Here is a 120,092-nt window from a genome sequence, read left to right on the forward strand (position 1 = left end):
TCAACCATTTCTTTTGATTTTGTTGTTGTTTGACTAAATATAAGAATGAACTCTAAAATTGGAAATGTGGAATCTCCCCATGAAATAAATCATGAGGTCAAAAATCATAGACTTAGAGCTGAAAAGAACTTTAAAGACAATGTAGTTCAACTCCCTAATTTTCATAGGGAGGAAATCAAGGCTCAGAGAGGTTTGACTTACCTGGTTTTTGAACCCAGCTCCTCTAAATCCAAATCCAGAACCCTAATCAAACTATCTATGTTTTTGCTAACTGCTAATTTGCTAATTTTTTTGTTAATGAAGTATTATATACAAGGTGTCCCAAAAATCTTAGTACTTTTAAGCTTTAATGACTTGCTACTGCACTAAGATTTTTGGAACACTCTGTTTATATGTTTCATTCATTGAAACAATAACAAAAAAGAATATCGTCTCTTAAGCTTAGTAGCTACAAGAGGATATACCTGAAAATACTATAGAAAGAAGTAAAATAAGTTCATGAAATTTAGTAAAAAGCCTATTTGTTTGTTTCTTTTCAAAATCCACCACAGTCTTTCAAAATACTACATTTCATTCCAGAAATTCCTTGTATTCCTCTCATGAAACAACTTGATCTTCTTTCCACTGTGAACCAAGGAAATGCAATTTTAGAAGTAATCTATTTGTATGCCCAAGTTTGAAGTAGCTTAGGGCACATCTGGAAGCAAAAGGATTCTCATTCCCAAAAGAAAAAGCAAACTCTTATTTTTCATCTTGGAAAAGGTCATGGTTCTGTTCTTTAGCAGAGGAAAGTGGTATTTTTTCATTTAGCAGAGCTAGGCCTGTAATGAAAAGTAATTATGAGTAAGTGGACTCCATCCACTCACCTTTGCAGCAGGGGATATAGCCCATGTTGCACTGAATATCAGCATTTTCTATTCCACCAAAACATTTAAGAACCTACATTTTTTTATTTAAAAATGTGTCCTGTGATTTCTAATTATCAAAGAGAGAAGGTCTATCATCATCTGCTAAAAAAAGGTTCTAATAATGATAAAAATTGCTTCAGTGGACAATTGAGAAGCTATTCATCATACACCTTATTGTTCCTGTGCTCCTATACTAATAGAAATTAATGTTCATTCTTGATGGACACAAGAATAGACATTTTATTAATAATAATAATATATTTGGAATATACTCATTAGAAGGTCCCCAAATCAGAGTGATTGATTTGGATCTATGTCAAAAATACAAGTTTAGAAATTAAGCTTCCCATCAACCACAGAAAATTTTTTCCCACTTTACTCTCACCCTCACTATTATCACATCTGGGTTTCTTTGAGTTGCTTTCTATATGACCAACTTAGTGATCCCTTCACTCCTCCACTCCACACACACCAAAAATATAGTGATTATAAAGTTCAAATGCCCACAGAGCATCCTGAACTGGGTTCTTGCCAAAGGATTAGCTTTTTACTGTTACCATTTCCAGTGAGAGAGAGAGAAAAAACAGAACATATTTCTTAAAAATCACAGTCCTTCCAAGCTGGAAGGCTACTAGTGTGCAATATCATATGCATTCAGATTTAACTGATTTGTTGATGGGTTTTTTGAATGTGTTTTTTTTTCCTTTTTCCTTTTTAAACTTTGTTTAAGAGATGGCTGGATTAGAAGTGGGAGAATAATATATTTAGAAATGGAGAGATAGGAATAGGGACTATACCTGTAAATTTCCTTGTCATGGGGAATTCCCTAATGAGGAAACTCCCTCCACCAAAGTAGTTCAGCACTTTCTTGGCAATTTATATTTTTAGAGAGTTGCCTAGAACACTAAGAAGTTAAGTAAGATCATTTGTGTCAGAAATGGGGTTTACACCTAGGTTTTTATGGCACTGCAGACAACTTTCTATCCATTATGTTTTCCTAAAGGTGATGTACAAACAAAAGATAAACATTCTTTTTTAAATTATGGGTTCGACCTATGCTGTGAAGATCCATTTCCCAATGCTTGGTGCCCCTTTCCCACAGCAGTGGCCACCTCCACAATTTCAACTAGACCTTCATCAAGGAAGGAATCTTACTTCCCAGACTAGGGAGTCTGAGGGGCCAGCATGCAAATAAAATCTGTGATCAGATTAGTGATTCATTTCTTGATGCTCATTTTCAGCAGGATCTTGATGCCAAAATTGCTTATGAAACAGTTGCTAAGACTGGAATGATATGACTTGCAGGTGAGATCACATCCAGAGCTGCTGCTATCATAAAGTGATGTGGTAAACAATTAAGCATGTGGGTATGATAATTCTTCTAAAGTATTTAAATACAAGATCTGCAATGTTCTGATATACTTGGAGCAATAGACAGCAGACATTGCTCAAGGGGTTCATCTAGAATACAATGAAGAATTTATTGGTCGAGGAGAACAGAAATTAATATTTGATTAAGCTGTAGAGGAAACCAAAGAGTACATGCCCCTAACTATTTATTATCTTAGTTCACAAGCTCAGCACCAAACTTGCTGCATTGTCATGCGATAGAACTTTACCTTGGTTATGAAGGGATTCCAAAATTCAAGTCACAGTAAAGTAGAGGCAAGATCATGGTGTTGTTCTCACAATCAAGGTTGACGGAATTGTGACATCTGTTCATTACAGTGAAGATGTGTGTATTCATATTGATGATATGAAGGCTGCTCTAAAGGAAAAGGTAATCTGTTGTTCATACAAAATACTTGGATGCAGCTATAATTTACCATCTGCAACCTAGTTAAAGATTAATCATTGGTGGACATCATTGGATAGAAAATCATTTACCTATGGTACCTGGGGAATTCGGGGGGGGGGGGGGGGGGGGGGGGGGGGGGGGGGGGGGGGGGGGGGCGGAGGGAGAGTGCTAGAAAAAGATTATGCTAAAGTGGACCATTCAGCTGCTTATGCTGCTCTTTTGGTCACAAAACCCCTAATAAAAAGTGGTCCATGTAGAGTAGGTAATGAGAAAACAAAATTATCATTCTTTGCAGATGACATGATGGTATATTTAGAGAATCCTAGACAATCAACTAAAATACTACTAGAAACAATTAACAAATTTACCTAAGTTGCAGCTTATAAAATAAACACACATAAGTCATCTATGTTGTGTTTCCATGTTAACAACAAAGGCTAGTAGCAAGAGATAGAGAAATCCTATTTAAAATAACTACAGATAATATAAAATATTTGGAAGTCTACCTGCCAAAACAAAGCCAAGAATTATATGAACATAATTACAAAACAATTTCCACACAAATAAAGTTAGATCTATAAACAATGGGAAAAATATCAAGTGCCTAAATAGCTTGATATATATCAAGCTAATATAGTACAAATCAAGCTAATATAATAAAAACAATAATTTTCCCTAATCTACTTGGTGCCATACCAATCAAACCATCAAAAAATTACTTTGAAGATCTAAAAAAAAAGTAGCAAAATTCATCTGGAAAAACAAAAGTTCAAGAATTTCAAGGGAATTAGTGGGGAAAAAAAATACAAAGAAAGATAGATTTGCTGTACCAGAACTAAAACTATATTATAAAGTGGCCATCATCAAAACTATTTGGTATTGCCTAAGAAATAGAATAGTGGATCAGTTGATTCAAATGACACAATAGTCAATGATTATAGTAAACTAGTGTTTGATAAACTCAAAGACTTTAGATTCTGGAATAAGAAGTCATTTTTTGTCAAAAAATATATCTGGGAAAACTGGAAAATAGTATGGAAGAAACTAGGCATTGAGCAACACCCTATGCCAAGAGAAGGTGAAAATGTGTTCATGATTCAGACATAAAGAATGATACTATAAATAAATTAGGAGAACAAGGGATAGTCTACCTCTCAGATCCATGGGGAAGGGAGGAATTTATGGCCACAGAAGAAGTAGAGAACATTATGAAATGCAAAATGGGTAATTTTGATTATATTAAATTAAAAAGAGTTTGTACAAACAAAACCAATGCAGTTGGGATTAGAAAGGAAGCAGAAAGCTAGGGAGAGATATTTACATCCAGTGTTTCTTTAAAAAAAAAAAAAGCCTCATTTCTAAAATATATAGAGAATTGACTCAAATTTGTAAAAATACAAGCTATTCCCCAGTTTATAAATGGTCAAAGAAGATGAACAGACAAAAAAATTAAAGTTACTTCTAGCCATATGAAAAAATGTTCTAAATCACTATTGAGCAGAGAAAGGCAAATTAAGACAACTCTCAGATTGGCTGACATGAAAAAATAATGAGAAATGTTGGAGGGGATGTGGGAAAACCAGGACACTAACACATTGTTGGTGTAGTTTTGAATTGATCCAACCATTTTGGAGAGCAATTTGGAACTATGCCCAAAAGGGGCATATCTTTTGATCCAGCAGTGTCTCTGTATCCCAGAGATCATAAAAAAGGGGAGAGGACCTACAGATACAAAAATGTTTGTAGCAGCCCTTTTTGTAGTGGCAAGGAACTGAATATCCATAAAATGGGGGATGCCTGAATAAATTATAGTATAGGAATGTAATGGAATATTGTTCTATAAGAAATGACCTACAAGATGATTTTAGAAAGGTCTGGAGAGACTTGCATGAGTTGATGCTAAGTGAAGTAAATAGTAAAGAGAACCTGCACATAGCAACAAGAAGATTATGTAATGATCAACTGTGATGGACTTAACTCTTTTCAACAATGAGGTGATTCAGGCCAATTCCAATGGATTAGTGATGGAGAGAGCCATCTGCATCCAGAAAGAGGACTGTGGAGACTGAATATGGATCACAATATAACATTTTCATATAATTTTTATTGTGGCTAGCTTGCTTTTTTCTCTCATTTTTTTTTTCCTTTTTGATCTGATTTTTCTTGTGCAGCATAAGTGTGTTTAGAAGAATTGCACATGTTTAATCTACATTGGATTACTTGCCATCTAGCAGAGGGGGGTGGAAGGGAGAGAGAAAATTTTGAAATACAAGGTTTTGTAAGGATGAATGTTGAAAACTATCTTTGCATGTATTTTGAAAATAAAAGACTTACTTAAAAAAAAAAAAAAGATTATATGATATTCAACCATGATAGACTTAGTTCTTTTCAACAATGAGGTGATTCAAGACAATTCCAATACACTTGTGATGAAAAGAGCCATCTTTATCTAGAGAAAGAACTATGGAGACTGAAAGTGGATTGAACCATAGTATTTTTCCCTTTCTGTTGTTTGCTTGGGTTTTTTCCTCATGTTTTTTTTTTCTTTCACCTTTTGATCTAATTTTCATTGCACAGCATGATGAATATGGAAATATATTTGGAAAAATTGTACATGGTTAATCATTATTGGGTTGCTTGCTATTTATGGAAGGGGTTTCGGGAGAGGGAGAAAAATTTGGAACACAAGGTTTTGCAAAGATGAATTTTGAAAACTATATTTGTATATATTTAGAAAAATAAAAATCTATTTAAAAAATAAAAGTGATCCATGTCACAAGGTACTAGTTCAGGTTTCTTATGCACTTCTCAGAAGCGCAAGAAAGAACTACTAGATATTTTCAAAGAACTTTGAACTCTGATCTATGGTTATTATCAGAGATGTATATCCTAAGAAGCCAATTTATCAAAGGGCTGAAGTCTACAGCCACTTTAGTAAGGATTGCTTCCAAAGAGAAGTGCCCAGAAAGCTTAAATCTTGAAAGTATTAAGCTTGCTAGCAAAAATTGCAAAGAAGCCTTCAAACTTTGAGAGAATGGGTTCTTCTCCCTGAATTTCTGTCCTCTTTTAACTCTTAAACATCTGCAGTCACTCTTGTTCAGTGACCTGAATTTTAGTTTTTATGGAGACTCTTACTGGGTTATACTACTATTCTGTTATACTATATGGTTCTCTCTCTGGTGTTTTACTCACCGATACAATGGTTAGTGAGTGTAGGTGATAGATGTAACTGACTAGAGGTGAACAAATAGAACAGTCTAGTAAATGATCCTTTAAGATTGAACCTTTGTGTCCTACCATCTAACCCCAAATTCTTAACTGTATTGCCTTTTCCATTAAATGCTGAAAAATATCCTTGTAACATGTACATCAAGAACTAGTAGTTCCATTTATAGCCTCCGTCCAACAATACTGCCACCATGCCAACATGATTTTAGCTCTTGAGCTCTATTACGAATGTGAAGCCTTCTCTCATCCTCCCTGTATCCCAATTCACTTTTAATTCTATAGCATTTTTATCAAAAAGTAATTCCTTCATGAAATGACACATTCCAGGGTTGATGCTCTTAATAACCATTTCTAAAATAGCACCAAATCTTAAAACCTCTACACTTAGCTCTCTTTTGTAAATTGTACAAAAAAATTCTTAAAACCTCTACACTCAGCTCTCTTTTGTAGATTGTACATAAAAAAACCCAATAGTCCTATGTAGACTATCCAAACCTCACCAATTCCTGTTGTGCCAAAGTTCCCTTTTTAATGTCATGACCCAGTTTCTCCAATTGTCCTATTTAGTTATTTTGGAAGGTTACAACCTTTCCCTCTTAATGTTTGATGAGATAAAGGTCTACCTCAGTTGCTCTGCCCCAAAACCCCAGGCTATAATCATTTCCTCTTAAATGGTTGATGAGATGAAGGTTTTATATCTTTAGGTTATAGACAATCCTTCTTAATGTTTGACAGGATAAAGGTTTATCCATTTTAAATGTCATTAGAATAGCAGTAACTTCCCTCCATTGTGTCATCCTAGGGGCCTCCCACACCATTAGGTTATCCCCACCTAGGTACTTCGTCTATTATGTCACTGTTCTTGTTATACTATAAAAAAGCATGCTGTCCCAGTACTCAGGGTTGGATTCTTTGAGATGACAGTCTCATCCAGCCCTAGGACCAAGATCCATCTGGTCCCAGTATCTCTCTCCACTTAATAAACTATTGAATTGGTCTCTAACCTCTGTCTTGCTCAGTTTCTTTGGCAGTACAAAAAGAAGTCTGTCTTTCCTGTTATCCTTTTCTCAAGCTCTCTAGAATTGTTCTCTGTTCTATACTTGGTCCCTGACAAATTCTCCCTTGGTCTGTCATGTTTCCACCTCAGTTTCTCTGGCACTACGGCTCAAGGAGCCCAGAGGCTATAGAATATGAATACTGTCTAGAGTTAGGTGAGGAGCTATTGAATGGACAACACACCCCTTCCTATCACACCTCTACTTCGCTACCCTGCCCTCAATATTGCTGGCCCTCCCAGGAGGTTTTCACTGAGGCAAACCCATCACATCATATTTCTTTGGGGGAAGGGTGAGAAGGAAGGGGGGACAGTTCAAATTCCTGGGAATTATTGACCAGTTGAGAGCTAGGAGCTCTGGAGGACTCGTCTGTAGTAGGGACGTCACATAGACGAAATCCTGTATTTTGGCAAATGGCTCTGAGGGGGCCTTTGCGGTACCTTCCTAGAGATGTCTAAGTCAGCTTCCCTCCTTCATCCCTAGAGATTCTCCTTTAAGCTGTCTTTTAATGCAAAGACCAACACTGGGCTTGAGAAAAATGCCTCAATCTCAAAACCTGAACTCCAAATAGATTAGCTGAATTTCAATCTCTCTCTCCACCCACCAACTCTCTATACAAGTCCATCCTATAAAGTGCTTTTTTTTCTTTTAAATCCTGGGACTGATTAACACTTGTGTCCTCAGGCAAATGAGCCAAAACACATCCAGTACACTTGTTTCTAAATTTTTAAAGCTGAAAAACTCAACCTAATGAAACCTAGGACCCACCCACCTCCTCAACTTTTTCTGGGTTTCTTCACCCGAAAAAGAACTGTTTCTTCCATTCTGCTGCTTACACCTGTTGGTTTCCCCTTAACTCTCTAACCTGAGACTCTCAGCTCTTTTCTTCTCAGGGCAACTTCGGTCTCCTGAAAAAAACATTCAGAGTGGAAGCACCTTCTTAATACAAACTCTCCCAGACCTTCTGTAGGTGTAGGCCTGTAGGTGTGTGAAGAGGAGATCCTACAGGAAAGTCTCTTGGAAACATTAGTGGAGAGTTAGAAAAAAAGAGTGAGTATCATAGGAATTGGGAACAGGATACTTGTTAGCAAGTTCCCAGGAGGCAACTCTTTACTAGATCAGGATAGTGAGGAGGAAGGAAAAGTGGGAAGATTTTAAATTGAGCTTTGAAGGAGGCCACAGATTCTAAGTATAAGCAAGAATGATGTACATTCCAGGCACAGGCTGATCTAGCATGGATTGGTTGGGATCTTCATCACTGGAAGAAGCATTTATATAGATGAGATCATAGATCATTTGCATATTTGAAAACAAATCTGAACAATATTCACTAAAAATACACATATTACAAGCTAAGTGGTTAAAATTATCCAAATCTTAAAATGTTCAAAAACATTAGCTATTAATGTTCCATCATTTTCAGCATAATATTTGAAAATTTTGTCATGGGGGAAAATCTGTGTAAAGATATTGCTGTTCATATTGTTGAAGTCTAGATTTGAGGTACCTAAATGAAATTAGGATTTAATTGAGGTCTAGTGGCAGTTTTGGGGTACAGGAAGTCGAGCAAAGCTCCCCTGCAAGTTTCTTGGATTCGGTGCAAGGATACGGCAGTAAATGAGGTCTAGTAGCAGCGTGAGTCCCCAATAAAAGCATTTATTGGTCAGAGAGGTAGACTGATAAAAGAGGTTTATTATTGGGTTTGGAAGTAAGGATCTAGGTGAAGGTTAGAAATAAGGAGGGCACTGGACAGTGGGTTCAGTGGACAGAGGATCCTCACATGGCTAGCATGTTTGGAATCTCTGCCAAAGAGGGGGTCCCAGCGTCTCCTTTTTATAATGGGAGATTTAGCTCGAGGGGCTTTTGGGTATAGCCCCAAATTTGGCTCAGATCCGGATGGGGCTGGGACAGGTCTGGATCTTCTATTGAAATTCAAAGGGACCAGGATTTGTGAATCAAAGGGTAATTACATTAACTAGAGGGGTTTGGGAATCAAAGATAGGAATCTTTCCCACATCAATATCATTTAATAAAGGTTTTAAAATGAAAAAAATTGAGTGTGCCTTTTCCCACAAGAATATTATTTCTCTCTTATCAGAGATAAGAGATTTTTGGATAAATTTTCCTGTCTGGCCCAGTCTTTCATCTTTAGTAGAAATACTACTTAGGGAGAAGAAAGTCATGATAATTACTCTCCATGATTACATATCACAGCTCATCAATTCCAATTCCCTATTACACACAAAAAGACAACTAAAGTCAGAATAAACACAACAACCAAGGTTGAATCCAGAGGTCTTCTGACCTGAAAGAAAATGGTCTTTTATGGGGGCCTTAAAAAAAAAAAGGTGAAGAAAATGGCAAACAATTCTAGTATATTAGCCAAGAAAACTCCAAATGTAGTCACAAAGAGTCAGATATAACTAATTCAACACAAAGCACAAAAAAGGGGATATAATCAGAAAACCAAAGGCTCCCTATCCTATATGTCCATAAAGCTACTCAGAGAACTCTCTGAGTGTTTGGTCAATTTAATTTAGTGTTTTAAAATACTCTTTAACATTCCAAAACATGATATTTATAGACTTTTAAGATTTTTAAGCTTCTCTTAATGCTACTTCAGAAAAAAACCTAAGCAGGCTATACCTCTGGAAGTATTTTACTGCCCTCTACTGCCTTCTACAATTATAGCATGGATACTTAAAACTTGCAAAAGTCATTAAAGGTTAAACATAGAATAAATCAGCCTTAAAATTCGTTTTATAGATAAGGAAACTGAGGCTCAAACAACATGAAATAACTTAAATTTTTATTAAAGAATATTTCTCTTAAGTTCACTCATCCCCTTACTCTCTTATGTCACCCTGGTATTTCTTACTAACCTCAAACCTTTTCTTCATCGGTGACTCTTTTGCTGCCTACTCATTGATTCCTTTTGCAAACTTCGTCTCTCCCCAAAACCAAAAGTTCATCCAACCAAAGAGACAGGCAGACAGAAGAAAGTATGCTGCAATTCTATGATTCAATTCCTTCCCTAGGGAGACTAAATTCTATCCTAACCACCTGAATGATCAGAAGTAAACTAAAGGAGAGAAGGGAGTTCTAAAAGTCAGTCACTGGATTTTTTTTTTTCATCAGATTTAAAGAAGAAAAGCTTAAGTGACTTGTCCAAGTCTATTCTCAAAGTAGTATATAGTGAAGCTGAGATCTCATAATCAAAATTTCTAGATAGCTCTTTTCAAAATATACTTTCTTGCTACATTGTGTGCTGCCTTCTGGCTGTGTGAATCCAAGCACACCCCTGAGGATAACCAACGAGGAGACCTCCCTTAGATTCAGTCACATACTCTGTGGACCCCACAATCAGCATGTCCTGTTTAGCATTCTTTAAGCAAAATATTTAAAAGAAACCTGGGATGAAAAAAATTCATCTAAATATGAGCATTGTTTTTCATTCCATCAAAATTACGTGGCTACATGTAAGCTTCAAATCTTCTCTAGACTATCATACTATCATACATACAAGACATGTTTTTTTCTACAGCATAGAAAGAAAAGTGCTGTATCAGCTCTTGGACATACATTATAGGATAATGAAAACCCCCTCAGAGTCAATCTATTTTATATGCCAAATTACTTCAAAACTAAGTATAGGGAACTATACAAAATCTTTTGTTATACTAATGTTCTTGCATCAATTATTCCTGGAAACTTCAATCACTGGGGAGGGCTTTTATAAAGGGATTTTTCACAATGACTGACAGGATTTGAATTGAGTTCAATACCTGTAATAAAAAGTTGATTGCACTTGATTTACTTTCTTCTCAATCTGAATCAGAAAGGAAACATGGAAAAGTAGCAATCATTACAACATATTTATGAAACTGAAAGTAATACAATTGAAGGCCCCATCCCTCACAGACACTTCTCCACTCATTCTTCAATATCTTACCACACAGATACAAACATATTATTCCCATACTTCTTCAGTGACTCTAGAACAAAATATAAAGTATTCAACCTGACCCCTCATAACATTCCCCTTAGTTCATGATATACCCAAGTGGCCCAGTGAATAGAGTTCCAGGCCTGGAATCAAGAAGACCAACGTTATAATCTGGCCTTGGACACTATCTTTGTAAAATGAGCTGGAGAAAAAAATGTCAAATCACTCTGCCATGAAAACTCCAAATGGATTCATGAAGAGTCACACACAATTAAAACAACTAAACCAGTAGATCAGTCAGTCTTGCTCGTTGCTCTCTGTAATATGACATACCACATTCCACACTGATCACTTTGTAAGATGGCTCCCCACATTTGTAATGCATTTCCTTCTCATCTTAATCTATTAGATTCCTAGCTTCCTCCAAAGCAGAGGTTAGAAACTACCTTTATCTCTCTCTCTCTTCTTCATACCCAGGTAAATTTCTCTATTTGCAATCCCAAATTGAATAGCTGGAGGAGCCCACGGCCTAGTTCCCTCAGGACTGTCACACAACTCTGGTATACTTAAGATTTAAACTACACTCAGTTCTAATAAGAACCGATTACTGAAACTCTCTAGTAAGCTTCCTGATATCATGTAGCTATAATTCTGTAATCCTGAGCAGGTCTTCCTGATTAATTTTTTAAAGACTCCCTTTTTTTGCTACTAGTTCATGTTCCCTAACTTCCTTGCTTCACAAATATACGAGCTTTGTCGGAAAATTCTATAAATCCAGGCCTCCAGACTCAATGAAGTCATAATATACTACATCATGAGACACTGGAAGGTAAATGAAGTTATATACAACTATGTGATTTCATCCATTCCTATCCTCCTATGCCACATTTCGCACTAATACACTGTATCAGTGATATTGTGATATTGTGTATATCAATATAGTATTCAATCTACCCTAATATGTTGTTTCCATATATCATTCACCCACATTGCACCCTAAATTTGCATGATATTCCATCTCCCATCTTCTGAGTTCAAATCCTGCTTCAGACCCTCACTAGAAATGAGTGCAATTTGATTCAATTAAAACAAACAAACAAACAAAAAAACATTTATTAAGAGCCACCTATATACATTTGGGGTTTAGAGTAGGTGGGAACTGTGCTAAGTGTTAGGGATATAGATAAGAAAAAAGAAAGAGGGTCCCTGCCTTCAAGGAGTGTATAATCTAATAAAGGAAAACAGGGTATCTGAGAGTACCAGGCTGGGGACATAGTATTACAAAAGGTTGAAACCAAGCAGAATTATTAATGAAAAATGAAGAATTAGAACTTTGGTGAAGGCAGAGCCAAGATGGTAGAGAAAGGCAAGGACTCACCCCAGCTTTCTTCTAAAACCCTGCAAACAAATTTAAATTTTGCCTCAAAACAAATTCTGCCATGATAGAACCACAAAAGGATGGGATGAAACATTTTTCCATCCCAAGACAATTTAAAAGATTTACAGGAAAGATCTGTTGCACCTGAGTGAGAGTGGAACACATTTCAGTGCAAATTGTACCCCTAGCACAGGTTGTGGAAGTTACTGAATCAGTCACAGCAGTAGTGGTTTACAGACCTCTCATCCCATAGCCTGAAGGTGTCCTGAAGGAAAATTATAGGATTCTTTTTGCTGGCTCTGTGGACTGGACTCTGTTGCATTGTTCATGCTCACATTTGGATCACAGTTCTAGGTGACAATCCTAGGGTAAAGAGGAGCAGTAACCCAGAATATCTTGTGACCAGTGGAGAGCAGGGTCTTTCCTCCTAGTTTCAGGACAGTATAGAGTGCTTGTGATTGCTCACAGACCAGAGCATGGATTTAGGAGAGTAGTAAATACACTTCTCCTTAAATCACATCACCTTAGAAGAAATGAAAACTTACAAGTTCTTAAAAGTATCTTTGAAAACAGTTGCACAGAACCCCTGAAGCTTAGAACAATGCATCTTCTACCCTGGAAGCAGAGCCCAATTTAGCAAAATAGATGTAAAAAATGAGTAGACAGAAGAAACAAAATTCTAACTATAGAAAGTTACTATGGTGGCAAGGAAGATAAAAACACACTCAAATGAAAACTTCAAAATCAAAATACCTACAATCCAAAACCTCAAAAAAAAATATGAATTGACTTCAGGTCATGAAAGAGCTCAGAAAAGAATTTTTAAACTTAAGTAAGAGAGATAGAGGAAAAATTGAGAAAAGAAATCAAGAGTGATGCAAAAAAATAATAAAAAAAGGAATTAAAAGAGAAAGTAGACACAAACAAAATACGGAAGAAAATAACACTTTAAAAATACAGACTAGGCCAAATGGTAAAAAGATACAATTCAGTGAGAAGAAGAATGCCTTGAAAAGCAGAATTGGCCAAATAGAAAAAGATATGCAAAGAAAGAATTGAAGAAAATAATTCCTTAAAAAGTAGAATTGGCCAAATAGAAAAGGAAGTACTCATTGAAATAAATAATTTTAATTAATTTTTTTTATTTTTAAATAGGTTTTTATTTTTCAAAATACATCCAAAGAGAGTTTTCAACATTCACCCTTGCAAAACCTTTTGCTTCAAATTTTTCTCCTTCCCTTTCCCCTTTCCTTCTCCCCTAGACAGCAAGTAATCCAAGATAGATTAAACATGTACAATTCTTCTAAACATATTTCCACATTCATCATGCTACACAAGAAAAATCAGATCAAAAAGGTGAAAATAATGAGAAAGAAAAAAAGAAGCAAATCAAGAACAACAATAAATCCAGGTGAAAATACTATGCTATAATCCATATTCATTCTCCATAGAACTTTGTCTGGGTGCAGATGGCTTTCTCCAACACAAATCTATTGAAACTGGCCTGAATTATCTCAGTGTTGAAGAGTCAAGTCCATCACAGGTGATCACCACATAATCTTGTTTCTGTCTACAAGGTTCTCTGGGTTCTATTCACTTCATTTAAGATCAGTTCATGTGAGTCTCTCCAGGCCTTTCTGAAATCATCCTGTTGATTATTTCTTACAGAACAATAATATTCCATTACATTCATATATCATAATTTATTCAGCCATTTTCCAATTGATAGGCATGTACTCAGTTTTCAGTTTCTTGCTACCATAAACATTTTTGCACATGTGTGTTTTTTCCCTTTTTTTAATGATCTCTTTGGGATACAGATCCAGTAGAGACACTGTTGGATCAAATGATATACACAATTTTATAGCCCTTTGAGCATAGTTCCAAATTGCTCTCCAGAATGGTTGGATCAGTTCACAACTCCACCAACAATGTATTAATGTCTCAGTTTTCCTATATCACCTCCAACATTTATCATTTTCTTTTCCCATCATTTTCCAATCTGAGATGTGAAGTGGAACCTCAGAGTTATCTTAATTTGCATTTCTCTGCTCAATAATGACTTAGAGCATATTTTTTCACATGACTAGAAATGGCTTTAATTTCTTCATCTGAAAATTGATCATTTATCAATTGGAGAATGGTTTATTCTCATAAATTTGAGCCAATTCTCTAAATGTTTTTGAAATGAGATGTTAGATGTTAAATTTTTTTCTCAAGTTTTCTGCTTCCCTTCTAATTTTGGCTGCATTGGTTTTATTTGTACAAAAACTTTTATTTAATATAATCAAAATTATCCATATTGGATTTCATGATGTTCTCTAGTTCTCCTTTGGCCATAAATTCCTTCTTTCTCCATACATCTGAGAAGTAGACCATTCCTTGTTCTCCTAATTTGTTATAATATCTCCCTTTATGTCTAAATAATGAACACATTTTGATCTTATCTTAGTATATAGGGTATTAGATGTTGGTCAGATGTAAGTGTAGGCTCCAGGTATAATTTTTGCCATATTAAAAAAAATAATAATTTCTTAAAAATTAGGCCTGAGAAAGTGAAAGCTAAGGATGCTGAGTCATAAGGAAACAATACAAGAAAATCAAAAGAATGAAAAATAAAAGAAAATACAAAATATTTCACTGGAAAAAAAGTTTGGAAAATAGATCAAGGAGAAATACTTTTTAAATTATCAGACATTGACCCAAACAAGAAACTAAACATCTTCTTTCAAGAAATTATCAAGAAAAATGGTCATGACATTCTAAAACCAGAGGACAAAATAAAAATTGAAAGAATTCACTGATCATCTCCTTGAAAGTTGAATACAAAATTTAACTTTCAAATATAAAACTCAAGAAAATCATAAAAAGATAAACAGAAAAGGGAAATCATATGCTCTGACCCAGCAAAACCATTACTAATTCTGTATCTCAAAAGAAATAAAAAAACAAAAAGCAAAAGGATATATATATATATATATATATATATATATATATATAATAACAGTTCTTTTCTGGGAGCGAAGAATGGGAAACTGAGGAGATGCCCATCAACTAGGTATAAGATTATGATGAAATTCTATTGTACTCTAAGAAATGTGCAGGATGCTCTCAAAAGAAAAAAAACTGGAAAGATTTACACGAACTGATACAAAGTAAAATAAGTAGAACCACAACATTGTACACAAAAAGAACAATGATTATCATGATCAACTATGAATAAGAACAATGATCATCATGATCAACTTTGAATGACTTAGCTACTCTAAGCAGTACAATGTTTCAACATAACTGAAGGCTATATGATGAAAAATATTGCCCATCCCCAGAGAAACAGCTGATGGAATCTGAATGCAGATTGAAGCATACTTTTTTTTTAAAATAATAGCTTTTTATTTTCAAAATATATGCAAAGATAGTTTTCAAAATTCACCCTTGCAAAACTTTGTGTTCCAAATTTTTTTCTTCTCCCTTCTTCCTCTCCTTCCCCTAGACAGCAAGTAATCCAATATAGTTTAAGCATGTACAATTCTTCTATACATATTTCTACAATCATGCTGCACAAAAAAAAAAAAAAAAAAAAAAAAAAATCTAATCTAAAAAGAAAAAAAAATGAGAAAGAAAAAAGCAAGCAAATAATAACAAATTCAGGTAAAAATACTATGTTGTGATCCAAATTCAATTCCCACAGAAAAGATGCAGATGGTTCTCTCCATCACAAGTCTATTGGAATTGACCTGAATCATCTTATTGTTGAAAAGAGCCATGTCCATCAGAATTAATCATCACATAATCTTGTTGTTATAGTATACAATGAATGTTCTCTTGGTTCTACTCACTTAGCATCATTTCATGCAAGTCTTTCTAGGCCTTTTTGAAATTCCTGCTGATTGTTTCCTATACCACAACAATAATCATTACATTCATATATCATAACTTATTAAGCCATTCTCCAACTGATAAGCATCCACTCAGTTTCTAGTTCCTTGACACTACAAAAAGGGATGCTATAAGCATTTTTGCTCACCTTGATCCTTTTCCCTTTTTTATGATTTTTTTGGGATATAGCCCTAGTAGAAACACTGCTGGATCAAAGGGTATACACAGTTTGATAGTTCTTTGAGCATAACTCCAAATAGCTCTCCAGAATGGTTGGATCAGTTCACAACTTCACCAACAATGTATTAATGTGTCCCAGTTTTCCCACACCCCTCCAACATTTATCATTATTTTTTTCCTGTCATCTTAACCAATCTGAAAAGTGTGTAGTGGTACCTCAGAGTTGTCTTAATTTGCATTTCTCTGCTCAATAGTGATTTAGAGCCTTTTTTATATGAAAAAAAAATTGGTCATTTGACCAATTGGAGAATGGATTGTATTTTTATAAATTTGAGTCAGTTTTCCATATTAGAAATGAAACCTTTATCAGAACCCTTGAAAATTTTTTCCACAGTTTTTTGTTGAAGCATACTTGTTTTTTAACTTTTTCTTGTTTTTTCTTTTATCTTTATTTTCTTTTACAATATGATTAATATGGAAATGTGTTTTGGTTAACTACATACATACATATAATCTAAATCATATTACTTGTTTTCTCAATGAGGGACTCCAGAAGGAGGGAGAATATTTGGACCTCAAAATCTTAAATAGAAATATTAAAAGTTGTTTTTACATGTAATCAGGGAAAAATAAAATACTAAATATTTATTTAATGCAAAATTAGCTAAAAGGCCTAAAAGTTCTTAGCTTTCTATAAAGAAAGGCTTTGGAAGGAGTTTATTGTTCTCCCCTCACCCCCCCAGACCTTGAGTCAGAGCCTCAGCCTCATTTTAGTCTATGAAATGAAGCATTAGACTCAGGGGTCTTGAAGATACCCTTCCAAATTCAAATTTATAATCCTATAAATTTTTATTCTCAAAACTAGTTTTGAGGACTTGACCCCCAGAACTTAAAAAGAATTTGAGGGCACTAGTCCTCCTTCACAACATTATTCCCCCCCAACTCTTATGATGTTTTTTGGAGAATAGGAAGCAAATAAAGCTAGAGATAAGAACTACCCTATATATTCCAGGCAGGACCATAAATCCTAGTTCCGCACTTCTTTATCTACTTTTACTATTTACTATATTTACTCCTTTTTGTCTACCATCTCAGACCTTCTTCAAAAGAGAATATTTCTTCCATTACTCCCCACCCCACTCCCACCCCCCAAATCATAAGAGATTGAGAAACGGAACATTGTCTTTCTTACTCAAAAATTTTACTTCTATGTCGCTGCTCAACTATCTTTATTCAACAACCTCCTTTCCTTTTAGGTTGATGTCGCTGTTCAACTATCTTTATTCAACAACCTCCTTTCCTTTTAGGTTGATGTCGCTGCTCAACTATCTTTATTCAACAACCTCCTTTCCTTTTAGGTTGCTGTCGCTGCTCAACTGTCTTTATTCAACAACCTCCTTTCCTTTTAGGTTGCTGTCGCTGCTCAACTGTCTTTATTCAATAACCTCCTTTCCTTTTAGGTTGATGTCGCTGCTCAACTGTCTTTATTCAATAACCTCCTTTCCTTTTAGGTTGATGTCGCTGCTCAACTGTCTTTATCCAAAACTCTCCTTTCCTTTTAGGTTGATGCCATCTGTCCAGGGATGGACATGACTCAGGCAAATCTAGTGTTCAGAATGAGAATGAGATTGAGAGCGCAAAACGAAATCAAGACCAAAAATTGCTTTTCTACTTCAGAAAGACTCTGACCCAGAGTGACAGGATGGCTGGGCTACACAGCAAGTAATATTGGTGGGAAAATTATCTAGGAGGATGCAATATTTGGTCCCCACCAAGGTACTAACCCCTTTCCCTCCTTTGTTAGAAAATCCAAGGTTATATTTAACATGTACAGGGCTGCTTGCCATCTTGGGGAGGGGTTGGAGGGAGGGAGGGGAAAAATCGGAACAGAAGTGAGTGCAAGGGATAATGTTGTGAAAAACTACCCTGGCATGGGTTCTGTCAATAAAAAGTTATTAAATAAATAAATAAATAAAAGACTTCCATGAGTCCCAGAAGGAAGGTACAGAAAAAAAAAAATCCAAGGTTAGCCCGTTTTAAATAATAATCCATTGATTCTATGTCTCCTAGAAAACAAAAGGACTCTGGGTCTTAATCGGTGACGTAACCGGTTTAGGGCTCTGTGCCCGTAAAGCTCAGCTCCGTTCGCCTCCGCCGCAGAGAGAGCGCTGACCATTCAGTCCCCTGACCTGTCACACCTGCCCAGCTGGATGCTCAGCAGTCACTCCAGGATCTTTAAAACTCTGGCTCCCTCCCAGCTCCGGGTGAAAATGAGCTCTCCCTCTCCTAGCTCCACCCCCACCGACCTCTGAAATGGATCGGCCCTAGCAGTTCCCGTGACGTCACGCCGCTCCAGGGCCAATCAGACGAGCCGTCGGGGATATTTCAAACGGGTTGGCGGCTGTTGGTTCTGGTCGATTCAATCCTGACTTCTGGCACCGTGGACCATGGCGGAGGAAAGCGCTGTCAAGGTCTGCGTGCGAGTCCGGCCTCTCATTAGGAGGTGAGCCCGCTAAAGAGCTAGGTTTTCAGAGCAGCGTAGCGGTCGGGGCCTGGGCCTGGGCCGGGCCCGGGCCCGGGCCGGAGACAGACTCGGGGGCTGGACCCCTACACTTTCCTGTTGCTGTTCTAGCTCGGGGGGTGGGGAGGGGTGGGGAAGGGGGCTCTGAGTTTTCAGTTCTAACTTAGTGGTCCGAAAGTATGCTGCTCGTGGTTCTCCTGCAGTGTGCTCGGGTGAATGAGTATTAAAACTCACTCTTTTCCGCCCTGCCTGCAGCTGTGAGGGAGACCCCTCCTTTCCTCCACGCCCTGAGACGGACACCTATGTAGATGTGTTATATCACAGGCAAAAAAAATCTGCCTCCTGGTTTTCTTCCTATTCCACTTTATTGCTAGTTCCTTCTCTATAATGTTCTCTCCAGTTACCTTGAATACAGGGTACCGTGTTGTATCTCCAGCTCTTAGCACTCATAGTAAACACATAATTAATTCTTGTCGACTTAGTGGTTGTGTGGAAAGACTAGAAGCAGGGAGATCAATTAAGATCTAAGGCTAGGGGTCCTCAGACTTTTTAAATAGGGGGCCAGTTCACTGTCCCTCAGACTGTCGGAGGGCAGGACTATAGTAAAAACAGAAACTTTGTTTTGTGGGCCTTTAAATAAAGAAACTTCATAGCCCTGGGTGAGGGGGAGAAATGTCCTCAGCTGCAGCATCTGGCCCGCGGGCTGTAGTTTAAGGAGTTTAGGCCATGAGGTAGAGTGGATAGGACAAGAGACAGGAAGACCTAGATTCAGATCAGGTGTGAACTTGGGAAAAATCACTTGACATCTGTCTCCCTCAGCTTACTCATCTGTAAAAGGGCAATGATTACAAATATTATTTCATTTTATCCTTGTACACACTTTGGGACGTCCCAAAGTGGTTATAAGGATAAAATGAAATAATATTTGTAAAGTGCTTAGCAAACCCTTAAAAGCACTATAAAAAGAAAGAAGAAAAGAGCCAAAAATAAACTAGTGGCAAAGATGTGAAAACATTTGGTCATTCCTTAGGTGTAGTGAGTTGAGACAGAAACCCAAATTTTTTTTTTTTTTTTTAAATTTAGATGGCTAAGATGGAATAGGAAAGTTTTTAAAAGCATTGGATTTTAGAATGAATCAAATGGTAATTTCTCTATCAAAGCTCATTCTGTTTTTTTCTATGCAGTTCTTTTCCTGGAAGGGATTAAATAGAGTTCACTCCCTCCTGTCCACAACATGATTAGGAGACAGAATATGTATGCTGGGGTCGGGATGGGAGGATATTCTTCATGACAACTTTTGCTGCAGTCGCCCAAGTTAGGATTGTTACAGTAGTCCTGAGGGTCCCATGCCATCTCAAAAACAGAAAGCTTGGAAGCCCCCCTGAATCTTTCCCTTTAACAAAGAATAGTTTGAGCAAAAAGTAACTGAAACTATTTAAGCTTTTCCATACTCGGTGTCATAGCATCATAGGCCTAGAGCATGAGGGAAAAGGCAAAGTGGTAAGTGTTGTCTGGTAATGAGTGAAGAGTAGGACTACCTGCTCCACAATGCATCTTGAGGAAAGTGGAATGCAACTCATCTTTCTGTATCCCTATTGGTTGATCACACATCCCTTGGTGTGATACCATGACCCCTTCCCAATTTTGGAGACTCCCCCATTAGTCTAATCTGTCCTCTCAACCTGTGGCTGAATCTCCTTAACAAAATGTTTGCAAAATTCATATATTGTCTGCTTGGATGGGAAGAAGATAATCCGCTCCAAATATATAGATATATTTTGGATGAATATAATTGGATAGATATTTGCCTTCTTTTTTTACCCATGAATATTATTTACCCATAATTTTTGCCCATTGATCGTCAGTAGCCATGCAAACCCATGCATTCATTCTGTAAGCAATATTAAGTACCTACCATGTGCTATATGCCACAATAAGTGCTAACACAAAGGCAAAAATAAATAGTCCCTTCCTTAAAGAGCTTATAATCACAGAGAAAATAGTCATAGGTACTATACAATTTCTGTTGTACCAGCCTTTCACGTTGGTGCTGTGATTAATATCTGTAATCAGAGAGACTGGATTAAAATTCAGTGCCTATGGGACCTTAAACAAGTCATTTGATTTCTCAGCTTAAGCTTTATTGTGAGTAATTCAAATGGATTAGATTAGATGGCCTTTAAGCTCTTTTCCAGTTGTAAAGATGTGACCTTTTCTATTTAAAAATGATTATCACTGATTTCACTCATCTCCCAATCTTCTCTGTAGCATAAGATTTTTCAGAAGGAGTGTGGTATATTCAGAAAAGTCTGGTAGCTAGCATCTGTGAACTGATAGGGCAAAAAGAGAATAAGACCAGGAGAGCAATATGCACTATTACTGCAGTAATATAAACAAAAACACTTGGCTTCCCAACTTACTTTAGTTACAGTAAACTGTCTTGGTCCCAGCGAAAAGAGGAAGAAACACAGTAAGGAAAGGCTCTAGACTTTCATGTTCTAGACCTATATCATTATATGACACTGAAAATGGAAAAACTGATATACTCTCAGTTGCTTTTTGCTCAAATGATCCTTTGTTACAGGGAAGGATTCAGGGGGGCTATATATTAAAAAATGATTCTGGTGTTATCTGAAGAAATAAACCATATTTATTAATAAAGGAAAGAAGAGTAGGAACCAAGCTCAACACTTCCTGCTTATAGGACTATAGGTATTGTTATTGGACACCTCTGAACCTCGTATTTCTCATTTGGAAAAATAGAGGTAACGCCGATCCTACATACTTCATAGGGTTCATAGAATATTAGGATGCTTGATCACGATCACATCAGTAAGATTAACTTATCATCATCATCTCCCCTCCCCTCCCATTTTATAAACAAAAAAAAAAACAGATAAATAGGAATCTAGGGTCCTGACTCCAAATGCATTATTTTGTCCACTGAACTGAACTCGCTTTTCCAAAGTCCTGGGAGGGGGCAATGAAAAGATACAATGATAGAGCATCAGCCCTGGAATTGGGAGAACCTGAGTTCAAAGGCAACCCCAGACCTTTGACAATTAATAGCTGTGTGACACTTAATTCTGATTGCCTAACTCTGATTACCTCACAAGGAAAAAAAAGTCCTTTGTAAACCTTAACTCACTCTGTAAATATTAATAAAGATGAAAATTATTATATTAAATGGGGAATTTTTTTTTAGAGAACAAGATCTTGGAGATGCTACACAGCTTTACTGGAAAACTGAAAATAGACTCATTTCTCAAATCGATGGAACAAAATCCTTTAGTTTTGGTAAGATTTTTAAGCAATTTCTAAGGATTTATCATGGCTTTAAAATTTTAAACTTTGAAATGTGACAATATGTGAGTACAAATAGGTTATAGTTCACTGGAATAAAGCAAATATATAAATGTTTTTCCTCCTGGTATGACTTGGTTGCAAGCTTAAGAGGTGGGTAACAACCTTTGATTTAAATACTTGTATACTATTGTTGTTGTTCTGTGAGTAAAACTTACATTTAACCTCTTGTCTATCATTTGACTTTTCTATTTTAGTATCCATTCTTTTTTTTTTTAATAATAGCTTTTGATTTTTCAAAATACATGCAAATTTAGTTTTCAATATTCACCCTTGCAAAACCTTATAGTCCATATTTTTCTCCCTCCTTTCCCTCTCCCCCACCCCTAACAGCAAGCAATCCAATATTGGTTAAACATGTGCAATCCTTCTAAACATATTTACACATTTTTTATGCTGCACAAGAAAAATCAGATCAAAAAGGTGAAAATACTATGTTGTGATCCACATTCAGGCTTCATAATCTTTCTGGATACAGTTGGTTCTCTCTGTCACAAATCTATTGGAATATTTATCATTCATTCTTTTAAATACTTCTGGAGAAAGGAATTAAATTGGGCTGATCCCTATTGTCTACTGCCATTCCACTCATCTAACTCAGTTGGGGCTTTCAAGGAAGATTGCTTGCACTGATTACCAGAGAGCTCTGAGTTGCCATGATGATCTTTCCTCATTTCTAATTCTTGTTGACTTATTTGCTCCATTTGACATTGTTAAACCACCGTCCTGTGTATTTTACTATCTCTGGATTTTGATGACATCACTTAGTCACCCTCTATATCATCTCTCTTTGTAACCTCACCAGCTCCTGTACTGTCTCTTCTGTGCAGATGATTCCAAGATAGACATGTCTAGGCTTATCTTTCCCTGGACCTCTAGTCCCTGATTACCAATTGCTTCTGGACATTTCAACTGAACAGACATCTGATAAAACTCAACATATCCAAAACTGTACTCAATGTCTTTTCCCTAAATTTTCAACCTTTTCCAAGCTTCCCTATTTCTCTTGAAGGTATCGCCTCTTCCTTCTCTCCCAAGTTTATAAATTTGACAATATGCTGGACTCCTAACTTGCTCCTCTCTACGTCTTCCCAATATATATAATAGGTTGCCACAATTCTATCTTCACAACATCTCTTACATCCTTATACCATGCCTGGTACATAATAAGTGTTTAATAAATATAGCTTATCAATTGAGAATCAATAAAAGAAGGAAAGAGACAGAGTTGTGTGAACCATGGAGAGGATAGAAAGAAAACTTAAAATGGATGTCCTCATTTAAGAAGTAAAATCTTCTCCAGAGTAAGGAAACTTCAGAATATCCACTGGAGAGTATAATAGCCATGAATAAAATATTATAGAATGATTAATGCGTCCTGCCTTTTAGAGCCCTCAAGCTGGGATGGCAAAACATACTGTGCTTTTTAGAGCCCCCATGCTGGGGTGATTAAAATATTGAGTCTTGCTTTCTAGAGCTCCCAAGTTGGGGTTGATAAAACTTACTATGCTTTCTAGAGCCCGCACTCTGGGGTGTTGTGTGCTTTCTAGGGCCCCCATGCTGAGATGGTTAAAACATACCATTTTAGTGGAGAAGTGATGAGGCAAGACTCCCAAGGCTGGTTAAAATATGGAGTCCATTTATTCCAAATTCTTTCGCCCTTATATATCCTCATACACTTGTATAACCAAAGCAACACTGCTCATGCGCTAAGTATATACTGCACACATGGGACCACATAAACAGCTTTCTATTGTATGTCAACATAGGTTGTCATCGCTCCCTGACTTCTCAGGAAAACTGAGAGTCCTTAGGGGAGATGGAGAGCCAAACTAGACATTATTAGCAGATTCCCTCTGGGCTGAAGGGTCTTATACCTCATCCAGAGTCCCCCACTATCTGTGGCCCTCTACAGATGATAGATTTATAACTGAAAGAGCCCTTAGAAGTTTTCTAGTCCATATAAAGCCCAGAGAAATAGTAAATGGCAAAAGTAGATTTAGTAAAACCTGAGATTTTTCCATTTTCCATTCAGGAAAAACCTGGTATCTTCCCTTTCACTCAGATATCTCATAAAAATAATTTTTCCATATTTTCAAAATTGTGTTTTCATTTTTATGAGTTTCTTTTTGTGTACTTGGTATCATCCAGGCTACTTCTTTTGTCTTTATATTTTTAAATGCTCTTTGAACTTATTCTGACAGCATATCTGACACTGAACTGTTAGGGTTCAAATATGTTCCCTGGAATTAATATTAAAATCAGACCCATATGGAAACACTGGCAAATTTGCTTGACTGTCCATCTGTTGATTTTATTTAGGAATTCTCAGGGGGGCTTTGTTGGATTTTACACCAAGATTTCCGTACACCAAGTTTTTGTTTTTACTTTACAAAAGCTGAGATTTCCAGTGCCAGCAAAGCACTTTGAACATAGTTAAATCGGCTTTTTTTTTTTTTTTAAACATAGGTCAGTGGTGTGATAGCATTATTTATTTCACTTAAGGCACAGTAAAATTCAAGTGTAACAATTGCAATTCAGATTGTATAAATATCATTCAAAAAACCTAGTGTGGTTGGTTATTTTCTTTTCCAACTTATTTTCCAGATGAGTAAACTGAAGCAAACCAGGTTAAGTCCCTTGCTCGGAATAACACATTTAATTTATATCAGACCAAAGTTGAACTCAACTCTTCCTGACTCTAGAGCTGTCACTCTTATCTACTGTACCATCTTGTTGTCCGTGTGTAGTTTAATGGTTCTTTCTATATCAAGTTTGATTCCACTACCTCATATTAAAGTTGCAAATCAAGGACAGTATTTATATAACTAAACAAGTCAAGGATGATAATAATTACAACAGCTAATATTTACATAGACCTTACTATATGTTAGGCACCATGCTAAGTGCTTTACAGTTATTTTATTAAATCTTCACAATAATCTAGGATTTAAGTGCTATTTATTTTACAATTGAAGAGACCAAGGCAGACAGACATTAATGACTTGCCCAGATTTCAACAGCTAGTATCTGAGGCTGATTTTGAGCTCAAGTTTTCCTGACTCCGGGCCCAGAGCTTCATCCACTGTGCCACCCAGATCCATTTATAGGGTAAAATCATGACCAATCATTAACCAAACCCTCCCTAACTTTAGGATCATATAAAGGTGTGATGCAACTTATAGAAGATCCAGACATTTGCAAAACTGTTAGAATTATTTGAATCTATAATATTACTGGACTATTGTCTGGCATGTAACGGGTGCTTAATAAGTGTTTATTAAATTGAATTTTATTATAGTCTGTTGGCACTGTGTGTAATGGAAAAGAGGAATGGATTTGAAATAGCAGAACATCAGTTTGATTCCTGGTTCTGCCTCGTAATACCTTTATGATCTTGGGCAAATCATTCTCCTCCTCTGTAACATGAGCATGTAGACTTAAGATCCAACATTCCTCCAGTTCCTATGTCTTTGAACCTGTGGTATTGTTTTAGCTGTGATGTTAAAATATTTGATTCTACTTTTAAGCCTTTAGTTTTCTATGTTTTCAGCCATCATATAACATTGCAAGCTGGGAGTATTAAATACACTTGTGGGGGGGGGGGGGGGGGGGGGCCCAAGTGTAACCTGAACAGAATTAAGATATAATACAAAATTTATAATTTAAAAATATTTTAATATTTTTAAATATTTTAAATTATTTAAAAAACAAAATAGATAATATTTCATTGTAACTAAATCAACACGAGACCTACAGGAATCCTTATGTATGGTTTAGTGGCCTCTATTTCTTTTTGAGTTTGACATTGATTTTGTTGTAAACACTGTTGACTTACAGGGTAGCATCTATTCAATTAACTCTTACTTACTTCTCTTTAGATCGTGTGTTTCATTCCAATGAAACTACAGAAAAGGTATATGAAGAAATAGCAGTACCAATTATATGTTCTGCCATACAGGGCTACAATGGTAAGGTTTTAGTATATGCTGTCTAAACTTTGTGATTGCTTTTGATTATTTAATAATTATTTCTCAAGTTTTCTCAATTATTTCTCAAGTTTCAATAATTATTTCTCTTATTTTAAACCTTGGACATTTAGTTGAGGGTTTTGTTCCTTTTCCCAGGTACAATATTTGCATATGGACAGACTGCCTCAGGAAAAACCTATACAATGATGGGTTCAGCAGATGGTTTAGGTGTAATCCCCAAAGCAGTTAATGATATTTTCAAAAAGATTAAGGAGGTAAGTTACTTAGCTAAATTAGCAACAGATGAAGGATATAGATAGTATTAACAGAATAATAATCATCCCTCTTTATTAAACACAAAAACCATATCATAGTTTATTTCAGTTATAGCTTATCATCATTGCTGCCCTAGAATAGAAAGAGCACAGATTCACATTTTGTTTCTTCCCTGTCCTTTCCTATCTGTCTACTTGACTACACTCCTTACCATTACCTGAATAAATTCCAACAAACTCCCACTTTTCAGTGGCAAAAATAAATATGAACTTCTAATTTTCCTCTGGTGACCATTAGCTATAAAAGAGCTAAATATCAGACAACAAAAGCAGGTCTAGAAGATGAGTTTACTGAGTTAAACAAGATGGTGTGATTTGTTCAAGATCTCACAGATGGTAAATGTCTGAGGGCTGATTGGAACTCGGGTCTTCCTGACTTCTGGCTGTATAATATCATATTTCATGGCAGTAGATTTATGAAGAAAAGAATTTGCAGATTGTGATTTGACTCCATTTCTGAAATCATATTGCAATTACAAGCGTAGGTTAGCTACAGATCAACAAAAACATTCTGTGAGAATCAATTGGCTGTATGGAATTTGTAAAATTTATACTACATTTGTATGGGGGGGGTGCATACTTTGTTTTTTTGGATAGCTAGTTATTAAACATTTACTAGTACATTATTCCAAGAAGCCAAGCTTGTTATAAGTTGTGAAGTCTGTTAGCCAATAATTAAAACATGGGATATGGGTAATAATTTGATTTATTACAAGAGAAAGGCACATGCATGTAAAAACTCCTCATGCTAAGGAATTCAACCCCACAGACAGAGCTCAGGATATTTTGAGGGAACAACAAAAGGAAACATCTCAGACAGATAATCCCTTCCCAAACGGGAGTGACATGGGAAAGTAAATGAGCAGCATGAAGGAAAAAGAACTAATTCCATCCCAAAGAAAAGGAGAAAGGTAGAGAAAAGAGAGAGAAACTTGAATAAATAAGATGGTAAAAGTAGTCCTTTAGAACTGCCAAGCTATGAAAATATGATGGTGTGCCTATCTACAAAGGTTTCAATTACATAGCTTATCAGTAGCTTGACTTGGCTGCAATAGCCCTGAGAATTTAGAGTTCAATACAAAAGATCACTGTTAAGTTACTTCATCTCTGGAAAATAGGGCAACTCAAGAAAACAAGTTCAGGAAGCCCCTTAACAAATACTACATAGATATGCATCATAGAAATGACCATTAGTTGATTGTGCAGCTATTTACCTAGGGTTTAAATCTTTGAATTTGTTTTATTCCCTTTTAAATAAAGTCATAAATGTAATGTTTCTATAATATTTAAAGTTTTTGAGCATGTACCCTATAGTCTTTTATAGAAAATTGCCTATAATCCTTATGAACAGTCAGTATTTAGAGTCTCTTGCCTAAATGCTTTCTGATAGCATTTTCTTAACATTTTTTCCCCCTTTTAGATTCCTGAAAGAGAATTTCTATTACGTGTGTCCTACATGGAAATTTACAATGAAACCATAACAGATTTACTTTGTGACACCAGGAAAATGAAACCTTTAGAAATTCGGGAAGATTTCAATGTAAGTGAAAGTTGGAATTATATTTTTCACCCTTTAACATTTAACTTTACTTTATATGTCACTATTTTTTTGTCCCTCTAAAAAAGCAGTCCTTAAAAATATATGAAGTACATTTACATGAGAGCATCGTATTTGGATATATAGCTTTATATATTTGGCGAAGTTTGGATCATAGTTTGGCATAATAATTTCATTTTTCTCATCTATTCCATCATTTTAAAATGTAATGTTTACTTTCTATTTCAGTGAATTTAACATGGGTTCTGTAATCATGTGCTTATTTTTTTACCTTTTTTTTTTTTACCTTGAAAAACTTCAATGTTACACTTCTCAAATTTCCTTCTATCTTAAACTTGTTATAGAGAAATGTGTATGTAGCTGATCTTACAGAAGAAGTGGTCTCCACACCAGAACTGGCTCTGCAGTGGATCAAGAAAGGAGAGAGTAAGACTTCTTACTATATTAAAAAATAAATAAATAAAATAAGGAAAAAATTAAGGAAATTAAGCTCTTTACAATATATTTATTTTAATAAATTCAGTGCCTTATACAAGTTTTTAAATTGAATAAATTTAGTGTGGTATTTCTGATTTCACTACTTTAAGTTGAAATATGACTCATTTTGCAGGAAACAGACACTATGGGAAAACAAAAATGAATCAGAGAAGTAGTCGTTCCCATACAATTTTCAGAATGGTAGGTAGTCTTTTCTTTTTTATTTTTTTTTTTTTAATTTTCCAATTAAGACTACTTTTATTTTCTTACAAGTTGCCTTTTCTACCTAGATATTGGAAAGTAGAGAAAAGGGTGACCCTTCTAACTGTGATGGAGCTGTCATGGTGTCTCATTTGGTAAGTCTTACTTAAGAACAATTTCTTCCATACAAAGCAAAACAATAGAATTAAATTATTTCTGAAACAATTCTTTTCATTATAAATGTAACTAAAAATTTTTTAAAGGTGACTTTGTATATGAACTTATTGTAGCAGTAACATTTGAATTATCATTTCATTTCATTAACATTAAATATTCAATACCTTGATCACCTATGCATTCATATCTTTGTTATTTTGTCTTTGAGTTCCCCTTTAACTCACAAATATGGTTGAGAAGGGATAGCACCTTAAGCTCTTATCAATTGACATCTTATGAAAATTAATTGATTCACCAGCTCATAAAATGGAATGCAGAATAAGTTGAATAGACTAGTGGAGGTAAACAGTAGAAAGAAAAATGGATGGATGCTAAAAACAGATGTCACCTTCCCACCTTTACCTGGGTCTGAGTCTGACCACCCCAAATCCATGCTGTAGTTCCTTGTGGATTTTTGAGGTTTCTTCAGAAACATCATAGTTGAGAGAAGTTGATCTTAGCTATAATTTTTTCATATAAATTTCACTAAAAGAATGATTTGTAAGCACATAGGGATGCTATAGGGATAGTACATAGGGAAGTACCCCTTCCCCCAATACCCCAATGAATTTTCTTATGCAAAGATTTCAATTCCCATCTTTCTAATCATTTGGTTTTATAATCATCCTTAACACCCACATTCTGCATATCCCCATATCCAATCAAATGCTAAATTTTGTCAATTTTACCTCCATAAATATATGGATTTTGAATAATGCAAATTAGAGGTAGCCAGCGATGTAATAGAGTGAGTGCTGGGCTTGGAGTTGAGAAAATTTGAATTCAAATCCAGTCTTATACAAGATGCATATGACCTGAGGCAAGTCATAATTTATTTATAGATATATTTTATTCTCATTTGTAAATGGTAAGCTCAAGGTTAAGGATCATTTCTAGTTTATCCTTGTCTCCATAGCCATAGATGCTCAAATATTGAGATTGAACTGAATTGGACAGAAAGGTTAAGATTACCTAGTATAACCTCCTATGCAGTAGTAAGATTTATTTCTGTAGCATTAATGACAGATAATATAACCTCTGTTTAAACCCCTTTGGCAGTTCATTACTCCACAGAACAAATGATTATTGAGATTCTTCTCTGTTTTCTCCACATGCTAGCCTCTCATCTTAAATTGATTATTGGGTATTTTGTGTGTGTTTGTTTCTCTTTATTATCCCTTTAAACATTTGCTTCTGTCCTTTCTCTTTATCCCCAGGGAAATCCCTTTCCCTAAGGGAGTAGGTATCTATCTACTCCTAGAACTTTTAACTACTGAATTAATGGGGGTTCAAATAAGGCACATATGTATATGTTTTGGTAATTGTGGGAAAAGGGAGCCTAAGCCAGGAGACCCAGTTTTCCTGACCTTACCTGGGCTTTAAATTACTTGTCCAGAAGAAAATAGCATAAAGAGAGAAAGATACTGTAGAAATAAGTTGATGGAATGTCTTTTCTTTTTTTGTGTGTTTAAAATATTTTTAACTTTTTTCAAAATTCAATTTTTTTTTTTTTTACATTGAATTTGCAGAATCTGGTTGATCTTGCAGGCAGTGAAAGAGCTAGTCAGACAGGAGCTGAAGGTAAAAAAAAAATCCTTGAAATATTTTTGAATTATGTTTTTTATCCTGTTTCTTCATGTTCTCTAAGGCAATGGTATCAAAATGAAATAGAAATAGGGACCATTAAACTCTACATAATTATCCATAACAATCCCTATGGGCCACATATTCACTTAGAAAACCATATTTTAATAGTATCTATGTTCTTAGAATGTTTTTATTTTATTAAATATTTGCCGATTATATTTTAGTCTGGTTCAAACTGTTCTTGAAAGTGACGTAGGCCATAATGAGGACCACAAGTTTGACACCCCTGTTTTAAAGTTATATTCTTTCTTGTATGAATTCTGGCAGCAAGATATGATTTCTTCTCAAAGATCATATCAAAATTCTTTTAAGAAGACACTGTCAGAATCATCATGATGCTACAATGAAGCATTAGAATTGAACTTCTACAGAAACCTATTCTCATTCATTATTGTGTCATGGAGGTGGGGACTATATATTTGAAAAGGCAAATCTTAAACTCTTGCAGGCTCTACCATCATGGAAAGGTATAGTAGGATGTTTCTGACCCCAGAATGAGCCTGTTCTCTAAGGACCAAGCTAACTGTGGAGAGACTTGTCACTAGCAAGCACAACCACATCAATCCATGAAACAAAGGGTGGAGGAAAAATAACTTTTGATCCTATGTAAATTTTTTTTCATTCACTGTGATGTTGGAAATAGGTAGAAAGAAGCTTAGAATGATACTGTTGTCAAACTACCTATAAATATTGACTCTGAGTACACTTAAGATGGATATCTATAAGTGACCAATAAGAGGATAGACTACTGAAGAAACTGAACCATCTCCATGTTGATATTCTCAAAATTAAAAACCAAAAAAAAGGAAGTTACAACTAATTGAAAGAATAGCTCACATGTTGTCCTTGAAAAGACAAAGAAGATGACAAATTGGTTTCATCTTGTACCTGAAACAGTAATTGTCTCATTAAGTACTTGCTTAACTCATCTTGTAGACTTTATATTGAACATGAACAAAACCACCATGAAAATGATTAATACTTCTGCAGCAATATTAATAAAGATGAATAATAATATTAGCTATCACTTACAAATGTTATTTGATCCTGAGATAACAAATCTGGTCTTCATTTTACAACTATGGAAACTGAAGAAGCAGAGGTTAAGTGACTTGCCCAAAATCGCACAGATAGTGTCTAAGATCAGACTTGAGCTTGGGCCTTCCTAACATCAGGTCCAACTCTCTAGCCACTGTGACACCCAGCTATCTCATTAGGCACCAAGAACATTTGATATTCTTGCCAGTTAAAGATATATGGCAACAATTAGCAACCTCCACATAAAATACAAAGTTATTTGTGAAACAATTTAGTCGAAGGTGGTAGAAGATTATAGCATTGCCTTATTTCAATCAAAAGCAGTGCAGAAAAAAGTTTCTATGAAAAACTTATTGTATAATCCATTTGAGCCACATCAGCTTTAAAAAAAATTTGTAAATCAAAACTGGCCCAACTTTAATATCAAGTTAAAAGTCAAGATATAGGCTAGGAATGAAGTCAGCATGAATCACTGTAAGTCTTCTTGGTTTACCTTTTGACAACCATAAAATAATACCATAGGACAAGTCCTGGCACAAAGGAACTATCAAGGTTTTATGGTTACAAAATATTGGAAGATGAGGGGATGTCCATCAATTGAAGAATGGCTGAACAAGCAGTGTTATATGAGTGTAATGGGATAATATTATACAAGAGAAATAATGAAAAGGTAGATTTTAGAAAAACATGTACAAACTGATGCAAAGCAAAATGAGCAGAACCAGGATAAGTTTATATACAGTATCAGCAATATTGTGTGATGAGCAATTGTAATTGACTCAGCTCTTTTCAGTAAGATAGTTAGCATTGCTATCCATAACCAGATAAAAAACTTATGGGACTCTGAATACAGATCAAAGCATTTTTTTTTTCTATTTTCTTCCCCCATTTTTATCTGCTTTTTTCACAACTGTGATTAATATAAAAATATTTTATATAATAAAAGCACTATAATAAAATGCAAAACTGGAACACAAAATCTTGTAAAAAATTAATGTTAAAAAATTTTGGCATGCAGCTGGGGGAAAAATAATAAAAATAATCTGGAAAAATGATTAAACAAAAACTATCATATCTATTGTAGTGCTAGGGATGTCCAAAAGAAAAACTCAGAAGACAATGAAATCAAAGCAAGTACATGCAGAGCCTTTGCATGTAGGAGGTACAAAAACTCTTTAAAATTAAAATTGGCCAAGTAGAAGCCAATGATAGTAGGAGACCATCCAGAAACAAATCAAAAGAATGAGGGGGAAATAGAAGAAAATGAGTAATATTTCAACAACAGACCTTGAAAATAGCTCAAGGAGAAATAGTCTAATCTATTGGACTACTTGAAATTCATGATCAAATAAAGAGCCTAATCATATTTCAATAAATTAACAAGGAAAACTATCTATCCTAAAAGGGGAGGGGAGTGTAAAATAGAAGTGTAAATTTTCTACTAATCACCTGAAAAAGATGAAAACTATCAGAAATATTATGGCCAAATTCTAGAGTTCTTAGGTCAAGGAGAAAATGTTATAAGCATCTAGAAAGAAACAATTCAAATACCATGGAGTCAAGTCTTGTAACACAATTTAGGAGCTTCAATTTTAAAGGATCAGAGCACTTGGAATGTGATATTTGGAAAGATAAAGGAGCTGGGATTACAACCAAGAATAACCCACCTAGTATATTTCTTGAAGGGGAGAAAGTGTTTTTTCAATGACATAGATGATGAAAAGACCAAAGCTAAATAAAAAATGTGGCTTTCAAAGACTGAATCATAAAAAAAGATAAACAGGAAAGAGAAATCGGGTTAAACTGTTTATATACATAGATGGAAAGATAATACTTGTAACTCCTAAGAAGGAATTATTCCTTCCTAGGAAAGAATATACATACACAGGGTAGAGGGATGAGTTTGACTATGACAGGATGGTTTAAAAAAAAAAAAAAAAAGATTAAGGAGAAGAGAAATAAACTGGGAGAAAAGGGGGAGATAAAATGAGATATATTCTCATTAAAAAGGGCAAAAAGAGACAGCTAGTTGGTATAGTAGATAGAGCACGAGCCCTGACATCAGGAGTTCAAATCTGGCCTCAGACACTGAACACTTTGTGTTCAGTCACTTAATCCTAATTGCCTCAGCAAAAAAGGGGGAGGGGGAGCAAAAAGAGGAACTTTTACAAGGGGAAACAAAGATGTGAGGATGGTAGCAGGTAATTCTTCAACCTTACTCTCACATCAATAAAATGAAGAGCAAAGTAGATCAGTAAATTGAATATGCAACTAAGTTAATTAGAAAAAGAATAAATTAAGATTTTCCAATTAAGCACCAAATTAGAAATCTTGAAAATGGAAGGGGAGATTAATAAAACTGAAATAAAACCATTGAACTAATAAATAAAACTAAGAGCTGATTTCATGAGGGGCAAGATATGTGTGTGAGGAATGGGGGAATAGACAAACCTTTGGTTAAGAAATTAAATTACCAGTATCAAAAAAGAAAAGGATGAATTCACCAATGAAAAGGAAATTTTTTTAAAAAATTATTATATCTGTATTGTATATATTATATCAATTATTAGGAGCTACTTTGCCAAATTTTATGCCAATAACAATCTAAGTGACCTGGATGAATTTTTACAAAAATATAAATTGAGCAGATTAACAGAAGAGAAAATAGAATATGTAAATGAACCTGTCAGAAAAATAATGTAAACAAGCAGGACCAGGTGAACTTATGGGTTAAATCTACCCAACATTAAGAAACAGTATTATATAAACTATTTGGGAAAATAGGTAAAAGAACAACCCTTGCAAATTTCTTTTACAACACAAATATGAATTTGATATCTACACTGGGAAGAGCAAAAACATAGAAATAAAAATATAGATCACTTATAGATCGATATAAAAATTTTAAATAAAGCACCATCAAGGAGGTTATAATATGTCACAAAGTTCATATACTATGACCAAGTGGGATTATATAAGGAATACAGGGCTGTTTCAATATTAGGAAAAGTACGAGCATAATAGAGCATATCAATAAAACCATCAAAAACATATGATTATCTAAATAGATTCAGAAAAAGCTTTTGACAAAATATAATACTCATTCCTATTAAAAAGCATAAGAATAAATGGAGTTTTCTTTAAAATGACTATCAACAAGTATTATTTGTAATGGGAATAAGCCATTATTAACCATAATGATTCCCCATAAGATCTGGAGTGAAGTAAGGGTGCCACTATAGCTAATCAAAAAATTTTGGTTTCATACTATGTTTTCCTATTATTGGATAGATGAATAAATTAGCTTACTCAAAATTGACATTTATTTTAATATATACATGTAGATGTATATTATTTTTTTTTCTAATTGCAGGTGTTCGACTTAAAGAAGGCTGCAATATTAATAGGAGTTTGTTCATATTGGGACAAGTGATCAAGAAACTTAGTGATGGACAAGCTGGGTAAAATTATATCATTTCATATATTCCACTTATTAGGTTATACAGTAGTAATAATTTTGGCCTACTTATTTTGCTTGATGGAGATTAATAAAGACAGATTGCTTACTTAATTGTGTGATATGTGATATAATATTGTAAAGATAAAAGATGGTTAAATATAAATATTATACGGTTCCCGTTAATGCTTAAGAAACAATCTTTACAGGGCAGATAGGTGGCACAGTAAATAGAGCACCAGCCCTAAAGTCAGGAGGACCTGAGTTCAAATCTGCCCTCAGATACTTAATACTTCCTAACTGTGTGAACCTGGGCAAGTCACTTAGCCCCAATTGCAAAAGAAAGAAAGAAAAAATATTTTAATAAATGCCCTTTCATTGAATTTCATATAAATTATTAATTTTTTTCTTCCTCACCCCATTTCTCATTGCAAGAGGTTTCATAAACTATCGAGACAGCAAATTGACTCGAATTCTTCAGAATTCTTTGGGAGGAAATGCAAAAACTCTTATTATCTGCACTATTACTCCTGTATCTTTTGATGAAACACTTAGTACTCTGCAAGTAAGTAGATTTTTTTTTTATTGGGTTTTATTTTTTACTTTGTAAAAAGCAAAATTACTACTGGAAGTTATTTTTAGGGGGAAAAAAAGATTATCAAGATTAAGCAGTTCAGTTCAGAAAACATTTATTAAGCTCCTACTATGTAACAGGCACTATGCTCATCACTAAGGATACAAAGTCTCTGCCTTCAGGGAGCTCAGAATCTAACACACAAAAGAAGAAGGCAAAGAGTGAGGGATGGGCAGGCAGATGACTAAGTGTAAGTAGCATGTTGGTATTGTGTTCTGAGCTACGAGAGTTGATTTCATTCTTAGAGTAAAAATTTGATGTCAAGTTTACATGCTTTTCATTCAATATTGTTCAAGTGCTATGGGATTCTCTACTGTATACTAGATGTGACCACATGGAATACAAAGATTTATAAGAGATAGAATCTGGTATCTAGTGGAGAATGTAAGGCATTTCCTTTTCTAGTACAGAATATAAGGTATGTTCAAAAAACTAGAAAGTTATGTGATAAGTGGACATATGAGCATATAAAAAGTAATATATATATTGAAGAAGGAAAAAACAGGATCTGCTGGGATAGGAAATCTCTTCTGATAATGCAGTGTATTATATATATAGAATATATAAATAGACCAGTTTGTTTAGAGCTCAGAGTATATGTATATGGTACAGGGGAATCAAAGGAAAAGAGAGATAAGAAAGGTAGGTATAAGACTAGTGAGTACCCTGAATGACAGCAGAAGAGAAAAGGAGCTATCCAGAGAAAAGATTGGAGATTGTCATGGAAGCCAAGGAAACAGAAAGGTTTCTTTGGCTAGGAGTGTTACAGATAATAGAGAGGTTGTGGAGTATGCCTACTGGGGGAAAAGGCATCATTGACAGTTTCAGTAGAAGTGAGGGTGGGGCAATAATCATGTTTCAGAGAATGTATGGTAAGGAATTGAAAACTAAGAAACTGAAGTAGGGGAGGGTAAAAAGGAATGAAGCTATATGATAATAATCAAGAGGAAGGTAAGGCTTAAGTAATTCACTTAAATGATTTTATGGTTATATCACATGCAGAATAAATGTGAAGGTTTGCTAGGATTCTGCCTATTTGTGGCAGTATTTATGAATGTTTAATGGATACCAAAATGAAATGACTCTGGTGATGGTATATCAGTAAAAATCCTTTTCAATACATATTTTTCACATCATTGATTGTCAAAAGCTATTGTTACCACTTTGAGTGCTGGGGAAATTATCATAAAATTCATCTCACATTGCCAGCAAGCTTTTGGTACCTGAATGTACCACATGCCTCCTGCGTGGAGATATAATAGGAGTGGGAAAGGAAAGGAAGGTTTTGGATTTGAGATGTAGTTGTTGGTTTTTGGCAACCAATTCAATGTGCAGAGGGAAGGAAGAATCAAAGATGATTCTGAGGCAGTCAAGAGAATTAGCCTGATTAAAGGGACTAGTTTGGAGAGTATAATCATGTACATTTGATCATCACAACTGCTAAAATCAAGTAACTTAGCATTTCATTTTTAATGATTGTGTGCCTCGTGTTGATTATTTGTTACATTTCTACTAATATTTGGTTTATTTAGAGTTCCTATGTTTATATGCAGCAGTGATTATTTCTAGGATGAGACCTAACATACTTTTGTAACAGTATAAGGTCAGTTGTACATCTTTTCATACTCATCTTGAAATTAACATTTTACTTTCTAGAAAATTATTGTCAACTGATAGAGGTTATAGTTTCAGGACTGAATTGATCAAGATATATAGATATGATTATTATTAAAAGTTACTGTTTACAAAGGTACTGTTCTTTTTTTCCTAATCAGTTTGCCAGCACTGCTAAATATATGAAAAATACACCTCATGTTAATGAAGTATTGGATGATGAAGCTCTCTTGAAAAGATACCGGAAGGAAATAATAGATTTGAAAAAGCAACTAGAGGAGGTAAGTACGAACCACATAGAATATAAATTGAGTGATGATTTGTCCAAGTATAGAAAGATGCTTGATCCAGAATGAAAATAATGAAATAAACTTTAAAAATGAATCGATAAACTAAATTTACAACAAAGTATTAGATATATTGCCTTTGAGGATTTTTTCCCCAAGAGATACAATTTTGAAATTTTGGTTTTTTTTTTTTCATTTGCAAAATGCCTGATCTAAGATATTTTAATCTTAGAAAATATGGAATGATACAGAGGAAATTGGTAGTAATTATAGAAAGTGTTCCTGAAATAATAGTATCTTTTCACTGGACTTTAGTGTGTTGTGTTTTGTTTTTTTAATCTCTTCCTCTACTGATAATTATGATATATAATAATATATATGATTTTATCATAAACACTTTGTTTCATTAATATATTCAACATTCACTCATTTAAAAAATGCTTTAAGTACCAACTATATTAAGTGCTTCTGAAGAGGAAAAAGTAGGAATAATACATGATTGCTGCCTTAACAGAGTTTATTGTCTAATGGGGAATAAAATGCCAACAAAGATATCATTAATGTTGAGGACACAATTAGTTTATAGTTGTTAAACAAAACCCTAAACAAAATATCATATGAAGTCTGAGTGGAGAAAGTCCTATGCCGTAATATGAGAATTGAGAAATACTTCCTGGGATATATGATACTTGAATAGGGATATTCCAGCTTTATGGAACTCTGAGCAAAAACTTAGAAGCCAAAAGGCGTCTCTTAAGAACAGAAAAGTTCCCCAATTTAGCTGGAGCATAGATTATCTGGCAATGAGGATAGTCTTTATAAAACTGAGAAGGTAAACTGATGTGAGATGTAAAAGATCATTAAAAGAATTTAAACTTCACTAAGGAGACCAAAGGGCAGCTAGATACAGTGTATAGATTGCTGGGCATGTAGTCAATCAGATTCGTATTCTTGATTTCAAATCCAGCTTCAGACACTTAACTAGCTTTGTGATCCAGGGCAAGTCACACAAGCCCTGTTTGCCTCATTTCCTCCTTTGTAAAAAATGAGCTAGAGAAGACAATGGCAAATCACTCCAGTGTCTTTGCTAAGAAAGTCCGAAATGGAATCAGAAAGAGTTGGACACTATTGAACCAATTGAACAACAATAAAAAGTAGGTAAAAAGGAGCAGTCACTAGTGATTTTCGAGAAGTTACCAAGCATTCATTGAACTAGCATTTATTAAGTACTTGCCAAGTTTACATTTCTCTGTCATTGTCATAAATAGGTTTATTACCAAGAAAGAATATGCCAAAAAATGGTATAAAAGACAAATTAGAGGAGGACAAAATGAATCCTGGAAAATATTTTAAGAGTCTATTGCAATAGATTGGGTAGATAGCTCCAAAAAGACCTATAGCAATTGGGGTAATTGGGTTGTGAATTAGAGGGAAAACTGATAGACCACCCCACTGTGTGGTCATGGGTAGCTCTTCAGTGTCAAGAAATCCACAGTAAGGCCCTCAGTACCTTTGGTGAATTTCTGTGAAAAATGGATGGGAAGACATAAACAAGAGTCACTTCAGAAGAGAAGTCTCAGATGGATTTTTATTGGACTGAATATTTTTTTATCAGTGAGGTCACAAATCTATTGACTTATCTTTTTGTCTAATGAATTGAACCAAACCCAAAGATTTTCCTGGATGCAATTCCTTACCCCTCCTTGCAAGCCAACCATTGTATAGTCTTACACAGTGGTTCTCAAACTTTTGTTTTCAGTATCTTTATACTATTAAAAATTATCGAGGATCTCTCCAAAGAGTTTTTGTTTATCTAGATTATATTTATAGACATTTACCATATTGGAAATAAAAACTATTTTTGAATTTGTAGACCCTCTAAAAGGATTTCAGAGACCTCAGGATTCTCTAGACCATACTTTGAGAACCACTGGTCTAACATGAGAGAGCAACATTTTGACAAGAATGCTCAAAGTCCAGATTACTAGATCTATACCTACCTTGTTCTCAAATCTTCATTAAGATTTTTAAAATCATTAGTCAGACCATGAATATATCTTGTTGCTCATCCATATGCTGTGTGCACATGCACACACACACACATAAAAATTAGCTAGAAAAGCCTTCAAAAATTTCCTAGTTATTGTTCATTAAAATAGGATACACTTAAACTCACATTTGTGAATCCAATTTTACTTATGACTGAGAACATTTTACATATATATGAGAACAGCTCATATATTATCAGAATTCTTTTAGCAAACGTTCATGGTAGAATGCTCCTAATCCTTCTTTGACCCACTTGTGTACTCCTATCACTGTGCTATAAAGAACTGGGCTATTCTTTTGTATTCATCCTGATTATAGACATTTGCTTTCTATTATATATATATATATATTTTTTTTTTAATCTGAGTTTTAAAATTTTTCTCACTGAAGTCACCAAGTAGTGTGACCTCTTCTGCTCATCAACATGATTTTTGTTTAAATTGAAAATTTTATTCTTGAAATTTTCCAAATCTATTGATTGGTCTGACTTTCATGGAAAACTTTAAACTATTTGTTTCCATTTCTCGTTTCATCTATTGCTTTGTTTTTAGAAGAAAAAGAATGCCAATAGATATCCTTATCATTGAAGTCAGATTTATGATCTGTTTCCAAAATTATTTCATCTAATTTCATTTCTGGCCAGGTAATTATAGTGTAATCCACTCACAATATTTTGTTTCTCTTTTGTTTATTCTCACCCATTTGCTCTCCATGTTTCTTGCCTTGGATTTCTAAATTTTCTTACATCAATGTGTCTTATTGAGATAATGCATTACTCTACTACTTTTTTTTTTTCCTTTTTAGATAAGGTATACCTTTCAAGAACTTGATTGTAGGCAAATGTCCTATCCCAATAAAACTCAGTGATATTGAGGTAGAATTTCCATCCTTTAAGATAACTTTCAGCCTAGATGTTTATATTTTTTGAATTTTGCATATAAATATGACACCATAGGTTTTGTTGTTGTTGTTGGATCCTGTGATGTTCATTGTTAATTACTCATCCTCTCTGTTGATCTTCCAGTGTTATACCTATAAATACTCTACAATCTACAATTACTATGCCTCTATTCCTAGTTGCCTGTTGTTTGTATCCTAGAAGTTCTCATTCATCAAAATCGCTTAAATTATATTCTCTTTTTACCCAGACATGTTAGGTAACTATTAGTTATTCATGGCACTGGTATTTTGAGGGAAAATGTGTTTATTTTTACTAAATTCTTTAGAAAATTATTTTATAATTTTTATTGTATTTGAAGCACTGAAATATGTAAAATATATTCTTGTTTATATGTAAACTCTCATCCTTCTTAATTACTTTTTAGTCTTTCAAATGTAGTCTTGCTAAAAATTATAACCATCAAAATTATAATGTAAAATAAATATTTTTCAGGTTTCTTCAGAGACTCGTGTCCAAGCAATGGAGAAAGATCAATTAGCTCAACTTTTGGAAGAGAAAGACTTGCTTCAAAAAGTACAAAATGACAAGATTCAGAATTTAACACAGATGTTGGTGACCTCTTCTTCCATCACATTACAGCAGGACCTGAAGGTAAAATTGAAATAATTATTGCATGTTATTATATAATCTTTATGTTATGTTGTATCAGTATTCCATACTGATTTAATTATATTATTTTAGTGCAATTATGTTGACATAAATATATTAGTTTTCTAATATAATGTTTAGGACACATTTTATAGTAATATACTTATATTTATTTATTAAAATTTATTAAATTGCATAATTCATATCATATAGGTATATAATCATGAGTTAAATATATAAGTATGTTCACCATTTGTATAGAGAGAATACAAGAATATATAAATACATATTATGTAATATTGAATAAAATATACAATCCTACTTTCATGTGAAATTTTCTGGGTACATAAAAAGTATCTGTAGAGTATATTCAAGCAGCTCAGAATACTATTTCCTTTTCTTTTCTGGTCCAGATCTGGGAAGTTCAGGGACATGTTTGTGGTCATCCAATAATTATCTCAGAGGCAGAAGCTAGACATCTTACTCCAACACCATCCCTCAATACTCTCTCAGAGGGTGCTTGTCAAATTGGCTCTAACTAGATTAAAATGTACTGGGAAATGTTTAACTAAACAGAAATAAAAATACAACCTTCAAAATGTTAATTTGTCCATTTCTAAGTCAATATGCTACTCTCAAGGTTCAATGTTTTCTTCTAATGTGACATTGGGATAAAAAAAAATACTCAAATTATTACTCCTTCTGTCATAGATTTGTGTAGCACTTGGATAAAAACAATGTGCATGACTCCTAAACACATTACCTTGTCCTTCTCTCAACTTGTACCCCTGCTTATGCCCCAAAGTGTTTTCTTAACATATACAGGGCCGTTTTGACTAAAGTACTGGAAATTTGTTGCCAATTTTCTGGTACAATAAGCATAGCTAAGAATAATTCAAATTTATCTTGTTTCAATTGACATAGTTAAATGGCAGTTCCATCAAACATTAAGAAAATGATCATTGCAAAAACATTTAGGGGAAAAAAGCTCATCTCATTCAGAATATCACTATTGATTTTAAAGTGCTGAGTTTTGCTTATTGAAATCAGAATAATAAAACTGCTTATAAAAGTTGAAAGCATTCTCTTTGTCCTGCACTTTATCTCTGTCTGCAATTTAGGCCAAAAGAAAACGAAGAGTTACTTGGTGCCCTGGCAAAATGAATAAAATGAAAGATATTGGCTACATAGATGACTTTGATACAACAAAAGCCATTGTGCCCATGTCAATCAAGCCTACTATACCTTCCATAGTTGAAACTGATGAATGTAAGTAATATTGGTGAAACAACTTTGTTTGTGCTGTCATTCTAATTATATCAGAACTTTTTCAAAAACCAATTCAAATATACATTATATCAGTTCAGTACAGTGTTATGTACTTCATTAAGCAATATTGCTTTGTAATGAGAATCATGGTAGGATATTATGACATAACCAAAGGAACAAATGAAATTTTAAATGACAAGTAATTTGAAGCATAAATCTGGATTCTGGTTAAGCCTTATCTCAATACCAACAAAATTATTGCTATTTTGACAAGCAAAACAAGGATTTAAAACTAAGTATAATCAGTAAGGGTAGAGTTGCTTCTAGTTCTGTCTCCAGAATGTCCTCACCATATGTGCTTGCCATCAACCTCTATACATTTGAAATTAGTATTGCTGACATTTACATTGTGCTCTCTGTTATGTCATTTGTTCTTCTCAGTAATCCATATGGTAAGTACAGTTCAGTCACACTGAACAAGTGTGTTCACAAGTCTGACATGTGAGACTGACAAGAGTCTGACATGGTTTCAAACCCAGATCATCTGCTTGTCTCCACGTCCTTGACTCTTTACACCATAATGTCTCTCAATGACCACCTATTAATTAACACATTTCATTGAAACACTCATATGTACATCATGTTATCTGGGATTTCAAAATTAGTTTTTTCTATATGTTGATATACTTTTGACTCTCCTGGAGATCCACCACTTCACGTTAAATAAGGTTCTTAGTCATTCCAGGTGATGGAAGAAAGACTTGAAAGGTAAATTTTCAGAGATGACTGGCAAATTAGGCACAAGTCCAAAGTTTTAACATTATGATTTAAATTGAAAATTAAGCTACATATATTTTCAAATGTGGAAATTTTATATTTAAATTATAAAAATGCTTAGCATAATAAAATAACTGGATAGTAAGAACATAAGACACAAATGGAATTTGTCTTTTACTCTAGTTCAAAGAGCCCCAATTAATTAGCATAAAAATCTAAAAGCTAACCATCACCAATATTTTCATCCCTTCCTTTCTGCTCATAGAAATTTATAAGACAGATACTGAATAAAGTAAGGAAATAACGTATGCATAGAAGGTGCAGAAAATTGACAAAATTAATTGTTCAGTAGTTATTTTAGATGCCTTCTTGCCATCACATCACATAGAAATCATTATCTACCTTCTCTAACATACTTTCCTTCTGAATCCAACCCCTCCCATATTCATTTGAAAGATTCTATTGAATTATTTCCCTAAGATATGAGGGGGTTGATTCAGTCAGTGTTAAAGTTGTAAGAGGCATAGTTTGATTTGCTATCTAAAGTCATAATTATGTCGTATAATCCTGGGTCATCTTGAAGATGATTTGGAAAAAGAAACTATTAGAGATTTTTCATGTGGGAACTTTTTCTTTCTCTAATTTTAGCTTTATGTTCAGAATTTGATGTTTTCAGTAATACTCTTGAAACAATATCTGAATCGGAATGGAATCCAGCAACAAAGCTAAATCAGGTAAATTAAATAATATGAACAACAGCTTTATATTACTGTATTGTATTGTTTTATAAGCATATTATTGGCATGTGATTTCAAAAATCCAGCTTCTAATTAATTATTGATTATAATTTTGTTATTTGACAACCAAATCAAAGCCAATTAAATTCAGCAAGGGTAGAACTGCATGTAGACCTGTCACCTAGTGGTTCTTTAGTTTGCAAAGACCATGTGATATACTAGTTAAGCTCCCTAATTATATATCTCCCCTTCTGTCCCTTTTCTCAATTATTTCCCCTCCTCCCAAAAAAAAGGACTTTTGCTAATTAAATCTATTATCCCTGGCTTGCTATTAAGTGTAATCATTTTGACCTTTGGAAGGATTTTCAATTCTAAATCTAGAAATAGACCATTCTTTCTTGATCTATATAACACTTTTTTGAATATTCTTTACTATCAGTAACTTGGTGTAACATAGTAAATAAAGGAAAATTCTTTATTATAAGTAATGTAGATTACAGAAAGTTTTTTCTGAATTTTTGTTTTCTTGTTTGAATTTGTAAAATGTACTCATTCTAATAATAGCATGAATATATTGCCTTAAGGTTTATTAAAAAGTGCTTTATAGATAGTCTCATTTGATATTCACAAAAACTTTGTGAAGTTGGTGCTATTATTATTCTTATTTTACAGACAAGGATACTGAGGCTTATAGGTTAAATAATTTGTCTATTGCAACTTAGCCAGTAAGTTTCTGAGATAGGATTTGAACTCTCGTCTTCCTTATTAAATGTCTGGCAGTCTATCCACCATCACATGTAGCTGCTTCCATTTTTTATTACAAATGTACCTGGAAGATTGTTATAAAATTAGCTTTATTATGTTATAAATGTTAGCTTATCATCAGTTCTTCATTATTGATTGCAGTTCAAACTTGTTTGAATATGTGATCAGAATTTTATGGTAAGAAAATTAGGTTCTGCCATATGCTAGTTCATTGTAAAATAACAATTCCTTAGTAGCATTTTATGTAATCTAAGTTAGGCAGTGAAAGTAATGTAAAAGAGGAGGAAATTAGATTAAAAGGCTTGGCCATTGGAATTGTGAGTAATCATGAATAACAACATAATATAGTGAACATTATTTTCCTGATAAGTAAACTATTACCTTATTAAGTTCTCAGTTAAAAAAAAAAATATTAGATCCCTTTGAGTGTCTAAGGAAAACAGTGTCAATTTCATTTAATTGTATTAAGATATTTTATGGTACTTATCAAACAGTATTTTTCTAGATTCAAGAACAAGATTTATTGGATTCAGTTCAACTTTGTGAAACAATAATATCAGAAAAGGTAGGTTTAACAGTTTGCTTTGTAAAGTTTTATATTTTGTGTGAATTGTTTTTGAATTTTTAAGTACAACTTTACTCATTCCTCTGACAATGAGCTTCATTTAACATACCATATACATAAGAAAAGCTCTATCAGCTTCATTAACACTAAGAGCCTATTATGTTATTAGTATTAGTGCTCTAAATACAAAGATATATTAGATAACACATTCTGATTTCAAGAAACTTAGATGATTGTTAGAATTAATAGAATTTTGAATAAGCAAAAAATTTGGGATGAATAGAGATAAGTCTTAAGAAACAGTACAGATTTTCAGTAGAATAGGCAAAAGATGAAGTATTATGTTGATGTACCATTAATAGGAAGTAACTGAGGGGAAAAGTTGTGATCTCCTATATTTTATGTGATTCAAAATGCTTTAGAAATGTGTTATCCGAGTTAATATTCAGGTTTGACTGAAACATTTTGAGTGCATTGGACTACCAATATTCAAAGAATTTTATTATGATTCAGTTTATAGAATTATTATTAAACAAACTTTCATCTTTGAAACAATTCAGTTCCATAAACATTTAGTTCTTAATGATATTTTTGGGACAAAAAGCTTATAAGGTAATTTAGGAGATAGAACATCTATCTATGCAAAGTGCAAAGTACTACAAGGAAATTTGAGGAGAAGTAACAGAAGAAAAAACTTTGTGAAAGGGGTGATCTTTAAACTGAGCTTTAAAAAAAAAAAAGGAGGATTTCATCTGATGAAGATACCTTCTTTCATTCTCTTAAATACATAACCTGGACGTTATACTGGGTTCCTCATCTGCTTTATTTTACATATCTAAGCAGTTGCCAATCTTTTAATTTCTAACACTACAGCATCCCTTTCCACTGTCAACACAATAACCACCTTAAGTTTAGACCCTCATCATCTTTCACTTAAGTTATGTCAGCAATCTCCAGATTAGCCCCCCTGCTTCATGTATGTCCCTACTCATTCATCTACCTACTGCTGCCAACACTTTTTTTTTTATGCTTGATGTGACAAATAAAAACCCCAAAGACAGTTTCTGAGAAATTAATAATCAATGTTTTAATTAGACTAGCCAATAATTAATAAATTGGAGATTTCTCAGAATATTTAAGGCAAAAATATAGAGAAGCTGAAAGTTGTAAATACTTTCATAAAAGGAATGTTCTGAAAATGAAAACTAACCCTAATTGGTGGGACATTTAATGAAGAGGTGGGCTAAAAGTCTTCAGCTTCAGCCATCTCCAACAATCTAGTCAGGGGAATCCAAACTCCATCTCTCTCTAGATCATTCTGCTTGGTTTCTTTCATCATGATCTGAATCACCCTAAATTCTCATGGAGAGATACAAGGACAGGAGTTGTTCTCCTTGGGGCAAGAACCTGGCCATAGTGAATTCTATAAGTAAGAAGTAAGGTCTCCTAATTAGGTGGAGTCTGGCTCAAAACTGAGGGTTAGGGCAATCTCATCAATTAGTCATGTCTTTCAGAAACTTACAGGGACTTTACTGGACCTGTGCCCTAAATGAGAAAATAAAGGAAAAAAAACGTACATCCTAATTTAACAATTGTTGGTCAACGAAATTTCTCTCACTCCAGTTGCTAGTGCTCTTCTTTGCAAACTAACATGTATTTTATTACTTTGTATATATGTGTATGTTTATGTGTGTATTCATTAAGTTTATATTTATGCAGTATGCCTTTTGTATTAACTCTTTGTCTATCCATTTGAATGTAAGCTCATGTAAGTAGGGATTATTTTATTCTTTTTTAGACGTGTCCCCAGCACCTAGCACAGTACCTGTTTGTTGCTGTTGTTGTTCAGTCAATCAATCATTTTTGACTCTGTGACCCTATAGACCCTGCTATTAAGGGAGTTTTCTTGGCAAAGACACTGGAGTGATATACTATTTCTGACTCCAGTGGACTAAGGCAAACAGAGATTAAAATATCTTGCCCTGCCCAGGGTCATATAACTAATATCTGAGGCTAGATTTGAACTCGAGCCATCCAGACTCCATACTATCTTCTCACCTACCTAAATACTTCCCACACAATAGATTTCAAGTGTCTTGCTCAAGGTCACACAGCTAGTAAGTGTCTGAGGCTGAATTTAATTCAGGACTTGCTGACTCCTTAGAACAGGGGTTTAATATATAATTATTGACTTAGGGGTTTAATAGATAATTATAGAACATCTACATAATAAAACCACTAACATTTTTATCATAATGTTAATGTTAACCTAAAATTTTGATTTATGCTTCAGTAATTCATATTAGTGGTAGACAAAAAAACCCATTTAGAGGAATGGAAGAAATATGACAGAGCAAGAAAGGAAGTGATCCATAAAGCTAGGATTCGAGATGAAAAGCAAAATGTTAGAGTTGGAGATCTAGGTAGGAGATACAAATTAGCTTACAGTGAAACTATAGATCGTGGTAGAAGCAGGTGACAGTTATGCCTTTGTGAGATTGTCAACCCAACCCTCACTTTACAGTAAAAGTCTTAATTTTCCCCCCCATAGGAGACTGTGCAGAATGAGCTGAATTTACTGCGTGCTAACTTCGATAATCTGGTATTAGATTATGAACAACTACAAAGAAAAAAGACAGAAATGGAATTGAAATTAAATGAAAAGCTTGAGTTAGATGAATTTGTGACTCTAGAAATGCAAACTATAAAGGAACAGGAGGTAAGAAATAACAAAATATTAAATATAATGAAACATGGAGATATCTATCATTCATTGTTCTTAAAGGGAATTGAGGCACTAGTGATCTTTCTGCATATAAGGATACTATTTAAAGAATCCAGGGAAAAACAAAATTTCATATTGGTTCTTAATGTAGTAGTTCACTTTTGAGTTTTAATGTATTTTGCCAAATAACTCAAAAAGAAAACTTTTCCCATCAATATTTTAACTTGCCAAGATTTTGCTTGGAGCCTACTTGAAGTAAATTGCCCCTCTGAGTTAAATCCAACTAAAAATATCTGAATAACAGTTGTTCATATGAATAGAAACTAGTAACAAATATATTCTTTAAAAAATACATTAATTGGTATTGATATCTTCAAACTAATTTTCTTGTCTTTACAAAAACTGTTGTAATGATTTGTTGCTAATGAGCATTTAATAAGAGAAAAAGTCCTCAAACTCTTTGATATGTCCTTTATATAGCAATATTTTTAGTGCATAAAAATTGCCCAGATTGGAATATAAACTTGAAATGATAAAATATTTGAGTTTGTTATATTTTGAATATGATAAAAAAATTTTTACATCTGTGATGTATGTAGAAAGAGAAATAATGACCATTACGTTAAATAATGACATCTTTGCTGTGCATTTCATACGACAAAAACAAGCCAACATATATTCTTCCAGAATCTCTGAGGTACCATGTTATTAATTCAGGAATTTTGGGAAATGAAAAGTCAAAATACTATAGATGAATATAGAACTCAGACTTACAGTATGAGTGGCTTTTCTATTTGCTGAATTCTTCTGCTACTGTAAATGTGTGGCATCAAGTGCAAAGAGCCAAGAGGCTAGACAACCTTTACCTGTTGTTTTCCCCATTCTCCCCCCACCCCTCCAAACAAAAAAAACAAACAAGTTTTTTACAAAAGGTTTTTTTTTTTTTTTTTTTTTTTTTTTTTAATATATAAAACTTGACTTAAGAGTCAGATACATCAGTTCAAGTCCAATCTCAAACACATACAAGTAGTTTGTTTTCGGGCAAGTCCTCCAAGTACCCCAAGCAACTTTCTATAGATTAAGAATAGTGGACCATAAATTACATGATTTGTTGATCTACATTTGTGAATGGAACTTGTATACCAAGAGTTCTCTATACTGTTAAAAGCATAGATTTGGACTAAATTACTCTCTTACAAAATAACATGTATCATAAGTTTATCCAAAGAAAAGATGTTGAAATTGAAGTTAAAATCCTAGTTAACTATCATTTTTCCACTCTCCAGACAGAGTTATACTAATTTGCTACATACTATCAATATTGTGGCTTTATTAGGGGCATATCTTGCTGACTTGGGGTTTCCCCCTATAATTCAGACCTATTTAAAGACAAAACTAGGTGAAATCATTATTGTACTTTTAGCTTTTATATCCTATAATTCTTAATTAATGATGACTATTGTTTAATATTCCATAGTCTCATTGTTTCATTTTTGCTTATTCAATTGCTGTACAGATACAATTAAATAATGACATTTCCCCGCTATAGTTAGATAGTTTGTTTGTTTTTTTTTGTTTTTTTTTTTTTGTTTTTTTTTTTTTTTTGCATTGGTTTGCCATTTCCTTCTCCAACTCATTTTCCAGATGAAGAAACTAAGAGTAACAGGGCTAAGTGGCTTGCCCAGGGTCACATAGCCAGTAAGTATCTGAAGCCAGATTTGAACTCACAGAGATGATTCTTCCTGACTACAGGCCTGGAACTCTTAACTGATACATAACTGCCTGAGACAGAGACAGAATAGAGGAAGAGAAGAGAGGGAAGAAAGCTTCTTAATCTAAGCTAATACTTAAAGTATTTACTAATATTGTGTTTGCTTTAGTTTACTTGTTTGTATATTATGTGCTTAAATTATTTTTTTAAATTTTATTTTCTTGTGATTCTTTCAGAATGAATTAAATTTAAAATCACAGCTGCTCAAAGAAAAGGAAGAACAAATCAAGGAGCTACAGAAACTTTTAGAATTACAAAGGATAGAAAATATGAAAATGGACTTCTCTAGTTCAGTGGTAAAAAAAGAAAAATTAACGTATGATTGTATAGCAATAGATGTACATGATTTATCAATGAAATATAATTTCTAGGATTAGAATTTTTTTTCCTTTTTTTAAAAAAGGATTAGGATTTACTAATGCTTTACTTATTTACTAATGTTACTTTTCAGGATTAGTTTGAAAGTCAGTTTTTTACTTTGTCACTAATATATATGTAAATTTCACTTCTTTTTGAAATCAGAAAAATCTAATTTCTTTTTTGAGGCTGTGAGTGTGGAATAGGTCATATTTAATTCCCTTTACCATGCCTTATTAGACTTTTTCCACACAGGATTTTTTTAACATGACCCAGGGTACATAGATATATAAAATACATCTACAAATCAAACATTTACTGATAATAAATCATAATTTTGCAACACCCCCCTATTCATTTATAAGATACCATATGAGCTTACAAAACACAGTTTAAGAAACTGGACTCTAGATGAACAAAAGGTTAAGAATTTCCGGGGAAATAATGAAAAAATGGGAAGAAAGAGGATGTAAATAGTACTATTTCTCAATATATGCTACAAACAATATAATCTTCAAAATTATTTAGAACTAGTTTAAAAAAAATACGAGAAGTTAAATCAGAACAGATTACAGGTATACAATATATAGAAGAATTCTAACATAGCATAGGGTTTTGTAAACCTCCAAATCCCAGCTATGGGGTGAGGACATTGATCTGAGAGGTAAACTATCCTGTTCTTTGTTTACAATATCATTCTTTATGTCTAGATCATGAACCTATTTCGACCTTATCTTGGTATATGGTGTTAGGTGTGGGTCAATGCCTAGTTTCTGCCATATTCGTTTTTAATTTTCCCAGCAATTTCTGTCAAACACTAGATTGCTATAGTCATTGACCATTCTGTCCTATGAACCTAACCTATTCTACTGATCAACTACTCTGTTGTAATGTCCGGGCCAGCTTTCTAGAGGATTTCTGGACAGGCCTTGGTCTTTAGTTGAAGAAGGGATGAAGACAGGAGAGTCATCAGGAGGCTGGCCAAAGATAGAATGTCTCTCTTCCAGCCCTTAGCCCTTATATACTTTATTGTAATTACATTGTTATAGCATACTGATTATGTGTGAACTTAGAGAAGTTCACATTTCTCTAATGAAGAAGAATTACCTGACTTCTTAGGAAGGGAGGTGAAAATGCCAAAAAAAGGAGGTGATCATGAAAATTATCTCCTCTATATCTATTAAATTATCTCATCTATATCACTGAGTTAACACCTTGTTTCAAGCATATTTCTCCAGAGTTCAGATCCTCTACAAGGGAGCACTATAAAAATATTATTATGTTATATAATATAAATTATAATATAATATAATTATATGATATAAATAATACAAAATATTATTAGCACTATAAAATATTATCATTATTATTATTAAATGAGATAATGTCCATAAAACCCTTCAAAACTTTAAATTACCAAATAAATGCAATCTATTATTTTGTCAGTATATGTGCATACTTAATATCTCTTCTTCCAGGAAAATGGGGAGAAATTATATGAAGAACTAAAGCATTTAAAGCAGTCTCTTTGTGATACTGAAACTATAGCCTTAGATGCCAAGAAGGAAAACGCATTTCTTAAAAGTGAGAATCAGGAGCTGAAAGAAAATATGGTAATTGATTTTTTTTTCCATTGGCAATTACAGCATCATGGTTTAATGATCATTAATATTGTTATGACCATTGATGTTCTGTTTAATAGGAGGAACTTTTAAATAGGTGCTCACAATTAGAAAAGGAAAACCATCTGTATCAAAGTCAGTTGAAAGAAAGAAGAAATATTTCTGAAAGAAGACAGGCTGATCTAGAGAGAGAATTACAGTCTGCTTTTAATGAAATCACAAAACTGACTTCCATTATTGATGGCAAATATCCAAAAGGTATTTTTAAACTAATCATTATATTTTATGCTTTTCTTTATAAAAGGGAAATTTGTAAACAAGTATATGTTGTGTTCAACTGCTATATTAGTGATTTTTTTTTTAACTGAAAAAATATTCCACCCCATTTTTAGACTTTCATGGTATTTTAATGAAACAATTATATGACTTAACATTATGAGGTATTATGGCTTAGAGTGAGGATTATATAATGATAATATAATAATAATATAATAAATGACAATAAAATTAATGATAGTATGTAATGATCAGACAATCTAGAAAATATTGATTTCATAATTGTTGAAAAACTAAATTGTAAATAAACAACCCATGTTGAACTTTTCCTTAAAAAAATCTGATATATGGATATTATATTTCTTCTCAATGGAAAAGGGAATGGAATACAGAAAGGGAAAGATTTTGAAACAAAAAATGAAAATGAAAAATAAATATGATATTAATATGGTTGTGATGGGAAAAAATCTTTTAAATATTTTTATTTCCAAAACTCATTCCATCAAAAAAAAGTTTACTTTTAATATTTAATTCAGCAAAACCTTTTTAGATTTGCTTCTTGCAGTGGAATTGGAAAGAAAGGTTAAAGATCTCCAAAAAGACTTGGATAAAGAGATTGAAGAAAATGAAGCTTTGCGAAAAGAAATTAATGTACTGTCTGAATTGAAGTCTTTACCTACTGAACTAGAAATTCTGAGAAAAGAGGTAAACATTTCAAAAAAGGGATAATTTTTCTAAAGATTTATTTGAAGTCCTTTAACATTAGTGCTTTGACTATCAAATGAAAGCATTTGATATAATGGCTTATTATAGTAATAAGCAGGTATTAGTGAATCTAGAAATGAATGTTGCCTACACAAATGTCCATAATTTATCCTCTGGTTTTTATATATGTAGGACTGATATTGTCAGCTGATGTAGAGAAATGTTTTACTAGTACATTTAACAGATTCCTACTGAATATTATTTTCTGCATAGTTTTCAATTTTTTGTATTTAGGCTTTGTTTTAACTTTTAATTCTTCAGCTAATGGAGTTAAGGGGAGGTAAAAGGGAAATATTCCATGTAAAGTGCTATATTCTAAAATATATCTTGCTAACAGTAAACAATTCGCCAGGCTTGTAACAAAGAAACACAATTTGGGTAATGGGACTTTTTTGTTTTAATTTTTACTGGGTCCCAACATACACTGAACACTGGTGAGTTATGTGTATCTAATTTTTCTGAAATGGGTATAGTGTAATTTAATAATCCTTAATCTTATTTTAATAAGAGACTTGAAAGATCCAAAGAGATAGATTTGATAATGGCTGAAAAGGATAAACTTCTAGCTGAAGTAGTTGATAAGGACAATATACTTCAAGAACTAGTTGGTGAAATTGAGAAAACCAAAGAAGAGCTAATAGCTGTCCAATCAAATCATAAAATTACCACTCTGAAATATCAATATTTCAAACAATACCATGGAGAGTTGGAACAAATTTATTTTATTATTATGCTTGAGGAAATTGAGAAAATAAAAAAATAAAATAAACATCAAATTTTAACTATCAGAAGAAGCTCATGAAGTTGTTTTAGATTTTGATGATTTGGTTAGTGAACGAAGCATTGAGGTGAGTGGATTCTCTTCTTTTGTAAGGAATTTTGTTGCTTCCTGGTTAGGACATATGATGACCTTAGATTCTCAAAGACCATGAAAGTACTGCACAAACAATCAAGTCAACGAGATTGAAAAGGCTTCAACTATATCTCAGTAATAGAAGTATTGTTGAATAACCTAGATACATTTAAAGGCTCAACTTTAGACTAAGCCCAGAGGAATAACATTTTTTGACTCTGGTGCAACTCTTAAAGGTTATTTAAGCTGTGGAAAGATTTGTAGTCTTTGTTGATGGAGGCAGAACCTCCAGAATCAGGGATGTTAGGAGAATAAATGAATTTGAATTCATGTTGTATACTTCTACTATTTTATTGATCTCCTTCATGCTTTTTAATTCCTTTTGTAAAGCTTTCTGAAAAAACCCAACACAAAACCCTTGAACCAGAAAAACTTCTTGAAGTGAGAGAAGAACTTTGTAAGGCTCCGCAGAAATTGGAAAAGCAACTAAACAGTGGAATTTCTGGGCTGAGGACTGTAGAGATGGAGAAACAGTTACTTACTGAGGAACTTCATGAGAATCTTGAAGGAAGACCTGATACATATGAAAAAGGTGATCTAAAACAACCTCAAGAGATCTTGCAGAGCGAGAGAGACCAGTTCAGGAATGATTCTCAGGATGCCACAGACATGGTAAGAGGAAGGATTTGTTTTGCACTAAGAAATGAAATATTGGGATCTCCATTCTGTCCCAAATGGAAGCAGGTACATAAGACATAAAATTGTTTTACATTTTTCTTGTAGAAATTGTTTTTGTAATCTTTTGATAAATAACACAGGTACCCAGTAGGGACTTAGTAAAGCTTTTAAATCTCTGAAATGTTGGGAAATTATGAATACCTCCAGCATTTCCTCAAAAGAGCATGATGTTCAGGGAACCCAAAAAGAAATACTTCATGAAATTCAGGGAAAAGTTGAACACATTATTCTTGTGCATTTTTTGTCCATTTAGATAGAGAATCCTCATTTAAATTCATTAGATCAGAATTTGTTACAGGTGTTTGCTTTATTAAGTTCCTTCCTTGTGCCAAACATGGTGGTAGGTTCTGATGATATAGAGATTAAAAAAACAGAACAGTCCCTGTCCTTAAAGTCCCTGTCCATTTAACTATACTTCTATACTATGGGTCTGATGATACAGAGATTAAAAAAACAAAACAGTCCCTGCCCTTAAAGTCCCTGTCCATTTGACTATACTTCTATACTATGGGTCTGATGATACAGAGATTAAAAAAACAAAACAGTCCCTGCCCTTAAAGTCCCTGTCCATTTAACTATACTTCTATACTATGGGGTAATATCATCTTTACTTAGTCAAAATTCTTTGGGTTTTGTTTTTTTTATTTATTTTATTTTAAAAATGTGTCTTTCTGTTCTTTATAAATGACTCAGTGATTGCCCCTCATTCCTAGAATGTATTCCTTTCCTCTTAACCTCTGAAGAGGAAAATTTGGGGCCTTTAGAAAGTTTTCTTCAAAACTCAGCTCATATTTATACATTTATATGCTATCTTTTCCAGCACAGATTATAAACTCCTTAAGATAAGTATTTATTTGATATTGATAAATATTTTTAAGATCAAATTTTTCCATTGATAATGTGGATTCATCCTTTGTGAATGGTTTTGCTTATAGTAAAAATAAATGAAGCGAAATTGCATTCATTTATATAGTAGTCTGTCACTACTTGTGGCTATCAGAGAAATAAGTTCATTGATTATATCTGCTGAATATTGTTATAAGTTTACATCTGGCCAGTATAGAGTTAATATGCTTCATTTTTTTAGTATTTGACTATACAGCCAGTCACTGAGTTTACCTGGAGTTATTATGTCAATTCTTAATTTAGCCTTGGATGATAAGGACTTAGGAAACATTTTTTCTGACCAGAGCTTGCTTATGGACATTTTATAGCTGTGTCTTACTCCAGAATCGATATAACTCTAGAAAATTATGTGAACCAAAGGATTTATCACATCATATTTTTTCATTGTAATCAACTACTCTTAGCATGTAACAAATATTAAGGATAATTCTGCCTTTGTATAATATATGTGTGTATGTGAATTTGGTTTTCCCCTGTACCATCTCTTAGAGAAAGGAAGAGATTAAAATTAGTCAAATTTGTGTAAATCTCTCCTCTCCTCTTCATTTCCTACATTTCTCTTGCATGAAAATCACCATCGGTAATATGCTTTAGCCTACTTAGACCAGCCATCCATTGTTTCAGTCACCTGCAATGTTGAATATTCCATAAATGTTGATCCTAGGATTTGCATTCCCAGAAGAAAAATGGCATTTCCTTTCTTTTTTTTTTTTTTTAATAGCCTTTTATTTACAAGTTATATGTATGGGTAACTTTATAGCATTGACAATTGCCAAACCTCTTGTTCCAATTTTTCCCTCCTTCCCCCTACCCTCTCCCCCAGATGGCAGGATGGCCAGTAGATGTTAAATATATTAAAGTATAAATTAGATACACAATAAGTATACATGACCAAACCGTTTAAAAATGGCATTTCTAAAATGGAATCTTTTTTTATCAGGTATCTTATGATCATTGAAAATGCTATTCAGTTCCTCCAATGGAATTCAATCATTCTTACCCTTCTATTTAATACTGATCTGGAGTATCTGATTCTTCCACAATCCCTAGCTTAGATAGTTCTCATAAAAAGCACAAACAAAAGAAATCATTAAGTTAAATTCCCTTTCCTGGGAGATTTCATTTAAATGCTTAAACTATTTCTCTAAATATTTAGCAGAATTTGTAAGTTGGAAGCAGAATTTTTGAATAAGATTGGCCCTGTATTGGTTTTGCATTCTGTCCATAAAATATATGCTGATAAGCCTACAGAGAGATATAAAAACTAAGTCTTAATGGTATTATTGGTACTAATGGCTCCTATATTAAAATATTTAAGAAGTCTTTTTGAGTTAGGGAGTTCAAAGAATGTTTTATTTGCTGTGACTTAGCTGGTAAGGGGCAAGAAGACACCTGCAAAAAACCTCAAAAGTGTCTTTATTAGAAGCATCTAAGGTCAAAAATTTTAAATTAATTGTATAGTTGGAAAGTAAATAACAGAAAACATGAACTGTGCACTAAAACAGATTGTGACCAGTATGGCTTACTAGAGAGTACATTGTACTTAAAACTAAAAAAAAACTACTAAAGCTTCTCATTTGACACTGGAACCTTGTGCAATAACATCAAAATTTTCGATTTTAGGAGTACCATCTTTGTTACCACCTTATTGTAAGGAATTTGTTCTATAAAACATCAAGGGTATATCTATATATGTGAATAGCTCTGTGTGCCCTTGTATGTGTGGATGTGTATTCAATAATGTGAATCATTTTATATTTGTTTCTTATCAGCAGCATGCTAAATGTTACTTATAGATGAACAAACACCTTCATAATTTATTATTTTAAAAAATAGCACTTTATCATGCTAAAAATCCCTTAATGTCTTCATAGGCCATCAAGCTAAGTGAAGGACAAAATTTGGACACTCCAAGAAATCTTCTTTCTCTAACAGACTATGAAAAAGACAATGAATTACTTCAACAACAAAGACAGATTTCCTCCTTACTACAGGAAAAAAATCAACTACAACAAATGTTGGAGTATGTTACAAATGAAAAAAATCAATTGAAAACTGATCTAGAGGAAAATATTGAAATGGTAATGTTTATTTAGCGCAAAGTATGTGCTTTTCAATATCTCAAAATATGTTGTTCCTGTTTATTTTTCTTCTGAAGTATATAACAATGCATTTTGGGACAGTAGTATTTTGAACTGAGTAGAAGAAATTTATTATGAACAGTGGTTAATTGGAGACTGAGCTTTTTTTGACTCATAGGAAGTAAAGTTCCCACTTTGGAGGGAGTTTGTTGTTGTTCAGTTGTGACCCCATACAACAGCATGCCAGTAGTGTTCATGAAGTTGCCTTGACAAAGAAACAGGACAGAGTTAGCATTTTCTTCTCCAGTGATCCTTTTGTCAGGAAACAGAGTAAGTGACTCATCCAGGTCACATAGCTAGGAAGTGTCTGAGACTGCATTTGAACTCGAGTCTCCCTGACTCCAGGCCCACTTCTCAATCCACTGAGCCACCAGCTGCCTCATGGAGATGTGTTGGTTATACAATATGCAGGACAAAGGCTGGCTCTCAAGGATGAACTTTCATTTTATCTGTGCCAATAACCTGTCACATAACCTGGGCCAGCATTTCAATTCAATTCAGTTTAGTCAGTATCTGTTATTGCCTGTTATTAAAAAGTCACTGTGCTGAGGTGCTGAAGTTTTATAAAGAAAAAAGAAGAGGTCCCTTTCCCTTCTTTAGTATCTCCTTGGGGTATAAGCCCAGTAGTAGCACTGCTGGGTCAAAGGGTATGCACAGTTTGATAACTTTAGAGAGTTCAAGATGCTTCTCTAATTTGACAAGCAAGTTTGATAAATTTTGAAGTGCAGACTGAGCTCGTTCAGAAAAGAAGCCAGAAGGGCTTGAAGAATGCGCCTTTATTTCTAGATTATAAACAAAAATGAAATGTTACCTTTTTTTAATTAAAAGGGCCTATTTTTAGAATCATAAAAAAAACCTTTTTTTTAATAGAAGTAAAAAAGAACAAGGATCTAAAGAAATAAAGGAGATTTCCTGACTTGTGTCAGGACCTGAAAGACTGGAAAAATGTGGCCAGGGGAAAAAAGAGCAAAAAAGTATTCTCAATAGTTTTCCTGTGAAATTATTTGTTTTAAATTTGTCATAGGTTGTCCTATTTTTTTTCTATAGATATAATACAGGAAATGTTGATTATTATTTCATTTGGGGGATTTGTTCTAGAGTATTGAAAATCAAGAGGAATTAAGAAATATTGGAGCAGCACTTAAAAAGCAACAAGAGGCAGTCTTCAAAGAAAGGAAGAAAACTGCAGAGAAAGAAGAAGAACTTTTGAGGACTCAGGAAATGTTGGAAGACACCGAAAAGAAACTCAGTGAAAAGGTGAATTTTTTAAGAATTTTTTTCAATTAATGAAAATCTACCTTCCTTCCTTTCCACCTCTCCACCTGAAAAAGAAAAACTTGAAACAATATTAAGTGTAGTCAAGCAAAACAAATTCCTGAATTGACCATATCCAAAAAAGAATAAAGTCTCATGCTGTTGCATCCTGAGTCTATCACCTCTTTTAGGACAGAGGTAATATGTTTCATATTTCATCCTTTGGGATCATGATTTGTCATTAAAAAATAAGAACATTTCCATGTGAATAGAGCATAACAGGTTCAGTATAAAACCATAAATTCCCATTTCCCATCTTCACTTTTGTTTGATAAACTATGTAATAAAATAAAATATTACACTTCATTTTCAAAGTTCCCCTGTTTTTCCTTCCTTCTAAGTCTTCTTTCATTGATTATATGAGCATCTTTGTGTTACTCCTACTTTGATTAAAAAGGCTTCTTGCTGAGCCCTATTACAAATAGTACTTGCTGATGATTTTAGGTTTTAGATTCTTAATATTTTAAAGAAAGATTCCTTTATACTTATGTTTTCAATAAGAGCAACTGTTGTATTTTGTCAAAAGCTTTTTCTGCATCTCTTGATGTAGTCATGTGATTTTTGTTACTGATGTAATCAATTATATTAAACTATTCCATCATTTCTGGCATAAATTCCATATGACCATAATGTATAAACTTTGTAATGTATTGTTGTAATCTTAGCTAGTGTTTTAATTTAAGATTTTTGTATCCATGTTTATTCATGAAATTGGATTATAATTTTTTTTTTCCTTTTTTGGTTAGGTATCAGTATCATATTTGTTTTATAAAAGGAGATTTGTAAGGTTCTTTTGCCTGCTTTTCAAAATTATTATTTAATATTAGAATTACTTATATTTGAACGTTTGATAGGATTCACTTATATATCCATCTGTTCCTGATGCTTTTTGTTTTAGGAAACTTATTTATAATCTCTTAAGAATTTTTTTCTAAAAGAGTTTATATATTCTATTTACTCTGCTGTTAATCTAGGCAGTTTGTTTTTTGTAAATTTTCCTCCATTTCAATTTAAATGTTAAATTTATTGGCATATAACTGGGCAAAAAAACTCCTGTTAATTTTGATTTCCTTTTTATTAGTGGTATATTCACCCTTTTGATTTTTAATACTAAGATTTGGGTTTTTTCTCTTTATTATTACTGTTTTTTCACAAAACCATCTCCTAGGTTTACTTATTCAATGGTTTTCTTGTACTCAATTTCATTAGTTTCAGCTTTAATTTTGGGAAATCTCTAATTTGATGTTTAATTGGGAATTTTTAGTTTGTTCTTTTTTTTAACTTTTTAAAATGCATATTTAATTCATTTCTCTATTTTATTGATATAAGCAGTAAAAGTATGAATTTTCTTCTGATTGCTGCTCATGCTGCATCTAGTAGGTTTTCATATGTTATCTCATTGTCATTTTCTTTAATGAAATTGATTGTGTGATTTGTTCTTTAACTCACTCATTCTTTAGTTGTTTAGTCTTCAATTAGTTTTTAATCTGTATCTTCATAGTCCCTTATTGAATATAATTATTACTGTTTTGTGATGTGAAAAAGATGCATTTAATATTTCAACTTTTAATCATTTAATTATTAAGTTTTATGACTTCTATAATTATTTCTTATGGTACCTTAATAATCACATTTTTTTATCATAACTTATTTAGCCATTCCCCAATTGATGATCATCCCCTCATTTTCCAATTGCTACCACAAAAAGAACTGCTATAAATATTTTGGTCTAGATGAGTTCTTTTCTTCTTTACTTGATCTCTTTAGAATATGAGCCTAGTAGTGGTATCACTGAATGAAAAGTATGTATGTAGAATTTAATAATTTTGAGGGCACTGTCCCAAATTGCTTTCCATAATGGTTAGACCAGTTCATAAATCTGACATTCATTGTTTCCCTTAACTTTTTTTCTCCAGGTGATTTTTTTTCTAGTTTTATAAAATAATCTTTTGTTGACATGATTAGTATGTCTCTGAATAAATAAGACAATTATTTAGATAGCAAATAGTGTTTTCTTATCATATTCATATTTTTGTGTGTCTTGGCAGATATTTTATACATTCTGTAATTATTCATATTCCTTAGTTATTTTAAAGCAGACAAGGTGGGACAGCAGATAGAGTATTTAGCTAGGAGACAGGAGGATCTGAGTTCAAAACCAGCCTCTGACACTTAGTTGTTGTGTGACCCTGGGCAAGTCGCTTTTACCCAGTTTGCCACTATTTTTTCATCTGTAAAATAAACTGGAGAAATAGATGGTAAACTATTCTAGTATCTTTGCCAGGAAAATCTCAGATTTGACTGAAACAACTCAACAATTGGCCCCTGAAGTCAAGGCAACAGTAGAAACAGCTGCTTAAGATAATGATACTTGTGTTAGGTACGAGGGGAGGCAACAAAAGGCCAAGAAATTATCTCTATTCCGAAGTTTACATTCCAGTAGAAGAAAAATTTATAAGCAACTAAGTATATATAGAATAGATGGGAGGTCTGAGAAGGAAATGGAGAAGTTGAAATTTTAACACTGAAAGAAGCCAGGAAAACTAAAAGGCAGAGATGAAGAAGCAGAATATTTGTGATATGGAGCACCACCAGAGCCCAGACTCATCTAGCTGAGAAGATCTGAGTCCATAGTTTATTCAAACCAGGCCAAAAACTTAGAGAACTCAGACCCAGACATTGAATCAGATCCCTTTGGGAGCACTGAATGCTTGCAGATCCCCACCATGTCCCTGAGATTCTACAATAAAGCAATCCTTAATACCCCAAGAAAGCAGCAACAGAAGAAGGTCAGAAGTTCCTTACAGAAATGCCAGAGATAGAGAGGGAGTGTTGAAGTTACATTTCACTTTACCTCTAGTATTTTAATAAGTTCCCAAGTACTTAAATATCTGTATATTTTATATGTTTTTAAAACTATTTCTGTCAATCAGTCAATGGACATTAAAATGAAAGAGTACCTGTCCTTAACAACCTTGTATTCTATTAAAGGGAGTATTTTATTCACATAAAATCTATTGATAGGAGTGGGAGTATGAGCTCTTTTAGTTCTCTTCTGAATAATCTCCAAATAATATTTATTAAACCCTTGTTAATCCAAACATAGTAGCATAAAATGTATGTATATTCCATTACCTATTGAAAGTTTTCCTTTTCCATAGCTATTTGAAAAGGTTTTTTGAAGATATAGGCATAGCAGTTATATAAACTCAAACACTTAAACAAACTTAATGTCTAGGAATGAGAAACTAATGAAGTCTTTCCTTGTTTTTCCAACATTCTTTTCAACTTACTCAACTTCTACTTTTTCTGATCTGCTGCTCTCTGATTAAGAGTTGACTCTTTTCACTAGTTCTATTTAAAAACCATGAGTTTTATAATTGCCTTTATTTTGAAATTTTTCTTGAGAAAATAAAAGTAAAATAAGAATCTTAATGAGTAGATTTCTGTTTAAAGATCCAAGAACTTCAAGAAAAAGAAGAGCAACTGTTGAATGTTAGAAAAGAAGTCACTGAGGCTCAGGAGAAAGTGAATAAGATGGAAGAGTTAAGAGAGCAGTTAAAATCCAGAAATTCCACTCTTGAGAGAATAAAAATGGAGAACCTGGAGATGGCTCAGAAACTCCAAGCAAGTCTAGAAGAAACAACATCAATAACCAAAGAAATAAGTGAATTGAAGAAAATACAGATGGCTCTCCAGTTAGAGAAAGACCAACTTGAACAAAATATTAAAGAAGTTGTAACTAAGGTAAGTTTTTCTCCACTTGGTAAATGTGTTTTGTTTTTAATAATATTTTGACTTTACAGCACTTTAAGTTAGTGTTTCCCAGGGTTTAGCAGAATAGGCATTTTAGGCACTTAATAAATGTTTATTAATTACATCTCTGTGATTTTTAGAGGAAAAAAAGCATTTTCCATTCTAGATTGACACTTTGTTTATGAGAAACAGTAACAGTACACATACACACACACACACACACACACGTGTGTATAAGAATCTTTCCAAGATTTTCTAAGAGTTCAAATTCCTTTTAGCACCTTTTTCATTTTCACTGTTGTTATTCCATATATTCAAACTAAAAGAATATATTTTTATTTTATTCTTCAGTAGTTCACAAAAATCTCTTCATATTCTCCAAATTCATCTTTATTTCTTAAAGCACATTATTAGTAAATTATTGCCCCCCTCAAAAAGAATTGGAGTCTTGTGTATTTTTTATTTTGTCATTCCCCAATTAATGGCTATTGATTACTTATTTCTAGTTCTCTCTGCTACTAATATTTTGACATCTTATTTTTTTCTGTTTTTTACCTCCTTGAGATATCACTTGGTCAGAGTTTAGTGGTTTTCTATATCATTCAAAATCAATATTCAGAATGACTGGAACAATTCACAGTTACACAGTTTGGAAGCCACTCTTTTCACAACCCTTCAAACACTGCCATTTTTTTGTACATTAAGTATTCTTTTATGAGACTCAAGTCATTAATAATAGCTTTTTAATTTCAAAATACATAAAAAGATAGTTTGCAACATTTACGCTTGCAAAACCTTGTGTTTCAAATTTTTGTGCCTTCCCTCCACATTCCTGCCCTAGTCAGCAAGTAATATAATTTATGTTAAACGTGCAATTCTTCTATACATATTTCTGCATTTATCTTGCTGCACAAGAAAAATCAAACCAAAAATCAGATCAGGGGAAAATGAGAAAGGGAAAAAAAAAAGCAAGGAAACAATTAAAAAAAAAAAAAAGACAAAAAAAAGGTGAAAATACTATGTTGTGCTCCACATTCAGTCCCCATAGTCTTCTCTCTGAATGCAGATGGCTCTCTTCATCACAGGTGTATTGGAATTGATCTGAATCACCTTATTGTTGAAAAGAGCCACATCTATCAGAGTTGATCACAATGTTCTCTTACTTCATGTAAGTCTCTCCAGGCCTTTCTGAAAACATCCTACTGATCATTTCTTATTGAACAATAATATTCCGTAACATTCACATACCATAATTTATTCAGCCATTTCTCAAATGATGGGCATCCACTCAGTTTCTAGTTCCTTGCCACTACAAAAAGAGTTGCTATAAACATTTTTGCACATGTAGATCCTTTTCCCTTTTTTTTTTTTCTTGATGTTGTTTGGATACAGACCCAGTAGAGACACTGCTGAATCAAAGGGTAGGCTACATTTATCATTATCTTTTCCTGTTGTCTTAGCCAATCTGAGAGGTGTATACTGGTACCTCAGAATTGTCTTAATTTGAATTTCTCTGATCAAGAATGATTTAGAGCATTTTTTCATATGACTAGAAATGATTTTAATTTCTTCATCTGAAAATTGTCTGTTCATATTCTTTGACCATTTATCAATTGGAGAATGGCTTGTATTCTTATAAATTTAAATCAGTTCTCTATCAGTTTTAGAAATGAGACTTTGGATGAACTTGTGGGTATAAAATTTTTTTTCCAGTTTTCTGCTTCCATTCTAATCTATATTGGTTTTGTTTGTACAAAATCTTTTTAATTTAATAGAATCAAAATTATCCATTTTGCATTTCATGATATTCTCCAGTTATTCTTTGGCCATAAATTCCTTCTGTCTCCATATATCTGAGAAGTAGACTATTCCTGGTTCTACTAATTTTTTTACAATATCACCCTATCTAAATTATGAACCCATTTTGACCTTATCTTGATATAAGCTGTTGATTAGCGCCTAGTTTCTGCCATTTTATTTTTCCAGCAATTTTTGTCATATAGTGAGTTCTTGTCCCAAGAAGCTGGAGTCTTTGGATTTATCAAACACTGGGTTACTCTAAATCAAAACATTAGTCATATCTATCAAAATATATCTTATTCTACACTTATGGCCCTTAGCTTATCTGAAAAACTATAACAACGATCCAACATTGCAACAATCAATCAGTATCATTTTTATTTATAGTATTAATCAGAGCTCTGATCTTTCATTGTGTTTTTCTGTATAGTTCCATAATAGAGCTCCTACGTTTTTCCAAATTCCTCATATTCTTCATTTCTCATATCTTAAAAATAAAATGGTTGTATAGTATTATATAATCTTACTTGTAGCATCACAGTTTGTGCAGTCATTACCCAATCAATGAGTACCCACTTTGTTTCCAGACCTTGACTACCAAAAAAAAATAATACAGCATATGTAGTTTTTTCTATGTGCATTTTTTCCATTCAGAGTATATGCTAATAAAGAATATCATTGAATCAAAAACTATGTATAATTTATTGATATTTCTGGTATCATATTAAGTTGTTTTCCAAAATGAAAAACTAATATTTTAGAAAGAAACAGTAGTGTTTATATACAGTTATTATAAATGTTTTCTTGGTATTTCTTCTAATAATAAAGGGTCTAGAAACACAAGAAGACCTAAAAATTGCTCAACTGTGTCTGAAGGAACACCAGGAGACAATTGATAAATTGAAAGAATGCATTTCAGACCAGGCATCTCAAGGATTAAATGATCAAGGAGATTTAAAGAAAATTAATGTTGAACTACAGGAAAAGGTGAGTTGATTTGGAGTTAGGGGGTAGGGGAGGGAGGGGGCTGAGTAACTGACTAACTAGATTTGGAGTATACTGCATTTATTTTGTTGGAAAACATGAACTTTTCCTAAAGAGCTCTGTAAGCCAACTTAACATTTTTTTCTCAAAAGATTCAGGAACTTCAGGCAAAACAAGAACAAATTGTTATTGTCAGAGAGGAAGCTCAAGAAAAAATCAATGAAATGGAACAATTAAAAGAGCAATTAATATCCAAAGATTCTGCCCTGAAGAGTATAAATTTGAAAAATCAGGAGTTGATTCAGAAACTCCAAGCCAGTGTTGAAGAAAAAGCATCTATAACTGAAGAAAGAGACAAGTTGACAAAAACACTGATAGCTCTTAAAGAGGAGAGCCACCAACTGAAGCAAAACATAAGAGAATTTGAAGCTAAGGTAAATTTTATTGTCTAATAAATATGTGCTTATAAGAATTAAGACATCTTAGCATATTCTTATTGTAAATATATATTTGGATTTTTACCTCTTATACCAAAGGATCTGGGCACTGAAGAAGAATTGAAAATTGCTCAAGTGAATCTGAAGCAGCAACAAGAAACAATTGATAAATTAAAAGAATGCATTTCAGAGAAGATAGCTGAAGTGTCAGAGATTCAAGAAGCTTTAGAGAAAACTAATACTGAACTGCAGGAAAGGGTAGGTTTCTTTATTTGTGACTAGGTAACCGATGTGATTATGTATACATGCCTTAATCTTTTTTGAGTGGGTCTTTCACGATATAACTGTTTATACTAAATAAGTTTGTTTTGTTTTAATTTGAAATAAGATTCAGGAGCTTCAAGAGAAAAAGGAGCAAGTATTGACTGTCAGAGAAGAAATCACTGAGGCTCAGGAAAAACTGAATGAAGTGGAACATTTGAAGGAGAGGATAGTGATGGAAAACCTAGAGCTGGCTCAGAAACTCCAGGCAAGTCTTGAAGAAGTAACATCTGTCACTGAGGAGAGAGATAAGTTAACAAAAACACAAGAGACTCTTCACATAGAGAGGGACCAACTAAAAGAAACCATAAGAGACCTTGTAGATAAGGTAAGCATCATCTTATCTCATTTCTCATAACTATGATTTTATGAGAAACCAGAATTCCCAAAAAGAGACAGAAATATCCATATAAATTTACTATAAATATTTTTACTTAATATTTTTATTTTCCCCATTTACATGTAAAATAATTTTTCACATTTGTTTTTAAAACTTCCAGATTCTCTCCTTTACTCAATACCCGCACTGCCCTTTAGGAAGGCACATGTGAAGTTATGCAAAACATTTCCACAAAAGTCATGCTAAGAAAGAAAAGAAATCTCTTCTTATCCCTAGCCCCAAAAAAACTCTCAAGAAAAAAAAAAAAAGGATAATTAAATCTGTATTCACAAGCAAATCAGTTCTTTTTCTGGGTATGGACTGCATTTTTCATCATTAAGTCCTTCAAAATAGTTTTGGATCATTGTATTGCTTAGAATAGCAAGTTCATTCACAGCTGATCTTCTCACAACATTGCTATTACTTTGTATACAGGACATTTCATTTTGCTTGAGTTCATGGAGGACTTTCCAAGTCTGTAATATTCCATTATAATCATATATGATTTCCTTGATAATTTTTTTTTTCCTGAAACAAATGGGGTTAAGTGACTTGCCCAGTGTTACACAGCTAGGAAGTGTTAGGTGTCTGAGATCAGATTTGAACGCTTGTTCAAGCCTGACTTCAGTGCTGCTACTCTATCTACTGCACCACCTAGCTGCCCCTTTTCCTTGATAACTTCTTGAAAGATGATATCTAGGCTCCTTTTTTGATCAAGGTTTTCAGGTAGAACAATAATTTTTAAAATTACTTCTCCTAGATTCCAGGTCACTTGTTCTTCCAATAAAATATTTCACATTGTTTTCTATTTTTTTATTCTTTTGGTTTTGTTTTATAGTTTTTTGATTTTTCATAAAGTTATTAGCTTTCATTTTCTCAATTCTAATTTTCAAGGACTTATTTTACTTAGTGAGTTTTTGTACCTTCTTTCCCAAGTGGACAATTTTGCTTTTTAAGGCATTCTTCTCCTCCTTACCTTTTTTGTATTTCCTTTTGCACCATTCTCAATTCTCCTTCCAGTTTTTCCTCTCTCTTTTACTTGATTTTCAAAATCCTTTTGAGCTCTTCCATTCTTTGAAATCAGTTTTTTTTTTTTCTTGGATGTAGGAACTTCTGAGTGTGTTTTGATCTTCCTAGTCACCATAGTAAATTTCTGTGGTCAGAATCTTTTTCTATTTTCTGCTCATTCTCCTAGCCTATTATCTTGGCTTTTAACTCTGTTAAAGTAGGGCCCTATTTCCAAAGTGTACTGCCCCAAGCTATTTTCAGAGATCCTTCTAGGCATCAGAAGTGATAACTTGTGCCCTAGAACTATGAGGAGTGACCCCACTCTACTGTGGCTGTAAGTTCTAGTGTGCTGAAGCAACAGGATCTTTCCTCAGTGTAAAGATACTTCCTTTGAACTGAGATCTCCAGGAAGCTACAGCTGCCACTACCACCCATGCCCACTCCTGATTTTCTGATTTCCCAAGGCCTCTCATCCTACTGACAGACATTGGCAACTGATCTTCTAAGTCATCTTTGTTATCTTTGTGCTGAGAGGTCTAGAAACCATCATGACTGCACACTAGACTCTCGGACCTTTCAAGTTGTCTTCAGCTGGAAAATACTCCGTTTCATACTTTTGTGTGTTCTAATGCTCTAAAATTTGTTTAGCGTCATTATTTAAAGGAATTTGGAGTGGTTTGGGGGAGCTAGGTAAGCATTTATATACTATCTTGGCTCTGTCTCCTTATAAATATTTTTCTTGAATCTTCCTCTTCAATCCCAAAAGGATCTGGAAACACAAGGAAAACTAAAAATTGTTCAGATGCATCTGAAGGAGCACCAACAGACAATTGATAAATTAAAAGAATGTATTTCAGAGAAGACAACTCAAGTATCAGAGATGCAAGAAGCTTTAGCGAAAACTAATACTGAACTGAAGAAAAGGGTAGGTTTCTTTTCCCTTTTAAAAATATTTTAATTTCCCCTGTAAAATAATTTTTTACATTTAAAAAAAAAACTTTTGAGTTCCAGATTCTCTTCCTTCCTCCCCATCCCCACTATCCCAATTGAGAAAGACTTATGTAAATCTATGTAAAACATTTCCAAAAAGTCATGTTGAGGAAGAAAACAAACGTTTACCTCTTCCTTCTCTCCCAAAAAACCGATTTTAAAAAAAAAAAACTGCTTGATTATGTATTCAGACATAATCAATATGGATATCATTTTTTCATCATAGAATAGTTTTGAATCATAGTATTGCTAAGAATAGCAAAGTCATTCACAGCTGATCATCCCACAACATTGCTACTATTTTGTGCACAATATATTTCACTTTGCATAAGTTCATGGAGGACTTTCAAGGTTTTTTTTAAGAATATTCTGCTCACGAGATCAACCAAATCATTTCCAATGGAGCAGTAATGAACTGAACCAGCTATGCCCAGAAAAAGAACTCTGGGAGATGACTAAAAACCATTACATTGAATTCCCAATCCTTATATTTATGCCCACATGCATTTTTGATTTCCTTCACAAGCTAATTGTACAATATTTCAGAGTCTGATTCTTTTTGTACAGCAAAATAACGTTTTGGTCATGTATACTTATTGTGTATCTAATTTATATTTTAATGTACTTAACATCTACTGGTCATCCTGCCATCTGGGGGAGGGGGTGAGGGGTAAGAGGTGAAAAAATGGAACAAGAGGTTTGGCAATTGTTAATGCTGTAAAGTTACCCATGCATATAACCTGTAAATAAAAGGCTATTAAATTTAAAAAAAAAAAAAAAAAAAAAGAATATTCTGCTCATTTCTTTATAGAACAGTATTATTCCATCATAATCATAGGCCACAATTTATTCAGCCATTCCCCAAAGAGGCTGCTATAAATATTTGATGTATGTATTTATAAAGAGTTCTTTATTCATGACTAACTGATAAAAATTGTATATACCATTTCTTAATCTTTTTTGAGGAACCCAGTGGGCCTTTCAGGATGTAACTAAACAAATTTTTAAACAATTTTAATTTGAAATAAAATACAGGAGCTTCAGGAGAAAACAGAGCAAGTTTTTAACGTCAAAGAAGAAGTCACTGAGGCTCAGGAAAAAGTAAAGGAAGTGGAACATTTAAAGGAACAGTTAAAATTGAAAGATTATACTCTGGAAAGAATAGAGATAGAAAACATGGAGCTGACTCAGAAATTCCAGGCAATTCTTGAAAAAGCAACATCTGTCACTGAGGAGAGAGATGGATTAACAAAGGCGCAAGAGGCTCTTCACATAGAAAGGGACCAACTAAAAGAAACTATAAGAGACCTTGTAGCTAAGGTAAGCATCATCTTATCTCACTTCTAATAATTATGGTTTTGTAAGAAACCAGAATTTAAAGAAAAAAAAGTCATGTCTGTACAATCTTATTACAAATATTTTTCTTGAATCTTCTTTTCCTTTCCAACCCCAAAAGGATCTGGAAACACAAGAAAAACTAAAATTTGTGCAGATGAATCTGAAGGAATACCAAGAGACAATTGATAAACTGAAAGAATGTGTTTCAGATAAGACAGCTCAAGTGTCAGAGATGCAAGACGCTTTAGAGAAAACTAATGCTGAATTGAAGGAAAGGGTAGGTTTCTTTATTTGTGACTAGTAACTAATGTAATTATGAATATATGCCTTAATCTTTTTTGAGTAGCCCAGTGGACCTTTCAGGATATAACTGTTTATACTAAATTAGTATTTTTTTCTAAATTTGAAACAAGATTCAGGAGCTTCAAGAGAATAAGGAACAAGTGTTGAATGTCAGAGAAGAAGTCACTGAGACTCAAGAGAAAATGAAGGAAGTGGAACATTTAAAGGAGCAATTAAAATCCAAAGATTGTACTCTGGAGAGGATAGTGATGGAAAACCTAGAGCTGGCTCAGAAACTCCAGGCAAGTCTTGAAGAAGCAACATCTGTCACTGAGGAGAGAGATGAATTAACAAAGACACAAGAGGTTCTTTACATAGAGAGGGATCAACTAAAAGAAACCATAAGAGACCTTGTAGATAAGGTAAGCATCATCTTATCTCATTTCTCATGACTATGATTTTATGAGAAACCAGAATTCAAAAAAAAACAGTCATGTCTGTACAATCTTATTATAAATATTTTTTCTTTTTCCTTCCAACTTCAAAAGGATCTGGAAACACAAAAAGAACTAAAATTGCTCAAATGAATCTGAAGGAACTACCAAGAGACAATTGATAAACTGAAAGAATGTGTTTCAGATAAGACAGCTCAAGTGTCAGAGATGCAAGACGCTTTAGAGAAAACTAATGCTGAATTGAAGGAAAGGGTAGGTTTCTTTATTTGTGACTAGTAACTAATGTAATTATGAATATATGCCTTAATCTTTTTTGAGTAGCCCAGTGGACCTTTCAGGATATAACTGTTTATACTAAATTAGTATTTTTTTCTAAATTTGAAACAAGATTCAGGAGCTTCAAGAGAATAAGGAACAAGTGTTGAATGTCAGAGAAGAAGTCACTGAGACTCAAGAGAAAATGAAGGAAGTGGAACATTTAAAGGAGCAATTAAAATCCAAAGATTGTACTCTGGAGAGGATAGTGATGGAAAACCTAGAGCTAGCTCAGAAACTCCAGGCAAGTCTTGAAGAAGCAACATCTGTCACTGAGGAGAGAGATGAATTAACAAAGACACAAGAGGTTCTTTACATAGAGAGGGATCAACTAAAAGAAACCATAAGAGACCTTGTAGATAAGGTAAGCATCATCTTATCTCATTTCTCATGACTATGATTTTATGAGAAACCAGAATTCCAAAAAAGAGACAGTCATGTCTGTACAATCTTATTATAAATATTTTTCTTTTTTCCTCTCCAACTTCAAAAGGATATGGAAACACAAAAAGAACTAAAAATTGCTCAAATGAATCTGAAGGAACACCAAGAGACAATTGATAAACTAAAAGAATGTGTTTCAGAGAAGACAGCTCAAGTGTCAGAGATGCAAGACGCTTTAGAGAAAACTAATGCTGAATTGAAGGAAAGGGTAGGTTTCTTTATTTGTGACTAGTAACTAATGTAATTATGAATATATGCCTTAATCTTTTTTGAGTAGCCCAGTGGACCTTTCAGGATATAACTGTTTATACTAAATTAGTATTTTTTCTAAATTTGAAACAAGATTCAGGAGCTTCAAGAGAATAAGGAGCAAGTGTTGAATGTCAGAGAAGAAGTCACTGAGACTCAAGAGAAAATGAAGGAAGTAGAACATTTAAAGGAGCAATTAAAATCCAAAGATTGTACTCTGGAGAGGATAGTGATGGAAAACCTAGAGCTAGCTCAGAAACTCCAGGCAAGTCTTGAAGAAGCAACATCTGTCACTGAGGAGAGAGATGAATTAACAAAGACACAAGAGGTTCTTTACATAGAGAGGGATCAACTAAAAGAAACCATAAGAGACCTTGTAGATAAGGTAAGCATCATCTTATCTCATTTCTCATAACTATGATTTTATGAGAAACCAGAATTCCAAAAAAGAGACAGTCATGTCTGTACAATCTTATTATAAATATTTTTCTTTTTTCCTCTCCAACTTCAAAAGGATATAGAAACACAAAAAGAACTAAAAATTGTTCAAATGAATCTGAAGGAACACCAAGAGACAATTGATAAACTAAAAGAATGCGTTTCAGAGAAGACAGCTCAAGTGTCAGAGACTCAAGAAGCTTTAGAGAAAACTAATGCTGAATTGAAGGAAAGGGTAGGTTTCTTTCTCTTTTGTTTTTTGTTTTATAGATTTATTTAATTTTCAAATCACAGAACAAAACAAGCATTTCCATAACAGTAGTATTAAAAAAAGATGATTGTAGATGAAACCGCAAATCTCCTACAAACAAGTTGCTATTCCCTCCAAATATACAACAAAGCTACCTTGTAAATTTTTTTCCTTTTTTTCTTTCCCTTTTTCCATACTGACCTAGAGGTGACTACCATTAAACATAATATAGGTATATAATATAAAATTATTCTATACATACCTCAGTTTTTCAGTTCTTTTTCTGGATGCAGAAAGCATCTTCATATGTCCTTTAATTTTAATTTATTCATGATTATCAAAATGACTTCCTTGCTTGAAGTCATTTTAAAAACAATATTGCTGTTATTTGAATATAGTGTTTGGGTTCTGCTCATTTCATTCTTCATCATTTCGTGCAAGTCTTTCCATGAAAAGATCTTTCTGAGATCATTGAGTTCATCATTTCTCATAGTACAATAGCATTCCATCACAACCATATACACAATTTGGTCAGCCTTTCCCCAGTTGATGGGTCTACCTGTACTTTCTAGTTCTTTTCCACCACAAAGATAGCTGCAATAAACATCTCATTCGCATTCAAAGTTATAATTTCTATTTGTGAATTCCTCTCATCTCATTTTTATTATTTTTTTCTCAGATTCTCTTTTTACCCTGTCCCTGTTACTTTTATCTTCTTCCCCTATCTTTTACCCCTCCATTTTAACCATCTCTCCAAGAATCCTCACATCCCTTCTAAATTCCTGGACACAATTTTTAAAATGACAGTAAGGAGGAACTGAGGCCTAGGACAAAAAATAAACTGCTCAAAAAGAATCCAATCAATATTTTAGTATAAAAGAAGATCTGGGTTCATATTCAAGAGGAAAGGTAAAAAACAGAGACTCTAAAACATCTCATTAGACATTTACCTGGAGAAAATATCAATAAAAGAATTGTCAGACTCTGTGAAAATTATAACCAAAAAGAGAATCTGGACAAGTAATAACTAAAAATTATGAAGGAAGATAGCCCTGGAATTATAGAAAAAAGAGAATTTTTTTTTCAAAATCTACTAGAGATCCTTGGAGGGAAACTTGCAGGAATTTTATAGCCAAATTTCAAAATTACCAGGTTATGAAGTAAATACTGCAATCAACAAGAAAAAACAATTGAAATACAGCAGAAATACAGTCAGGATTTCACAAACCTCACAGCTTCTACTCTAAAAGATCCTAAGTTTTATGGCATATTTCAAAGAGTAAAAGATCTGGGATTGCCTCAAAGAATAACTTACACAGCAAAGTTAAATATAATAGCGAATGAAAAAAAGTGGACATTTGATGAACTGAAAGACTTTCAGTATTTGCAACAGAAAGATCAGAACAAACTGACAAATTATACATAAAAGATCCAGAAAAAATATTATTGTTTGTTTTTTGTTTGGCCTTTGTTCATGAATTGAATTTAAATGAGAAAGGGTTTTGCAAAATCACCAATCTCATTTTCTCCTCCACAGAACATTAAAAATTAATTGTAAGTCACTCATTAATATGAGTGTTTATAATAACACTTTCATAGGCATTTCATATACACAAAATACAAAAAATACATTAAAAACATTCATATACATAAAATAAGTATTCACATAATCATTACTAAGGTAGTTTGAAAGAAAGATTGGGGCTGAGTTGTGTGTGATGGGATAATTCTAAGAAAAGTAAAAAAATAAAAGGAACCAATTATAAAATGGTGGCATAAAAGAAAGAACTAATCTTGCTCTCTTCTGAGTTGAAGAGGAAATAGCATGAACATCTGAAAGGTCTTCTATACACATAGAGAGGTGAGAAAATTGGAGTCTGGGTGAGGATTTTAGGAGAGCAGAGGAAAAAAACAAGAGGGCAAGAGAAGGTAGTATGATGTTTTTTTGGATTTAGGGTTTTTTTGTAACTAGGTAAAAATAAGGTTGTGAATAACCTGTCTTAATTGTTTTGAGTAGCCCAGAGGGCCTTGCAGGACATAACTGTTAAAATTAATTTTTTTTTTTTTTTCCAAAACAAGATACAAGAGCTTCAGGAGGAAAAGGAGCAAGTTTTTAATGTCAGAAAAGAAGTTACTGAAGCTCGGGAAAAAATGAATGAGGTGGAACATTTGAAAGAGCAATTAAAATCCAAAAATTTTACTCTGGAAAGGATAGAGATAGAAAACCTAGAGCTGGCTCAGAAACTCCAAGCCAGTCTTGAAGAAACAGCATCAGTAACTGAGGAGAGAGATGGATTAACAAAGACACAAGAGGCTCTTCAGATAGAGAGGGACCAACTGAAAGAAACCATAAGGGACCTCCTAGCTGAGGTAAGCTTCACTGTCTAGTTAAATGTGTTCTTCTGAGTACCAAGTCTTTTTGAAAAGCCAAAGAAATGTTAGGATAATAGTATTATAAATGGATTTTCTTTTAATATTAAAGGATCAAAAAATACAAGAAGAACTAAAATTTGCTGAGATGACAATTGATAAACTAAAAGAATGCATTTCAGAGAAGACAAGTCAAGCATTAAAGAGTCAAGAAGTTTTACAGAAAAACAATTCAGAACTGCAGGAAAAGGTAGGTTTGGGTATTTTGTACCTGTTGCTTTAATATTGTAAAGCATAGTGGACCTTTCCAAAGTAAGCTTTGTGATGGTATTAAAGGAAATATGAATCTCTTTTTTTAGTTCCCTTTGACACAGTAGACAAACTATTTTTTATTTTGTAGTTACTTTGTATGGACTTCATTTCAATTTTTCCCTTAGTGATTTTTTTTTTTACTACTATATAGAAAGACTGCCAAGTTTTTGTGGTTTTACTTTGTAAACTGTTATTTTGTTTAAGCTATTGTCTCAGGTAATTTCTTTGCTGATTCCCTAGCATTCTCTAAGCAAATTAACAAATACATTCTGCCTCCTCATCTGGAAAGCTTTATCTGGTTAGATCGATACTCGACATATTTGGAAACAGAGCTCCTTTCCCCACTTAAATTCCTTTCTCCTCTATCTTCTCCAAAATAAAGTTTATCTGTTGAGACTGGTATTGTTATTTCCCAGGTTCACAAGTTTGTAGTCATTTTTTTTCTTGTTCCTCATCTTCCCTACCTTCCATATCCAGTTAGTGAACATGCTTTTGACATGCTTCCTTTGTAGCACTTAGTATACCTGTTATCTTCTCATTCTAACTACTACTATAGCTTTCTGATTGGTCTTCTTGCTTCTCCTTTCCCATTCCATTTTTTTTGAGGGCTTCCAAACTAATATCCCTAAAGACCAAATCTAGACATGCCTTACTCAAGTAATTTTCATTTTTCCAAAGTTTCATGTAACTACCTTTACGCTACATTACAGCCATCCTGGCTTATCTATTCTTCCAAAATTGATCAATCCATCTCTTACAGTGTAGATTGTTCTTAATGCCCAGAATGCATACTTTTCTCATCTCTGTTACTTTGAATCCTCAACTTACTGTAAGATATAGCTATATATCATTTCCTGTCATTAAATTTTCCTGATTCCTTATACTTTTTCATGTCCTCTTCAAATTATCTTGTATTTATCTTTGTACATGTTGTAGTACCATAATAGGAATATAAACTCGGTAAGGGCAGGGACTGTTATGCATTTCATCTTTGTATTCCCTACACCTAGTCCACTTCAACATGTAAGGTGCCTAAAAAATGTTTCTTGTATTCAATCAAACTGAACTAAGAAAGATACCCGAGTAAGACACTTGAACTCATATTCCTTATGTGCATACTTGTTAAAAAAAAAAAAATTAGTTTTTAAGTGCTATAAATATATGTAAATATAAATATATTCATTAAATGAAATAATATTCTCTCATCCATTAGCAGAATCTAGAAAAAATTAAAGGAACAAAAACATCTATCAATCCTTGATAAAGCACTAAAGAATTGCTAATAAATTGAAACATTTGGGTTAGACAAACAAGCAAACCCATTTAGAGAATGCAGATTATTAAGTATTAATAGAAAAGAGAGAGCAGTGGTGTATATCCTTTAACTTTGACATTGTGGTAGTAATAATGACCATTATGTTTAACCAGATTTTCATTGCATCTCCATGTTGACTTTATTTCTCTGTTTGCATTTTATGTGTGTGTATATTGTCTTTGGTTCTGCTTTCCCATGCTTTTCTAAATTCTTCATATTCATCATTACTTATCTCTTAGTAAGGAATACCATTATATAGGTAATTTGTTCATCAGTTCCACATTTATTGGACATATTTTTCATTTCCTGTTCTTTGTTGTCACACATTCAAGTACCTATAGGTCTTTCCTTTTTTGTTAGTACTGCTTCCCTTCTCCTGAGAGATAGCATCTCAGGAGTAGAAATATTTTTTGGCAAAGAGAATAAAGAATTCAGTAACTTTTCTTGAATAACTCCAAATTTATTTCCATGATCAACTACTTTTATTGCAATTTCATTGCATTTTTTATTTCATGACATTTATAACAATTATGGTCTAAGGCTTGTCTCTCTAGGCTTTTTCACTGATCTGCATATAATTTCAGTAACTTCAGCTGAGATCTGTTAGCATCCAGCTCCCTTTTTTCCATAGAGCATGATATTCCAAAATTTTTATTCCTCAAAATTAATATGGTTTAGCTCTACAAAGTATTCTTCTGGTAATTTGATTGTACAAAGCCTAAAATTATAATTTAGGCGATTTAAGTAATACTGTCATTTTTATTGTATTGACACAGAAATATATTTATATTTGAGGGGTTTTTGCCTCTATTGTACCCTTTTTTAGTTAGGATTTTTTTCCCCTTCCTATAATTTTAAAAGTAGTAAACTTTTTTTTGAGGATTCAAAATGAAATAATTTGTTTACTCTGCATTCAGTTTCCTTTTAGTGAACTTTCCAGTTACTGTTATAGTCATTGTGTGTGTGTGTGTGTGTGTGTGTGTGTGTGTGTGTGTACTGTTCTCTTAAACTTAGTTTGTTTTATGTTTCTCTAAATTTCTTATGTTCAGTACGTATTTATTATATACATATATATTCACATATATGACTTTTTGTATTTAGATGCAAATGATTACTGATAAATTGAAAGAGGATTTGTCAGAAAAGGAAGCTCAGATCTTCAGTATTCAAGGAGATCTAGAGAAAACAAATAATGAATTACAACAAAAGGTAATAGCTACATGTTAATTGAGGCTTACTATAAGACGTTTTCTGTGTAGAAGTATTTAAAAAATTACATTTTCACATATAGCCACGTACCATATAAATTTTTTTTAATCTATATCTCAAGATTCTAAAGCTTCAAGAAACAGAAGAGGTGCTTCTTAGTATGAGAAAGGAGGTGAATGAGACTAAACTAGAAAGACAATTGCTGTGTCAGTTAGAGGAGCAGTTAAAGAAGATGAATCACACCTTGTCCTTGGTAGAGACAGAAAAAATGGACTTGACTCAGAAACTTGATGCAAGCCTCAGTAAAATGAATACTGTCATCAAAGAAAGAGATGCCCTCCAGGAGGCAGACAAGGCTCTCCAAATGGAAATAAACCAATTGAAAGAAAGTCTAAAGAAGAGTAGAGTGGTGGTAAGCAGTGTTTTACCCTTGTTGATAAACTGTTCTTGGCTTAACACAAAGGATATGTTGTGAAGCTGTGAACCAAGACTTTCAGAAAGGAACGCAGAGTAGAATGATAATATTGTGTTCCATTCCCTTACTTCCATTTATTCCTCACAAACTTGTTAGATAGCCTGGCCAATCTCTTTTTGCAAAAGAAAAAAACTCATGCTCAGATTAAGTGAGTAGCCTAAAGTCTTAGAACTAATAAAACTTTGGGTCCTAAGACTAGAATTCAGGTTTCTCACTACTTGTCACTCACAAGTCTTGTGACTGCTTTATTTAAGTATAAAGCTCTATCAATATGCATAGTGGTAATATAATAATCAAATCAATCAATTAAGCATTTGTGAAGAACTTGCTATGCATAGAAAGTATTATCCAATTATATCATGCTGTTCAGATCCCTATTATTATGCTATGAACCTCCAAATCACTTTCCTTCCTTCCAGATTAACTCTGATATATATTTCTCTAGCCCAACATCTACCATCTTTGTGACAAATTATGTATTCATCTTAATGATTCTTCTAGCATCTTCATGTCCCAGTAAATCAGCAACCTGACCTTCCATATTCTTTATCTCCACTCTCTCTCACCTACCTATAGAAGGGCTTTATTTTACTTATAGAAGGTGATCTTCCTTGGATATTACTAAGCTCTGAATTATTCTGGGTCTTAAATGCTGAACTCTGATGTGAGAAAAAACTGATCTGAGCAATAAGGAAGAAATAAGTACATGGGTGGAAATGATGAGAACCCTAGGATGCTGAGAGGAATAGGAGGGATCAACTGTCTCCTAAAGTTTGTTAATAGAGAGGGGACAATTAGGCTGAATTTGATATGCAGCCTAGACTTGGGAAGACCAGAATTCAGAGAGTTTGGAAGAAAGACAATAAATCAATAGGCTTCCTTGGCCTAAAATCCTACAGGGGAAATAACTAAAGCAGATTTTTGAGTGTAGAGTAAAATTCTGAAGAAACTTCAAGAGGATCAAATCCTCTTAAGAGATCAATTAGAGAACCATTTTAGGAAAGATACAAACAAAAGATGGAAGGCAGAGCATAATGTGATTGTGACTTCAAGTTTTTTAAAAAATATGTCAGAATAGAAAAAATTCCAAAATGAACTGAGCTAACAGGAAAGGCTATGTTAAAGCAATGATCAAAGAATAAATGGGACTTTTGTATGGAGTTGACGAGAATAGCCTTATATTTAAAACAGTATAGTAAAAATGGCTACCCAAGAGAAGAGAGAAGACAACATTTAGTTGCTGACATTATGTAATACTTCAAGGTTTATGAATCTCATAATTTGTTCCTCACAACTCCATGAGTTAGATGTTATTATTACCTCCATTTTACAAATGAGGCTGAGAGGGGTTAAGTGTTTTGATCAGGACCACATTGCTATTAAGTATCTGAAGAGAGATTTCAACCCAGATTTTGTAACTTTTGGTTCCCCTGGTAAATCTATTCTACCATGCTGCTTCTCCAGGTCATTCACTCTGAATGAAAGTGTCCAGCCACTTCTTACCTACTTTTTCTATTAGGCCTCTTTTTCTCCCTCCTGCTTACCCTGCCCCCTACTTTTCTGCGGTTACTCTTCATTTCTTGTCTTCTATGACACTCCATGGTTTTCACTCTTATCTGGATGTTACTCAGATTCCTTTATTAGTCTTTTTTTCTCCTCCTTCCCCTTAAGTGTCTGTCTCTCCCAAGATTTGTTCTAGGCTCTCATCTCATCTCTGTGTTCATTTCCTTCATGATTTCATTCACTCCTGTAACTTTAGCTTTTATACTATTAAATTCAGATTTCTAACCCCCAAACCTCCTCTGAACTCCAGGCCTGAATTTCAGAATGCCTGTTGGACGTCTACTCAGGGATTCCCCTGGCACTTCAGACACAAAAGTTCTAATATTTAGAACCTCAGACTTGCCCGAGGTTTCTTACATCTTCCTAGGTACCCAGCTTTGAAACTTCAGAGTCATCTTTAACTCTGCCATATCTGCCATCCTCACTTGTCAAATGATTATTTGCTAGGTCCTGTCATTGTCTGTCTCTATAATATTTTGTACTTCTCTCTCACTTTTTATAGGATCTCCTCCACTCCAGACCTGGCCTTATCACTTCTCATCTGGAATGTTGAAATAATAATCCCAAAAGGCCTCCCTGTCTAATATTTCTTCTACTCTTCTGTCCATCTTTTACCTAAGTACTTGAATTTAACCTGCAAATACATCAGGAGGGGGGTAAATCAGGGAGGGAGAAAGAAAAAAAAAAAATTGGAACTCAAAAATCATGCAAAAGTGAGTGTTGAAAAAAATCTTTACATATAATTGGAAATAAAATAAAATGAATTAACTCTTTAAAAATTTAATTTAAAAAAGACTAGATTCATACCACTCCCCGTTCCACACCACACATTCTAACCAAACCAGACTACTAACTTTATTCGAATTTCCTTCTATTTCCTCCCTCCTCCTTCTATTCCCTTCTTCTTCTCTATTTAAATGTTTGCTTTGCCTTCAATTTGCTCATATCAGATACCACTCACTTCCTCCAGAAAGCCTTTTCTGATCTCATAGATTTCCTATTTCATCTGTCAAATCAGATATTTTAAAAATGCTTTTCACAGTGCCTGGCAGATAATTATTTATAGCCTGTCTACAACTATTATAAGAAATCATAGAATTTAGTTACAAGCAAATGCATGGATTTCTAACTAATTATTTCCCAAGAGCTTCAACTGTTGACAGATACTGGGAACAATCAGGTTTAATTTTTTTTTTTTTTTTTTCTGTTTTGTGAAACTCCCATGTATGTCTGTGTTCCAAAAAATGATAGTTTACAAAGTCCACATTGGATTCAATTACTGGGAGGACTTGATGAATACATGAATAAAATTTATTTTCTTGAAATTTCACCCACAGGATCAACAGAAGCCAAAGGAGGTAGTAAACATTGAAGCAAATACAGGAGAGAACATCAAACAACATTCTATTGAAAGTCTTAAAGAAAAATACTTACAGATAAACGTAAGTGTCAACAATTTAAACTACTAAGACAGTATTTTCCTTTTGAGTAACTTTAGTTTACCTCTAAAGGGGTACATACAGAAACTGAAACTATAGTCTAAGTCAGTGGATCCCTGCAACCATTTATTGTCTTAGAAAACCAAAAATTACTCCATGTTGTGTTGTTTTTGTTCAGTCATGTCCAACTCTCTTTGACCCTATTTGGGATTTTCTTGGCAAAGATACTAGAGTAGTTTCCCATTTCCTTCTCCAACTTATTTGACAGTTAAGGAACTGAGGGAAATAGGATAGTGTCTGAACCCAGATTTAAACTCAGGAAGATGAGTCACTGTGCCACAAATCTTATCTATGTTGTATTGTATTTTTATTTAAGATGACTTAGGCTCAGGAGGCAGTAAGTTTGACGACTGTGGTCTAAGAACTATCTATATATGTAAATGAAAGCTATCACTTTTTTTTAATGCTATTTTTGAGCAAATGAACATGGAAAAAAAAGTTGGACAGCTATCTCATTAATCACTCAGAGCTATTGTTTGGCATATTTTATTGATTATTATAAAATTTTTCAATCTAGCTTTTGCTAGACTTTCTCAAAAATTACCTGCCTCATGAACCTGCATTTTCTTGTTATATAATGCTTATTATTACTGATTTCTTCCTTTTACTGAACCAAAAACTGTTTTCCTGCAATTTACTAATCTTGCCCTTTTAAATTTTAAATCCTCTCCCATTTGGCTCACTTCTAAATATTTGAAAACAAATAATCCTATTCTCCTCAATTTTAGCAGGGAGGCTAGACAACTCCTAATCCCTTTAAGAAGAACCCAGAGAACTCTGGTCTTGAGACAACAAGGGATATGGTGGCTAATCTGACATGTATGGCATGATCTGAGATAAAATTGGACCCTTTGGTTTTCTGAGGATCCCTGGAAAAATTACTTAACCACGATATTTAATTTAGATAACCCACAAATTTAATTTAGATAATTTAGACTGTTGAGATCCTGGAAAAATCTGGCAATTTTTTAAAGATATAGTCAGTTATTTTTTTCCACTGAGTGTGTTCCTTCTGTAAAGTCCAGGCTAACTCTCAGGAGGGCCTTGGGAACAGCCCAAGTCCTTGGTCTTAGGTGGAAAAGTGAACGAGACAGGAAAGTTGCCACTCAACTGGTCCAAGATATGGAGTCTGGAGTCTGGAACCTGAAGTCTTTTGTGGCTGAGAGCTGCTGCTAAGAGCTGCGGCTGAGCATGAGCCCTTTCTCTCTGGGACTCCCTTAAATACCCCAGCACAACTATATCTCCACACCACACTGGGCATGTGCATCTGTAGAGCATCACATCACCCCATTACCCTAAGTATATGCCAGCTAGATTGACCACATCATTACATCAAGTATGTACACTGAGTAGGTATTTAACTACAAGCACCCTGCTATCCTAGATGCAAGTGTACCCTTCCAGAGTTCCGTTGCTACATCTTCACAACTCACTTTCATTGGTGTAGTTTTGAAAACTTTTTGTTTTCTTGAATTCTGTGTTTAAATATTGATATATTCACTATCACTGAGCCCTACAGAAGTACTGAACTCAAATTTAATGTGAGAAAAATGCAATCACTAAACATTTAGTAGAAATGTTCATATTGTTCTTTGGCATTTAAGCCAACTAATTTGTCTATAGGAACTAGACTAAGCTGTTTGTATATTTGAAGTAAATATTTCTTTGCAAAAACTAAGGGAAAGAAATAAGACATAACACCAAGACCCAATACTCCAGATGCCGTCTAAATAATAAAGAATACAGACAAACCATTTATTCCTTGTATATCTGTCTCTTCAGTCCAAGTTTGTGTTGACTCTGCTTTGTTTTTAAGTATCCCCAGCAACTCTTGACTTGCTTTGTGCTTATGATTAGTTAAAACTCAATTCAATCTGCTTTCATTAAACTAAGTTGGGTCAGTTTTCCTCCATCTTCTGTTGTATTGTCATTCATTTCATCCAGTCCTTATTCTCCAAGGCTGTCATGTGAAACTTAGTCAAAATCTTTGCTGATTCACTTTAGTAATTTCCTTGTTTAATAGTTTAATTGTACATAGGTTACATAATAATGTCATTGCTAAGTACTTGGTAATATCTATTGTTGTTTTAAAAAACTAGAATATTCTAAATGACATTTGTCCTTGCATCTATTCTGACAGTATTTACCCAAATAAAATCTCTGCCTTAGATTTCTCTCAGTAAAAGAAATAATTTGCACTATTTCATTAGTCTTATATCTGCCACTAGCAAGATACTTATACAAAGCCAGAAGACAAACTGTCTTAAGAAATAGAGGGATAATTTTATTATTTTTATTATTATAACTTTTTATTGACAGAACCCATGCCAGGATAATTTTTTACAACATTATCCCTTGCACTCACTTCTGTTCCCCTCTCTCCCTCCACTCCCTCCCCTAGATGGCAAGCAGTCCTATACAGTATATCCTAGATACAATATGTGTGCAGAACCAAACAATTCTCTTGTTGCACAGGGAGAATTGGATTCAGAAGGTAAAAAATAACCTGGGAAGAAAAAACAAAAATGCAAACAATTTACATTCATTTCCCAGTGTTCTTTCTTTGGCTGTAGCTTCTTCTGTCCGTCATTGATCAATTGAAACTGAATTAAGTCTCTTTGTCAAAGAAATCCACTTCCATCAGAATACATCCTCATACAGTATCGTTGTTGAAGTATATAATGATCTCCTGGTTCTGCTCATCTAAGTCTCTCCAAGCCTCTCTGTATTCATCCTGCTGGTCTTTTTCTTACAGAGCAATAATATTCCATAACATTCATTTTCCAGTTTCTGGCCACTACAAACAGGGCTGCCACAAACATTTTGGCACATACAGATCCCTTTCCCTTCTTTAGTATCTCTTTGGGGTATAAGCCCAGTAGTAGCACTGCTGGGTCAAGAGGTATGCACAGTTTGATAACTTTTGGGGCATAATTCCAAATTGCTCTCCAGAATGGCTGGATTCGTTCACAACTCCACCAACAATGCATCAATGTCCCAGTTTTCCCGCATCCCCTCCAACATTCGTCGTTATTTTTTCCTGTCATCTTAGCCAATCTGACAGGTGTGTAGTGGTATCTCAGAGTTGTCTTAATAACTCTGCATTTCTCTGATTAATAGTGATTTGGAACACTCTTTCATATGAGTGGTAATAGTTTCAATTCATCATTTGAAAATTGTCTGTTCATATCCTTTGACCATTTATCAATTGGAGAATGGCTTGGTTTCTTATAGAGTCAATTCTCTATATATTTTGGAAATGAGGCCTTTATCAGAACCTTTAACTGTGAAAATGTTTTCCCAGTTTGTTGCTTGAGGGATAAATTTTTAATTTTTTTTTTCAGTGCTGGAGTTACATTGACCGATATTAAATTTTTGGTCATGAGAGATACTTAATGAGTTTATATTCATTGACACCTAACTGATATTTTCTTTTCCATAATTTTGTTTGTTGATTCAAAATAAGAATGGTTTTTTTAATAACTTTTCTCCTGCAGAAAAAATTAAAACCAGTGTTTATAAAGTCTTTACTGTATTTGCTTGAAATAAAACTCATATCTTAACTAAGTGATTCTGATTTTTTTAGGAGCTTCTGAAGAAATATACCATGATGGAAAATCGCTATGGGTTTCTGAGCAGACTTTCTCTTGACTTGAAAAAGACATTTGAAAGCCAAAATGAACTTCAGGTCAAAATTCAGACAAGCCTTTCTCATACGCCTCAGCAGAAAAAAGTTATTGGAAAACTTCTAGCAAGTAACCGGAGATGTAATAATGATCTCCACTCATGCAACATTTGCATACTGAAAAAACTGGAGGTATCTGCTATATGTCATAATTTTATAATAAATAAGGGTGTTTTTTAGAGTGGGCAACAAATCTAGTATCATGAAAACTTTTGTCATCAGTGCTTCCTTTCTAGATGTTCTAATCATCCAAAATTATGTTCTAGACTTTACTAACTCGAAGTCAAGTTCACTTTCTGGTTAATAGTTTTCAGGTTCCATTTTCTTCACCTTGAAAATTTTTGATAAAGATAGTATTTGCCCTTCTCAAAATTCACAGTTCTCCATATCTTCTTCTCTCTTCTCCCTAATCTTTCAGAGTTTTTGACTAACCGAGCATTCACTACCTTCAGCTCTCTCAGGACTTATATGTCTACAGTTGTTAGTTACTCTCTTAGCGTCCTATTTCTGTTTATCTTGGGTATCAACTCTTTATTTGACTTTTTATTCTGCCCTTTCCAGTCCAGAAATATTCTCCTTGGTGGGGGAAAAAAAAAAAAAGATCTGAATAATTCTGCTTTTATTTATCATTCCATATAATATCAGCAACAGCTGTTCTATGTTTCTTTGAATCTTCTCTTCTTCAGTATCACTTTAAAGCCCTTTTTGTTGTTCTGAACTTTCTTCTTCAATCTTATTTTTCAGACTTATATAATTATATAAATCTTATATATTCTTATATTTTCCAGACTTTATAATTCCAGAATTTCTTGATCCCACCTAATGCCAAGTGCCTTCCCTCTGTGATTATCTCCAATTTATTGTAGACATATCTTGTTTCTGTATGGAGGGTGTCCCAAAAGTCTTATTTTAATAGTTTAAAACTGCAGTAAGACCTTTGTGGAATAGTTGTTTTCATGTTCTCTCCCTTAAAATGTGAGCTTTTTGAAGGCAGGGACTGGGTTTTTAGGAGCTTAATGAATACTTGTTGATTTGACTTGGCATACCATGCTGTTACCAACATTTGCTTCAGTTTTCCTTACACATCTCTCTTTTTTTATCTTATGTTGTTTATTAGTGACATTTTAATTGAGCATCACTTGAAGTAATTCATCCTTTTTCTTACTGGAATTGTTTCTCTTTTTGTATTCCAAGTTTTTTTATGTAGGCTTACCATCCTTGAGGTGATAATTCCCTACAGAATTTATACCAATTCTGTCCTTTTCTCAAACTCTTAAAATCTGCTTTCTCAAAATTCAGGTTGTATGCCAACATATTCCCAAGCTTTTGTCTCCTCAGCAACCAATTTTGAAATGGAATAATCTAATCATTCCTCAAATTTTCACCCCAGCAATAAATTATTCAATACCCCTGGGTATTTGAAAAGTGTTTTCATGAAAACCTTTAATATTGCTTTTTGACTTTGTATTCCTAGTGTTCATCATAATGCTTTGCACGTAATTGATGCTTAATAAATGCTTGTTACTTAATTAAAATCAAGTTACTCAATTAAAAAAAAAAAAAAAAAAAAAACCTGTCTAGGCCCGCACAGCCAGTATCACTCAAATAGGACTTGAACTTAGTTCTTCTTCATTCTGAGATGAAGTCTGGGGCTAAAGCTGTGTTTTAAGTACATAATCTAGAAAATAAAAGGTGATTGGGAGAGAGCACAAACAAAAAAAGGAGTCAGTAAAAACCTCCTAAAAAATGTGACTCTTGTAATACCCTTATTCCATATTATTGAAAATTGGCATTTAATCAAGAAGTTACTAGGTACTCTGGTTTTGTCAGAGCACTCCAACAGATGTCCAGAAAATGCCTTCATTTCTACTATATCGTGCTTCCATGGAAGATTTGTGGTTGATTTCCTAAATTCCTCATCTATTTCTACATTCTTTTTTGTAGTGTGCTGCAATTATAATATTGTTCCTATCTTCCACTGGTCTTTACCCATTCTCTTGGCTCAAATTTGTTTATCTTCTTGATAAAGATTGTTATTTGCCCATTCCCTTCTCCCCACCTCTTTACCTGTTTCTTTTAAATAAGGCATAGCCTTCCCAGAACCATATTCTAATCATGGCTCTAATTCCATTAAGTTCCAATTAGTAGTTTGGGAGTCAATGTCAATTCCTTGCATTAAAATTTCTAGTTCACCAGGCTTGTTAATTTTTGTCTATTTTGTTAAGACATCTGAGGCACTGCTGGTTCCTTTTTCCATTTCCAAGTTTCATTGTTGGTTCCTTTCCCAAATTTTGTCTTTTGGGTATTCCTGAAACCCTACAACTGTTCTTCCTATGCTGCTTTTATCATATGGTATCGCACATGGTTCTCTTAGACAAATAGTTTTCTCTCTCCTCTTTCCTTTTCAGTTTAGTCATTTGATGAAAAATGCAAGACTCATCTAGACCAATACATTCTTTCCAGCCTTTATTAGGCCCATTCAGTCACTGGCTAGAAGCCAGTCATTGATATATTTCAAGAGACTAAATCCTATTCTTATGTGTTATTAATTGTTCACCTGCTAAAGTTGCCCTCCTCTTCTAAAGTTTTTGCTTTCAATGTCTAGCAGTAATGAAAATATAGTTTGTGTCACCAAGGTCTTTAGTTTCTTGACTTTTAGGGAATGGTACTCTTCAGGTTCCTACTCAAATGCTTCGTGATCTTTAGCAGTGCTTTCTATATTCCTCTGGCGAAATAGATGACTGTCATCTAGATTGGCAGGTCTTCTTGTCATAATGTAGCAATATGCACCACAAAGAGAAAAGACTTCTCTTCAAAAGGGAATCGCCAACAACTGTTAGTCATCTCTTCTTCCTCTGACACTTCCTCAGTGGCTTCTGACCTGATAGTGTTTGTAGATTCAAATGGTGATTTGGATTAAATTTTTCCTTGGAGGAGGAAAAAAAAGTAATTGCTTCTCTTAGAGGACCCAACTCTTTTCTTTTGTATACTCCTATAGGTTATGTTCCTTCTTCCCTATTCATTCAACCATCAGGATTTCCCTCTCTCCTATTTTCTTTTCTTTTCACATTAAAGCTTTTCAGGCTGGGAGGTGGGGGAGAAAAAAGGGGAGGTTCTCCTTATCACACAATTCTTTTTAAAAGAATTTTAAAACATTTATTAGGTATTTTATTTTTCCCTAATTACATTTAAAAACAATTTTTTAGTACTCGTTTTTAAATCTCTGAATTCCAGATTCTTTCCTTCCCTCCCTATATGCTTATTGAGAGACAAACAATTCGATATAGATTATACATGTATAGTTATACAAAACATATTTCCATATTAATGGTGTTATGTAAAAACATAGGACCCTTCAAAAAGAAAGAAAGAAAGAAAATTTTAAAAGTATGGTTCAATCTGTATTCAAGACACCAACTTTTTCTCTGGGAATGGTTAGCAATTCTCCTCATGGTTGTCTTGAATCATTATATTGTAGAAAATAACTGTCATTCGCAGCTTATCAATTATCTTACATAAATGTTATTTTTTACACAATACATTTCACTTTGCATCATTCCATGTAGTCTTTCCAGATTTTTCTGAGAGAATCCTTCTTATCATTTCTTATAGCACAATAGTATCCCATCATAATCACATACCAAATTTGTTCAGTCATTCCCATATTAATAGGCTTTCCCTCAATTTTTAATTCTTTGCCACAGAAAAGATCTTCTATAAATATTTTTGGACATAAAGGTCCTTTCCTTTTTGTTTTTTAATCCCTTTTTTCAGTACAAAATGTAAGGCAAAGGATATACTATAAAACCTGGACATAGTTCCAAATGTTCTACATAATGGTTGAATCAGTTCACAACTCCACCAACAGTGTATTCACTAATGTTTCATTTTTTTCCCTCACATCCCCTCCAATATTGATCATTTTCCTTTTCTGTCCTATTAGCCAATCTAATAGATATGAGGTAGTACCTCAGAATCGTTTTGATTTGCATTTCTCCAATCAGTAATGATTTAGGGCATTTTTCTTACGTCTGTAGATAGCTTTGGTTAATTCATCTGAAAACTTCATATATTTTTATCATTTATCATTTGGGGAATGACTCATTATTTATAAATTTGATTCAATTCTCTTTTGAAACACAAGGTCTTTATCAGTGAAACATGCTTCAATTTTTTTTTCACAGCTATGATTGCTAAATGTATTCCCTCCATCCTATTTCTTCACACTTCTCTCTCTCTCCTCTTATAGCATGTCCCTCCTCGAAAGTGCTTTGCTTCTGACTATTTTTCCACTAATCTGCACTCCCTACTGTTACACATACACACACACCCTTCTCTGATCCTTTTCCTCTCATGCTTTGCTGTAGGGTAGTTAGATTTAAGAAATGATCCCTTCATATTCAATTCAAATCTTTACCCTTTGTTTATAAATACTCCTAATTGCCCTAATATAAAATTGCTATGAGTTACAAGTGTCATCTTTCCATGTAGGAATGTAAACATTTTAACCATATTAAGGCCCTTATGATTTCCCTTTCCTGTTTACCTTTTTATGTTTCTTTTGAAACTTGTATATAAAAGTCCAATTTTCTATTCAGCTCTCGTCTTTTCATCATGAATATTTCAAAGAAGTATTCTATTTCTTTTAATATCCATTATTTTTCCCTGAAGGATTGTACTCAGTTTTGTTAGATAACTGATTCTTGGTTATAATTCTGGCTCTCTTGCCCTCCAGAATATCATATCAAGCCCTCTGATCCTTTAATGTAGAAGCTGCTTGATCTTGTATTACCCTATGACTCCACCATAGCTGAATTGATTCTTTATAGCTTCTTGCAGTCTTTTCTCCTTGGCCTGAGAGCTCTGGAATTTGGCTGTAATTTTTCTGGGAGTTTTCATTTTGGGATATCTTTCAGGAGGTGATCAGTATATTCATTTTAGTTTCTATTTTATCTTCTAGTTCTAGACTGTCAGGGCAGGTTCTTTAATCATTTCTTGAAAGATAATTTCTAGACTATTTTTTGGATCATGGATTTCAAATCCTACAATAATTCTTATTATTTCTCCTAGATCTATTTTCCATGTCAGTTTTCTCAACTATTTTCCAATGAGATAGTTCACATTTTCTTCTATTTTTTTTCACTCTTTTGATTTCGTTTTATTGTATTTTTCATTTCTCATAAAGTCAGTAGCTTCCATTTGCTCAACTCTAAAATTTTAAGGAATTATTTTTTTCAGTGAACTTTTGTACCCCTTTTTTCTTTTTGGCCAATTCTACTTTTTCTATTTTGTCTTTTTCCATTTGTCAAGTCTGCTTTTCAAGGCAATCTTCTCCTCACTGGATTTTTGTACCCTTTTAATCATTTGGCCTAATCTGTTTTTGAGGTGTTATTGTCTTCAATATTTTTTGTGTCTACTTTACCAAGATGTTAACTTTTTTTTTCATGATTTTCTTGTATCACTCTCATTTGTCTTCCCTATTTTCCTCAACATCACTTTCTTGATTTTAAAAATCTTTTTTGAGCCTGAGATCAGTTTGTAATTTTCTTTCAGTCTTTGGATGTTGGTGTTTTGACTTTATCAAAACATTTTTCTAAATGAGTATTTCAAGCTTCCTTGTTACCATGGTAACTTTCTGTGGTCAGAAGTTTTTCTTGTGTCTGATGATTTTTCCAGTCTATTTCTTGACTTTTAATTCTTTGTTAAAGTGTTCTGCTTCCAGGATAAAGGGCACAGTGTCTCAAGCTTCAAGACATTTGTGCAAGCTACTTTCAGAGATATTTCTAGGGATATGTAAGTTTTCAATTCTCCCAAGATTATATGATCTAATGAGAGGTGTTTACTACTCTCCTGGTTTGTGCTCTGGTCTGTGAGTGACCACAAGCACTGTTTTCTGCTCCAGAACTGTGACAAGGTCTCCACTTCACTATGGTCACAAGCTTTTATTACATCTTTTCTGAAGCACATTTCTTAATTTGTTTCCTTTTCTTTCTGCTAGGGTGTGTTAAAGCGTGTTATAGACATAAGAAAAGAACATCATAACACCATCAACAAATTTGAAAAGAACTTAATTGAGGAGGCAGAAAAGCAGAATGATTTGTTTATTAAAATACAGCATCTTCAACTACATGCTGAGAGAGGATCCCAGGAATTAAGTAGCTACAAAAAATTAAGCCAAAAGATGGATCTACATATTGAGGTATAAATTGTTAAAAAGGATTTTTTAATGCTTTGTGTATTTATGAAAAATAGAAGTTTTCATTGCTCACTCTCCAATCTGCCTCATCATTTCACTGGTTCATTATAATAGCTCATTTCTGGCAGATTTAAAATTGAACAACTAGAGTTTGGGGGGGAGACAGCTTTAATATAACCTACATTGTCTGCCAAAAATATGTATTATAAATTACTAAATTAAGTTTTTCCAAATAGAATTATATTCTTAATTTATCTTAAAATAGTAAAATGTCTGAGAGATTGGCATTTGATATTTGCCTACATTTTTATAATTTAGAACAGTGATGAAATTTGATGGCATGTTTACAAAGACTTCTCAAAACTTAAGAAATTAATACTCTTCTCCACACAGCAAATTCTCAAGGATGTTTCAGAGACTCAAAATGATATCCACAGCATGGTAGTTGAATTCCAACAACTTTTAAATGCAAAGAAAGACATTATCTTGTTCCTGGAAATGTGCTTAAGCACACATCTTGATGTGGAAAATCTTAAAAAAATAATACAAGAGGACAGTGATAGGATTGTTCATGTGAATAACTTTTATCACAATAAAATAAAGGTAAGTATGATTTTTTCCCATTTTTCTTTATATCTAATTAAAAATTTGCCTTATGTTCAACATATGCTTCTGTGTAATACAGTGAAGATGATCGCTTGTTGTATAACAATTATAAATGCAGTTAATGGTCTTTAAAAATAGGGAACAAATTCCACATGTACAAACTATTGAGGATAAATCTCATTTTCTCTTAATGTTTCTCCCCTCCCCCCCTTTTTTTGGTGCCTGAAGCTTGTTGGAGCATTGACTTATAGAACATTAATGATTACCTTGTACTACCCCTTTATTTCACAAGAAGAGGAAACCGAGAGGTTAACTACCCAAAGGTGACAAAACCAGGGATCAAACCCAAGTCTCTGATTCCAGATCCAGATTTCTTCTTTTTATACCATACCTCTTCCATTACCCACAAAGCTTAATGGTACAATGGTGTAACAAGAGTATATAGCACTCTCATTATGAATTAAGGTATACGGGAAAATAAGAAGAAAGGTCCAGATTCCTGAATTGGTCTGCCTTGACAGAATCACCACCATCCATGAGTTTGGTTCTTTACAGGATTGGATTAGAAATTTAGTTTCATTAGTGCTGCTTGTCCATACTCTGGCACTGGCTACAATACAATACTATACTTCACTTAAGACTTAGCTTGTCATTAACCATGTACACAGTAATTAGTCCTTTCTAGCCCTCTTGAATCCTACTAGTTGAGATGGTTATTGAGATGGCATTATGATCCCCTTAGCAGCAGCTAAAGTGACCCATATATGGATATGGCCACTTGAAACACTTGGTCACATCCTCATACATGCAAGTGTAGATGTTTTCTCTGCTCATGTGTCCCTTAAAGAAAGATCGTGGTTGTAGTTCCACATATTTTGTGGAAATCTTTCTTTTGTCTCCTTCACTGTTGAAAATCTTAGAAAGAATTATCAGCCATTCATATTTCAGTTCCTTGCAGCAAGGACCTGAAATATGAATGGCTGATAATTTTCTGGCTTCAATGATGAAACAATATGGGAAGTTTTGGGTTTGAAAGCAAAGAACATGGGTTCAGATTTTGTCTTTGCTGTTAACTTATAAAAATTGTTCAACCTCCCTAATCATCCTCTAAATAAAATGCAAATTCATTAGCCTTGTTTTCAAGACCCTTACTATTCCCTAATCTCTTTCTTGGTTCCTTTGTATATATTGTTCATCCCCCCGAAGTGGACTCCACTATCCACCCTAACTCCCTTACTGACATTTATTTCAGGATCCATTTTACTTCAGGATCCATTTTTTTGTACTGTCTTCTTACTGATATCCACATCACTCTGCAGATCTCATCTATCAATTTCTTTCATTGATTATTTTAATATTTTATTTTATCAGTACAGTTGTATGCATCTGACTTCCTTAATGATAAGCTTTCTGGGGTAGAAATTCTTTTGTTTTGTTGTGTATGTTCAGGAGAAAATGTCTTGAATTTTTTTCCCCTTAATAGTTGTAAAGGGCTAAAACTCTTGAGTTGATGCACTGGGGTCAGACAACTGAGCCCTTGAGGCCAGTTACCAATTGGACAATACTCTATTAGCATATGCTTGGAAAATGGCCCTTCCCACTATTCTGTGCTGGCTCCACCTGTTGGTGTATACAGAGAATTGTAGGAGGTATTAGAGGGTGGAGTAATACAAGCCAGAGTTAACTTTTGGCAGTAGAGGAAGAGAAAAAAGGTGTGGAGATTCCTGTGTCCATTCCCTTCACTTCTACCTCTAAAGACCAAAGATTTTTGCTTATCCTGACTCCAGCTGATTCTAAGGCATCCAGGATGCTAACTCAGTCTTTACAAATGATTGTTTTGTTTTTTCCACTTATATATAGATATAGTTACATTTACTTTTGTAAAATTTTGGTTTCCATTTTTTTTTTCATCCCTCCCCAAGATGGCAAGCCATCTGATATAGGTTGTACAGGCACAATCACATTAAACATATTTCCACATTAATCATATTGTGAAAGAAGAATCAGAACAAACCATTTGAAAGGAAAAAAAATAAAAATAGCACGTTTTAATTAATCTGCATTAAGAGTATATAGTTCTTTCTCTGGATGTGGAGAAACATTGTTTATCATGTTCAATTTTGGAATTGTCTTAGATCATTGTATTTCTGAGAAGAGCAAAGTTTCAAAGTAGATCATCACACAGTGTTGTTGAACTTTTAATAATATACACTTAACAAAATGCACTTAACAAACATTTGTTGAACTGTGTTGAATAGGCTATGATGAATGAATCATCTGAATTTGAAGACAGAAGTGCTGCTGCATGTAAAGAATGGGAACTTGAACTGAGACAAATGAAGGACAAGAATGAAGAAATGTTAAAGGTGGTCCAAACTACCCATCTAACACTGGATGGTCTGGATACTCTTACTATAGGAGAAAATATGAAACGTGATCTTAAATTGAGTCACACAAGACAAACCACAAAGGTATTTTAAAAAACAAACTTTGAGAGTGATATTCCTACACGATTTTCTTTAAAATATATAAGCAATTGTATGTATGTATGTATATAGTATTTATATGTTTACATGGTCAACAGGCAGTCGCAACTTTCTAAAAATTAGGTGAAAACTAGTTTTCTTACAAGAGAAATGAACATGCATGTGGAACCCAAAGAGTTCATGATCCATTCAGAAGTTTTCATATTTATGATAGTAGAACAAAGGAAAGAAAAGGAAACAGAACTCCACCTAAAGGGACGTGGCATGGGACGGAGTAAAGGTGGGAAGGTGCAGTAAAGATAGGAAAAGAGCAGAATCCTTTCCAAAAAAGAGAGGAGCAAGATGATGGCAAAAGCCACATTCTTTTTCCTTGGGAACTATGAAGATAGGATGGTCTTCTTATCTACAAAGATCCCTGCTGCACAAGCAGCAACTTCACCTAGTGCAGACTGACTGGCTGGCTGTCTTCATTCTTAAGCATACACAGGGAGTCCAGCTGAACATGTAGACAACACATTATATCAGTGCAGGGGAGCTTCAACCTTGACACACTCAGGACCTACTACAAATAATGGATCTAGTTTTCCTGCAAAATATGGCAACTCAAAAAGACAAGTTTAGGAGACCCCTTAATATTTTCTTATAATATAAATGTGTGTGTATATATGTATGTGTGCATGTATGTATGTACCATTGTGCTTCCTGCTTAATAGCACAGAGAGGTCTATGTTTAAACTTTTCTAAAACCTAAACTTATTTTGAATTAGTCTTGAGAATTGCTTTTTTTTTTTTTTTTTTAACATAAAGGAATTGGCCTATTGAATAGAATGAACTGGTCTTTATATACTATAATCTTATGGGCAAGAATTAGCCTGAGGGAAAAAATAATAAATCTTATGCTAATGAACCAGTATTACATATCACAGTTGATGTCAACCAACAGCCAATAAATTAACTTGATTTTTCCTGGATTTATACTTCTTAATCTAATTACTCCTTTATTTCACTGCCCTTGAAATTTATGTAAAACAAGTGGGTTTTAAAACAAGTTGAGATTTAGAGGTTTTTTTAAATGCACTGTAATTTTGTGGGGGAGAAAGAGTAAATATAAAAATTAATATCATTTTTGATCGTGACAACTCTAGTATACCAGTTTACTAAACTGGTTATAGTTATAGTTATAGTACTAAAGTTATAGTAGTTGCAATACATTGCCTTATGGACTTCTGATACTGGTTTTTGGTTAACAGCATATATAAAATAAATGGAATTAGCTACAATATTCTATTAGATAGAAAGCCACTTTTTAAGGGAAATTTATACTCTTATTAACAAATATGTACCTATGGTATATATAGCTATACTATGTCTTATTCATATATTAAATCATGTAATAGAAATTTATATTCCTGCATTTTTGCTTCTAATTTTTTTTTTTTTTTAGGGGTTAAGGTATACTTTTTTTTTTAATTTATTTAATAGCCTTTTATTTACAGGTTATATGCATGGGTAACTTTACAGCATTAACAATTGCCAAACCTCTTGTTCCAATTTTTCACCTCTTACCCCCCCCACCCCCTCCCCTAGATAGCAAGATGACTAGTAGATGTTAAATACATTAAAATATAAATTAGATACACAATAAGTATACATGACCAAAACGTTATTTTGCTGTACAAAAAGAATCAGACTTTGAAATATTGTACAATTATTTGCTTCTAATTTTTAAAAATGACTTCTTTATATGAAAAAGAATAATGGAGTCCAGATAGATTAAATTTGGTCTCTTGAACTGATGCCAAAAAGTTATTTAAAAATACTTACCAAATGGAACATATTGTCAGGTTAAGTTTAAATAGTAAACTTGACATTAAAATGTTTCTTAAGAGGTATAAGGTAAAGTTTACTATTTAAACTCTTTAAAATAGGAAATTCAAGAAACTGCATTTCATGAAGACAAAGAAAACAAGCAGAAAATAAAGGCAATGCAGAAAAATCTTGAAGTGTCTAAAGTTGGGAGTAACAAACAACTTCGAAGTCAACAACCAACAGTGCAAAGTCAGGTGAGCTGTCTCCACGCATAGCCAACTTTTCGGAGGGTGTGCAGCTCTATTTTTAAAATGTCCTTTTCCATGAAAGGCCAGAAACAGTTTTCTTTAAAAATCAACTGTATTTTCATTTCCAAATCCTCTTTTTCTATTGGGAATTTCCCTTAAGTGTTTTTCCTCCTATTTTCTGTTGGATAAAGTATGGGAGGGTATATGTGGGAGTAAGGATGTGTGGATATAGGGATGTATAAGTATGTGGGAGGGGAGAGTGATAGTGGGTATGTTTTTTTGATTCCTTCAACCACTTCAGATGCAAAGGAGATTCAAGTATCACCTGATCCACCTCTATTGCCTCCTTGCTGTATAGATTTCTACTTGGACATCCCATTTGCATCATTTAATTTTCCTCCTCCATTGTGTGTTTCTCTTCCCCACCTTTTCCCATCTCCAATTACATTTTCACTTGGGGAAAAGGAAAAAAAAGTATTATATCTATTATACATTGATATTACTACTAGTTCCAAAAATAACTATTCCTGTTCCATGTGAATCTTAATGGAGTGTTTTCTTTTTTTAAATACCTGTTATAGATTCAACTAAAATGTTCATTTAAATAATTAATAATTTCAGTGAAGTAGCAGGACATCTATTATTTAGTGATGTTTGAAATTTTAGCTATTCCTAAATTCTGTGTTTTAATTTCTATTCCACCTTAAATTTCTTAAAAGGACATCAAAGCTGTATCCAGCAAAGAAATTGATGATCTCAAGATGCAACTCGTGAAGTTAAACATGGAAAAATTGAATGAGTCCAAGAAACTTGAAAAAGAGTATGTTTTTGTTTTTTTCTCTTGACTTAAAATTGTCTTAATGGTCTTTCATTTTTAGACACAAGGATTAACCTCTCATAACTGGTAAAAGAAAAGGGAACCATTAAGTATTTTTTATTGATTGTATAAAGAGATGTGGCTTATTTAAAAAAAAAAAAAAAATGCTTTATACCTTAATAAAGAATATGAGTCCTAAACAAATCTTCAGGCCAATATAAGTAATGTTGGTCATAACTTGCTTTATTTTACATAAGGAAGCTAGTCTTAACATCTGAAATTATATGTCATTGTTCAGTGTATGTATCCATATATTGTTCAGTGATTTTTTTCAGTCCTGTCATTTGGGTTTTTCTTGGCAAAGATACTGGACAGGTTCGCCATTTCCTTCTCTAACTCATTTTACAGATGAGGAAACTGAGGCATGCAGGCTTAAGTGAGATGCCCATGGTCACACAGCTAGGAAGTGTCTGAGCCTGGATTTGGACTCAGGAAGAGGAGTCTTCCTGACTCCAGGCCCAGTCCTCTTGTAGCTGAACCTCTGAGCTGCCCAGGTATATATCATTAGCTATACATCTTCAATTTTAGGTTGTAGAGCTTTTTTTAAATACTTCATACTTTTTTCCAACTACATGTATTTGTATCATGATTGTCTCTTTTTGGATTATCATAATCCTAGAGGCACAAAAATCATGTTTTAATACTAGTTTGTTCACATTCTTCATGGAGCACAATCATATTTTTCTTTAAAGTTAGAAGCTTTAATTCTATCTTTAAAATACCTAGAAAGTTTTACTGATGACTTTCATCTGATTTGCAAATCACTTCAAGAACTACATCTACTACATTTTCATGTCCTTCTATAATAAAAGCTGGTGACAATCACCTTATTTGCTCTATCATTAAGTACTAGCTAGCAATTCATGAATTACTAGTTTTGTACTGTGGACAATGACTAATTCTGATTTTGGCTATAATACATATTTACCTTAGACCAAGTCATAGGTAGAATTTGCCTTCTTATTTTTGGAGATAGTCTCATCTTCTTATCACTTCTGGTATTTTAAAATTTTTTCTAGAATGTGTCATGTTATTAAGCCTAGATATTTATGCTGCTGCCTTTAGTTCTTCCCTTTCAGAAGTTTTTTTTTTCCCTTGATTGTTGTGTATCCCTTTATTTTTAGAGATTAAATCTCTCTCTCAAAGGGTATTTTAGCCCAGTCATCCAAGTTAGAATTACTTGATTTTCCAAAATATCAGTCAGCAAGCATTTATTAAGTACTTGCTTGGTATATTGCCAGATGCATATTAGATGACTAATACCAAAAAAAAAAAAAAAAAGTTAAATAATCCCAGCACTCAAGAGCTTGTATATAATATATGCTATCAGAAAAAAAAATTTGTGTTTATTCGGCTATATACAAAAAATAGATAAAGATAATGGAGGATATCAGGAGAGAACCATCAACTAAGAGGGTCAAGAAAGGTTGCATGTAGCATATTGTGCTATAATTGAACTTTGTAGTGTACTAGGAACTCAAGAGGCAAGGATGAGGATAAAATATTTCAGTCATAGAGGTAGTCATTGCAAAAGCACATTGAGTACAGAAGGAATGCCACGTATGAAGAACAGCAGGAAGGCTAAAATATCTGAACTGTAGAATATAAATGGAAATGACATGGAATAATAATGGAAAGGTCAGTCTAAGCCAGGGGTCCTCAAAACTTTTTAAATAGGGGACCAGTTCACTGTCCCTCAGACTGTTGGAGGGCCGGACTATAGTAAAAACAAAAACTTTGTTTTGTGGGCCTTTAAAGAAACTTCATAGCCCTGGGTGAGGGAGATAAACGTCCTCAGCTGCCGCATCTAGTCCATGGGCCATAGTTTGAGGATCCCTGGTCTAAGCCATGATATAAAGAACTTTGAACTTTTTGATTTTAGATGTGATAGGAAACTGCTGGCATTTATTGAGTAGTAGAGTGATGTGAGCAGACCCATACTTTAGGAAAGTCACTCCCGCTATGGATAACTTGGAGTGGGAAGACTTGAGTCAGAATGATCAACTGGGAGGCTGTTACTACTCTACCAAGTAGAGTACTGTAACAGTACTCTAGGTCAGGATGGGGCAGTATGGTGGTTTAATGGGTAGAATACTGGACCTGAAGTAGACTTATCAAATCTGGCCTCAGACACTTATTAGCTGAGTGTCACCAGGCAAGTCATTTAACTCTGCTTCAGTTAAGTGAGCTGGAGAACGAAATAGCAAAGCATTGTATTATCTTTGCCAAAGAAACCCTAAATGGGGTCATAAAGAACTGAACATGACTGAAACAATTCAACAGCAACAAAATGTAGAAAGTATTCAAGAGAAGATCTGGAAGTAGAAATGACAAGGTCCAGCAACTGATTAGATCAGCTGAGTACCTTCAAAAAATAAAAAGAAGATGGTGGGATATGGGACTTATCTTCATAAAGATGTTGATTGAATCCATTGTAACTAATAATTACACTAGTGATTGCCCAGGGCAACACTTGGGGGCATACCGGTTAGTTAATGTGATATAGAAGAAGTAAAAAAATATGCCATTCCCTAGTTTAAAGAGATCCAGCAGGTTAAACAGAAAAATCTTTTTTGTAATTCTCAAATGTACTCAAATGTAGGATTGATTATCCTAGCCACCATTTGCTAAGAGCTAATGATTAATGTGCTTAATGTCAATTAGATGTCATTCTTCGTGTCTTTCTTTTCTTTACATAAAGCGTATAATTTTGTAAATTTTGGCATTGGTACTAGTTTTTAAAAATTTTTTAAAACTAAGGTATTTTGAATTTTCTTTTCAAGTGAGAAGAAAAGGTCGAGCATACAAGTGCAGATTGTACTTTACTAGGAATTGGGCTGAAAAAGGCATAATAAAAGACTGTTCTTATGACTTAGTGTGGAGAACTTTTCTATGAGGAACTTTCTCTACCAATGCAACACCCTCTTTAGAACTAATAGTTCTAATGAGTTGCCTAGAACATAAGTGATTTTTGGCTAAGTTCACACAAAGAATAAGTGTCATCAGAGATTCGTCTTCTTGGCTTCAAGACCAGCTCACTTTCCACTAACCCACAATATCCTTTGGCTAGGGGGGGGAAAAGAGCCAATAGAAAACCATATCAGGAAGCATATCAAAAGAATTTGTCCCATAATATTAAAAAGATTTCATGTAATCAGCACAGGGTTACTACCATCATAGTTCATTGCTGCTGTTTTACTGACAATTTTTTGGACTGGTGTTTTTACTTATTATTTGTTTTCTTTTATGATCTTTTATTAGAATTGCTTCTAAAACTGCTATAATAGAGCACATGGAAGAAATTATAAGCCAACTGAAGGAAAATCTTAGAAGAGCACAACAATGCAATAATACCTCAAGTAAGTACAGAATATTTTGATCACTTCTCTGTTGTGCTTATATCCTTCATGTGGTTAGATTTTTATGTCTACTTCAGGAGGCTGCTATGATACTGAAAAATGCTAAAGTTTAAAAATTGCATTAATTTCTCTAAATGGCCAACAATAAGGTAATCTATACCATTCTGTTGTCATCTCTATTTGAACTTTTGAATTGGTATTGTTTTCCTTAGTTTATTATAGCTTTACTGCCTATTTAATAAGATTCTTATGAAATTTAAGTACATTTGAGCAATCAAGTATTTATTAAGCACCTCTCATTGTGGATTTGGGAAGTACAAAGAATGAAAATAATCCCTACTTGGGAGATACAGGTACATATAAAAACATAAAGCATAAATATAAAGTTAGTATGCACATGTTCAGAATAGTTAAATCCATGGTACTTTGGGAAAGATCAATAAAAGCTTAATGCAGCCTCAGCTATATCTTCAACAAAGACAGGGACTCTATAAGGTGGAGGTAAGGAGGGCTTTCATTCCAGTCTGCTAAGATGCCAAGTATAAAGTCATGAGAGAGGAAATAAGGGTCTTATGTTAAGGAACAGAGAAAGCCAAGCTAGTTTTTATCTCATAGTGAAAGAAGGGAGAAGTCGTGTCAAACAAGGCTGAAAAGATTGTATAGAACTTAAATAGAGAAGTTTATATTTTGTCCTAAAGACAGTAATTAGGAGGCCATTAGAGTTGTTAAGTAGGAAAGGCTACATCGATTTATGCTTAAAAATTATTTCAGCTGCAGTGCATAATGTGGATTAGAATAGAGAGATTTGAAGCTATTATAATAATCTAGGCCAGAAGTAAGGATAATTGAGCTAAAGTATGTGGAGAAATGGCTCAGATGCAAAAGAGGTTAAAAAGGTATTAATTAGAACCTTGAAGAATCCAGCATAATGCCCAGCAAATGGTGGCACCTTCTTTGACAGAAATAATAAAGTGGAGGGCTTCAGAGGTAAGGAAGTTCTGTTTTAGATTTGTTGATTTTAAGATCTATGGAATAACTACTTTGAAATGTCCAATAAATGGTTGGTGATACAGGACTGTAGTTCAGGAGAAAAGCTGGGACTGGTTCTGAAAGTCATCTGCATAAAAATGATAATTAAACTCTTGGAAACTCACAAGGTTATCATGAGAGAGAATATAGAAAGAGAAAAGGCCCCAGGACAGAACTTTGGGGAATATTCATAGTTAAGTGTGTAACCCTTTTATTGGTGACCAACAAAAGAGGCTGAGAAGAGTTAGTCAGACAGGTAGAAGGCAAATGAGGGAAAAGCAGTATAAAAATCCAGGAGGAGGGGGTGGGTCAACAGTGTTGCATTCAGCAGGTAAGTTGTGAAATATTGGAGTTAAAAAAAAGACTTTCAGATTTGGCAGGTAAGAAATCTCAAACTCTCCTTCCTTCCCCATGTTGCTCCACATTAGGAACATCTTTTGTATACTCTTTGCCATATTTCAGCTACTTTTAGGCCCTCATCACCTCCTCTCTAACCTATAACAGTAACTTGCTGGTTGATTTCCCTGCCATGAGTGTCTATCCATGCCAATCCATCTTTCACTCAGCTGAAAATTTGTTCTTCCTAAAGGTAGATCTGACCATGTCACCTCCAATGGCTTCCTCCAAGTGGTCCTCCAGTGGTCACTCCAAGATCAAATATCAATTCCTCTTTTTAGTTTTGAAAGTTCTTCATACCTTGACCCTTTTCTTCCCTTCCAGTCTTCTTATTCCTTGTGTACTCTATGACACATTGACATTACCCTTACCCTTCATTCCCCAGCTCTGGGCATTTTCCTTTTCTATCTCCCATTGCCTGGAACTCTCTCCACCCCTTATCTTTACTTCCCGACTTTCTTCAGATCCAAGCAAAATTCTCACCTGAAAAACAAAACCAAAAAACCCTTTACTCAATCCTTTTTTAATAGTAGTGCTTTCCTCCCGAGATTAGCCCCAGTGAATCTTGGAAAGACCTTGTATGTTCTTATATGTATTTTTACTAGACTGTCAAGTCTTTGAGAGCAGGAAAAGTCTCTTATGCTTCCATAGTGGAATTCAACTCCACCAGTGATTTCTTTGAATCCTATCTTTGCACAACACAAAGCATCTCTCATTTCTGGCTCAATGTTTTTGTTTCCCTCACTAGTATTAGAGCCATCTGGTCATGCTCAGGCTTCACACGCCCCACTGACTTGTGGAGGTGGTAGTGGTATCATACAGAGCACAAAAGCACTGATCTTGAAAGCAGACCGTGTGAGGCTCGAGAGAGAGATTAGCAAGTTAAAGAAACAGAATGAGTATCTGACAAATCATCAGAGTCAGCTGTCAAGGTAAGAGCACGCAAAATAGATTTGCTTCATTGTGTTTATCATGTCTGGGTTCAGTTCAGTCGGTTTTGTTGCAAATATTGGGTATAATCTAGAATTCTATTCCAAATTCTATTGTGTAAGGGGTAAGGGTGGAAGTCAACCATTTCACAGACAATCTTAGTATGCCAGAATTCACACTCTTTATTTGTAAGAGAGCCATCCAATGTTAAATTGAACCTTCCAATGTTAAATCAAGACACCATCTGGTCTAGCAGTTTTCAAAGTGTAATTTGATACTAAGCTACTTATTTATAAACAAAGTAAAGGGAAGCATAAACAAACCTTCTGGGAAGAGGAAGAAGGGATATGTTGAAGGAGGACAATATCTTCACAGTAACTCTGTGAGGTAGATGCCATCAGTTGAGGAAACTTAGGAATTGTAGTATGTATGGTCACATATATTTATAGATCCACTCCAGGTTTCCCCAGACTCCCAAGTGCAACATCCCACTGGACCAGAAAGACATTTATTTTTCCTATTAACTCTTTTTTCCCATTAGTTCTTCTATTTCCTGGGTTATCTGGGTGACTATTAAAACCATATCTGTCTTCTACTCTTTTTTTAATTGCCTTTTTTTAAAGTAATCATCCTTTTCTATATAGTTCTTTTACAAAGTATATTTTAATCTTCTTGAAATTTATGTAACATAAAATTGAATTACCATGGGGAAAAATAGAACCTGCACTTTAGTAAGAATAGTCCACAACAATAGATTAGAAACTTGGGCTAAATATTGACGTTCTAGTTATTTTAATGATGTTGCCTTTTTTTTTTTTAACATCACCCTATATGTCCTTTTAATCTGTCCTGAATGATTAGAACATGAAATATTTAATTAAATAAAGGTTCCATTTTTTAAACAGGGAGGAGGAGGAGGGGGTGTACTGTGTCTGATCTGACACTGATTTTTTTCTTTTTTAAGATTCAAAGATATTTTCTTCCTTTCTAGTCTAGTCTAGTCTAAAATTTAAACAGTTCAAAGGATTCCATGCAATATACTAAATCTTAGAGGAAATTATAATTTAAATTTTAATTATTTATTTCTTTTTGAAATAAAAGGTCATGATTAATTATAGGTTTTTTACTGTTTTCAATTAGGTGTGTAAAAAGAATAATTAAATTGTTTAAAAATAGGCATTAAATCTCTTTCTTTGTCATCACTGTATATGGAGCTCATATGCCTGTCCCTGAACTATACAAATGTTTGTACAATTTGATTTATGTGGTGAACTTTTATCTTTTAGCACTCCATAACTTCAAAATACTACTGAGAATTCATCACATAACACTTTTGATAAAATTAAGATTCTACTCCGGAAAAACTAAAAAATAGTCTGCTTCTGACTCACTTTATCTACAATTTCTGACCATTCCTTATCTACTCTATAAAAAGGACACAATGATGTAACATTCTTCTTCTAGGATTACTGCCTTTTTGGTTCATATCTCCTAAGAAAGAAAATAAGAAACTATATTAAAGAGAACATAATTCTCTGTGTTCAGTAACCTACAGATGTGTAACTTAAAAGAGCTAATCACAGTGAACTAACTGACTAGTCTATCACTTCAGAAGTCTACAAAGGGATAGAAGTAAAACCTGTTATTTAGTCAGTAGAAGTTTATTTTCATTTTCTGGACTATAAAGCATTAGTGCATTTGAGAGGTTAGTATATAAATATAGATACATTTCATTTCAGTGTCATTTCTATGTACTTACCCATTTTGTTTTCTTTCTAAACCACAATTTTCATCTTCTCAGAGAAGTCAAAAAATGGAAAGAGAGAGCCCTTAAAAAGGAAGCACAAGAACTTAGTTGTGTCCATTCTCCAAAATCTCCTAAACTGGCAGAAATGACATCCTTAAAGAAACAATACACATCACCTCTGAATAAAGAGCAGATTTCACAGGAAACTTTGCCAAAGGATTCACCAAAATCTTGGGCATATGATGGGCGGTCCAAGTCTCTACCAGTCACTTGTCTTAATAACTATTTTGATAACTCTGGCCTAGGCCTACTCCCAGGTATGTAATACAATAGAGGGAAAAGGGGAAACAATGGTTAAGATATGGTAATTTTTAAAAAACTATTTGGCCTCAAATGGCAAATTTAGACAAGAATTTTGAGCAAGCAAATTCACAATACCATGCAAGAAATTTTATGTTTTTGACCTTATGAGAATAGACACAGCAAAAGATGGTCAACTCAGTGGGGATTCATTTATGTTATTTATCTTCTCAATACCCTTTCCTCGCCCTGATGTATAGAGAAACAACTTTTAAGATTATGAGATCTTGAATATTCTTTGAAGATTAAGATTATTATTAGTGACAATCAACAAATGCAAATTAATTAAATGCTTTAAAGTTTGCAAAGCACTAACTTTTCATTGTATAAAAAAAGATAGCATAATGAAATGGAAGCTATAAATACTATTTTTTCCTTAAAACATACCCTCTAATAATTATGCTAATTTAAGTAAAAGAGCTAAAAAGAATTGTGAATCATCTCTACGAAGGGATGACAAAATAGTCTTAAAATTAAAAATAATAGACCATCTCCTAAAACAGTCACACTTTGGGGGATTTTTTAACATTTCTTTTTAAGCAGTAGGAAGATACATAAAAACTAATGAGAATATAAATTAATAGTGATTTAAATGTGATTTTATTGCTTCCAAGAATATATATAGTTAATTGAGTTCATTATAATAACTAAGTAAAAATTCTGTTGGACCAGCTTTCATAGATAGGTAAGAAGCATTGGTAATTAGCACTTTTTAAATGTACAAATAAACTGTTAAAGCATTGTAGGGTTTTTTAGGTCTGAGAAAAAAGTGTTATGGCAAATTCAAACATCCTCTGTAATGCTCAGTTGATTCATTATATTAAATAATTTATTTAGCAAGCTTTTTGGGACAAAGATAATATAAAGGTAATCACTTTGAATGACTATAAAATAAATTGACCAAGAGGGATGTTTATTTCAGTGGTGGGCTTCTGACTACTATTAACTTGTGTTATTTTTTTTTTCTTACAGAAGTAGCTTTCAGTTCTACAAGTAATCTTATAAAAGGTGAATTTCAATTTATCATGGTACAGATAAATGGGAAAACAAAAGTTTATGAATCTCTTGAGATTTCGATTGTATATTTCGATCTGTTCCCTTTCTTCTCATAGCAATTTCATTCTTCTCAAACCCTTATAGTTTCTGCTATCTCTGGTATCACCAGTGAGCACCTAATTGTCAAATACAGTAGTATTTTTTTTTTCTTTTCCCTCGGCTTTTAGTAGCTTTTAACATTTTTATTTGATTGCCCCTCTTTGTTTACCTTTAATGTAGGTATTTCTCAATGAACTGTCCTGAGGTCATTTCTCTTTTCTTTTGGCAATTTCGTTTATTCCAATGACTTCAAAGCAATAAAACATACTGGATTTGGAATCAGGAATACCTGGATTTAAATCCCAAACAGACATAAGGAGGTCATCTTTCCGAACCTCAGTTTCTTCATTTGTAAAACAAGGATAACTATATTGCCTCCTTCACAAGGTTGTGGGGTTTAAATAGGATAATGTGTATATAAAGTACTTTGTAAAGTATAAAGCATCTAATTGACAGTTATTGTTATTACCACCCTCTCAGTATATGACACCCAAGGCAGCACCTCTAGCCTGACATTTGGAGCACCAGACATCTACTTCTTCTAAGACATTTCCATGAATATTTTGAAACTTAATGAATCTGAAACTGAGTCCCTAAACTAGCTTTTCTTCCACCTTTTCTAACACTAGCTGCAGCATCATCATTTATTTGCCTCATTTCCCATTTTCATGATCTTGAAGTTATATTTGATACTTTCTTTCTACTTTGCATCACATTAAGCTAATCTATTAAGAGCCTAGATCACAGGATAATCACTTCAGGTGATAATTTGGCAGAAAGTAGATTCCCCAAAGAGAAAATAGAGGCCCACAGAGATTGAAGTTTGCCCAGAATTACATAGACACGGAGCACAAAACCTTTCATATCCTTTCTCTTTGCTTCATGAGCATTGCTACAATCCTAATTTCAACTCTCATGATGACCTTATTGGATTATTATAGTACTCATTCCCACCTTTACTCTCTCCCCTGTTTAATACTGCATTTTAAATAGTTTCTTACCTGGAAATGTATTCCTGTCACTCCTGTACTGAAATCTATAAATTTATTATCCAAGTGAAACTCAAAACTCCACCAACTGTCATCATTTCATCTAGCATATATTATATTACTTCCTCCCTGGACATATCTCTGTCAATACATATCCTGTTCTCATGTCCTTTAAATCTCATCCCCAATATCAACTTTCAGAAGCTTTCTTTGATTAGTCACAGCCTTTGCCCACAGTTTATTCTAAAAAATTAACCGTGTATAATTATGAATTAGACTTTTCAGTGTGTCTCATACCCCAACTGGACTAGAAACTTTCTGTGAACTAATATCTGAATTTTGTAATTTCCCTTTAACTCTCTTACAATTATAATTTGATTGTAGGTACATATATATGTAATATAGTGTTTTGAATATAACTAAAATTAGGTGTTTGGGATTTTTTTCTTTCACAGAGACTCAAACTCCAGGAGAAGAAAATACAGAATCTCTAATGCATCAATGGCAGAGCTCTTCAGGAAAAGACGCACCTGAATGTAAAACTCAATAATTTCATTTTTATGGATCGTGAGCATTCCAGATTCTTCACAACATTTAGATGTAGTTTAGCATTTTTTCCAACCACTGCAATCATAGTTTAGTTAAACTTTACTGTTGTTTTCTCTCAATATGCCACTAATGTTGCTGGATAAATGAATAGGAAACAAGTTATTAGTTCAGTAAAGAATTGATTAGAATGGTACCAAAATGTTTATTTTATTTGTAAATGTTGAAATACTTTTGAAATAGTTTTTATTTAAAAGGAGCTTCTGTGGAATACAAAATTATGGAAGGAATTCCTCATGCTGAACAATTGGAAGATGAAGAAAGATGACTTAAACCATATGATCATCGTTTTATCTTCCTCTTTTTTTAAATGTACACATGTAAAATTGTATTATAATTTTTTTCCTTTCATATTATGCCTTGTTTTTTAAAGCCTATACTCATATTGCATTCCCTTCTAGAGTATAAGCTCCATGAAGTAATCGTGTCTTTGTATCTCTAGTCTGACTTTAGCATCTGCTCAATAAATGTTAATCAACAGTAAATAAAATTAATAAATAAAATGCTGATCCTGCTTCATTGTACAGCAATTTTCACAAATTCATTTCTAAAAATGGATTCAAAGGAGCAGAGTCATTATCCCTTCAACATGTCTTTAAAAATCAGACAGCCTTCCTGAAAATAAAATCTTATCCATAGCAATTTTAATTGCTTGATTTTTGTAAAAGAAGGAAGGTTGAGAATATGAAACATTACCAAAAACTGAACATTTTTAAAGGACTGTTTAAAGTATGTATCATAATACAAGAGTTTTTTTTTCCTTTATTCATTTTCAACTTAAATACAGAAAGATCAAAAAAAATTTTCCATTTACACAAAATATAAGAAGAGGATTCAATATAAAACCATTAAATGTTTTGCATAATTTCACATGTGACATCTAATTGCAAGGGGGATGGAGAGGAGTAAGGGAAAAAATCAAAAAGTTTTAAAAACAAATGTAAAAAATTATTTTGTATATAACTGGGAAAAATAAAAATATTAAAATAAAATTATATAGTGTGTATATATATATATATAATGATGAATTTCCATTTCACATAATTTACTTTTTAAAAAACCTATAATAAATAATATAAATCATTTTCAAAGCTGCCCTGTTTTTCTTTGCTTCCCAATTTCTTTCCCAATTTTCTTTGTTGTTTGCTTTGTACTTTTTTCCTCCTTTCCTTCCCATGCCACCCTAAAAAAGCTGTCATTAGACAAAATAACAAATTTCATTTATATGACTAAATATGTAAAACCATACAACAATTTAACAATTCTTTTTCTGAATGTGAAAAGCATCTTTCTCCATGAATTCTTTGTACTTGATTGAGTATTGTGATACTCAAAATGAATTAGTCATCCCAAGTTCTTTTTTAGCTCTAGAAAACAAGTATCTCTAAATAACTTGACTATATACACAAATATATAAAATAACTTTTAGGTAGTCCAATAATTCTCATATTGTCTCTCCTTAATCTGTTCTCTATATCAGTTGCTTTTCTAATGAGATGTTTCATATTCTCGTTTTTACATTTTTTTTGTTTCATTATGTGTTGGTGTCTTATGTCATTAACCTTTGCCTGATTCTAATTTTTAAAGAGTTATTTTCTTCCTTAAGTTTTTAGATTTCTTTTTCTAATTGGTTGACTTTTTTTATTTTGATTTTCTTGGATTGCTCTATTTTTTTCCTTTTTAAGTTCCTCCAAGAACTCTTTTTTGGGCTTGTGACCATTTGACATTTTCCTTTGAAGTAGGAGTGGCTTTTTGGACTTCATTATCTTCTGAATATGAACCCAGATCTTCTCTACATTCATTTTTTACCTCAATATCCTTCTCTGAAGTTGAGCCCAATCTTCCCTATTTCCAGTGCAACTTTCTATAGTTGGGCTCTTTCTCCTTTTCCTGCTCATTTTTTTTTTTTAATAGTTGTTGGTCTAATCATATCTAGTCCTAGGGAGTCCAGGATGGTGCCTCTGACATCAGGTCCTCCCCTCTGGCCTGGAACCTAAAACTAAGAACTCTTGCCTTTCTGTAAGTAGCCACAGCCAGCAAGGTCCCTGACCTACGGTTTCCACACTTACTGGGTATATGCTGGCTGGTTTCTTGCTACAGACAGCCTTGTCTCAGCAGTATTACTGGCCCTGCCATCCTTTATTATTATTCAAGGTCCCTTGCTGAGACAAGCAACTCTCCACAATTTCTGGGTGGGGTGAAGAATCCTATGGATGAGGCCAAAACAACCTCCCAATCTAGACATCAGGGCTCGCTACTTGCTGTTTCCATGGAGCTAAACTAGAGGTGTTTACACTTCACACAGGTCAAACTTGAGTCCTGGTATTTTTCTTCTACCTAGTTGTCCCAGGAAGACCACTGTTCTGCACCAAATCTTGTTTTTATTGCTTTATGTGTACCCTGAGGCACTATTTTGCCTTGTTTATGGAAGAAATCTGAAGAGTTTAGAATTTTCTGATCTATTCCTCCATCTTCCCAGAATTCTTTTCTCAATCTTTTTTTTTTAATAGACAATTTCTCAGATAAAGGTCTTATCTCTCAAATATATAAAGAACCTTATTAAATTTAAAATAATGATTCATATCCAGTTGATAAATGGACAAAGAATCTGAACAGGCAGTTTTTGATGAAATTAAAAACCATAAACATGAAAAATGCTCTAAATCATTTTTGAATAGAGAAATGCAAATTAAAACAACTTTGAAATACTATTTTACACATGTCAAAATTGATTAAAAGGTAGATGCCCTTCTATTAGGGAACTGCCAAACCAAGTTGTGGTATATGATTGTGATATAAGAAATAATTAGCTGACTGATTTGGAAAAACATGGAAAGATTTGGACCTGTGAAGGAAGATATCTACCTCCAGTGAAGGAAATGACAAACAGAAATATGCATAATATAGTTTTATATATATATAGATTCATGTTCAATTTTAGCCTTCTCTGGGGTGGGGTACAGAGAAAGGAAGAAAAGTGCACAGCACTTTTTCCAGCCCAGCAAAGGGGAGTAATGTGTAAGAAGATGAAATGATAAGAAGGGGCCAGGTTGGAAACACCTTTAAATGCCAAATAGAAATGTATATTTAATTGCAAAGGCAATGGCGAGCTACCGAAAGTTTATTGAGTAGAGAATTAAGGATAACTACTTTATCAGCTACAATAGATATGGAGAATGTGTTGGAATGGAAAAAACTTGAATCAGGGAAACCAGTGAGAAAGGCTATTACAACTCTCTGGGCAAGACATAATGAGAAGCTAGATTAGGATGGAATCTATGAGTGGATGAAAAGGGATATGTATATAAGAAGTATGTCAGAGGAAAAAATTACAAGATTTGGCAACTGAACAAGTAGGATGAAAGGAAAGAGTCAAAAATGGCACTAAGGTTAACAACCTAGATGAAAATTAGGATGGAACACATCCTCAAGAATAATGGGAACTCTGAAAGAATGGTGAGTTTGGTAGAAAAATATGAGCCCAATTTTAGATGCTGAGTCTGAGATGCCTATCGGACATCCACTTAAAAATATGAAAGAGTTGGTGATGGTAAACTGGATCTTGGGAGAGAAAAAGCTGGATATAGAGATCTCATGTACATAAAGATGATAATAAACATTCAGCGCTGGGCAAGAAAATTAAAAAAAAAAAATAAGAAGAAGAAAAAGAAGATGTATTGATCATAACAATGATGATGATCCAGCAAAGAAAACTGAGAACTGATCAGACAGGTAGGAGGAGAACCATGAGAAAACAATATTATGAAAATCTATAGAGATCAAGAAATCTATTACTTCTATTAAACACTTCAACTCCATTAAGAGTAAATACAAAGTAGTCAGATAATGTAAGTAATATGGGCTAGAGTTTGGCAAGGTATGATCAAGACGAGAAGAGATTAGAATAAAATTGAACTGATTCACAGAGGAATCAGGATTGACAAGGCAGAATTGCATAACCCTAATAAAGTTAATGGTTTAGGAGTATAAAAAGATTGGTGGTCATGGTGAGTAAAAAGAATGATGGGGTGATAAGACATTGGTAGGAATGAAATGAAAAGTATGATGAAATAAATTTTGGAGTCCTGGAACACTGAATTGGAAATCTTTGAATAATGGCCAGATCAAGGGTTTGGCTATCTTTAAGTGAAGGTGAGATAGAATGGAGGAGTATGTGACCGTTAAGAAAATTTCTACAGAGATGTATGAGGTACCAAAAGGTTCTATGCTGTCCTTTTCTCTGGAGACCCATTTCCCTCTTATGATACTACCAATTTTTCCCTACCAAGTTTAAGCCTACGATCACTACCACCATACTTTGCTTTCATTCCTGTACATTCAAAACTGGACAAAAATTACAAAACTATGTTGCCTGGATTCATTATGAATTTATGTCATATAACCAAATCCTCACTTTACATCCTTATACACCTGCTTAGGAAGGGAGGAACTGAAAGATTTCTTTGGAGCTTTACAAATTCCCTTGGAAACATTAGCGTTTTAGCAAGCTTTGATCTGCTTTTAAATATAGAGAAGATAATACAGTGCCCACTGCGTAATAAATTTTGGGCAATATGGTAGAATGGCCTGAAAGCTCTAAGATCCCGAAATGCACCATGTACAATAAGAGAACTGCCAAATCATGACTATCATTAAGATCATTGTAATTCACATATAATAAAATGCAGTCTCCAAGGACATTGCCAGCAAAAGAAAAGATGATGGCCCATCACTGAATTTATTCATTCTGTTTAAGTGTGTATACAAAGTTAAAATAAAGGAAAGCAAAAACAATGACAAAAGAATTGAAACCCAAATGAGAGAAAACATTTATTTTTCCATTGTATTTTCCAGGAAATTTGTACCAAGTACCGTGTATTGAGGTTTCCCTTAAAAATAGCCATTCAATTTGAAAATTCTTATGCTAGCAAAAATGCTTTCCAATGATCAAAAAGACAGTTGTGAGTTTATCCAAGTCCTACATCAATTGATATCATTTATTGTACTGGAAGCACTTCATGACACAGCATATTGCCTAAACTTGAGGATATACACTACATTGCTCCATAGACCCATCAGAATGCATTTCCTTGAAGTGGACTATTCCAATGTAAATAAGATCATATGGAATTCATTGTAAAGGAAATAAAATAAAAGCTTTTTATTTCGTGAATTAAAGAGATTTTATTTTGAAAACAAGCATTTTAGGATCAAAGAAAGAATGTGCCATACCAGAAATGATTTTCCTGCTCTCATTTTCCATTCTAACATTTGATTTTCTAAGATTCACTGCAAGACACCAGAAATGCATTAACATTTTTGAATCTCAAATGCTTAAAATTTTGCAGTGGAATTAGAGGTAATTTAATCTGACGATTTTGTTTTGCAAGCAAAGGTTGTTTCACAAATACCAATAAAAAGGCTATGGTCATTTCTAATGCCCTTGGAATCCACTTTCAAAAGATTTTCTCAAGACACGAACAAAAATATTTTTCTTAGAAAGGAATACCAAACTGTACCGATTTTATGTAAGTCATACTTTTTCCTATCTTCCTTTATTTAACTGATAGAGCAAACTTATTAAAACAAAAAAGTATCCTAAAGTGTCAGTGCAGTAGTAAGGAAATCTAATATGTGGTTCCTTAAAGACCATTTGTATATGAGATCCTCTTCTTATCATTTTTGAGTTTAAAAGAAGTGTATTGGGCATTATTGCCTGGTTGTTTGCCATCAATTAGTTTTATTTACTCTGAAATATGGAAACTAGGGTATTCCATTCATTTGATAATGAAAAATCAGTAGACTTAAGTGCTCAAGTGCTTGGAGAATGAGGCAGAATCACTCAGAGTCATAAAATTATATTTCTGCTGTGCAGCAGGACAATGACATTTACTCTCCTATCACTAGGCTGTGAAAGGTTTTTGTTTCATAAATTAAAAAGATTTTACTTTAAAAACAAACATTTGAGCATCAAAGAAGGAAGGAAGGAGCATTGTTTATACCAGAAGTGATTTTCGTGCTCACATTTTCCATTCTAGAATTCCACTTTCTAAGCTTCAGTGCAATGCAATATCAATGTGCAATGTTGGGGAAACTGAGCAAGATAGAGATTAGAGAACAATGTAATAGACTCTTAAATGGAGAGATTTACTGGGACCCAATGGATGCATGTTTGGTCTCAGGCTGAATTGAGACTATTGTCTCAAAGAATCCAAAACAAATTGTGGGATACAAGCCGCTTTAACAGGGCAATGAGAACAATGATATAATGGGGGAGGTACCTGGATGGGGATGACCTAAATGGGGGAGGTACCTAGGATGAAATAATGGAGGGAGTTACTACAGATGCTCCTGATATTCTAATGATGTCTAAAATGGATAAAGAACTTTATCCCATGAAACATTAAGAGGGAATAAGTATAGCCTAAGGTCTAAGATATAAGACCTTTATGCTATCAAACATTAAGAGGCAATGGTTATAGTTTGAGGCAGAGTAACTGAATGGGACAATGAGGGAAACTGGGTCAGAACATAAAAAGAGAACTGTGATACAACAAATGCATTAACATTTTTGAATCTCAAATGCTTAAACATTTGCATTTGAATTAGAGGTATATAATTTAATCTAAAGATTTCGTTTTGCAAGCATTGGTTTTTTTGGTAAATACCATTCAAAAGGCTATGGCCATTTCAAATGTTTCATTAAAAAATATATTCTTCAGAACCCACTTTCCAAGAATTTCTTGACACACTAACAAAACATGTTTTGGTTAGAATGGATTACCCATCTGTACCGAATTTATGTAATTTATATATTTCCCTATCTTCCTTTACTTAAATGAGAAAACAAAGTTCTTTTGTTTTTTATTTTGACCAGTGTTTAAACTTTTATTCACACCATGCAATGTCCATTTTAACACATTAAAAAAAATGACAACAGCTATAAGATGCAAAATTCTTAAAACAATAAAAAGTGTCCTGATATGTCAATGCTGTAGTAAAGAAATCTAATACGTGGTTCCTTGGAACATATTTTGTATGTGAGATCCTTTTCTTATCTTTTTTGAGTTTAAAAGAAGTGTATTGGGCATCATTGCCTGGTTGTTTGCCATCAATTGTATTCATTTGGGAACATTCCTGCCTGCCCAATAAATCAAGATGACAATTATGTCCATTGGATATTGTCCAATGTACATCCAATTGAATTAGTCAGAAAGAGAGAAAGAAAAAAAAGAAGTCAAAAAAGGCCAAAGGGCTTAGATTAGTTTGCAATTGCTTTGAACCCTTATGAAACACATTCTATACTAAGAACTCTATTGTAGATTGCAAAGAAGAAAAAAAAAAAAAGACATTCCGTCACCAAATTTGTGTTGAAAAGAGTGCAATATGTCATGCTCCATTGAAGATTACATCTCATCACTCCTTCAGAGTTATTTTTGAAAATTTGGAAAGACTAGCCTTATTTTTTTGCTTTAAAATTCCCATTTCAGAAAAAGAAATAGAACAAGCTATTAATCAACTCCCTAAGTAAAAATCCCTAGGACTAGATGAATTTACATATAAATTCTACCAGATATTTAAAGAACAATTAGCTCCAATGCTATATAAACTATTTGAAAAAACAGGGAATGAAGGAGTCCTATCAAATTCCTTTTATGACACAGACATGGTACTGATACCTAAACCAGGTAGGTTGAAAACAGAGAAAGAAAATTATACACCAATTTCCCTAATGAATATTGATGCAAAACTTGTAAATAAAATATTAGCAAAAAGATTACAGAAAATCATCCCCAGGATAACACACCATGACCAAGTAGGATTTATACCAGGAATGCAGGGCTGGTTCAATATTAGGAAAACTATTAGCATAATTGACTATATCAATAACCAAATTAACAAAAACCATATGATCATCTCAATAGATAGAAAAAAAAAGCATTTGATAAAATCCAACATCTATTCCTATTAAAAACATTTGAGAATATAGGAATAGATGGACTTTTCCTTAAAACAATCAGTAGCATCAATTTAAAACCATCAGTAAGCATCATATGTAATGGGGATAAACTGGAACCATTCCTAATAAAATTAGGAGTGAAACAAGGTTCCCCACTATCACCATTACTATTCAATATTGTATTAGAAATGCTAGCTTTGGCAATAAGAGTTGAGAAAGAGATCAAAGGAATTAGAGTAGGTAATGAGGAAAACAAATTATCACTCTTTGCTGATGATATGATGGTATATTTAGAGAACCCCAGAGATGCTACTCAAAAGCTATTAGAAATAATCTACATCGTTAGCAAAGTTGTGGGATACAAAATAAACCCACATAAGTCATCATTATTCTTATATATCACTAACAAAATCCAACAGTTAGTTACAAAGAGAAATTCCATTTAAAGTAACTGCTCATAGTACAAAATATTTGGGAATTAATGTACCAAGGGAAAGTCGAGACTATAGGAGCAAAACTACAAAACACTTTCTACACAAATAAAGTCAGATCTAACCAATTGGAAAAATATTAAGTGCTCTTGGATAGGTCGAGCAAATATAATGAAGATGACAATACTATCTAAAGTAATCGATTTATTTAGCACTATACCAATCAGACTCCCAAAAACCTATTTTAATGACCTAGAAAAATAACAACAAAGTTCATATAGAAAAACAAAAGGTCAAGAATTTCAAGGGAACTAATGAAAAAAAAATCAAATGAAGGTGGCCTAGCTGTACCAGATCTAAAATTATATTATAAAGAAGCGGCCACCAAAACCATTTGGTATTGGCTAAGACTCGTTGATCAATGGAATAGGTTAGGTTCACATGATAAAATAGTCAATAACTTTAATAATCTAGTGTTTGCCAAACCCAAAGACCCCAGCTTTGGGGATAAGAATTCACTGTTTGACAAAAACTGCTGGGAAAATTGGAAATTAGTATGACAGAAACTACACCATATATCAAGTCATTATTAATCAGAGAAATACAATTTTTTTTCCAGAAAAAAATTCTTTTTTTAAAAATAATTATAACTTTTTTATTGACAGAACCCATGCCAGGGTAGTTTTTTACAACATTATCCCTTGCACTCACTTCTGTTCTGATTTTTCCCCTCCCTTCCTCCACTAGAGTTCTTATTGCAGAATGCATTTCATTAGGTTTCAAAGCAACTGCGAAGTAGTCTAAAACCTTCTGCTTTTCTTAACTTTTTCTGTTCTTTTCTCTCTTCTTGATTGATTTAATTGGATGTGCATTGGAAATGAATTAATAATGGAAATGTGCAGATAAGCAGTTGGCTAAACAAAAGCCATCCAAATCACAATTGTCCCAATCAACTTTTGGCAAATGTTTCTGTACAAAAACTCAATCAAAGTTTTGCAAAAATTGACCTCTGTTATCTTCCTTGTTTTTATGTGAGAAAACACTTTCTTTAATTGGGTGATGACTTTTTTCTACATTGAGAATTTACTAGGCCTCAAGGTTGAAATGACCATTGAATTCACTGGATACCCTTATTCTTCCTATTGACTTGCAATCCAGAATTCATTACTCTTATTTACACTAACACAGCTGAGCTTCTATACTTTTCTTGGAAGCTTCTATCAATACACTTTTGTCTTTAAAACATGTCTTCGCCATGGGAAGGGAAGCATTGATTTTGCAGCCTAAATTCGTGGGAAAAAAAGAAAAAAATAAAAGATATCTAAGTGGATATCACCTTTCCTTTATTCCAAGAGAGAAAATAAGGCCAGTCTTCCCAAATTTTCAAAAGTATCTCTGAAGGAATGATGAGGAGATATATTCTTTGATGGGGAATGACATATTGCACCCTTTTCAACACAAATTTTGTGACGGTGAAGTACCCAGGCGAGAGAAAAATAGGATAGCCAAAATAATGAAGTTTTAAGAGCGTTTATTACTGGCCAAGACTGATTCCCCAACACCAAGAATGGGGGGGTCAGCAATGAGTGGCCTCAGGGCCACATATTTATAGAAAGAAGAGAAAGAGAGACACATCAAAATGTTTGTTGATACATTTGTCATAATAAATGAATTTCTATTCTAAACAGGAGGCAAAAAGTTATCCCTCTAAGGGGGGGCATTCCCAGACAGCAATAAGCAGTATTCTTTTAAGCTTATCAGGTTGTCAAAGTCTCAGTTTTGTCAGGACAGCACATCTGGGGGTGTAGAAATACCATCTTTATTAGGGAGTAAAGAGCTAGTAATAAACTTCTAACTACAAAGATTCAAGATTATGTTTCTCACAGTCCCATTTGGGGTGTTTTTCCACTTCAATGGAATATCTTCTTTTCCTTACAATCTACAAAAGAGTTCTTCATGCAGAATGCTTTTCATAAGGGTTCAAACAATTGCAAAATAATATAAACCCTTCTGCCTTTTTTGAGTTCTTGTTCTTCTCTTTTCCCGACTGATTCAATTGGATGTGCATTGGACAACTTCCAATGGACATTCTTGTCATCTTGATTTATTGGGTAGAAATCCCATTCCCAAATGAACTAATTCTGTAAATGTGCAGATAAGCAGTTGGCTAAACAATAGCTATCCAAATCAGAATTCTCCCCATCTGTTTTTGGGAAAGGTTTCTGTACAATAACTCAAATGAAAGTTTTGCAAAAGTTCTGTCCCTATTTACACTCAAAAATTGTCACATTTTCAAATGTATTTCTTAAGGCTTGATGAGGAAATATATAGCGCTCTTTGCAACAAAATTTTTTTAATGGAATGTGTTTTTTTTTTTTACAATCTACAATAGAGTTCTTAATGCAGAATGCATATCATAAGGGTTCAAAGCAATTGCAAAGTAATCTAAACCTTTCTGTCTTTCTTGATTTCTTCTTGTTCTCTCTTTCTCGATTGATTCAATTGAATGTACATTGGACAATTTACAATGGACATTACTGTCATCTTGATTTATTGGGCAGGAATTATGTTCCCATTGAATTAATTTGGAAATGCGCAGATAAGCAGTTGGCTAAACAATAGCTATCTAAATTGGAATTTTCTCATTCTGTTTTTAGCAAAAGTTCTTGTACAATAACTTGATCAATGTTTTGCAAAAATGTGACCCCTTTTTGAAACTCCTCGTTTTTATGTGAGAAAACACATTCTTTCATTGGGTGATGATATTCTTCAAAGGTAATTTACTATTTATGAAGTTTGAAAATTCCCTAGATATCATTCTTCTTCTTATTGACTTGCATACCAGAATTTATTACTCTTATTTACACAAATGAAGATGAAGCTTCCATACTTTTTTTGGGAAGTCCTATAAAAAGCTTTTGCCTTCAAAGCATAACTTTTCCATGGAAAGTGAAGTGTTGATTCTATAGCTTGATTTCTAGGTAAAAAGAGATACCTAAGTAAATAGTGCTTTTCCTTCATTCAAACAGAAAAAATAAGGCTGGTCTTTCCAAATTTTCAAAAGTATATCTTAAAGAGTGATAAGAATATGTATTCTTCAGTAGGGAATGATTTATTGTGCTCCTTTCAACACAAATTTTGTGATGGAATATCTTCTTTTCCTTAAACTCAACAATATAGTTCTTATTGCAGAATGCTTTTCATAAGGGTTCAAAGCAATTGCAAAGTAATCTAACTCCTTCAGCCTTTCTTCACTTCTTGTTGTTCTTCTATCTCTTCCTGACTGATTCAATTGGATGTGCATTGGACAACTTCCAATAGACATTATTGTCATCTTGATTTATTGGGCAGGAATCATGTTCCCATTGAATTAATTTGGAAATGTGCAGATAAGCGGTTAAACAAAAGCTATCCAAATCGGAATTTTCCCAATCTGTTTTTGGCAAAGGTTCCTGAACAATAACTGGTTTTGCAAAAATCTGATCCCTTTTTAAACTTGTTTTTATGTGAGACAACACATTCTTTCATTTGGTGATGGCATTCTTCTTTAAAGAGAATTTGAAACAATTCCCAAAATATTATTCTGCCTCCTATGGATTTGCAATCCAGAATTCATTACTTTTATTTACACAAATGCAGCTAAAGCTTCCATGTTTTTCTTGGAAAGTCCTATAAATATGCATTTGCCTTCATAGAATAACTTTGACATGGAAAGTGAAGTGTTGATTTTGTAGCCCAAGCTCTTAGCAAAAAAAGATATTTAAGTGGGTGTTGTCTTTCCTTCATTCCAATAAAGAAAATAAGGCTGGCCTTTCCAAATTTTCAAAAGTAACCCTGAAGGAGTGATGAGATGTATTCTTCAATGGAGAATGACATATATCTCTTCTTTCAATACAAATTTTGTGATGGAATATCTTCTTTTCCTTAAAATCAACAACAGAGTTTTTTAAACCTACATTCCTGTAACCCTGAAATAATGCAGTTACGCATTCTGAAATGAAGTATATATGAAAGGCTAATTTTTTTTCCCATTTACAGAATCAAAAAATTTAGATTAAAAGGCCATATCTAGGGGAAGCTAGTTAGTATAGTGGATAGAGCACCAGCCCTGAAGTCAGGATGTCCTGAGTTCAAATATGACCTCAGACAATTAATTTAACACTTCCTGGCTGTGTGATCCTGGGGAGGTCATTTGACCTCAATAGCTCAGCAAAAAAAAAAAAA

General features: G+C 33.6%; 1 protein-coding gene across 2 annotated transcripts; it reads left to right on the top strand.

The window, feature by feature from the left end:
• The first annotated feature begins 18,452 nt into the window (after positions 1 to 18,452).
• On the top strand, positions 18,453 to 107,955 carry CENPE (centromere protein E). Of its 2 annotated transcripts, XM_031943836.1 has the most exons (48): positions 18,453 to 18,875; positions 22,099 to 22,190; positions 26,138 to 26,227; positions 26,384 to 26,502; positions 27,983 to 28,102; positions 28,465 to 28,546; positions 28,731 to 28,798; positions 28,888 to 28,953; positions 30,544 to 30,595; positions 35,073 to 35,160; positions 35,592 to 35,721; positions 37,566 to 37,685; positions 41,134 to 41,292; positions 42,411 to 42,558; positions 43,984 to 44,069; positions 45,343 to 45,402; positions 47,954 to 48,121; positions 50,075 to 50,194; positions 51,734 to 51,868; positions 51,958 to 52,135; positions 52,704 to 52,858; positions 54,162 to 54,443; positions 57,290 to 57,496; positions 58,655 to 58,813; positions 62,327 to 62,617; positions 65,255 to 65,413; positions 65,563 to 65,844; positions 65,947 to 66,105; positions 66,236 to 66,496; positions 68,322 to 68,480; positions 69,581 to 69,865; positions 70,002 to 70,160; positions 74,396 to 74,686; positions 74,799 to 74,936; positions 77,415 to 77,522; positions 77,644 to 77,934; positions 80,898 to 81,002; positions 84,646 to 84,876; positions 90,743 to 90,943; positions 91,334 to 91,543; positions 93,805 to 94,017; positions 95,961 to 96,095; positions 96,809 to 96,909; positions 100,228 to 100,325; positions 102,499 to 102,682; positions 104,482 to 104,744; positions 105,760 to 105,795; positions 107,327 to 107,955. In XM_031943836.1, exons 1-48 carry the CDS (start codon positions 18,820 to 18,822, stop codon positions 107,419 to 107,421), a joined length of 7,395 nt encoding a protein of 2,464 aa, XP_031799696.1. In that variant the 5' UTR covers positions 18,453 to 18,819; the 3' UTR covers positions 107,422 to 107,955. The 2 variants fall into 2 exon arrangements, with proteins under 2 accessions (XP_031799696.1, XP_031799697.1); XM_031943837.1 differs by lacking the exons at positions 77,415 to 77,522; positions 77,644 to 77,934 and having other exon boundaries at positions 18,820 to 18,875.
• The last annotated feature ends 12,137 nt before the right edge of the window (positions 107,956 to 120,092 follow it).

Source organism: Sarcophilus harrisii, chromosome 6, assembly GCF_902635505.1.
Source record: "Sarcophilus harrisii chromosome 6, mSarHar1.11, whole genome shotgun sequence".
Classification (NCBI taxonomy): Eukaryota; Metazoa; Chordata; class Mammalia; order Dasyuromorphia; family Dasyuridae; genus Sarcophilus; species Sarcophilus harrisii.

Bases quoted from the DNA above. Each gene is read 5' to 3' on its own strand.
- CENPE (XM_031943836.1), top strand. From the start codon at position 18,820: ATGGCGGAGGAAAGCGCTGTCAAGGTCTGCGTGCGAGTCCGGCCTCTC. The intron at 22,191-26,137 runs GTAAGATTTTTA...ACTTCTCTTTAG, and splicing joins AACAAAATCCTTTAGTTTTG to ATCGTGTGTTTCATTCCAAT. The intron at 66,497-68,321 runs GTAAGCATCATC...CAATCCCAAAAG, and splicing joins TAAGAGACCTTGTAGATAAG to GATCTGGAAACACAAGGAAA.